Genomic DNA, 144179 nt, shown 5'->3' with positions numbered 1-144179 from the left:
CCTGGCTTGCCTTTGCTACCCTTCTTAAATATTGCTACAACATTAGCCACCCTCCAGTCTTCTGGAATTTTACCTGTGGCTAAAAATAAATCAAATATCTCTGCAAGGGCTTGTGCAATTTCTTCCTAAGGATGCACTCAATCAGGCCCGGGGATTAATCACTTCAGTGCTCTTTAAGGCTGCCAATACTTCCTCACTGGTAACTCATATGTGGTCCAAGACATCATTACTCATTTCCCTCATAGCATCTATCATTTCCTCCACAGTAAAAACTGATGAGAAATATTCATTAAAAATCTCGCCCAAGTCCTGTGGCTCCACACATATACGGCCATGCGATCTTTAAGGGGACCTATTCTCTCCCTAGCCACCCTTTTACTCTTAATATACCTATGCAGTCTCTTGGGATTTTCCTTAACCCTGCCTGCCACATCCATCTCGTACCTTCTTTCCCCTCTTATGTGTACTCCTACACTTCTTAAAGTCATTGAGGGATTCACTTGTTCCTGTTTGCCTAAACCCAATGTATGCCTCCTTTTTCCTGACCAGAGCCTCAAAATCTCTCGTCAACCAGGGCTCCCTAAACTTGCAAGCCTTGCTCTTCACACTAGTAGGAACATTCTGATGCTGGGCTCTTGATATCACACTTTTAAAAGCCTCCCACTGGTTGGTCATCCCTTTAACAGCAAACAGTCTATCCCAATTGACCTCTGCAAGATCCTGCCTAATGGATCCAAAATTGGCCCTGCCCCAGTTAAGGACCCTACCTGTGGACCCGTCCTATCTTTCTCCATAACTATTTTAAAGCCAATAGAATTATGTTCACTGGACCCAAAATGCTTCCCTACTGACACTTCATTCACTTGCCCCTGTTCCCTAAGAGGAGGTCCAGGGTTGCACCCTCTCTAGTATGGCCCTCTATATATTGATTAAGGAAACTTCCTTGGGCACATTTAACAAACTCCACCAAATCCAAGTCCTTTGCAGTATGGTGTCACAGTCAATGTTAGGGAAGTTAAAATCTCCCACTAATACTAATTCTTACAACTATCTGCAGTCTCTCTACACATCTGCTCCTCTAATTCCCGCTGACTACTGGGGGGGGCCTATAATACAGTCCCATCAAAGTGACCATCCTCCTGTTGTTTGTAAGTTCTACCCATATGGCCTCACTGGATGATCCCCAAGGAATATTCTCTAAGCACTGTTATGTCCTCCCTCATCAAAAATGCAACTCCCCCTCCCCTCTTACCTTTGTATCCTGGGACATTAAGCTGCCAGTCCTGCCATTCTCTCAGCCATGTTTCTGTCATGGCAATAATATCCCAGTCTCCAGAGCCAATTCACACCCTGAGTTCATGCGCCTTACCTGTTAAGCCTCTGTAGTATGAAAGCACATGGCTGTCACGTGACAGTGACAACACTGACCCCTCTGGTCGGAGGACAGCATTGCATATCGGATATCAGAAGTAACACCACTGTCAATCAAGGTTTGGGTCCACCCCACCCATAAAGTGTGGGCATAGGGATTGGCCTTGGAGAGCACTTTTGTTCCTGAACCGGCCTGACCATTGGCCTTGGTAAACACCTTTGTCCTTGACTCCCAAGCCATTGGCCTGTCTAAATTACCTGGCTGGGCTCCACCCAGCCTTCCAGCACTCTAAAGAGTGCTGCACATTCCTGGCTCTTTCCTCTTTTGACTGCCCCAGGAATAATGAGACAATGCTGCAGAGATCACTGGTAAGAGTGTGCACCACCATGTGGTTTGGGAGTGTCTTAGTCAGATTCCAGGGAGCGTTAGGGCCAATGCTTGTTTGGGTCCAGGTGTTCAGGCATTGAAGTGTTCATCCCTTGACAAGCTGTACCTGGTTTATTGTGTGTGTGTGTGTGTGAGAGGGAGAGAGAGAGTGTATGTGTATCTCATCCTCGTTGCGATTCCTCCCTCACGTTTGCGGTCTCCTGTGTGTGTGTGTGTGTGTGTGTGTGTGTGTGAGTGTGCACCTGTTCCCATTCATTCTGTCCCCATGTTTGCCCTTGTGATTAAACTATTTTTAAAATCCAAAGATTGTGTCCAGAGTCCTCCATCTTTAAGATGAAAGGAACTTTTCACACAACAGCCTCTTGCATTGAAATAAATGTGGTTTAAACCAGTGGTCTTTCCTCTCCCTTTACTGTGCTCCTGGCTATCCTGACTGCTAAACTTTCTCTCACTGGCTACAGTATCTTCCCCTGACTTCTCACCTGCCTCTACTGCTCAGGTTCCCACCTGTTATGTTTGTTCTTCATCAAGAGACAAACTTCACGTGGGTTTAATGTCTGAACATTTTATTAACCAACACTAGCTGGCTTGCTTTCCCTCCCTTTTTACAGCCACTTCCTGTTCCCCCATGTGACCCCTTGCAATGCCTACTGGAAACTGTAGTTCTTTATTATAACTACATAATAACATATAATAACACATCTTTCCCCCTTTAAAGAAAAGCAAACACAATACTTTGTCCTTATAAACCTGCCAAGAACCCTTGTCCACTCAGCAGCTTTCAGTCAGTCTCTGAGGTGGTTTAATGGTCCTTTTTGGTCTGGTACTTGTTTTCACAGGTATGTTGCTTTCATTTGCTGCATTACTATTGGTGTTTTCCTGGGAACTCTGGTCCACATGTTCATTTTCTCCATATTGCTGGCCCCTTTGGTGTACTGACAGGGGACGGGTCACAGCCATGGGTTGGAGCTTGTGGTCGTAGATCTACGTGGTTCCTCCTCAGAGGTGTCCCTCACTCCGTCTGCATTTGTATGAATGTGGATTTACTTCCTCTTGCACAACTCCTTGCACGAACCATGTGCCAGAATCATGGTCTCGGATTTGCACTTGATCCCCAAGGCTTTTCGCTACCTTGTCGTGATTCTGTTTCTGTTTTTCTTTCCCTTCCTCTTTAGCCTGTTTGACCTTGTGTGCTCCTTCAGGTGTCAACAGGTTTTCATGCATTGGAAGATTAGTGCGTATGCGTCGACCCATCAGCATTTGGGCTAGTAAAAGGCCGTTCTGCAGTGACACACTTCTGTAAATCATTAGACTTCTGTGGAAATCCTCTCATCCATCTTGCACTTTCTTCATGAGGCCCTTCACCACCTTAACTGAACTCTCTGCTAGGCCATTAGATTTTTGGTGATGTGGGCTTGAGGTTATATGTCAAAACCCCCAAACATTGGCAAAGGATTCAAATTCACAGCTCAAAAATTGTGGACCATCATCTGATATTACTTCACATGGAGCTCCACACCTCGGAAACACAGCTTTCAGGAACGTGATAACTGCTTTGCTGGTTGTTGATTGCAGTGTCGCAACCTCTGGGTAATTGGAAAAGTAGTCTGTTACAACAATATGGCTCTTCCCATTACAGTCAAACAAATCCACTTCAACCTTGAAATACGGCCTGTCTGATACAGGGTGTGGTGTAAGTGGTTCTGCTTGCTGCTTTGGTTTGTAGGCAAGGCATATTTCACATGAAGTTGTGGTCCAGCTGATGTCTTGGTTCATTCTTGGCCAGTACATCACTTCATGTGCTCTACTTTTTCCTCCCCAAGATGCCCTTTGTGTATCTTCTAGAGCAGCTCCTTGCGTAGTGACACTGGAATCACAAACCTGTTCCCTTTGAAGACCATATCTTTCACTACTGACAGTTCAGCTCTGCATGCCCAATAATTCTGAATACACATTGGACAGTCATCCTTTGCTGCTGGCCATCCTTTCTGTATTACATCATTGAGTACTTTCATTGTTTCATCTGCCTCTGCTGCTCTCCAAATCTGCTCTGTTCTATCTGGAGATATAGGAAGAGAGGTGACAATCATGTCAACATAGGCCTGTATATCTGCATTAACCTGTTGGTCACTTTTTTCTGTCTTGTCAACTGCTCGAGACAGCACGTCAGCAGCAAACACATTTTCCCAGTGTGTAGGTCATCTTCACATAATATTTCTGCAGCCTTATCAACATGCACTGTACCCTCATGGGACAGTCATTCAGTGGTTTGGATATAATTGAGACCAATGGTTTATGGTCTGTCTCCATTTCAATAGCTTGCCCATAAATATACTGATGGAACCTTTCACATGCATATGTACTGGCGAGAAGCTCTTTCTCTATCTGTGCATAGTTGGCTTCCGCACTTGTTAAAGCCCTTGATGCATAGGCCACAGGTTGCCATGTGTCATCATGCTGCTGCGGTAGTACTGATCCAAGGCCGTGCCGGGACGCATCAGCTGATATCCTGATACACCTTTCCGGATCATAAAACTTCAGCACTGGCTCTTCAGTTAGGACCCTTTTCTATGTCTGGAAACACTCTTCTTGCTCATGAGACCTATTCCATTCACATTGTTGCTCAAGGAGTGACCTAAGTGGTGATGACACTGACAGTTGAGGGATGAACTTAGCCAGGTAAGTCACCATCCCTAAGAAACGTCTCGCCTCTGTTTTGAGGCCTCTCCATGTTTTCAATGGCTGACCTCTTTCTTGGGTCAAGCTTCACTCTGTTACGGACTCAGTGAAAGTCCCTTTAAGATAGAGAGTGTGTGTGTATGTGTGTGTGGGGCGTGCTTACGTCAATAGAAGATAAAGGACGTAATGACGTTGTTGAAGAGGTCAGAAGAAGAAGGAGAGAGAGAGACACCAGCCTGCTTGTTTTCTCTATCGATGGATGAGAAACAGTAACTGTGTTTGCCACAGAAATCCATGTATGGAAGTTGGAAGTAATCTGGTGGAGTTCACTTTGTTGCTGACCTGTAGAGGGAAACAGGTATTTGTGTGTGGACGACCACGGTTTGGATGCTTTTCGGGGTGAGGAAGTCACTACCGAGTAAACACTGGAGTGTCATTTGGGTTCCATCGTGGAACATTTGGATTTCGTATGTACTCTCTCTATGTTTTTCTACATCTTATCTTCAGACAACGGTGGTTGTTGAAGAAGCCCTTGCTCATGTTTCACCTTATGGCTTGCGGAACTGAACTTTAAGAACCATTCCGGAACTGGGAGTTTTGGACTTTGTCACACACACACACGAAGAGTTTAGTTTTGGGGTTAACGTTCGAGGTTTAACATTTTTGAATTCTAACATACTAACATTTTTACTTTTATTTTACGTATTATCATAAGTAGTGATTAATAAAATAGTTTTTAACACTAAATCATGCTCAGTGTGTTTCTTTTGTTGCTGGTTCGTGACAACTCCCTCTTCAGATATGACATCTCCTATGAAGGTCAGTGTCTTAACACCAAACTCACATTTCTCTTTATTTAATTTCAAATTGACATCCTTTGTCATGTCAAGCACTTCTCTCGGGCGAGTATCATGTTCCTCCTTGGTGGACCCCCAGACAATAATGTCATCTATCATGGTCTCGACACCAGGTATGACCTCAAAAATCATGTAGATAGTTTAATGGGAGACTTCTGGTGCGGACAGGATCCCATAGGGCAGCGGAAGATAGCAATATCTTCCCTGTGGTGTGTTAAAAGTGCAGTCTCGAACTTGCCTCATCAAGCTTCATCTGCCAAAACCCAGATGATGCATCGAACTTGCTAAACCATTTGGCACCTGAAAACTGGGACATGATCTCCTCCCGTGTTGGCAATTTAAAATGCTCTCTCCAGTGAACTCACCCAACCTGTTGGTTCTTCAATATTCTGTAATGACATTCATCCGTTCCATGCGTGCTAGTTCTTGTTTAAGTTTATCTCTAAGTTGAAACGGAACCTTCCTGCATGCATGGACAACATGAGCCACTGTCTCATCTATGTGAATTTTGTGTACACCACGTAAGCATCCGAGCCCCTCAAAGACATCTGCATACTTTTCCATGAGTGTTGTGTGGTCATCGTTGGTATGTGAAGCTACTATGAAAACTCTTTTCACTAGGTTGAGCTTTTCACATGCACTCAGACCTAATATTGGCTGTACTCTCTTTTGTACAATCAGTAACTGTGATTTTTAAGTGCTGCCCCTCGTGCTTAAAGGTCACCATACAGCCCCCTTTTACTGGAACTTTCTCTCCAGTGTAGCCTGTCACTTTTAACTTCACAGGGTAAATCTTACTCTTTACTGTGAGAGTCTTATAATCATCCATCGATAACAGATTCACCTGAGCTCCGGTGTCAAGCTTGAATGGAATTACTGTCTCATTCACAGTTACTGGAACAATCCATTCTGTTTTACTTGCAGCCACAGTCTGTACAGAATCCACAAAGAATTCCTCCATTTCCTCATCAACTGTGTGCACCTTTCTCTTGTTAGCCCCAGCTTTGCAGCACCTTGCAAAGTGATTCTTCTTCCCACAGCTATTGCAGGACTTCCCATAAGCAGGACACATCTTTGGAATGTGTCTACTTCCACATCTTCTGCATTTGCTGTTTGAGCCTTCCTCGTTGCTTTGTTGCTGCTTTTGGAAATGCCTTGTGTGCTGCTTCTGTTTTCACAGCATGCACTGTTGTGTCTGCCCTATGCAGCTCCTTAGCTTGTGCTCGTGTGGTTTCTGCTGACCTCCACATACTTACCACCTTTTCCCAGGGTCAAATCTTTTTCATGTAACAGTCTTTCTCTGAGTCCATTATCTGGAATTCCACAAACTATTCTGTCTAACTAGTGAGTTTCTCAAATATCCAAATTCACAAGACTTACTCAGTGTGTGAAGCTCAGCTAGGTATTGGTCGAAGCTAACACCTTGTTTCTGGTCACAGGAAAAAAAATTCTCTCAAATGTGATGTTTTTACTTGAGATAAAATACTCCTCAAATTTTTTTCATGAAAGTGCCCATCTCAAAAACTGTCTCATCAATTTGAAAGCTGTTATGGATGTCCAAAGCATCTTCGCCAATCACGTGCAGAAAAATAGACGTTTTCAATTTTTCATCATTCCCTCTGGCTCCACTAGCATCTAAATATATGTTGAATTGTTGTTTGAAGTGTTTCCAATTATCGACTAGATTGCCAGTAAACTGCATAGGCGTGGGAGGACTTAGCTTATCCATAACAGGAACTCCCAGCCTCTCACCTGCATCTCTCTTGGCAAATCCGGTGACTGCTGAACTTCAGGAACAATGTGCTCCCTTGCCATGTCAGCCAGCTTTTTCTCCGTCTTATTACAGCTTTCTTTCATACTCACTGAGTCTCTTTCTCAATTGCACACAGTATTATCTACTCTCTCTGTTCAGACCTCACTCCAACTTTTGACACCATGTTATGTTTGCTTTTCATCAAGAGACAAACTTTGCATGGGTTTAACATCTGAACATTTCTTTAACTAACACTAGCTGGCTTGCTTTCCCTCCTTTTTTACAGCCACTTCCTGTTTCCCCCATGTGACCCCTTGCATTGCCTACTGGGAACTGTAGTTCTTTATTATAACTACATAATAACACACCACCCCCCTGCCAATCTAGTTTAAATGTTCAAATTAGCACGAGTAAATCTCCCTGCTGGCCTATTGGTCTCCCCGCTGGGATACTGGTCCCCCTCCAGTTAAAGTGCAACCTGTCCCTCTTGTCGAGAATAAATAGTTTGGGTGTGTATTCCTTGGACTTTAGAAGAATGAGGAGTGATCTTATTCAAACAATAAAAGATCATAAGTGGGCCGGACCTGCTGAGACGTTGGGATGTTTTCACTCGTGTAAGAGGTCTCAAACATGGGGACATGACTACAAGTTAAGGAGCCAGTCATTTAAAACTCAGGTATGTAGAAATTTCTTCTTGCAGATGATGGTGAATCTCAGGAATTCTCTATCCCGACAAGTGGTGGAAGCTGGATCATTAGAAGTATTTAAAGTGCAGGTGGATAATTATTTGATAAAAATCGCGGTATGGTGGGGTATGGAGAAATGGTACGTAAGATGCGCATAAGAGGGAAAGTGAGGAAAAATGGCAGACTAGCAGGGCCATGGCAAAGGAGAGGTGGGAAGCAGAAAGTGTGAGAGAGTGAGTATTTTGTAAAGAAAGTTGTTAGCAGAGTGCGAGCGAGTGCAGATGTGATGAAGAAGTCTTCTGTTGTGAGGACTGTCCTTGACTAATCCTGTTATCTTTTTCAATGCTAGTCAGCACTAAAGAGAATGGTGTTTCTTGTGGAGAATTCCAGATAACTTCCTGCCAGTGGTGCCAATAGTGTTGTGCAGGTGTGCCTTTAAGGTTTGATAGCTATGTGGCTAATTGCCTTCAACAATGAGAAATAGATCCCTTCAGAAACACTTGATGTTTCTGCAACATACTGGCTTTATGACATGAAAATAAATATAAAACATATATAATTCAGTGATAATAATTCTGATTCTCACAAGAGAGCCCGACCACTGTTTTTCAAAATGTGCCATGCAATATCTCAATCCCTAGGAAGCTTTTTAAAACATTAGGGAGACAGTGTTGTTTCAGTGCCAAAATAATACCACAGAATTTCTAGCTCACTGTCTAAATATGTGTGGCCTAACAGCTCCCCAGAACACGGAAACTGGGACACATGGGAAGGTTGGCCAAGCTGATCTTAGACAAGTGGAAGATCCAAATCCACATCAAACCTAGCTGGGCCTGACATTCAGTCTGAGCTCACAGGTTAATGATAGTATGGAAAATAGGTTTAACTAACCACATATTGACCCATATATCAGCTCATTGAATATTCAACATAGGTGTTGAACCAGTGAAAGAGAAACAGTGGAGAGGCAGACTCAATGGAACCTCAGTTATCTACCTCTTCCTTATTTAGAAGAATGTGTTCAAAGCTTCCCCCAAACTCCTTATCCTTTAAAGTGATTAGCAGTGGCCCTCCCACCTTACCATCCAATTGGTCAAGCTAAGAAAAGTTTCTGGGAGGCCACAGCAGGGATATAACTAACACTCATCAACAAGCTGGGCAGCAGTATCTCTGCCCTGGTGTTCGGCAGTGAAGAACCTTGACAGCAGCCAGTGAAAAGTGCTCCATCCAAGAGAGCGAAGACAGCACCGGCACCACCTGAGGCAGAAGACCAACCTTTGTGAAGAGCAGAGAACCCTGGATTCCAGGAGCCTAGTGAAGACACCAGTGACCACCCTCACACGTGAAAGATAATGTTTGGGACTCAGACAGATGGCTAGAATATAAGTTGAGTATTAACTGTGTGTAAGTGTGTGAATAAAGCTGTGTTTGCACCAGGATCTGACTTGTGTTCTTTTGTTTGCCTTGAAGGTATGAAATACCTGGGTGAGCACCTCCAAACTGCTGAATCTAAAACCAGCATAAAGATGTTGTTAGTTGCACAAGTCAAAATTAGATAGAGGAACTATTAACCTTGTGTAGAAAAATCATGCTATTTGATGTAGATAATATTAACAGAGCTCAGCGATCATATAAATGGCATAGGTGTTCCTACCTCATCAACATTTTACGGCAAAGACCTTGTCCATAGGATTTGGTTAAGATCCGTCACAGACTAGGTAGGCAAATGAAAAGGATTGGCAGGATTAGTTCTCAAATACATTTAAATATTTGTGCTTGTCACGTGATGATTTTAAATACTTGATAAGAAAGAATATGAAGATGTTCTTTTTTCTGGCCATAATTACCTGAATTACTTTGCACTTGTATTTCATCAGGAAGATAGTGTTGGAATAGCAGACTCTGGAAAAAAATAAAACAATTCAATACCAGCTCTTCCTTCAGTTAATTTTCTGTTCCTGGATCAGTTTTGTTGCAGTCTGTAAGATATTGGCAACCAAATAAAATTCAATGCAATGGCAATTTGCTGTGACCTTGACTGAAAAAATGTGAATTCAATGCACTAAATTCTACATTTTTGCTCACTTCTTTCCCCTTTCTCTATTCTCTCATCAGCTGCCCCATGGGAAACATAAAGACCTAAGTGGGGTTTGATCTTTATCAGCTGTGCTGGAGGTTTGGCTGTGTTTATCCTGATTTCTGGGGTCATATTTGTCTTTGTGAAGAAAAGGTAAGAGATGAGCATTCGAAGTGAAAACAACTGTTTACCGTTAAACTACCCTTTGATGCCTTTTTAAGCATTATATTTCTTCCTTATCAAGTTTAGTCCAGGAATTAATAATGTAATCTCTCAAAATATTATCTTGGTATGCCAATTTCTGTACTATCTATTGAACTGTGGAATTTCCCTTTTGTGCAATATTAGCAACATGTGGAATCACAGGGTTATACAGCATGGAAGCAGGCCCTTCAGCCCAACTCGTCCATGCTGACTAAGGTGCCTATCTAAGCTAGTCCCATTTGACTGCATTTGGCTCATATCCCTTTGTTGGAGGGATTTGTCTATTTAGCTTGCACCCTGAATCTGGCTTTCATGTGAAACCCAGTTGCCCTCTTAATCAGGGCTCAGATCAGGACAGCACATAAAGAAAATCTCACTAAGGACTCTCACCATCCAGGACATACCCTCTTCTCATTACTACCATCAGGGAATTCCACTCAACAATTCAGGAATAGCTTCTTCCCCTCCACCATCAGATTTCTGAACAGTCCATGAACTCATGAACACTACCGTCGTTTTTCCTTTTATTTGCACTATTTACTTACGTAGATTTTCCCTCCTATTGCTGTCAGGCTAACTCATCTATAATTCCATATTTTTTTTAAAAAAAGTGAGGTTACATTTGCTATCTTGCACTCTGGGGGTACTGTGCTAGAAATTTTGAAAGATAACAGCCTGTGCATTGATTATCTCCATAGCCACCTCTTCAAAACCCTGGACACCGGTCATCAGATCCTGTGGAATTTACTACCTTTCAGTTCCATTAATTTCTTTAACAGTGGTTATTAATGCAAATTTCTTTCAGCTGCTCATTCACCCTGAACCTATAGATCTTCATTATTTTCAGGAGGCTACCTATCTCTGCTTCCATGAATATGAAAGCCAAATAATTGCCATTTCTTTATTCCCCAGTATAATTTCTCCAAAGTTAAGGACAGATTAGGGATAGTCAGCATGACTTTGTGCATGGGAAATCGTGTCTCACAAATTTAATTGAGTTTTTTTTGAAGAGGTGACCAAGAGGATTGACAAAGGCACAGCAGTAGACGTTGTCTACATGGATTTAGCAAGGCCTTTGACAAGGTCCTGCATAATAGGCTGGTCTGGAAAGTTAGCTCACGTGGGATCCAGGGTGCATTGGCCAATTGGATACAAATCTGACTTGGTGGTGGGAGTCAGAAGGTGGTAGTGGAGGCCTGTGATCACAGGGATCAGTGCTGGGTCCATTGCTGTTTGTCATCTACATTAATGATTTGGATGAGAATGTAGTAAATTAGTAGGATGACACCAAAATTGATGGTAAGGTGAACAGTGAAAAAGGTTGTCTAAGATTACAATGGGATCTAGATCAACTGGGAATGTGGGCCAAGGTATGGCAGATGGAATTTAATTTGGAAAAGAGTGAAGTATTGCACTTTGGGAAGTTAAACCAGGGCAGGACTTGCACAGCAAATGACAGGGCCCTGGAGAGCATTGTAGAAAAGAGAGACCAAAGGGTATAAGTACAACAGTTTCCTAAAGTGACGACACAGGTAGACAGGGTGGTGAAGAAGGCATTTGGCACACTTGCCTTCATTGTACAGGCATTGAGTACATGAGTCAGGATGTCATCTTACAGTTACACACAAAAAGGCAGGAGGAAAGCTTCCTCCAGCTTTTTGCATGTTGCTCCAGATTCTAGCATCTGTAGTCTTTTGTTTCTCCATCATTTTACAGCTGTACAAGATGTTGGTGAGATTGCACTTGGAATATTGTGTGCAGTTCTGGTAGCCTAGCTACAGGAAGGATATCATTACGCCAGAAAGGGTGCAGAAATAATTCACAAGGATGTTACTGGGACTGGAGGGCTTGAGTTATAAGGAGAGACTGATAGGCTGGGGCTTTTTTTCCCTGGTCTGTCAGAGGCTGAAAGGTGACCTTAACAGAGATATATAAAATTATGAGGAAGCATAGATAAGGTAAATAGTCACTGTCTTTTCCCAGGCTGGGGAGTCTAAAACTAGGGGGCACAGGTTTAGAGTGAGGGGGAAAGATTTAAATGGGACCTAAGGGGCAACTTTTTCACAGAAGGTGGTGGGTATATGGAACTAGCTACCAGAGGAACTGGTGAGGTAGGTACAATTAGAAATTTTAAAAGACATTTAGACAGATACATGGATAGGAAAGGTTTAGAGTGATATCAGCCAAATGCATGCAAATAGGACAAGCTTAGGTAGGCAACTTAGTCAGCATGGACGAGTAGGGCCGAAGGTATGTCTTTTAGGAGGAAATAAATGCAATCTAAAATGCCCTAAGGGGGAGGGGGGGAGAGAAAAAAAATCAAATGCTGGAAATGAGAGATAGGAGACTGAAATACCCTATTATCTGAAAAGTCATGTATCCAAATTTATTTGAGTACTACACATTGTAATATGCCAAGTTGAAAGATGAGGTGGGATTTATTGAGCTGCTTTGGAATAGCTTACTAGGGCATGGATGAAGAATTTAAGTGACAGCTACCTAGAACCTTGGGGCATTGAATTTCAATATGTATAAATTTTTCTGACGTCCACAAACATTCAGATTTCAATGCCTACGTGTTGGAAAATTACTGAAAGTTTGTGTTCCCTTGCCACAGTCCATGAGACATCAAGAGTGGAATGCAGTTGTCCTGAAATCAATAATGAGTTAAATAGAAGTTCAAAACATTGCCTTCACTTGGAAGTCATAAACCCAGCCAGATGCATGATAAAATTTCCAAGAAGAACTGCTATTTTAATCGAGATTTGGTCAGTATGCTTCTTTCCATTATGTTATCACAAGCAATCTTAACATCACTTTCACCTTTTACTTCTCTCCCTGAAATATTAATTCTAATGGGAGCATGTTTACTTTGGCATGCTAAGCAGCCACTTAATGCAAGGTGACAACACTCACTGTACAAATTTTGATGGCAGGCTTGTCATCAACTAGAGGCCGGTGATCCTGAAATTTGATGCGCACTCTGTGGACTATGTGAATTTCTTCTAAACATTTCCATTTCTCAGCTCAGGAGTATTGTGGTCTCAATCAACAACCAACTTGGGACAAACATGGGGCAATTTATGATCTCTGTGGCTTATACCATGCCAAGAGATTTATTTCTAGGAGTATTAGGAACAGGAGAAGAATGGCCCCTCAAGTTGCTGCATCATTGAACTCGGTAAAGGTCATCTGCACCTCAGTACCATTCACTCCATATACTGACCACCACCTAACAAAAATCCATCTTGTTCTAGATTATTACGCTTGTCACTATCCTTTGTGTTAAAATGGAACCATTGTATTATTTTCTGATATAGATATGCTAAATGGGAGGTCAAGTGCAGGAAAGAAATTTTCTAATGTTAGCTAAAACTTATGCAGAATGTTCTGCCATTCTATCCATATCCCTTGGCAGTTTGTTATTATCTTCCTTATAGTTCATCATATTTCCAAACTTTGTTACCTGCAACTTTGGGAATTATACCCTGAGCAATCTGTGTCTGGTCAAATATCAAAAAAAAATTGGTCCCAGCACTCTCATCTGAAGAATGCAACAGTCCACCACCCTTCAGTTTGAACACAATCATTTATAACCATTCTCAGCTTTCTGCCTTTAAGCCAATTTCCTACTATGCTGCTACTAGCCTTTAATTCTATAGGATTTGATTTTGCAAGCAGGTTTTCTGAAAGACATTACAGTATACCCTTCTCTGTTATTTATAATATAAAAGAATAAAGCTAAAAGACATATAAAAATATAAAGCTAAAAGATAAGAAAAAGTACTGAGGATCTCTGGCAAGTCTGGACCCACCAGGCATAATTGAACTGACAGATTCATCCCCACCACCAAATGTGTCAATAAATACTGAATTCACAGCAAGTCCAGGGCTTGCAGGGAGCATACAAGAGGATGGAGCTTGCACTCAGCACATGCAAGACAAAGGTCCTCTACCTGCCTGCCCTTGCTATACCACACTGCCCTCCATTAATAAAGGTGCATGTCAGGTTCCTGGAAAACCCTGGCCACTTTGCATACCTCAGAATTCACCTCTCAGCAAAAGCAGACATCAATGATAAAATTCACCTCTTGTTCAGTGTACAGCTTTTGATCTATTAATGGAAAAGGTATTTGAAGACCAAGACCTCAGACCTGCCACGAGACTTGTGGTCCACCAGGCAATGGTGGTCCCTGTTGTCCTATGTGTTTCTGAGACCTGGACTACCTACAGCACACATCTTACGACACTGGAAAAATATCACTGATGCTATCTCTATAAAATCATCCAACATCCCTGGAAGGACAAGAACACCAGCATCAGTGACCTTTCTCAGGCCAACATCCCCAGTGTTGAGGACCTGGTTAAACTCAATCATCTATGTTGAAGACACTTTGTCATTTGCATGTTTGACACCAAACTCACAATACAGATACTCCATTCCGAGCTCTGTCATGGATAGAGATTACCAAACAAAGGAAAAGATTCAAGGATATATTCAAAGAAATTACTGGGTATCTCTGGCCCATGATTGATCAAAGTAGAGAAGGAGCATTCAGGATGGTATTGAGAACCTCAGGAGTGTCAGAGGCACACAGAAACACAACATTTGTGGCAGAAGGAGCAGTGCACTTCAGAAACTACCTGGTCAACCATCACCTGTCCCATCTGTGGAAGGGTCCATGGCCGCCACATGGGTCTCTTGGGCACCTTAGAGTCTACAAAACTGTAGTGGAAGTAAGTTATCCTTGACCCCAAGGGACTACCTGAGAAGAAGAACTGTCTTAATGTCTGATCCATTAGTATCCTGTCTACTTCTAATGAATGCTATTTTCAGCCATCCAGTTCTTTTCACATCATTTGACTACCAACATTCAATGGAACTAGCCTGAAGCTGGATTTTGCATATATCAATGATTCCTCCATTAATTGTATATCTTCTGACTACGTTTCTCTACTCCTTAGCAAGACCCTTCTTGAGAAGTGAGGGTATCCTGAGAGTCCTTCTGCCAGCAAATTGAAATCTGAACAGGTTCTGTTTAGAGGAAGAATATGCTTCCAGCAAAGTAGTTAGAGGGATTGTTGTCCTCTGAAAAATTCCTAAAATTTATTTATCTCACCGATGAAAATATATGCAACTCTGGACGTTTTCTTCTTGGTTACAAAATAAAAGCATAAAATAGTTCAAGTTATCAAAAGAACTAAATTAATGGTCAAAAGAATGCACAATGTTACTTAATCCTGGCAACCAGTTAGCTTGATTAGAATGTTATGTTTTACCCTATTCTCTGTTACTGGCTTGTGAAACTTTGACAATGTGTGTCGAATATATAATGTATTTTATTTTGTTCTTGGCTGCATTCGGCAAACTTATTTCTGACTTGTAGAAAATGTTAAACCTTTTAAAGTGGTATGGTATTGGCCATTGTGCACTCTCTTAGGAAATGCATGTGGCAGATGAATACAGTAGATACGAGATCCACTGTCCAGAGCACAGTGCAGGAGGATGAAAGATGTGGAATGACCTTCATAGAATATGATTGCTGCATCAAATGCATTAAATCTCAAAAAGGTAATTTTATTTTGCAATTTATTTTTCAATTGGATTGTCAGGTTTTCAATTGGATTGTCAGGTTTCCCTGAAGGGCTTTTCTGTGTGACATTCCCTGTTCCTGTGTTACAAGTTCTCACAATTATCACAATGTAGTACAGCTTCTGGCCTTGCTGCAGCCCACTGGTGCCATGTGTATCTCCCTCCTTTAACTCACTTTCTTCTACCCTCCCATGCAATATCTGTGGCAGTTCAAAGCAGTATCAGGTAGAATAACATTGTATACTTTCCATCATCTTCTTCCACAGTCTCCACACCTTGCTCATACCCCTGCACCACCTCCTCTCCCCTCTAAAACTGGTGGTTGAAGTTATAGTGAGTGGGGATACAGTCAGCTTCTCTTATTGTCCAGTGATAAAAGATGAGCAGTGAAGGAATAAGCTGTGAGCAAGGCATCTCTAGGGGGAATGGACCAGCACATCTCTGGTTTAAGATGTAGAACTGAACATAGAATATAGAACAGTTTGGCACAGGAATAGGCCATTTTGCCCACCATATCTGCGCCAACCATGATGTCAATCTAAACTAATCCCATCTACCAACCCATGGTCCGTACACGACTATTCCCTGCCAGTCAGTGTGTCTGTCTAAATTCCTCTTAAATGTTGCTATTGTATCTGCTTCTACCACCTCCTCCAGCAGCACATTCCAGGCACCTACCACTCTCTGTTTAAAAATGCTTCCCTCGCACAATTCCTTTAAACATTCCCCCTCTCACCCTAAAACTATGCCCTCTGGTATTTGACATTTCCACCCTGGGGAAAAGACTCTATCTACCCAATGTATGGCTCTCATAATTTTATTGACTTCAAGCAGGTCACCCATCAGTTTCCAATGCTCCAGAGAAAAAGATCCAAGTTTGTCCAACCTCTCCTTGTAGCTAATACACTCCAATCCAGGCAATATCCTGGTGAATCTTTTCCGCACCCTCTCCAAAGCCTCCACATCCTTCCTATATTGTGGCAACTAGAATTGCTCACGATACTCAAGTTTTATAGAGCTGCAGCATGACTTCCCAACTGTCCCGAACCAACGATGGCAAGCATGCTGTACACTTTCTTTACCACCCTATTCACATGTTACCACTTTCAGGAGCTATAGACTTGCACCCCAAGATATCTTTATTAGTCACATGTACATCGAAACACACAGTGAAATGCATCTTTTGCGTATAATGTTCTGGGGACAGCCTGCAAGTGTTGCCACACTTCCAGTGCCAACATAGCATGCCCACAACTTCCTAACCTGTACGTCTTTTGGAATGTGGGAGGAAACCGGAGCACCCAGAGGAAACCCAAGCAGACAAGGAGAACATACAAACTCCTTACAGACAGTGGCTGGAATTGAACCCAGGTCACTGGCACTGTAATAGCGTTACGCCAACTGCTACAGTATCCCTCTGTACATTAATACTGTACAGTAAAGGGTCCTGCCATTTACTGTATACTTTTCTCTTAAATTTGACCCCCCAAAGTGCATCAGCTCACACTTATTCAGATTAAACTCCATCTGCCATTTCTCTGCCCAAATTTCCAACTGATATATATCCTGTTGTATCCTTCAACAATCTTCCTCACTATCCATAACTCCACCAATTCTTTGTCATCTGCAAACTTATTAATAAAACAATCTATATCTTCATCCAAATCATTAATATGTATTACAAACAACAGGGATCCCAGCACTGATCCTTGTTCAACACCATCTCCAGTCAGAAAATGCACCTCTACCTACCATGAGCAACCTTGTCAAATGCTTTACTGAAGTCCATGAAGACAACATTCACTACCCTACTGTCATCTATCATCCTCGACACTTACTCAAAAAACTCAGTAAAATTTGTGAAACAGGACCTCCCCTGCACAAAGCCATGCCAGCTATCCCTAATAAATCCATACTTTTTCAAATGTGAGTCAATCCTGTCCCTAAGGATCTTTCCAATAATTTCCCTATCACTGATCTAAGGCCCACCAGCCTACAATTTCCTGGTTCCCTTCTTAAACAAGGGAATAACCTTAGCTATTCTCCAGTCCTTTGCAAAGATCTTTGCAAAGGCCCCACCATCTCCTCCCTTGCTTCCCTCAGTATCCTGAAGTAGACCCCATCTGTCTCTGGGGACTTATCCACCTTACTGGTGTTTCAAGATGCCCAACACCTCCTCTTTAAATCAACATGGCCCTGATTATAAACATACTCCCCCTGAACTCACTATCATCTATGTCCTTCTCCTTGGTGAAAACCAATGCAAAATACTCAATAAGAACCTCGCGCACTTCTTCTAACTCGAGTAGGCATAGATCCTCTCCTTTGTCCCTGAGTGGACCTACCCTTTCCATAGCTCCCCTCTTGTTCCTTGCATACATATAAAATACTTTGGGAATACAAGAGACTACAGATGCTGGGGTCTTAGCAAATAAAAAGCAAGCTGCTGGAGGAACTCAGTGGGTCAGGTAGCATCTGTGGAGCAAAGGAATAGTCACTGTTTCAGGTCGAGACCCTGATTCAGGACTAATGAAGGGTCCCAACCCAAAACATCAACTATTTTCTTCCCTCCACAGATGCTGTCTGACCTGCCGAGTTCCTCCAGTAGCTTGTATTTTGCCAAAATGCATTGGGATTCTCCTTAATCCTACTTGCCAAGGACCAGTTCATGACCCCTTTTAGCCCTCGAATTTCTTATTTGAGTTCTTTCCTGCTTCCTTTATATTCCTCAAGTGCCTTGTCTGATCTTAGCTTGCTAAACCTTACATATTTTTTTTATCTTTTTGAATAATCTTTTGTCATCCAATGTTCCCAAACCTTGCCATCCATATTTTTCATCCTCAAGGAGCATGCTGGTTCTGAACTCTAATAAGCCTTTAAAAGATACCCACGTCAGATGTGGATTTGCCCTCAAACTGGAGATCTACTTGCTCCAGCTCCTGCCTAATACTGTAGTAATTAGCCTTGCCCCATTTAGCACCTTCACACCCAAGGACCAGTCTTATCTTTATACATAACTAAAAACATACAGAATTATTGTCACTGTTCCAAAACACTTCCCATTAAAACTTAGATCACCTGGCCACACTCATATTCCAATGTAAAGTCTACTACTTGCCCCATCCCTAGCTGGACTGATCCACATATTGTTTCAAGAAATCCTCCTGGATGCACCTAACAAGTTTTTCTCCATCTAAGCCATTGTTACTAAGGGAGTCCCCAGTCAATATTGGAGAAGTTAAAATCACCCACTAACCCTGTTGTTTTTATGTCTTTCCATGATCTGCCTGCATATTTGTGCCTCAAGCTCCTGCTCGCTATTGCAAGGCCCATAGTATAACTCCATCACAGTGATTGCAACTTTCTTATTCCTGAATTCTACCCATATGGCCTTACTGGATGAACCTTCCAATATGTCCTTTCTGAGTGCAGCCCTAACATTCTTCCTTTCCTGTAATGCAGCTCCCCCACCTCGCTTACATCCATCCCTGTCACGTCTGACACATCTATACCCTGGAACATTGAGCTGCCTGAGTCCTGTCCATCTCTCAACCAAGTTTCTATAATGAGTACAATAACATAGTTCCATGTACTAATCCAGGCTCTAAGCTCATCTGCCTTGCCCGTAATACTCATTGTATTAAAATAAATACACTTCAAACGATTTATTATCCTGGCCTTGCCTGTTTTTCCTATTAGACTTAACCTCTACCTTCTCCTCAATCACTCAACCTGTTGACCTCCTGCTCCAGGTCCCACTCACCTGTCACACTTGTTTAAACCTTCCTGAGTAGCACTAGCAAACTTCCTTGCAAAAATATTGGTGTATTCATCAGAGACATACAACGGGACTGGATCAATGAAGATGAAACATGATAGATGTGCAAATTGGGCAGATTTTGAGCTGCTTCTGCTCAAAACCATTTGGGTTGAGAGACTTCTCTGTCCAAAAGGAGTAGAAGCCTCCTTCCAGCATTGTGATCCAGTAAGCACAAGAGAGCCTCCTTCCCACCCTGGTGGTATCCCTTCTGTTGGTGGTGACTTTTGCCTAAAAAGAGCTGAGAAAACATTGTTTTATTGTCGAGATGTGGCATCCTTATTCTAGTAGCATAATCTATGTGTGTCACTGTTTAAAGGAGCAGGTGTATGGGTGTGTATTCATATACTTGAAAGGGTTAAGAGCGTAGGTGTGTGCTTGCTGCAGGTAGAGACTGAGTTTTGAGAATTGTAGAACTCATTTTCACATATCTTGTGATGTCACAATATTTTCATCGACATTGTTCCAAGCTCCTTGGGGTGTTGCTCCTGGAGGGCAGGATCTTCAACATGGCAAATGTTTGCCCTTGATGCCCTCCTTTTCCCCCAGCCTCCTCAGGCACAAGGCACTTGCCTCCAGGCTTTGATCTCAACCAGAATTTGAGAGTCCCTATCTGTAAACCTTGGGACTATCTCTCTGTCTCTCTGTCTCTCTGCAGCTCCTCTCTCACATGGCAACAAGGACTGTTGTAGCAATCTAGAAGCCATGGAAACTATAGAACCATACAGCATAAAACAGGCCCTTCGGCCCACCGTGTCGTGCCGTCCATCAGACCACCCTCACACTACCTAACCTCTTCCTCCCGCATATCCCTCTATCTCACGTTCCTCCATATGCCTATCCAACAAGCTCTTGAACCTGTTCAATGTATCTGCCTCCACCACCACCCCAGGCAGTGCATTCCATGCACCAACCACTCTTTGGTGTGAAAAACCTCCCTCTGACATCTCCCCTGAACCTCCCACCCATAACCTTAAGCCATGACCTCATCGTCTTGAGCATTGGTGCCCTGGAAGGAGGCCGCTGACTGTCTACTCTATCTATTCCTCTCAATATTTTATATACCTCTATCATGTCTCCTCTCATCCTCCTCCTTTCCAGTGAATAAAGCCCTAGCACCTTAAGCCTCTCCTCATATTCAATACCCTCCAATCCAGGCAGCATCCTGGTAATCTCCTCTGCAACCCTCTCCAATGCCTCCACATCCTTCCTATAATGAGGCGACCAGAACTGAACACAGTACTCTAAATGTGGCCTAACTAGAGTTTTGTAAAGTTGCATCATAACCTCGCGGCTCTTAACCCAATCCCGCGACTTATGAAAGCCAACATCCCATTGGCCCTTCTTAACTGCTCTTTCCACCTGTGAGGCAACTTTCAATGAACTGTGAATATGAACCCCCAGATCCCTCTGCTCCTCCACACTGCCATGTACCTTGCCGTTTACCCTGTACTCTGCCCCTGGAGTTTGTCCTTCCAAAGTGTACCACCTCACACTTCTCCGGATTGAACTCCATCTGCCACTTGTCAGCCCAGCTCTGCATCCTATCAATATCCCTCTGTAAGCTCCGACAGCCCTCCACACTATCCACAACACCGCCTATCTTAGTGTCATCCGCAAACTTACTAACCCAGCCCTCCACCCCCTCATCTAAGTCATCTATATCACTTTATCACTTAAGTGTTAAACCTGCTGTGATTGCTGCCCAGTTTTACTGCAAGCAACTGATTGAAATTCAAAAGGGAAACTACTAGGACCTGCAACTCTTCTTATATGCTCTTATGTAAGCATCTCAATCCAAGACTGCATTCTTTCATTGGAGCTAATTTGGTGTGAGGACCACATGACAATTTTGTAGCACTCCACAAAACAGCTACTTTGCCATAATTATTTGGTTAAGTCTGAGGTTAAGGCACAATGTCAGAAAATATTCTGCATTTGTTATGTGTAAAAGATCTTTTATTCGCATTAAACAAGCCTCTCAAAGAAAGCCAAAATGTTCCATAATTCACTATAACACTCTCCTATAATGAACTTTCCAATTCTAAGGCTAATGTTACTTGCAAACTAATGTTGCTGTTCGTCATTCTTTTCCACCCTATTGCCCCCTGTCTGTTCTCCCTATCAGGCAAAACAGTGCAAATACGTAATGAAAGAAGTATCTTGTCAGAAGTTTCATTTGGATTACTTTAGCAGATCGGGTTAGACCTGGCTGTCCAAACCAGATCAACCAGCTGCAACCTGCAATTCAAGTGGCTGACTTCCCACAACATGTCAACCAAATGAAGAAGGTAGAGAGCCATGGTTTCAAGCAAGAGTACGAGGTGAGAATCAAGCATCTTTTGTTTGTAGGTTTGCAATATGTATCAACTACACTTACCCATCTTGGTTCTAAATCCCTTCATATCTTTACTTAACAGGAAGCTATAAATTATAAGTTTGAAAGTTTTTAATTAGTGTAGACTCAATTACTTTTTGGGGAGAAGTTCCAGATTTCTTTACCCACTCTAACAAGTGCTCTCTGACTCCTACCTTGTATAGGCTAGATCTGATTCCCCCACCAGAGAAAATCTTCATTGTAGGGAATCCCTCTGGATCAAGGATGACATGCCTCCACTCTGGCTTTATAAGATCTATGGTGTCTAATAAGGCCAATGTGGGAATCGCAGACTCTTCCACAGAACAGGCAGGAGGTGATTAAATGGAACAGGCAGGTTGGTAGTTTATGAGGTGGTATGTTCCTTCAGTCATTTTGCAGCGTTTCTTTGTGCTCCCAATGAATGGCCTTGAGGTTCTCAATACTGTCCCAAAATTTGCTTCTCCAGCTTGAGTGGTCATGGGCCAGAGATTCCCAAGAGTAAGTGGGAATGTTGCACTTCAAGAAAGCTTTGAGCTCAAAAATTTTGTGAAAAATGTTTCTTTTCCACCTGCTTATCTCCTGCCATGACAGAATTTGGAATGGAGAGTCTATTTCAAAGGTTTGGGATCAGGCATGCAAACATAATGGTCTGCCCAGCATAGTCAACTGAAGGTCACTGGATCATCAATGCTAGGGATGTTGGCCTTGGAGTGGGCACTGACAACATAGCATTGATGGAGTTTTTCCCTTGCCTTGGGATGCCTACTATTTGTAGTCCATTTCTCAGAAGCATATGAGGGCAGGGCTGCCTTAAAGCAAAAAAACAGCATGCTAGAGGAACTCAGTGGGTCAAGCAGCATCTGTGGAGGGAAATGGACAGTTGACATTTCAGGTCGAGACTCTTCACCTAGACTGAAAGATAAATGGAGATAGCTAGTATAAAAAAAATTGGTAAATTTTAAATTGGTTACTTGGTTTATTATTGTCACATGTACTGAGGTACAGTAGAAAAACTGGTCTTGCGTACCATCTATACAGATCAATTCATTACAACAGTGCATTGAGGTAATACAAGGTAAAACAATAACAGAAATATAGAATAAAGTGTTACAATTACAGAGAGTGCAGTGCAGGTAGACAATAAGGTGCAAGGCCATAACGAGGTAGATTGCAAGGGCAAGAGTCCACCTTATCGTACTCGGGTTCCGTTCAATAGTCTTATAACAGCGAATAGGAGCTGTCCTTGAGCCTGGTGGTACATGCCTTCAGGCTTTTGCATCTTCTGCCTAATGGGAGGTGGGAGAAGAGAGATGTCCAGGGTGGATGGGGTCTTTGATTATTTTGGCTGCTTTACCAAAGCAGCAGGAGGTGTAGACAGAGTCCGTGGAGGGGAGACTGGTTTCCATGATGGCCACAACTCTCCTCAGCTCCTTGTGATCACAGGCAGAGCAGTTACCATACCAAGCTGTGATGCATCTGGATAGGATCCTTTCTATGCTGCATCGATTAAAACTGTGACAGTCAAAGGGAACATGCCAAATTTATTTAGCCTCCTGAGGAAGTAGAGGTGCTGGTGAGCTTTCTGGACTGTGGCATCTACATGGTTGGACCAGGATAGGCCATTGGTAATGTTCACTCCTAGGAACTTGAAGCTGTCAACTCTTTCGACCTCAGCACCGTTGATGTAAAGAGGAGCATGTGCACTGCCCCCTTCCTGAAGTCAATGACCAGCTCTTTTATTTTGCTGACATTGAGGGAAAGGTTGTTGTCATGACACCATGTAACTAGGCTATCTCCTTCCTGTACTCTGACATCATTATTTGAGATATGGCCCACTATGGTGGTATCATCTGCAAACTTGTAGATGTAGTTAGAGCAGAATCTGAACATACAGTGGTGAGTGTATAGGGAGTAGAGTAGGGAGCAGAGTAGGGAGCTGAGGACACAGCCTTGTGGAGCACCATTGTTGAGAATAATCGTGGCAGAGGTATTGCTGCCTAGCCTTATTGATTGTGGTCTGTTGGTCAGGAAGTCAAGGATCCAATTGCAAAAGTAGGTGTCAAATCCCAGGTCTCGGTGTTTTAGGATGAGTTTGTTTGGAATTATAGTATTGAAGGTGGAGCTGTAGTCAATAAACTATAGTCTAACATAGCTGTCTTTACCATCCAGATGCTCCAGAGATGAGTGTAGGGCTAGGGAGATGGTGTCTGCCATAGACCTGTTTTGGCAGTAGGAAAATTGCAGTGGGTCAAGGTTGTTTGGGAGACAGGAGTTAATGCATGCCATGACCAGCCTGTCAAAGCACTTCAGAGGAAATTACTTAGTAATATTTACACTGAACTTTTGCAGTGTTTAATGAGTTATTCAGACCAAGAAATCTCAGTTTCAGTCATGACAGTAAGTGGCAGTTGGCTTTAGTGAACTGGGAACTTGGCTCAGTGGTGAAGCTCTTGCTCCTGAAGCTGAATGTTGTCTTTTGCTACTTTCCATTGCAGGACTTTGGCACTTCAGGAACGAGGGATTGCTGCATCACTTGGGTTTTGTATAGAACATTGCAGCACAGTACAGGCACTTTGACCCATGATGTTGTGCCAACATTTTATCCTGCTCTAAGATCTATCTAACCCTTCCCTCCCACATAGCCTTCCATTTTTCTATCATTCATGTGCCTATCTAAGAGTCTCTTAAATGTTCTTAATGTATCTGTCTCCGCAACCTCAGCCAGCAATGTTCCGTGCACCCACCCACTAAAAAAAACTTAACTGACATCCCCCCATACTTTCTTCCAATCACGTTAAAATTATGCCCCCTCGTGTTAGTCATTTTTGCCCTGGAAAAAAGTCTGACTGTCCACTTGATCTATGCCTCTTATCTTCTTGTACACCTCTATCAAGTCACCTTTCATCCTCCTCACTCCAAAGAGAAAAGCCTTAGCTTGCTCAACCTATCCTCATAAGACATGCTCTCCAATCCAGGCAGCATCCTGGTAAATCTCCTCTGCGCCGTCTCCAAAGTTTCCACATCCTTCCTATAATGTAGTGATCAGAACTGAACACCATATTCCAAGTGTGGTCTAACCAGAGTTCTATAGAACTGCAACGTTACCTGGCAGCTCTTGAACTCAATACCCTGACTAATGAAGGGCAACACACCATATGCCTTAATAGCCCTATCAATGTGCACAGCAACCTTGAAGAATCTATGGATGTGGACCCCAAGATCCCTCTGTTCCTCCACACTGCTAAGAGTTCTGCCATTAACCGTGTATTCTGCCTTCAGATTCAATCTTCCAAAGTGTATCACTTCACTTACCCAGTTTGAACTCCATCTGCCACTTCTCAGCCCTGCATCCTATCAATGTCCTGTTGTAACCTACAGCAACCTTCTACACTATCCACAATGCCACCAACCTTTGTATCATCTGCAAACTTACTAACCCACCCTTCCACATCCTCATCCAAGTCATTTATAAAAATCACAAAGAGCAGGCGTCCCAGAACAGATCCCTGCGGAACACCACTGGTCACCGACCTCCAGGCAGAATATGATCCATCGACAACCACCCTATGTCTTCTATGGGTGAGCCAAATCTGAATCCATACAGCCATGTTTCCCTGGATCCCATGCCTCCTGACCTTCTGAATGAGCCTTCCATGAGGAACATTATAAAAACACCTTACTAAATTCCATGTACACCACATCCACTGCTCTACCTTCATCAATGTGCTTTGTCACATCCTCAAAAAATTCAACCTGGCTCATGAGGCACAATCTGCCCCTCACACAACCATGCTGACCGTCCCTAATCAGCCTATGCTTCTCCAAATGCTCATAAATCCTCTCTAAGAATCTTCTCCAGTAATTTGCTCACCACTGAAGTAAGACTCACTGGTCTATAATTCCCAGCATTATCCCTACTCCCTTTCTTAAACAAGAGAACAACATTTGCCACCCTCCAGTCATCTGGCACTACTCCTGTGCCAGTGAGGATGCAAAGATCATCACCAAAGGTGCAGCAATCTCTTCTCTTGCTTCCCATAATAACCTCAGATATATCCCGTCCAGCCCCAGTGACTTATCTGTGCTGTTTTCAAAAGTTCCAGCACATCCTTTTTCTTCACATTGACATGCTCTGGCATATCAGCCTGTTGCACGCCATCCTCACAAATATCAAGGTCTCTCTCACTGGTGAATACTGAAGCAGAGTATTTATTAAGGACATCCCCTACCTCTTCCGACTCCAGGCACATTTCCTCTTTTATCCCTGATCCATCCTACCCTCACTCTAGTCATCCTCCTATTCCTCACATAAGTGAGGAACACCTTGGGGTTTTCCTTAATCCTACTCACCAAGGCCTTCTCGTGCCTCCTCCTAGCTCTCTCAAGTCCATTCATAAGCTCCCTCCTGGCCATTTTGTAACTCTCCAGAGCCCTGTCTAATCCTTGCTTTCTAAACCTTAGGTAAGCTTCTTTCTTCCCCTTGACAAGATATTCTGCGTCTCTTTTCAACCATGGTTCCTTCCCTCTCCCATCCTTACCCTGTCTCAATAGAACAAACCTATCCAGAACCCCATGTAAGTACTCCCTAAACAAACTCCACATTTCTGTTGTGCACTTCCCCCTAGAATATCTGTTCCCAATTTACACTCACAAGTTCCTGCCTTATAGCATCATAATTTCCCCTCCATCAATTAAATATTTTCCCATATCGTCGGCTCCCATCTCTCTCCAAGGCTATGGTAAAGGTCAAAGAGTTATGGTCACTGTCTCCAAAATGCTCTCCCACTGAGAGATCTGAAACCTGATCAGACTCATTGCCTTGTACCAGATCCAGAATGGCCTCCCCTCTAGTCAGCCTGTCCACATACTGTGTCAGGAATCCTTCCTGGAGACACCTAACAAACTGTCCTATCTATTCGCTTTACACTAAGGAGATGCCAATCAATATTAGAGAAGTTGAAATCACCCATGACAACAACCCTGTTATTTTTGCACCTTTCGAAAATCTGCCTCCCGATCTGCTCCTCAGTGTCTCTGCTGCTATTGTGGGGGTCTGTAGAATACTCCCAATAGAGTGATTGCTCCCTTCCTGTTTCTGACTTCCACCCACACTGACTCAGTAGATGATCCTTCCAGGACATTCTCTTTCTACAGCTGTGACACTGTCCCTGATCAGCAAAGCCACTCCCCCACCTCTTTTACCTCTGTTCCTGCCCCTTTTGAAACATCTAAACCCCAGAATATCCAGCAGCCATTTCTGCCCTTGTGACGACCAAGTCTCTGTAATGGCCACAACGTCATAGTTCCATGTACTTACCCATGCTCCAAGTTCATCACCCTTGTTCCTGATACTTTTCACATTAAAGCTGACACACTTCAGTCAATCCAACTGACTGCAATTTTGCCCTTTCAACTGCCTAGCCTTCCTCAGTCTTTCTACATGCTGCATCTTCTTGTACAGCAAATGCACTAACCTCTAACCTATTACTCAGGTTCCCATCCCCCTGCCAAACCAGTTTAAACCCTTCCCAACAGCTCCAGCAAACCTGCCCGCAAGAATATTGGTCCCCCTCCAGTTCAGGTGCAATCTGTCGCTTTTGTATAGGTCGTACCTTCCCCAGAAGAGATTCCAATGATCCACAAATCTGAAATCCTGCTCCCTGTACCAACTCCTCAACCACACGTTCATCTGCCGGATCAACCTATTCTTACCCTCAATGGCTCATGGCACAGGCAGCAATCCCAAGATTACTACCCTTGAGGTCCTACTTTTCAGCTTCCTACCTAGCTCCCTATATTCCCTCTTCAGGACATCATCTCTTTTCCTACTCATGTCATTGGTACCAATATGAGCCATCACTTCTGGCTGTTCACCCTCCCCCTTCAGAATGCTGTGGACTCAATCCAAGACATCCCGGACCCTGGCACCTGGGAGAGAACATACCATCCGGGAGTCTCTTTCGTGTCCACAGAATCTCCTGTCTGCTCCCCTTACTACTGAATCCCCTATCACTACCACTCTCCTCTTCTCCCCCTTTCCCTTCTCGCCACATAACAAGGCTCAGTGCCAGAGACCTGGTCACTGCAGCTTTCCCCGGTAGGTCATTCGCCCCTAACAGTATCCAAAGCAGTATACCTGTTATTTGAGGGGAACTGCCACAGGGAAACACTGCACTACCTCCCTATTCTCCAACCTTTTCCTGACAGTCACCCAGCTACCTGCCTCCTGCATCTTATGAGTGACTGCCTCCCTGTAGCTCATATCAATGACCTCATCATTCTCCTATAGGAGCCAAAGGTCATCCAGCTGCAGTTCCAGTTCCCTAACATGGGCTGTAAGGAGCCGCAGCTGGATGCACCTCATTGCAGATGTAGCTATTAGGAAGACTAGTCTCCCAGAACTCCCACATCTCACAAGATGAACACACCACTGGTCCTGTGGCCATTCTAACTACTCTAGTCTGGCACTAAAGAAAAATTGAAAGAAAGAAACTTACTAGCTACTGGCGTTTGCCTCCTCTGGCCAAAGCCTCAGAATTCCTACTCCTACACTGGCCACTCTGCTTTACCCTTCCTTTCATTGGCTGAGTTGCCACCCACTTAGCCAATCCAACAACTTTTTAAAAACTGCTAGGTCCTCCCCTCTGCCGCTCTGGCTGCTGAAACTTGAGAAAATCTTGGATGAGTTATTGTCTGTTCATATGGCAATAATATTCCTTCCATGTGAATAGATATTAATTCATCCAAGAGTTCTTCTGGTATCCAAAAGTTCTTATAGTATCCTAGCCAATACTCATACCTCTATCAACACTATGAATATTGAATACTGTTTGTCGGAGCCTGGGAACTGACAAATTCACTGCTATTTGTCTACCAGCCAAAATGACTGACTTAAAGTTGGGACGACATGTTTCAACTCTACAAGACATTGGTGAGACTGCATTTGGAATTCTGTGTCATCTGGGTATAGGAGGGATGGCATTAAACTGGAAAGGGCGCAGAAAAGATTCACAAGGATTTTACAGGAACTAGAGAGCTTGAGTTATAAGGAGAGAGTAGATAGGCTAGGACTTTTTTCTCTGGAACATAGGTGGCTGAGGGGTGACCTTAGAGCTTTATAAAATCATAAGGAGCATAGATATGATGAATGGTCACAGTCTTTTTCCAAGGGTACAGGAATCTAAAACTAGAGGGCATAGGTTTAAGGTGATAGGGGAAAGATTTTGAAGGGATCTGAGGGGCAACTTTTTCACACAGAGGGTGGTGGGTATATGGAATGAGCTGCCAGAGGAAGTGGTAGAGGAGGATACAATTACAACTTTTAAAAGACATTTAGACAGCTACATGGATAGGAAAGGTTTAGAGTGACATAGGCCAAATGTGGGGAAATGGGACAAGCTCAAGTGGACAACTTGGTCAGCATGGATGAGATGAGCCGAAGGTCCTGTTTCCATGCTATATAACTCTGTCTCTATTGACTTACGTATATGTGTTTAGTTCCTGGGTCTTCCTTTTCACACTCCACTGAGATTAATGATTTCGAACAATTCAGTGTTTAGGAATGTATTACGATAGACAGACTAGATTGGTCCATTTAATAAAAAGACACTGATAGCTCATAATAATACTCCTGATCGTTAGTCAGTAAAACACCTCTTAAAATATGCATGCATGCCTAAGAACTTTAGTAGTCAGCTGACTGTGGGACTTTTAAGGTCACAGACTCGAACTGATACATGTACAAGCCCCTCACTGGAGATGCAATAATTTTCATAAATTTCCCAAGATTCCAAAAAAAGCTAGGTGGGGGATTTGTGGGTGCATATAGCAGCATTTGTACAATATAGATGAGTTAAATGGCACAAATAGAAATAAATGAGTTTGATTTAATAGTTGTTATACAGAGATGTGGTTGTAGGGTGACCAAGACTCAATATTCCAGATCATTTGATGGTCTGAAAGAACTAGCAAAAGGGAAAGGAGGTGGAGAAACATTATTAATCAAGGAAGGTATCAGTGTGGTGGTGAATAATGATAAAAATACAAGGGATCATGAAGTGGAATCTGGTTGAATGGAAATAAGGAACAAGGAAAAGGCAGCAAGGGTGAGATGATTTATAGACACCCCCCCCCCCCCAAAGTGTTGCCTTACAGGGGGCAAAGCATAAAGTAAAGAACAGAACTGCAAATATCATGGATGATTTTAATATGCATATTGATTGAACTAATAAAATTGGTAAGGGGTACTGTAGAAGAGGAATGTGTGGAGTACATCAGGAGTTGTTTCTTAGAGGAATATGTCATAGAATCTTTTCAGAAACAGGCTAATTTAACATGTGCAATAAAATAAGATTAAAGAAAGATTTTATCATTAACGATCCTCCAATGAGTACAGTAAAACTCCAATAATCCAGCATCCTTGGGACTTTGGTGCTGGACTGGCAGATTTTCTGAACCATTGGATAGTACTCCTATTAATACACTAACGCCATTTTATTCTCTTTTTTACACATTCCACAGTAGTATAATAAAATTTCCTATGAAAGAGGTGAGTTTAAAAGGAGCGTGGGAATTAGGATCCCTGTGAATTTAAAGGAGGCATGGGAACAGCCCTGATGAGTTTAGGAGGGGGGTGAGAACAGAGTCCTGGTGAGTTTAAAGGGAGCATAAGAATGAGACTTGGATGAGCTTCAAAGGAGTATGGGAATGGGTGAGTTTAAGGGAGTGTGGGAATGGAGTGCCAGTGAATTTAAAGAGACTGCAAGAATGGGGCTCCAGTGAATTTAAAGGGAAGATACTGGAGCCTATAATCAAGGAAGAAGTAGCCAATTATAACTAAATCTTCACTTTATGAATGGAAAATCAATTTGGACAAATCTGCTAGAATTCTTTGAGGATATTACAAAGCAGTGTCAACAGAAGTGTACCTGTAGATATAGTATCTTTGGATCTCTTGAAAGCATTTAATAAGGTGCCACAAAAATGGCTGGTGCACAAGATAAGAACTCAGAGTTTGAGGAAAGTGTTAACATTTATTGAAGACTGGTTATCATGTAGCAGATAGAGTTTGATTAAAAGTCTTTGAGATTGGAAAGATATAACTAGTGGAGTATCCCAAGAATCAGTTCTTGGTCCTCAATTACTTCCTGACCAGAGCTTTGATATTCCTCATCAATCAGGGTTCCCTAATCCTGCCAGCCTTGTCCTTCACTCTAAACAGGAATATGTTGGCCCTGAACTACCCTTATCTCTAGTGCTAAGGGATTAGGTGGGGCAGAATTTGATAAGTGTGTCCAGGGAAGTTTTCTTAAGCAATATTTTGATGGCCCTATTAGAGAAAGGGCTATACTCAACTTCCTCTTAGGAAATGAGGCTGGGCAAGTGGCTTTGTGTCTGTGGGGAAGCACTTTGGGACCAGTGACCATTCTATTAGTTTTTAAATGGTTATGGAAAAAGATGGGCCTGGTCCACAAATTGAAGTCCTAAATTGCAGTGGATAATTTTGATGGCACTAGACAGGAACTTGCAAAGATTGATTGGTAGAGACTTTGAGTAGAAAACAGGATGTCTGACAAGTGGAAGGCTTATAGAAGTGAGATAAGGAGATTTAAGTGCCAACAAGTTCTTGTTACAGTGAAAGGCAAGGCTGGTGGGTTAGGGAATCCTGGTTAATGACGAATATTGAAGTTCAGGTCAAGAAAAAGGAGGCATATATCAGGTATAGGCAGCTGGGGATGCAGGAGGTCATAAAAGGGACATAAGATATCCTTGCCAGATTAGGTAAAGGAGAATCCTAAAAGATTCTATTAACTATTAAGAATTAAAATTCTATTAAGAATTTAACACTGACAAGTGTGAGGTGTTGCATTTTGGTCAGTTAAATCAGGGCAGGACTTGCACAGTAAATGGTAGGCCCTGGAGAGCATTATGAAACAGAGAGACCTACAGGTCTAGGTACATAGTTCCCTGAAAGTGACAACACAAGTAGACAGGGTGGTGAAGGAAGAATTTGGTACACTTGCCTTCATCAGTAAAAGCATTGAGTACAGGAGCTGGGACGTCATGTTACAAGTGTTACGAACCAGCAACAAAAGAAACACACTGAGTCATGTATAAGTGTTAAAAACTATTTTATTAATAACTACTTATGATAATAAGGAACATAAAAATAAAAATGTTAGAGTGTTTGAAGTAAAAATGTTAGATCTTAAACATCTTCCCCAAAAACTAAACTCCAAGTGTGTGTGTGGCAAATTCCCAAACTCCAAGTCCAGGAACAGTTCTTAAAGTTCAGTTCAGCAAGCCATAAGGTGAAACGTGATCAAAGGCTTCTTCAACAACCACCGTTGACTGAAGACAAAACGTAGATGTAGAGAGAAAATAGAGAGTAATTACGAAATCCAAATGTTCCACTCTGGAACCCATACGACACCTGTGTTTACTCAGCAGTGACCACTCCACCGCATCTTCCTCACCCCGAAAGGCTCTCAAATCGTGGCCGTCCATACAAATACCTGTTTCCTTCTACAGGTCAACAACAAAGTGAACTCCACTTCTTCTTTCCAAAGTATCTGCCACCCCGAAAAGCATCTGAGACGTGGCCGTCCACACAAATACCTGTTTCCCTCCACAGGTTAACGACAAAGTGGACTCCACTGGATTACGCCAAAAATCCATACGTGCATTGTAGTGACAGACACTGTTACTGTTCCTCATCTATCGATAGAGAAACTAGCAGGCTGGTGTCTCTCTCTCGCTCCTCTGACTGACTGCTTCAAAAACGTCATTACATCCTTTATCTTCTGTTGTCGTAACCACGCCAACACACAATGTTCTATCTTAAAGGGACATTCACCAATAGTAACCTAGTCCATAACACAAGTCATTGGTGAGACCACACTTGCAGTTCTGGTCGCTCAGTTACAGAAGGGATGTCATTAAGCTGGGAAGGCTGCAGAAAAGATTCATGAGGATGTTACAGAAATTGGAGGGCTTGAGTTATAAGGAGAGGCTGGATAGACTAGGACTTTTATCTCTGGAGCATCAAAGGTTGAGGGTAACCTTACAGAGATATATAAGACCATGAAGGGAATAGATAAGGCAGATGGTCACAGTCTTTTCCCCAGGATAGGGGAGACTAAAACTGGAGGCATAGATTTAAGGTGAGAGGGGAAAGATTTAAAAGTGAACTGAGGGGGAACTTTTTCACACAGAGGGTGGTGGGTATATAGAATGAGGTGCCAGAGGAAGCTGTAGAGATGGGTACAATTACAATGTTTAAGAGACATTTGGATGGATACATGGACGGAAAAGGCTTGGAGGGATATGGGCCAAATGCAGGCAAATGGAACTAGCTCTGATAGACATCTTGATCAGCATGGATGAGTTGGGCCAATGGGTCTGTTTCCATGCTGGACCATTCTATAACTCTAAGTATATTAAGATCAAAAGGGTAACTAGGGAAAGAATAGGTTCTCTTAAGGATCACTGTGGTTGTCTATGTGTGGAGCTACAGGAGATGTAAGGTGTTACATGAATACTTGTCTGTGGAGAAAGTCGTGGAAGCAAGCAAGTTCCTGGAAGAGAACAGCGATGTCCCAAAGCATATTGATATTACGAAAGAGGAGGTGTTGGTGGTGTTGAAGTGCATAAAGGTGGATAAATCTCTGTGGCCTGACCGAGTAGATCTTTGGATATTTTGAGAAGCAAGGGAAAAAATTGCAAAGGCCCTAGCAGAGACTGTATCTTTGTTAGCTATGGTTGAAGTACTGGAAGACTGGAGCATGGCTAATGTTGTGCCTTTATTTAAGAAGGGCTGCAAGGACAAGCCAGGCAACTAAAGGTCAATGAGTCTAACATCAGAAGTGGGAAAGTTACTGGAGATGCTGAGAGACAGGAACTTATCTGCATTTGGAAAAGCAAGGACTAATTAGGTATAGTCGGGCTTTGTGTGTGGGAAATTGTGTCTCATGAATTTGATTGAATTTTTTTTTAAAAATGGTGACCAAGAGGATTGGCAAAGGCAGGGTGGTAAACATTGTCTACATCAAACTTAGCAAGGCTTTTGACAAGGTCCCACATGGTAGGCTGGTCCAGAAGTTTGGATCACCATAGGATCCTGGGTGAGCCAGCCAATTGGATATGAACCTGTCTTGGTGGTACTGAAGAGATGTTTTTCAGATTGAAAGACTGAGACCAATTTGGATGAGAATGTAGGTGGCCTGATTTGTAAATTTGCAGATGACACCAAAATTAGTGTAGAGTGAACAGCGAAAAGGATTGTCTAAGGTTACAACACAATCTAGATCAACTGGGAAAGAGAGAAAAGGAATGGCAGATGAAATTTATCTCAGACAAGTATGACGTGATGCATTTTGGGAAGCTAAACCAGGGCAGGACCAACATGGAATGGAAGGCCCCTGGGGAGTGTTGTAGAACAGATCCCTCGGGATACAAGTACATAGTTCCCTGAAAGTGGCGCCAAAGGCATACAGGTTGGTGAAGGTGTATAACAAATTTGCCTTTATCAGTCAGGACAATGAGTATAAGAATTGGGTTGTCATGTTACATCTGTACAAGACATTGGTGAGACCGCACTTGGAGTGTTATGTGGAGTTCTAATCACCATGCTATAGGAAGGATGTGATTAATTTAGAGAGGGTTCAGTGAAAAAAAGAAATCACAAGGCTGTTGCTGGGACTGGAGGGCTTAAGGAAAGACTGGATAGGGTGGGACTGTTTTCCTTGGAACAAAAGAGGCTGAGAATTGATATTATAAGAGGTTTATAAAATCATAAAGGACATAAGGTGCATGGTCACAGCTTTTTTTCCTTGGGTAGTGAGTTCTAAACTTATGCCCTCTAGTTTTAATGTGAGAGGAGTGAGATTTAAAGGAAACCTGAGGGGCAAATTTTTCACACAAAGGGTGGTGTGTATATAGAAGGAGCTGCCAGAAGGCATGGTAGTGGCAGGTACAATTACAAAGTGTAAAAGACATTTGGACAGGTACATGGCTAGGAACAGTTTAGAGGGATTTGGTCCAAATGTAGGCAAATGGGACTAGCTCAGGTAGTCAACTTGGTTAGCATGGATGAGTTGAGTGCAGGAGCTGTTTCCATGCTGCATAATTTCATGACTATAACTGTACAATTTTAAAATTCAAATAATCCAGTATCTGATTTTTGTTTTGAAGTCTTGATAGTTAAGTATCTGGTTCACTCACTAGCGCACCAAGTCCTCATTATCTGTAGACTTGCGAGGTCAGCTACGTATCACTTAGAATGTGTGGCTGGACCCAAGGGTTAGGAACACATAAGCTTTGTGGCCTGAGCTGAAACACACCGGATTCTGTTTCCAGTGTTCCCTTTAAACTCACTGGGGTCACTAAAAAAATTGTATACAGTCATATAATAAATTCAGTGAAATAAACATGTTGGAGTATTAATACAAGTAATGTCTAATAACCTGGATAATCTGCGAGTCTGTCAACATCAAAGTCCCAAGGATGCTGAATTAGAGTTTTACTGTACATAATTATTCTTCTGCCTGTCCATTTGTAAACTCAGTGGATTATGTTCAGAAAATATAAAAAGTGAGTTGACAAAAACAAGACTTTGACAAGCTGGGGGAGACTATCAAATAAACAAAAATTCTGAAAGTATAGTTGCTTGAATTGGAGCCAGTGCTGTTTTTTTGGGGTCGGAGGCCGATGATCAATAAAACCAAGAACATTCAAGAACACGGTTGGTGGGGAAGATGGATCAAAATTTGTATTGTTTTAAAAATGGTTTAACTTGATTTGTAGAATAGTAAAAACAATGATGTGATATTGTTTTGTTATAGAACTAAGCTGCAATTGAATCTCCATTTCTGATAAAGGCTAAAAACCATTTCAATTAAGGACATAAAACAGTATATTGTAATCCCACACATTTTAAATAAGGAGTTATTTTTGGATTGGCTTGCTTTCGTTCCATTGCATAAATTAGGTTGTTAATAAATCCTAGTATCTGTGACATCAAAAAGTGGCTGAAGTACCAATATATGGTTATATGTTGGTCAAATGTTTATATGTTGGGATATGAGCCAAACACAGGCAAATGGGACTAATGCAGATAGGCACATCAATTGGCATGAATGAGTTGAGCCAAAGGGCCCACTTCCATGCTGTACAAGTCTGACTCTATGAGGGGGCTATCATTTAAAACTGAAGTACATAGAAATTTCTTCTCGCAGAGCATGGTGAATACCTGGACTTCTCTGCCACAGAAGACTGTAGAAACTAAATTATTGAAGGTATTTAATGAGGAACTAGATAATCTTTTAGAAAGATCAGGGAATTGAGGGCTATTTGGAACTGGCACAGAAGAAGAGTTAAAGTCTGAGATAGATCAACCACTATCATAATCGAATTGCAGGGCAGACTTAAAGGACCAAATGGCCCACTTCTGCTCCCATTTCCCAGACATTGATTCATATAGCCTTTCATTCTGGAAGCAGACCCTTTTGCTCACCAAGTCCACATTAAGCACCCATTTAAAAATAATTCTATTTTATTCTTCCCTTATTCCCACCAGTTCCTACATTGTGCTAATAGCAGATGAATGCAAGTGTGGCAAAAGGCCACTTTGGCCAGGTGAGAGAACCATGAGTACTGCAGAACTGTGCCCACATCAAAATTCATTGTCATTGAGAGGTACAACAGAACAAAGGAAACAGAAAGAATGTGTATGTTCTCTTAACTAATTCTACTCTTTCCTAGAATTCCTTTCTGGATCAAACTTTGTGCTTTGAAAGATCAAAGAGAGACCACAAGTAGACTTGAAAGAGTCGTTGTCTGTAAGTTGGTTAGCACTAAATATGTATTAAACAATTTGGTCCTCAGTTTCCATGGGCAACATTCCTGATAGTTTGCTTTGTAACTGTAGACATTGGTCCTAATTTCTTTATGTTCTGTATTGCTATTAGTGCACATTTGATTTGTCTAGTCTGTGTAAATGCAAGTCCCCTTGATTATTGTATTATGTTTGATAAATTCACCTCTAATTTCTGATTTAGACTTTGCTGTACATTACCACTGCCACAGTTTGAGGTCCATATTACAAGTCCCAGTAATGCACGTTAACATTTAGTTTCTTAGCTATACCCAAATGATTCCCTTATTTTTACTTCAAGCTAAAATTTGTCCTTGTTACTGCCTTTATCCCATTCTGTAATATCATGGATACCCCATCACATTTTCCATTTTGTTTACCTCTCTACATTGGTAAAACCAAATGCAGATTAGGTGACTGTTTTGCAGAATACCTGTGCTGTCCATAACTGCGACCTGCATCTTCCCATTGCCAGTCACTTCAACTCTCCCTCCCACACTATCACTAATATGACAGTCCAACTCCTCCACTGCCAGGAGAATTCCAAGCACAAACTAGAGGAACAGCACCTCAATTTCCATCTTGGAACCTTGCAGCCTTAACTGCATGAATTTTGAATTTTCCCACTTTAGGTAATCCCCACCCCCCTTCCCTATAAACCCCCTCACCATGATTCTTCTCCTCTTCCTTTTCCTGGCCTTATTCCCCCCCCCCTTACCTTTTACCCATCCCCCAGTGGATCTGCTATTCTTCCCCCCCACCCACACACCATGCCTATCACTATCTCTTACCTGCGTCTACCCATCACTTCCCTGTGCCAACCCTGCCTCCCCTCTTTAGTCCACCTATCACTGCTCTGCTTTTCCCTCCTAACTATTGGGCTTCCCCTTTTCCCATCTTCAGTCCTGAAGGGTCCTGACCTGAAATGTTGACTGCCTGCTATTCTCCACAGATGCTGCCTGGCCTGCTGAGTTCCTCTAACATCAGTGTTTTTCATCTGGCTTCCAGCATCTGCAGTCCTTTGTTTCTCTAGAGAATTCCAGAGATTCACTGTCCTCTGCAAGGAACCTACACACGTCAGTTTTAAATGACTGCCCCTCACTTAGGCCTCCTAATTTGGGACTTTCCCATCAGAGGAAACAGCTCAACGTTCACTGTCATCTCCCCCTTAGAATCTTGTTTCAGCAAGATCACCCCTCATTCTTCTATATGTTAAAGAGTACAGACCTAACCTTTTCGGCTGTTCATGACAGGATAACCCTTTCATCTTCCTGGAATTAGCATAGTGAATATCTTCTGGACTGACTCCAGTGGTGATACAGCTAAATCCCATTAATCCAGCACACTCAGGACTAACTGGACTAGCACATTTTCTGCACTATTGGATGTTATTCTATTAATACTCCAATACACTTAATTCACTTTAAGATGTTACACAGTAGAATAATAAATTTTCCAGTAAGCCCAGTGAGTTGAAACAGCACAGTAAACAAGGCCCTGGTAAATTTAAGGGGAGTGCAGGAACCAGAGCTCCAATGAGTGCACAGAGTCTATAAACATTGTCTGAGCGCCAGATACGGAACCATATTTGGACAGGTAAAGTGCTACATTGGAAGATAGCAAAATTAACCTGACTATTTAAGAAAGGAGGGAGAGAGAAAATAGGAAACTATGGACCAATTTTGAGATTGGGGGTAGGAAATTGCTATGTTCTATTATTAAGTAATAGTAACTGGGCACTTAGAAAAGAAGAATAGGATTGAGCAGAGTCAACAGGGATTTATGGGAAGATAAATCATGCTTGATGATTTGTTAGAGTTTTTCAGGGTCATAACCAGTAAGATAAAGATGAATCAGAAGGCCTTTGATACGAGAGATTATTAAACAAAATTAAAGCTGACTTTTTTTGCTGGTAATAAACTAGCATACTCTGAGGATTGGTTAATGGGTGTTGCGGAAAAGTATTAAATCACACGGACTCGGAAGGACATCTGTTTCGGAAATCTTTATTTTAGCATGATGTCATGGAGAGCTCAGACTCCTGAAAGCAGAGTTCTGCAGCTCTGTTTAATACAAGATCACATTCATATTTATAGTCAAAGTGTACATGACAATGTACCTAGCAGAACAGAGAAGTTACACAATGTATCCTAAGACAGTTATCATACACCAGTCAGCTTAAGGGCCAACAGATTGCAGTTTCAAAATAGAAAAGAAACAATGAATTCTGAGCAAGGACAGGTGCTTCTGCAAACCCGGCAACACTGTTCTTAACTCTTCAATTGCCACCTGAACATCTAATGTAAAGAAATTTCTTCCACAATGGGTAAAAAATGTGAAGAATAAACAGATCATTGGAGTTGAGAGACTGATCAGTATTCTGGTCCTAGCTGCTCACAATCAGTGATTTTAATGAGGTGACTGTAAATCGTATATCCAAGTTTGCAAATGATACAAGGTACAAGGACTAGGAGCAGTTTAGATATCAGCAAAAAAGGGACAAAGAAATTGATTAAAGAGCAAGAGTATGAGAGTAAACTCTTAGTGAATATAAAAGTGCACTATCAAAGTTCCACAAATATGCAAAAAGAAAAAAGATTAGTGAAGTCAAGTGTTGGTCCCCTACAAACATAAATGGGGAAAATCATAATGGAGAATGGGGCAGGCAATTAAGCAATTACTTTGGTTCTGCCTTCACAAGAGTACAGAAATGTTAAGGCATTTAATGAAGGAAATTAGTATTACTAGTAAACTGAAAGCCAATCAGGGCCTGATACTTTACATTGCAGAGAAAAAAAAAGGTCACCTGAAAATAGTAGATCCATTCGTTATCATTTCCCAAAATTTTATAGATTATGAAATAGTTCCTACAGATTAGACGATGGCAAATGTAACCATGCTATTTAAAAATAGAGTAAAAAAACAAGAAACCACAGACTAGATGGTTTAACATCAGTGGGGCTATTGCTGAAGTCTGTTATAAAGGATGTGAAAACATTAAAATTGGAAAATAACAATGGGATTAAATAAAGTCAACGTGGATTTTTGGAAGGGTAATTGTATTTGACAAGCTTACTGGAGCATTTTAAGGATGGATAAGTTAAAGCTAGTGGTTGCAGTGCACTTGGGTTTCAGAAATCTTTTGAGTGAAGTTATACAAAAAGTGTTAAAGTGTAAAATTGAAGTATATGATATTTGGGGTAAAGTATTAGAATGGATTGAAGATTGTTTGTCAACCAGAAAACAGTGGGAATAAATGGATCCTTTTCAGGGTGAGGTACTGCAGGGATTGGTGCTTGGGCCTCAGCTAGTCATTATATTTGTCAAGATCTGGATGAGAGAACAAAATATAATATTTTGAAGTGTGTCAATGACACTAAAGTGGCCAGGACTGTAAATTGTGAGGATCATACAAAGAGGCTTCAAAGCAACTTAGATAGATTGAATAAATGAACATGGCAGATACAAAATAACAGATAAATGTGACGGTATCTATTTGGTAGGAAAAACAGGCAGCACACGATGATAGATTGGGAATTGTTAATGCATGGAGACTTTAGTGTTATTGTACACTAGTCACTGAAAGCAAACATGCCATACAGCAAGCAGTTGAGAGTCAAGTGGTCTGTTGGCCTTCAAAGCAAAAGGATTTGAGTACAGGAGCAAGGATTTCTTGCTACAATTATGCAGGTTCTTGATTAGATCACACTCAGTATTCTGTACAGGTTTGCCCTCCCTATTTAGGAAAGAAGATAGTTACCAAAAAGGGAGTGCAAGAAAGTTTTATCAGATTGATTCCTCAGGACTGTTAAATGAGAGATTAGATAGACTAGGCTTGTATTCATTAGAGTTTAGAAGAATGAGGTGGTATCTATTTGAAATTCTGACAGGACTAGACTGGATGAGGGGACAATGTTTCCCCTGGCTGGGGTATTTATAACAAAGACTCAGTCTCAGGTTGCAGGGCAAGAAATTTAGAACTGAGATGTGTACCTTCACTTGAAAGGTGGTGAAACTGGAATTTGCTGCCACAGAGGATTGTAGAGGCCAAGTTGCTGAATATGTTTAAGGAGATAAATAGACTTCTAGTTACAACAGACCTCAAAGGGAATGGAGAGAGCATGGGAAGAGAGGATCAGCCATGATTATATTGAATGGTGGAGAAGATGCAAAGGATTGAATGGCCTAATTTTCTCTGTAGGTAGCATTGTGGACTGTAGGAAGATGGCAGAGAGGCTTCAGGGGAAAGTACATAAACAAAGTGAATGGGTGAGGATATTGCAGATTGATGTCATGATACTGGTTCTTTCTTTAGAAGGGAAAATAAATTGGTATATGGGATTGTGGCACTAATTGCAAGAATAACTGATATTGCTTGGAAGATACTGTCTCCTTAAAGGGCTGTCATAATGCTAATCAGTGCAACATTGATGCAATTTCACTTGAGCTAAGACTTTTAGATTAAATAAATTTCCCTCATCTGAGGGATATGGATTTGTTATTTTATATGATGAAAACAACCTGCTTGGTAACAGGAAAATATAGAATTATCAAGGCACAGTACTAAATTCCAATAATACTCTTGCATACAAATGCACGGTAATTTGATTCTCAACTCCCAGCCCTCCTCACAGACCCCAGGATTCTGAAGGATCCATTTTTAAAAAATAATGCTTACATACAGAAGAGGATCCCCAAGTCTTTCTGTGCCCTAAGCTTAATAGAAATAGGAGAAGTAGGCATACATCCCCTTGATTCTGAACTGCCATTCAGTTTGATCTTTAGCCTCAACTCCATTTTTCTGCCTAATGCCCATAACCCTCAGTACCTTAGCCTTGAATATGCTCAATGCTTCAGCAACCACAAACTTCTGAGGTAGAAATTCTGAAGATTCACATCCCTTTGAGAGGGAAAGATTCCTCCTGATCTTGGTCTTAAGTAACCAACCCCCTAATGCTGTGTCTGTATTGCTACTTGTACATTCTTCCCATCTGGGGAAACATCTTCATGGCATTTATCCAGTCAAGACACATTGACACTTTTCCCATGAGGTCACTTCTCATTTATCTAAACAGTGCAAGCCTATTCTGCTCAATCTTTACTCTTAAGACAAGCCCCTCATTTTGTAGTCAATCCAATGAACCTTGCCTGCAGCTCCAAGGGCAAAAAGCCTTCCTGAAATAAGGAACAAAAGCATCGCATAATACTCTGGGTGCACTGCATTGTTGAAGCAAAACTTACTCTTGTATTCCTTCCCTATGCAAGAAAGGCCAAGGTTTCATTTGTTGCCTTGTTTATTTTCTAAACCTGCATACTAATTCTCCACGTTTCCTGTGCAAAGACACCCAGGTCTGTCAGAATACTATTATTTTGTAGACCAACAGCATTTAAATAATTAATTTTCTATTCTTCCTATCAAAATGAATAACCTCAGATTCAGGCTCAATTTATTGCCAGAACAATGAGACTGCCTCTTCCACACAATCATCCAAGGCAATGTTCTCAGATATTTTTGACATTGCCTGGAGTGGGTCCAGTTGTCTGGAGACTTGCTTCTGTAATGTTGGCATCTGCTGACTCCTTGAAAGATCTGCTCTATTTATCCCACTTCCTTTCCTGTTCCTCACAGCCCTGAGGCATTAATCACCCACCTGTTTCTCTTGTGAAAGTCACCACTAAATCTGCTTGTAATGAGCTTTGAGGCACAGAATTCCACATTAGAAAAATATCAAAATTCTCCTCAGCTTGCCTTTAGTTATTTTGCTAATTACCATAAATCTGTCCCCTGGTTACTGACCCTTCTGCCAGTGAAAATATTCTCTCCTTTTTAATATATAATTGTTAGATCCCTCAGAACTTTGAACTCTACTATTAAATATTCACTTAGTTTTTGCTACTCCAGGGAGAACATACTACTTGTCTTTGCTCATAACTGAAGCCCGTCATCTGCCTCAGGACTGGTACCAGTACTCCTTTCTTCATTAAGTAAGGGATGTTCTGACCAGGAGGATGTACAGTGTACATGGCATTTCAACCAAAGAAGTTGAGTTTGCTTCCAAGTCTTGATGAAAAAATGTATCATCCCTTCATTGTCACAGGACCTTCACAAGAGCAATTAGGGATTGGCAATAAATGCTGATTTTGCCAGGAGCACTGCATCCTGTAAAATGAATATTAGTAAGTTAATGGCTTTTACATTGATGGGTTTCTGATACCTAGATCTGTTAGTCAAAATATAATGATAACAGTCAGAGCTATATAGCAGAGATGGGCCCTTTGGTCCATAATGTTTATGCTGACCTCTTTTCCCATCTACACTGATCCCATTTGTCTGCATTAGGTCTATATCCTTCTATGCCTTGCCTATGTAATTGCCTAGTTATCTCTTACCTGTAGTGATTCTATCTGACTTCACCACCTCTGACTTCCAGATATTAGCCACTATGTGCAAAAAAAACTTGTCCCTCAAGTCCCCTTTAAAACTCCATCCTCTCACCTTAAATCTATGCCTTCTTGTTTTTGATACCCCTACCATGTCCATCCTATCTATGCCTCATAATTTTATACACCTCTCAGGTCATCTTCAACCTCCTTCACTCCAGGATAAACAAATCCAGCCTATCCAATCTCTTCACTAAATTTCTCCATAACTAAAGTTCTCCAATCTAGGCAACACCCTGGTAAATCCCCTCTGCACACCCTCCAGCTCAACCACATCCTTCCTATAACGTAGCAACCAGAACCACACAAATTACTCCAAGTACAATCTAACCAGTGCTTTGTAAATTTGCAACATAATATCCCAAACTTTTATATTCTGTGCCCTGACCAATGAAGGCAAGCATACCATATGCCTTCTTCACCACGCTATCTAGCTGTGTTGCCACTTTCAAGATACCTGTTCAAAATTCCTAGCACCCTACCATTTACATTTTCCATATCCTATTCCTATCTGACTTCCCAGAATGCATCACGTCACACTTGTCAGGATTAAATTCCATTTGCCAATGTTCTGCCCAACTTTCCATCTGATCTTTATCCTTCTGTAGCCTTAGACAACCTTCCTCACTACCCTCAACATCAGGAACTTGTGTCATCTGCAAACTTGCTAATTATTCCTCTTATGTTCATATTCCATGTGGTACATCATCAAATGCCCTACTAAAGTCCATATAGATAACATCTACCACCGTGCCTTCAATCTCCTAGGCTAGCTTCTCAAAAAAAAAACTTAATGAAATTAGAGAGACAGGACTTCCTCTCAAAACCATGCTGGCAATCCCTACTCAGTCCATGCCTTTCCAAATGAAGATAAGTCCTGTCCCTTAAAATTTTCTCCATTAATTTCCCAACTATGTACATAAGACTCACCTGCCTGTAGTTACCTGGCTTATCCCTGCTGCCCTTCTTAAATAAATGAACAACATTAGCTATCCTCTAGTATTCTGGCACCTCATTTGTGGCTAACAAAGATACAAAAAAATCTCCATCAGGGTCCCAGCAATCTCCTCCCTTCCTAAAGAAACCTGCGATAGATCTCATTCAGCCCTGGGAATTTGTCAACCCTCATGCATCCCATGACATCTAACACTCCTGTTTAATACTGACCTGCTCCTGATTATCCTTGTACCTCTCTCTGAACCCACTATCTTCCATGTCCTTGTACTTGATGAATATAGATGAGATGTATTTAGGACCTTGCATATATCACTTGACTCCACACATAGATTACCCCTTTAGTCCCTAAGGAGACTACCCTTTCCCTGGTCATCCTCTAGCTTCTGATATACTTATAGAATGTCTTGGAATTCTCCTTAATCTTATTTGACAAGGATATGGCCCTTCTTACCCTATTAATTTCTTAAGTACTCTCCAACACCCTTCATATTCCACAAAGGACCAGCTTGTTTGCCCTTGCCTATATCTGTCATATGCTTTCTTTTTATTCCTGATCAAGCCTTCGATATCCTTTGTTATCCAAGTTTTCCTAATCTTGCCATCTTGCCTTTCATCTTTACCAGAACATGCCAGCCCTGAACTCTTACTAACTTTTAAAAGAGAGAGGCAACTTGTCAGCTGCCATTTTACCCCCATCTGCTCAGTCTGCTTTTGCCAGCTCCTCTCCTATGCTATTGAAATCAGCTCTTCCCCTAATTCAAGACCTTAAGGACCAACCTCATCCCTTTCCATAATTCCTTGAAATTTACAGAATTATGGTCACTGTTCCCAAAGTGTTCCCCCACCAATACTTCCACAACCTGCCCAGTTGAGTACTGCCTTATTTCTATATATTGTCTCAAAGAACTTTCTTGGATTCAGTTAAATTCTGACCCATCTAAGCCCCTTATATTAAAGCAATCCCAGTCAATATTGGAAAAGTTAAAATCCACCATACTATAACCCTATTGCTCTTGCACCTTTGTGATTTGCTTACATATCTGTTCCTCAAATTCCCACTGACTATTGGGAAGCCTATAGTACACCCCAGCAAATGATCACTCCTCATTCCTAAGATCTAGGCATATGGCCTCATTGGATGATCCTTCCAGGATATCCTCTAAATGCTGCCATTATGTTCTCCCTAATCAGCAACTCCCCCTCCTTTTGCATTCCCCTCTTATGTCTGAAACTTTTATACCCCAGACAATTAAGCTCCTTATATTAAAATAAATGCAGTTGAGCTTGCCAGTCCTCCCATGCGCCCTAACCTATCTCTGCCCACTCCACTAGCTTGATTAATCCTCTACATTTTTCTCCCCATCTGCTGCACTGCCACCATGCTTCCCAACTCACTCCAAATTAGTTTAAACCTTCCCCAAGTAGTGTGAGCAAGCTTCCCTGCAAGGATATAGTTCCTATCCAGTTTAGGAGCAATGCATCCTTCTTGTACAAGTCCCACTTACTCCAGAAGCAATCCCAATGATCCAAGTACTTAAAGATCTTCCTCCTGAGCACATGACTAAGGAGTTTGTGCATCTGTTCTGTCCTTTTTCTTATTTCTACACTCACTAGCACATGGCACAGAGAGAAATCGTGAGATTATGACACTAGAGGTCCTGCTTTTTAACCTTCTGCTCAGTCCCTAAACTCACTTTGCAGGGCCTCATCCCACTTTCTACCTATATAGGTATTTCTGCCTATTTCTATCTAGTATAGGCCTCATTCTCTTTACATAGAAACTTCAACCATCATATTCGTTGAAAAACTCAGGTGTAGTTTTTTTCCCCCCCCAGAACTTAAGGCCTTTTATTCTGTCTGCACTGTTTCAAGTTATAAAGTCAGAATTTTACAATGGCTGTTGGTTTTATGCAATTATTCTCACAGGAACAACAGAAGTGCTTTTTAACCATAATTATGTTTACTGCTGCTGTCACCTAACAGACATTCTGCTTTCTAGTGGAAAAATTACAGGTAATTCTTCACTCAGTTTAAGGTAGATTTACATTGCTAATGGAACAAGTGCATGTACTGTGTGGCTATGCAGGCCAGGAAGATCCCAGTCCGCACAGATCTAATCTGTGCCAGTTATTGGTAAAAGACTGATGTAGAGGATGGCAGGAAGAAGGGGACAAGACGTATGTACCTGATCAAACTTATTTCTGAGTTAAAGAGTCATAGGTTCAAGTCCCAAACCAGAGACTGAAGGATAGAATCTAGGGTGAGGCTTCAACATGTTCCTGAGGTCAAGAGCATGCTGAGGGACTTAAAAAGATACACTGAACTAATTTGAAGATGAACAAGGAGGATCCACCTGGTGTCTATCCAATATTTAGACCTGAACTTCACTGAAACAAAAACCTGCTAATTATAAATTAGGAGCAGGAGTATTGAGTATAGGAGTTGGGACATTATGTTGCAGTTGTGCAAGTTGTTGGTGAGGCCACACTTGGAGTACTGTGTACAGTCTTGGTCACTGTTTCGGAAAGATGTAGTTAAACTGGAAAGAGTGCAGAGAAGGGCCTGAGTTATGGGAGAGGTTGGCCAAGCTAGGTCTTTATTCCTTGGAATGTAGGAGAATGAGGGGGCGACCTTATAGAAGTGTTTAAAATTATGAGCAGCATAGATAAGATGGATGGTAAAGTCTTTTCCCCAGGGTAGGAGAGTCCAAAACCAAGGGGCATAGGTTTAGGGTGAGAGGGGAAAGATTTAAAAGGGACCTCGGGAAATCTTTTCACAGAGGGTGGTGAGTATATGGAATGAGCTATCAGAGGAAGTGGTTGAGGCAGGTACAATAGTAACATGTAAGCAGCACTTGGATAGGTACATGGAGGGGCAGGGCTTAGAGGAATATGGGCCAAACAAGGGAAATTGGGACTAGCTGGATGGACCCCATGGTCGACATAGACTGGTTGGGCCAAAGGGCCTGTATTCATGTTGTACGAGTATGTCTCTATGAGTAGGTCACTCAACACCTTGAGTGAGCGCCACCATTCAAGGTGGCGACTGATCTGATCACAATCTCAACTCCACGGTCTGGCCTGCCCTTGGTAATCTTTAACTCATGGGTTACTATTGCATTTTTGTTATGCAGATTGGCTACCACACTTTCTATAAAGTAACAGTGATTACATTTCCTAAAAGTACTTTCATTGCTGGTTTCCCTTCTAAGACTATCCAAGGATGTGAAAGCTACTAAATAAATTTATTTCAGATTATTTTACTTCATGCATTGACATTGGGCTGAAATTATTTTGGTCTCAGATGCCATGCCTCATCATAATGAAACATTCCATTGATAACCACTACCCAAGTCCTCAACTACGTAGAAGAGCAAAGCTTGCATTTGTTTAGTATTATAAACTCAGTGGGGTCCAATTTCCCATGCTTTTTTCAACTTGACAAATGTCCCATTTCCTGTGCTCCCTTTAAACTTACTGCATTCACTAGGAAATTTATGTTAAAAAAGTGAATTAAAAAGGTGTTGGCATATTTATAGGGAATAATATTTAATCACCTAGAAAATCTATTAGTTCAGCACCACTGGAGTCCCAAGTGTGCTGAATTAGAGTCTTACTGTAGCAGAAAAATAACAAGAGCTTTAGTAGACAGTGGAGAATTGTCAAGGAGACAAAAAATAGAAAAGTTGTTAAAAGTGGGAACTAGAAGTCTTACTAAACCCATTTCCTTACTTTTTTCTGTTATGACATTAGCAATGGAATACCTGGAGACACAGGAAATGCACAAGATGACCAATTGAAGTCAAACATTAAACAGCTGCTCAACTATCCTTTACTCCAAATTGTTCTTGATTATTAGCTCAAATACAATTTGCTAACAGAAAATGTGTTGAGTCAAAGTAAAAATATATGTATGCTTTTATGATTCATGCAAGCATCTTTGTATTTTGTGCTACAAAGGCAACTTGTTGTACTATTGACTAGATATATCAAGCATCCTTGGTTATATACAGTTCAGATTCATAGACAGCTTTCATCTGCCACTGGATGTACCACTCCACATCTTCCAGAGTCACCAAACCTTAGCAAACATTTTTAAGATGGATGCCACATATTAGCAAATGAATGGATTCTGAAAGTGGTTGCAGATCAGAACACTACCACCTGCTGGTTAGACATTCCACAATGTCTCCATTCATCCTCATAGAACTCATTTCTTAAACCATTGAACCTTAATGCTTTGTGTTGCTTATTGGTGGGGAAAACTTTTTCCAGAAAGTTTTCTTTGTATTGTTACTGAATGATATTGCTCCTTCTCATAATGACATGATTGATCTCACCACCATTTGATGATCATTTTCATTCTACATGTAAATATTTGCAATTAAGCATTGATGCTTATCTTACTTTTGTAGCTTTGTTTGTAATTCAGTAATATTTAAGTAATAGTGTAGTCTAAAAAAACTATTACCTTTCCTTCACTGATAGGAGTCATTGTTGTCAGAGTAAACTATATCAGTATTGGATTTTTGCCAATGAATGTGGAATAAGTGTTAACCTGTTTTGTTCACCAAAAAGAAACAAAATATCTTAAGCTGCAGTTTTATTGTTCTTGGGGTTAAATTCTCATTGAAGTCAGAGGGATTGTTAATGACTCAGTTTTACTTTCTTTCATAGAATAATGTACAGCACAGAAACAGGTGCTTTTGGCCCACCTTGTCCATATCAGTCATGATGCCTCATTGCCTGCATTAAGCCCATGTCCCTCTGCACCTTTCTCATCCAAAAACTTGTCCGAATGGCTTTTAAATTTTGTAATTGTATCCACCTCCACTGGCAGCTCATTCCAGAAGATCAGCTCATTGAGAAAAATTTGCCCCTCAGATCTCCTTTAAATTTCTCCCCTCTCATTTTAAACCTGTGCCCTCTAGTTCTACATTCCCCTGCCGTGGAAGAAAGACTAACTATTTATTCCCCACCCCCACCAATTTTATAAACCTCTATAAGGTCACCCCTCAGCCTCCATGTTCCAGTGAGAATAAACCCTGCCCATCCAATCCTAAACCATCAAGCTCTTACCACCCTCTGCATGAAAATGTCTTCCTTTGTCTATCCTCTAACCCTTCTACCAATTACATTAAATTTATGTCCCCTCTGCTAAGGGAAATATGTCTTTCTATTTACCCTGTCTGGCCCCCTCATGCACTCCAAGTCTCCACTTAGTCTATCCTGGTCCAATGAAAACAACCCCAGCCTCAAAGCTTTTGTCTTAACTTTAATTTTCCAGTCATAGCAACATCCTTGTAGGTCTCCTCCAGATCCTCTCCATTGCAATCACTAGTGTTGCATTATAGTTCCAGCATAACCTCCCTAACTCTCCTAATTCCATGACTCAGCTAATAAAGGAAAGACAGTGGTAGAGCTGCTCAGTGCCAGAAACTGAGTTTCAAGCCTGATTTCCAGTGCTATCTGTATGGAGTTTTCATGGTCTCCCCACAACCACATGGGTTTCCCCTGGTGTTCTTATTTCCTCCCACATCATAAAGCCATGTGGATTAGTGAGTTAACTGCCCACTGTAAATTTTGCACCAAGTAGTAGGATCTAGGCTGGGGGTGGGTAGATGCCGGGAATGTGGAGAGATTAAAAATTGGACTTAGTATGGGTGGGTGGTTGATTGATGGTTGGCATGGACTTGGTGGGCTGACAGGCCTGTTTGGTGCTGTATAACTCTGTGAAGACATTCCATAAGTCTTTTGAACAACCTGAAGGAGTTTGTACGTTTTTCCTGTCTGTGTGGGTTTCCTCCAGGTGCTCTGGTTTCCTCCCACATTCCAAAAGACATACAGGTAAGGAAGCTGTGGGCATGCTATGTTGGCACCAGAGGCATGGCAACACTTGTGGGCTGCCCCTGAACACTCTACGCAAAAGATGTATTTCACTGTGTGTTTCGATGTACATGTGACTAATAAAGATATCTTAAAAATCTTATTGGCCTGTCTTGCTACTTTTCAGAGACAAACTCAGACACTCATGTCCTTCTGTTTTTCCCCACACCTTTCAGTATCCTTCCATTTATTTTCTATTCCCATGCCTTGTTTCATCTCCCCAAATGCATTCTCACAATTTTCTGGAGTGAATTCCATTTCCTTCTTTCCTGCCCAAATAACCAGACCATCTCCATCTTCCTGCAGCCTTACTCCTCAATATAAACCATACAACCACTTTATGTATGATCTGCTTTTTAAATTAAGCCTCCACATTTAAGACTAAATCAATATATACTACAAGTAAAACCTTGATAACTGAATCCACTAGTATTTTGCAATTGGAAGGCCATTACATCAATTAACCATTACTATTTGCTTCCAATCAGTTAATTCTGGATCTGATTTGTCACTTTCTCTTGGATTCATGATTTTTTTTAAAAAACATCCTGCCATGTTGTACTTTCTTAAAAGCTTGCTGAAATCCATATAGACTGCAGCAAATGAACTGAATTTTTCAGAGGGTTGATAAACAATACAGTAAATTCTGACCGTCCATTACCAAATTAGATGTGTAGATCGTATCTCTAAAGTGTAAATGACACATCCAAAGTGTGAAAAATAATCTCCCAACACTTGCACCATAAACCCTTTGGCACAACCTGATGAGAGAAACTGTCACCACTGAGAACTTAATGGTGTATTTCCTCAAATATGTTTCAGCCCCTTCAGTTCCCATTCTGATCTCAATGTGCTTTGAGTTTTGGGTAACTGAAGAAATGCAAGTTGTTTGAATTATCTGTCTGCAGCTACTGTGGCACTATAATGTTTCTATTGCCAGGCTAATGGTCTGGGGTTAGGAGTTCAAATTCTGCAAATGGAAAGCTTATATTCATTTACATCAGGAAAGTGATGGAAGGGAAAACCCATCATGCTATAAAGCAACACTTGCTTAGCAACAAACTGCTCACAGAGGCTAAGTTTGGGTTCTGCCAAAGTCACTCAGCTTCTGGCCTCATTACAGCCTTGGTCCAAACATGGAGAAAGTTGAACTCCAGAGGTGAAGTGAGAGTAACTGCCATTGACATAAAGGCATCATTTGATCAAATATGGCATCAATGAGCCCTGGTTAAACTGGACTCATTGGGAATCAGGAGTAAAACCCTCTGCTTGTTGGAATCCAGCCAGCACAAAGGAAGATGGTTGTGGTGGTTTGAGGTCAATCATTTCAGCCACAGGACATAGAACAATACAGAAACAGGCCTTTCGGCCCACGATGTTATGCCAAATTAACTAAGCTAATGATGCCCAATTAATCTCCTCTGCCTGCACATGGTCCATATTCTTCCATTCTCTGCAAAATCTGTGCCTAAGAGCCTCTTAAATGTCTCTGCAGGAGTTTCTCAGGGTAGTGGCCTAGGCCCAGCCATCTTCAGCTGCTTCATCAATGACCTTCCTCAAGCTGTAAGATCAGAAGTAAGGATTTTTCACTGATGCTTGCTCAATGTTAAGCACCATTCACAACTCCTCAGATAAGGAAGCAGTCTACATACAAATGCAGCAAGTCTTGGAGAATATCTAGGCCTGGGCAGATAGGTGTCATGTGACTATTACTTGCCACAAGTGCCAGGCAATGACAATAACCAGTGAAAGTCCAGCTATCACCCCTTGACATTCAATGGCACTACCATCACTAAATCCCCCCACTATCAACATCTTGGGTGTTACCATTGACTAGAAACTAAAATGGAAGAGCTATATACACAATGTGACTACAAGAGCAGGTCAGAGGCTGGGAATCCTGCAGCAAGTAACTAACCTCCTAACTCCAAAGCCTGTCCACCACCATCTACAAGGCTCAAGTCTGGATGAGTGCAGTTTCAACAATACTCTGGAAGCTCGACACCATACAGGACATAACAGCCCACTTGATAGGCATCCCTTCCTCAACATTCACTCACTCCACTACCAACACAGTAGCAGCAGTCTGCGCCATCCACAGCACCTTCCAAACCAACACCTCCACCAGTTAGAAGGACAAGGACAGCACAGCACAGCATGGGAGCACCACCACTTCCTTGATTGCTGTTCCTTCACCATTGCTGGGTGAAAATCCTGGAACCCTCCCTAAGGTATACCTGCACCTTAAGCATTGCAATGGTTCAAGATAGCAACTCACCACCACCTTCAAGGGCAATTAGGAATTAAGTGTTGGCTCAGCCTGTGAAACCCAAATCCTTGAATGAATAAGAAATGACATCTGGAATTTTAAAACCTATAATCGGTAATGATGTTTAAGAAACTACTGCATCATCATGAAAGTCTATCCAATTTTTTCTTCTTCAGGTAAGGAAACCCTTGCCTAGTTGAGCTGTATGCAATTCCAGACTTATTGCAATATATGATTTTAACTATACCTATCAAATAGCTCAGAAACACATTCAATTTCTGTTAGGGATGGCAATAAATATTGGCCTTGTCAGCAGATAAAACCTATGGGAATTGTCTGCATGCACTCGTAACAGTGAAATGCAGAACTCAGCAGACTGGAACTGATTTCCTGAAGAGTTAATTTTAATCCAAACCTACATCCTCCTAGAAATGAAGATTCAGCCTGAGATTCATGCTGTGTACCAAAATGAACAGAACTATATGTGTGGGTTCTTTTCTGTATAGTTACACATGCAAGGAGAGTGGGATGCCTTTAGTTAAAGCTGCATTTAAGTTTCCATTTAGAGGGAGTTTATGTTGAGCACAAAATTTGTCTTGTTCCTAATAGTGGAGCAGAAAGAGGAAGGAAACTATATGGTGTGATAGTGTGATAATACTTCTGTGAATTTCCAGAAACCTTGTTAAGGGTTTATTTTTGTTTGCTACAATCTTTGTTTCAACACTTGAAACAAAGTTTTTCTTAGTGTGTAGTATTATAGTGATATGTACTAGAGTTACAAAGCAGGGAAGGTTGCTGTTCACCCTTGGTTGATCTTTGGGCATTTGACAACACTATCCTATTAGTCTGCAATTCCATTTCATCTGACTTGAAGCAAAAAACCAGATGGATCTTTATGGTGGCCCCAGTAGCTTTAGAGACACCCTTGCTGATAGTTTTAAATTCCAGGTCTAATTAAATTTTCGCAGCATAGAGTACTATAGCACAGAAACACACCCTTTGGCCCATCTAGTCCATGCTGACCTGATCATCTTCCTAGTCCCATCTACCTGCCCCCAGACCATATCCCTCCAAACCCCTCCCATCCATGTAGCTATCCAAACTTCTCGTTACAATCGACCCTTCATCTACCACTGCCACCGGAAGCTTGTTCCATACTCACACCACCCTCTGTGTGAAGGAGTTTCCCCTCAGATTCCCCTTATACATTTCCTTTCACCCCAAACCTATATCCACCAGTTCTAGTCTCACCCCACCTTAGGGGAAAAAGCCTGCATGCACTCACTATATTTATACCCCTCAATTTTGTATACCTCCATAAGATCTCCCCTCATTCTCCTGCACTCCAGGGAATAAAGTCCTAACCTATTCAACCTTTCCCAATAACTCAGACCCTCAAGTCCTGGCAACATCATTGTAAATTTTCTCTGCACTCTTTCAAGCTTGATATCTTTTCTGTAGGAAGGTGACCAGAATTGTACACAGTACTCTAAATTCAGCCTCACCAATGTCTTGTACAACTTCAACATAACATCCCAACTCCTGTACTCAGTGCCCTGGTTTATGAAGGCTGAAGTGGCAGCATGCATGATTGAATTTAAACCTGAATCTTCAGATTAATTAAGATAACCCGCATCACCTGCTGTCAGCAATGTCTTAACCATTCAATTAGAACAACTTTACTGTAAAAAAAATCTTTTGCCTTACTTTTAGGTGCCTCAAATGTAAAGGATCAAGCACTTCAAAAGATCTCGAAGCCAATATGGCAGAATGCAGTATTACATGAATAAGTGTGAGATTATCCATTTCGGCGACATTTACAGGAAGATCATTACCAAATGGTGATAGATTGGGAATGGAGATGATGTAATGAGGATTAGGTGTCTTTTTACACTGGTCACTTAATAAGCATGCAGGTACAGCAAGTGAATAAGAAAGCAATTGATATGTTGGCCTTCATAGAGCAAAGATTTGAGCAGAAGTATTGGGATGTCTTGCTGCAATTGTACAGGTCCTGATTGTCGTGTGCAGTTTTGGACCGAGGAAGGATGTTCTTTCTATAGATGGAGTTCAGCAGAGGTTCACTAGACAGATCCCTGGAATGGCAAGATTGACATACAAAAATTCAATTAGATGTTTTATTGGAATTTTGAAGAATAGGAGGGAAGCTTATAGAAACCTACAAAATTCTCAGGACTGGATAGATTAGATGCAGGAAGGATGTTCCTGATGGTCAGGAAATCCAGAACCAGAGCTCAATTTTAAGGCATATGCTATTTAAGACTGAGATAAGGAGAAACTTCTTCTCCAGGGATGGTGAAGCTCTAGCACGGAAAGCAACTGAAGCCAGTCAAGAAGGATCTTTCTAGCAGTAATGAGAATCAAGAGATAAAACAAAAGCTGCTACACAGTATTGAATTTGGATGATCAGCCATAATCACATTGAATTGTGGAGCAAGGTCAAAGGGGCAAATGGCCTCCTAATAATTTTACTAAATTTTCATGTTTCATAGAGATACAAATCAAAAGATTTTCATTACCTACAAGAATTTCTTCTAGCTAGCAATTTGCTTTTTCTCACCACCTTTGATTTTATTGTTGTAGATCTTGAAGGACGTAGGAAATAGTGAAATAAAATTGGATTTTCATTTCTCATCCACAAATTCAACAAGGAGCTAATGCTTAAAAAAAATTCATGAAGAAGTTAAATGCATTGATATAAAGACCTTTCTCTAACACTTGTCTGGATTATTCTTCACCTTTAATCTCCTTCAAAACTGTCTCTCCACCCATTCTCACTTCTTGCTTTGTTTTACTATCCCTCCTGACCTTCCCCACTTTGACACCAATAGGCCAGTCCCCTGCGATGCCAAAGTCTACTTCCACCAATCTCATCTTAGCACCTGTTTCTTCAGGCACAAGTCTTCACCCACACAGATGACTGTTATTCTTTTCCACATAGTCGCCTCCCTCCAGCCTCCATCATATTTTCATCTCAACTGTCAATGTGGCATCAACTTTTAAGTTTTTTCACTCCATTCACTCACTGATCTACCAGTCTCTGAACTTGCAACACACTGTTCACTGAGAACCAACCCCAACGTGGACAGTAGATCTGCTAACATGCATAATGCTGAGGTTGTTTGGTGAATTATCCTTTACCTTGGGTCTGACCACTGTACATTGCCTTTGAGATCATTGCCTCTCAAGGCATTTTCCCAGGCACACTAATGTCATTTCCACAGCAGTACCATAGCCAGGTTGAGGTTAATGTAGAAATGCACAAGGTATACAGCTGTTACCCATGTTACATCCTGTTATATCACACTATTACTAATATAGAGCTGGAGTCCAGTATACCAAATTTAGTAGTATACTTCCTCTTCATAAGAGACTAAGCAATTAATTCTAAAATGCATTACTGAAACAGATACTAAAATATAAAGCTGTTAGTAATTCTCCTGTGAGTCAATAGGCACACAAGTCTATAAAATCCATATATTAAGCACTTCTGTACAAAGTTTAAGAGTGACCAGACACATCTACCAGAAACTGATAAACAAATTCTTAGTGTACATTTGTGAAATTATATTAAATTATACAAATTTCAAAACAATTTATACTACCAGAATATAAATCCCACCACAAATTATTCATTTGTCAGTTAACTACTATTTAATCCAAACTATAAACTCATGGAGAAACAAATCAATGTCAGTGTCCTGCCCCAGACCAACACCCTCAGTACTGAGAGCATGCACACTTCAGCCTGTCTTGAATGCCCAACATGCTCTGACCTTAACACTACCTTGCTAACCTGGACTGCTTCCATCTCCAACTGCTGCTGGTTGTGGTTAAGGGAGGTGCTGTGCCAATCCACCTTCAGATTGAGCAGTAACTCACTTTTTGTTTTAAAGCACATCATACAATACATTTACAAGAAAGCAAGTGATGCCATTCCCATCCCAAGCCCCATGTGCAAGCTTGAGAGGGAGGGAGGGAGGGAGATGTAAAGAAAGGCATAGAGAGAAATGAAAATTGCAAGCAAGCCTTGAAAGAGTTTCCATTACTTTCAAGCGTTTGCACATTGGTTTGGAGAAGGGGTGATGGCACACTGTAATTATGTTAAAATGACACTCTCATTTCTCTTCAACCCCGTCCACTCCGCATCACTTCTGATTGGTTGGGGCCTGAGCAGCACGTGGCCCTATATCCAGGCTGCACCCACAATCCAAAGGCTCCAGATGCAGCATTCTCTCAACTTGCTTTTACCTCCTCCCCAGCTTCAAGTGACCCATCCATTTAGCCTGTCCTTGTCCCACAGAGCTCATTTCTTCCTATCTCGACTCTCTCCTGCTGTCAGCTTCTTCCCCTCTACATCTATGACATTAAAAATGGTGGCAGGCATCAGTAATTTCCAATTTCTTTGTCACACTTCATTTTCACTGTGGTCAACAACTTCCTCTATATCTCCATCTGCACCAGGAAGCTTCTATCTTGGACAGAGACCCAACCAGTTCCTCATTCACCATAATCCTCCACTGTCCACCTGAGTTTGTTCTCATTGTACAACTTCTCCTTTACCTCCACACTTACACTTAGTGAAGGCTTGGTCATGGGTCTTTGTGGGTAATGGGCATCGCTGTTTCAGTCCTACTCAGGTCTCCTACCTCACTTCTTGCTCAGCTACATTGATGAGTGTTTCAGTGCTGCCTCCTGCTCTCACCCTGAACTAGAAAATTTCATCATCATTGCCATCGTTTCCTCCCCTGCTCTCCTTTCCATCTGGTCCATCTCAGACTCTGCTTACTTTCCCTGCCTCTGCTTTTCTTCCTCCATTTCTGGAGAAAGGCTATATCACCTGCTTCTGATGGTAACATTGATCACACTTGTGTCCCCTCCCTTGCCTGCTGAAGGGATTCTACCTCCTGTTCTCTTGAATCTGTTCTACAATTACTAATTGACAATGTCCCACTGAAGTCAGGAGACATTCAAGTGTTGAGCCCAGGTTGCTGCTTGATGAATGTCCCTTTAAGTTGCCTGAATGGTAGTGTGTGTGGCTTTAAATCAGACTACTGCAAATGGGGAAAAAACTATAACTGGAGTGTACTGACAATGAGACACAGATTTGGTAGCACTGACTGCCAGTCTGAGTGAAGCACAATAGTTGTGACTGTCACTCTACAATCCATGTATGGATTTCTGGAGCAATCTGTGGTATCCACTTTGTTGTTAACCTGTACTGGAAAGTAGGTATCTGTGGGCAGCCATGTAGCAAGTGCTCTTGTGTGTCAGTTACTCCAAAACAAAGCAATGGAGATATTCGGTGATTGAAGCATTGTATTGGTTCCATTGTGGAACTTGTAGATTTCATGAACTCTTGCTCTATTGTCTCTACATTGTGGTTTTCAGAAGTCTTTCCTCATTGTTCTACTTCATGACTTGAACTGAACTTTGAGAACTATTCCTAGACTTGGTTTGGAAACTTGCCACACAGGGTTTATTTTGGGGTCAATGTTTGATATCTATCATTTTAATTTCTCTTACTACTACAGTATTTATTAATAAATGATTCTAACATTTAAACATGGTTCATTGTGTTTCTATTGATGCTGGTATGCAACATAAATGCACTTATATTTCTGTAAAATTACTCCACAAAATACTATCTTTTCTTATCTGATGATGGTTTGTTTAACTTCAGTAACATTCGTTCAAACTTTGCACATTTTAAAACAGCCACAATTATATAGTGGAAAATTCAGTAGACAGGCTCAAGCTTCAGTCACTGAAAACAAACACTTGAAATGCTTAAATAAGAGTGCATTCCATCCCCCCCCAAAGAAATCCAAAGTTTTATCTGACACAAGTAAAGACTTTATATTACCATGAAAACCTCAAAGTGAGATGTGGTCATTAATCATAGAACATTACAGGACCTTTGGCCCACAATGTTGTACTGACATTTAATCCTCCTCTAAAATATATCTAACCCTTTCCTCCCACATAGCCCTCCATTTTTCTATCATTCATGTGCCTATTCAAGAGTCTTTTAAGTGTTCCTAATGTACAGTGGCATGCAGAAGTTCAGGCACCCCTGGTCAAAATTTCTGTTACTGTGAATAGCTAAGTAAAAAAAATGACCTGATTTCAAAGAGGCATAAAATAATGTGTCATCTTTAATGTTAAGATTACTTTTTTTTATTTCTCTTTTATAGTTCCAAAATAACAAAGGAAAAGAGCCCAAAGCAAAAGTTTGGGCACCCTGCATGGTCAGTACTTAGTAACACCCCCTTTGGCAAGTATCACAGCCTGCAAGTACTTCTGTAGCCAGCTAAGAGTCTTTCAATTCTTGTTTGGGGGATTTTCACCCATTCTTCCTTGCAAAAGGCTTCTAGTTCTGAGATTTCTTGGGCCATCTTGCATGCACTGCTCTTGAGGTCTATCCACAGATTTGAGATGATTTTTAGGTTGTGGGACTGAGGGACATAGCAAAACCTTCAACTTGTGCCTCTTGAGGTAGTCCACTGTGGATTTTGATGTCTGTTTAGGATTGTTAGCCTGTTGTAGAAGCCATCCCCTTTTCAGCTTCAGCTTTTTTTTTTAAATATACAGTGTGATGTTTGCTTCCAGAATTTGCCGGTATTTAATTGAATTCATTCTTCCTTCTACCAGAGAAATGTTCCCTGTGTTACTGGCTGCAATACAAGCCCAAAGCATGATTGATCCACCCATGCTTAACAGTTGGAGAGGTGTTCTTTTCATGAAATCCTGCACTCTTCTCTCCAAACTTTCCTGTGTCCTCACCACAAAATTCAGTGTCAGAAGTTTGCAAAGGAACATCTGAACAAGCCTGATGCATTTTGGAAACAAGTCTTGTGGACCGATGAAGTTAAAATAGAACTTTCTGGCTGCAATGAGCAAAGGTATGTTTGGAGAAAAAGGTGCAGAATTTCATGAAAAGAACACCTCTCCAACTGCAAGCACAGGGGTGGATCGATCATGCTTTGGGCTTGTTGCAGCCAGTGGCACAGGGAATATTTCACTGGTAGAGGGAAGAATGAATTCAATTAAATACCAGCAAATTCTGGAACCAAATATCACACTGTCTGTAAAAAAGCTGAAGATGAAGAGGATGGCTTCTACAACAGGATAATGATCCTAAACACTTCAAAATCCACAATGGACTACCTCAAGAGGCACAAGCTGAAGGTTTTACCATGGCCCTCAGTCCCCTGACCTAAACATCATTGAAAATCTGTGGATAGACCTCAGAAGAGCAGTGCATGCAAGATGGCCCAAGAATCTCACAGAACTAGAAGACTTTTGCAAGGAAGAATGGGTGAAAATCCCCCCCCCAAACAAGAATTGAAAGACTCTTAGCTGGCTACAGAAAGCATTTGCAAGCTGTGGTACTTGCCAAGGGGGTGTTACTAAGTACTTTTGCTTCAGGCTCTTTTCCTTTGTTATTTTGGAACTGTAAAGAAATAAAAAGTAATCTTGCTTAAAATATTAAAGTAGTGTCATCTTTAACATTATGCCTTTTGGAAATCAGGTCTTTAACTTGCTTAGCTATTTGCAGTAACAGAAATTGACTAGGGGTGCCCAAACTTTTGCATGCCACTGTATCTGCCCCTACAACCTCTGCCAGCAGTGTATTCCACACACCCACCACTTAACTTACCCGACATCCCCCTTCTACCTTCCTCCAATCACCTTAAAATTATGCCCCCTCATATTAGCCATTGTCACCCCAGGGAAAAAAAGTCTAACTGTCCACTCAATCTATGCCTCTTATCATCTTGTACACCTCTATCAAGTCACCTCTCAACCTCCTCTCCAAAGAGAAAAGCCCTAGCTCACTCAACCTATCCTCAAGACATGCTCTCCAATCCAGGCAACATCCTGGTAAATTTCCTCTGCACTCTGAAGCTTCATCCTTCCTGTAATGAGGCAACCAGAACTGAACACAATACCCCAAGTGTGGTCTCAGTTCTATAGAGCTGCAACATCACCTCATGGCTCAAACTCAATACCCCAACTAGAAGGCCAACACACTATACACCTTAACAACCCCATCGACCTGCACAGCAACCTTGAGTGATCTATGGACATGGACCCCAAGATCCCCCTGTTCCTCCACACTGCTAAGAGTCCTGCCATTAAACTTGTATTCTGCCTTCAAATGTGATCTCCCAAAGTATATCACTTCACTTTTCTGGGTTGAACTCCATCTGCCACATCTCAGCCCAGCTCTGCATTCTATCAATGTCCTGTTGTAATCTACAGCAACCTTCTACACTATCCACACCACCACCAACTTTTGTATCATCAGCAAACTTAACTCATCCTTCCACTTAGTCATCCAAGTCATTTATATTTAAAAAATATCAGTGCAGGGGAGAACAGATCCCTGCAGAACACCACTGGTCACAGACCTCTAGGCAGAATAAGCTCCAATTACCACCACCCTGTCTTCTACGAGTGAGCCAATTCTGAATCCACACAGCCAGGTTTCCCTGGATCCCATATCTCCTAACTTTCTGAATGAGCCTTCCATGAGGAACCTTATCAAACACCTTACTAAAATTCATGTACACCACATCCACTGCTCTGCCTTATCACATCTTCAAAGAATTCAAATCAGGCTCATGAGGCACAACCTGCCCCTCATCAGCCTATGCTTCTCCAAATGCCCATAAATCCTGTCTAAGAATCTTCTCCAGTAATTTGCCCACCACTGAAGAAAGACTCACTAGTCTAATTCCCAGGGTTATCCCTACTCCCTTTCTTAAAAGGAGGGAGGATATTTACCACCCTCCAAATCATCTGGCACTACTCCTGTGGCCAGTGAGGATGCAAAGGTCTTGCCAAAGGCACAACAATCTCTTCCCTCACTTTCCATAATAACCTTGGATATATTCCATCTGGCCCTGGTCACTTATCTATCCTAGTGTTTTTTTTAAAGTTCCAGCAGATCCTTTTTCCTCGTGTCAACATGCCCTTGAGTATCAGCCTGCCGTACACCATCCTCACAAAGGTCTCTCTGGTAAATACTGAAGCAAAGTATTCATTAAGGACCTCCCCTACCTCTTCTGACTCCAGGCATGTGTTTCCTCTTATCCCTGATCAGTCCTACCCTCACTCTAGTTATCCTCCTATTCTTCATGTACATGTAGAGTGCCTTGGGGGTTTCCTTGATCTTACTCACCAAGGACTCCTCATGCCCCCTTTGCTTTTCAAGTCCATTCTTAAGCTCCCTCCTGGCTACCTTAACTCTCCAGAGCCCTGTCTGATCTATGCTTTCTAAACCTTAGGTAAGCTTCTTTCTTCCTCGACGAGATATTCTACATCTCATGTCAACCACGGTTCCTTCACACTACCATCCTTACCCTGCCTCAATGGACAAACCTATCCAGAACCCCATGCAAGTACTCCCTAAACAACCTCCACATTTCCACTGTGCACTTCCCCAAGGACATTTGTTCCCAATTTACACTCCTAAGTTCCAGCCTAATAGCATAATAACTCCCCCTCCCCCAATTAAATACTTTCCCATATCATCTGCTCCTATCCCTCTCCAAGGCTATGGTAAAGGTCAGGAGTCATGGTCACTATCTCCAAAATGCTCTTCTACTGAGAAATCTGAAACCTGATCAGGCTCATCTCCTAGTACCAGGTCCAGAATGGCCTCTCTTCTAGTCAGCCTGTCCACATACTGTGTCAGGAATCCTTCCTGTCCACACTGAACAAACTGTCCCATCTATCCCCTTTACACTAAGGAGGTGCCAATCAATATTAGAGAAGTTGAAATCACCCATGACAACAACCCTGTTATTTTTGCACTTCTCCAAAATCTACCTCCTGATCAGATCCTCAGCATCTATTGCTAATTGGGGGGTGGGGGTCTGTAGAATACTCCCAATCGAGTGATTGCTCCCTTTGTTTCTGACTTCCACTACACTGATTCAGCAGACGATTCCTCCAGGACATCCTCCCTTTCTACAGCTGTGACACTGTCCCTGATCAGCAAAGTCTCTCCCCACCTCTTACCTCCACCCCTGTCCCTATTGAAACATCCAAATCCTGAATATCCAGCAGTCATTCCTGCCCTTGCAATAGCAAAGTGTCTGTAATGGCCACCACATCATAGTTCCATGTACTTACCTATGCTTTAGTTTAATCAGCTTTGTTCCTGATACTTCTCATATTGAAGTAGACACTTCAGCCCATCCAACTGACTGCAATTTTGCCCTTTCAACTGCCTATCCTTCCTCAGAGTCTTTCTACACTCTGCATCTACTTGTACACTAGATGAACCAAGCTGACCTATCACTCTGGTTCCCATCCCCCCTGCCAAACTAGTTTAAACCCTCCCCAACAGTTCTAACAAACCTGCCCACAAGAATATTGGTCCCCCTCCAGTTCAAGTGTAACCCATCCCTTTTGTCCAGGTCATACCTTCCCCAGAAGGGATCCCAATGATTGATAAATCTGAAACCTTGCCCCCTGCACCAATTTCTCAGCCACACATTCATCTGCTCAAATCATCCTATTCTTACCCTCACTGGCACATGGTACAGGCAGCAATCCAGAGATTACTACTCTTGAGGTCCTGCTTTTCAGCTTCCTACCTAACTCCCTATATTCCCTCTTCAGGGCATCTCTTTCCCTACCTATGTCATTGGTACCAATATGTACCACAGTCTCTGCCTGTTCACCCTCCCCCTTCAGAATGCTGTGGACCCAAACTGAGATGTCCCCAACCCTGGCACCAGGGAGGCAACATACCATCCAGGAGTCTCTTTCACATCCATGGAAGCTCTTGTCTACCCCCCCCCCCCCCTTACTATGGAATCCCCTAGCACTACCACTCTCCTCCTTCCCTTCTGTACCACATAACCAGTCTCAGTGCCAGAGACCTGGTCACTGTGGCTTTCCTCTGGTAGGCTGCCCCCCCCCCCCAACAGTATCCAAAGCAGTATACCCGTTATTGAGGGGAACAGCCATAGGGGTACTCCACACTGCCTATTCTCCGTCCTTGTCCTGACAGACACCCAGCTACCTGCCTCCTGCAGCTTTGGAGTGACTGCCTCCCTGTAGATCTTGTCTATATACTCCTCAGTATCCCATAGGAGCCAAAGGCCATCCAGTTGCAGCTCCAGTTCCCTAACACTGTCTGTAAGGGGCTGCAGCTGGATTCACCTCATGCAGATGTATTTATCAAGGAGACTGTATGTCTCCCAGAACACCCACATCTCAAGCTGAACACACAACTGACCCTGGAGTCATTCTCACTACTCTGGTGGGGAGAAGGGGGGGATTTACCAGAGGCTTACCTTCACCAAAGCCTCAATGGTCAACTCTATCAATGCCCCTCCACTTATATCTGCCTTCCCTTTATTTGCTGCTGTTAATAAGCCAATTAGCTGGTAACAATTTGCAAATGTGCCTCGTTTAGACTCTTGCAAGGTGAAACTCACAAGCACAAGCACAGGCACAGAGACTCACCTCTTTTCAAAGGCTCCGCTCCAAATCTGGCTCCAACTCCTGACCCTGAATCAGTTTCATTCTTCACAAGACTTTTTGAGTGTATTCCAATGATCAAAGGTTAGCAATGGAAAGGAGACAACTTCAAACCCTTGACCTGGAAACCGGTTGTCGACATGCCCTTTTTGTGAAATAAATGCCAAAGCATCTGGTTTAACATTCAGTGTGCATACAAATTCCACATACCATGTCACTAACAGAAGAAAAAGGCATGACTGGATCTGAGCCTGAAGCAAGCATGAAGTCTTTTGCAAAATGAGGATATCTTGAATGTAGTCAGATTTGTATTGCCTCCATGTAATCAGCCTGATCAGTGCCAAAGACTGTGCCAGATAGAAATTTCTTTGATCATACTCCCCCACTTCCAGCAAATCTATTTCGAGTTCAGAGGAAGAAGGGATGGAAACATGTAAGATTCCAAAGAGTTTGACCAGGTAAATGCTAAGAGGTAGATGTTGGGGAATCTGGAAATGAGGGGTATAATTTTAGAAGACAGACAGCAGATACTGAAAATCTGAATAAGTATAACTTTCTCCACAATATGAAGTAATTGTTATCTTAAAAACTTCAGTCTCCACCCTATCATAGACATTCCCTCTGCTCTCTCCAGCCCTCCCCTTCTGTACAACGGGAACACACTTGTTTTTCTCATTTTTCCATTTCCCATGAAAAGCCATCATCTGGAAATTTTAACTCTGTTTCTTTCTCCATGGATCCTGTCTGACCTTCTGAGTTCCTCCAGATACTTAAGTTGAAGTTGAGGAGAATTTATTTTCAGAGACCAGTGAATCTTTAGAATTCTGTGCACCAAGAGCTGTGGATGCTGAATCATTGAATGTATTCAGATCTGATATTTGGACCGTAGGTTAGTCAAGGGAACTGGAAAGAAATTGGACTTGATGCCAAAGTATCAGTCATGATCTTGTTGAATGGTGAAGTATCTAGAAGATCCATATGGCTAGCGCTATATCTCTTTCTTACGTCCTCTCTTCAACTCCTAATCAGTCCCTCTATGCCATCTACATCTCCACTTTTCTGATCTCCCTCTCATTCAAAATATTTCTCTCCTTCCTCCATCCCTCACTGCCCTCCTAACATTCTAAAAGATGTCCACTTCCCAAATGTTTTCCTGACCCATTGGAATTGGAATTGTTTTATTATTGTCACTTGTACTGAGGTACAGTGAAAAACATGTCTTGCATACTGTTCATTCAGATCAATTCATTACACAGTGCATTGAGGTAGTACAAGGTAAAACATACAGAATGCAGAATAAAATGTCAGCTACAGAGAAAGTGCAGTGCAGGTAGATAATAGGGAGCAAGGTCATAACGAGTTAGATTGTGAGGTCAAGAGTCCATCTTATCATACTAAGGAGCTGTTCAATAGTCTTATAACAGCGGGATAGAAGCTGTCCTTGAGTCTGGTGGTATGTGCTTTCAGGCTTTTGTATCTTCTACCCAATGGGAGAGGGGAGAAGAGAGAATGTCTGGGGTGGGTGGGTTTTTGATTATGCTGGCTGCTTTACTGAAGCACTGAGAAGTATAGACAGAGTCCATGGAGGGAAGGCTGATTTCCGTGATGTGCTGAGCTATGTCTACAACTCTCTGCAGTTTCTTGTGGTCCCGAGCAGAGCAGTTGTCATACCAAGCCATGCTGCATCCAGATAGGATGCTTTCTATGGTGCATGGATAAAAGTTAGTGAGTGTCAAAGGGGACATGCCAAATTTCTTTAGCCTCCTGAGAAAGTAGAGGCACTGGTGAGTTTTCTTTGCCATGGGGTCTACATGGTTGGACCAGGACCCTTTCTTACAGAGCTGCTGAAAGAAGAAGACTAAATTCATAAATGGCAGTTTCTTGGGCTTGCAATAGTCTTTACTGTCCTCACTATCCAAATACAAAAGTTCACAAGAGGAGATATTTTATTTCAACAGCAGTTCTCAGAATATTATTGAATTGCTATAATCTCTCAAGGAAAATACCGTGCATGATCTCCACATGTGATTTCTGCTTCAGCTGAAAGGCTTATAGTATTATCTTCGACCACGGCAACAATGAGGCAAATATGATTGCCCTTAATGTCAAAGCAGGATTTGATCAAGTGTGGTATCAAGGAGCCCTGATAAAACTGAAGTCAATGGGCATCAAGCAGAAAACATTCTACTGACTGAAATCATACTAGTACAAAGGTTGAGAGGTTTTAGAGGTCAATCATCTCAGCCCTGGGTCATCGCTGCCAAAGTTCCTCAGGGAAGTATTGAGGCCCAATCATCTTCAGCTAGTTCACTATATGGTGGGAAGTGAAAATTTTGCTGATAGTTGGGCAGTGATCTGTTTTACAGATTCATTGTCATACAGCATGGAAGCAGGCCATTCAGCCCACAACATCCACAGTGACCAATGGGTACTCATCTGTCAGAATCAGAATCAGGTTTATTATCACTGACATATGTCGTGAAATTTGTTGTTTTGTGGCAGCAGTACAGTGCAAGACATAAAGAGATAAAAATTACTATAAGTTACAAAAATAAATAAATAGTATAAAAGAGGAATAATGAGGTAGAGTTCATGGGTTCATGGACCGTTCAGAAATCTGATGGTGGAGGGGAAGAAGCTGTTCCTGAAATGTTGCATGTAGGTCTTCGGTTCCTATACCTCCTCCCGGATGGTAGTAACGTGAAAAGGGCCTGTCCCAGGTGGTGAGGGTCCTTAATGATGGATGCTGTCTTCTTGAGGCACTGCCTCTTGAAGATGTCCTCGATGCTGGCTGAGTCTACAACCCTCTGCAGCCTCTTGTGATCCTGCACATTGGAGCCTCCATACCAGGCAGTGATGCAACCAGTCAGAATGCTCTCCACTGCACATCTGTGGAAATTTGCAAGAGTCTTTGGTGACGTACCAAATCTCCTCAAACTCCTTATGAAGTAGAGCCGCTGGCGTGCCTTCTTCATGATTGCATCAATGTGTTGGGCCCAAGATAGATCCTCTGAGATGTTGACACCCAGGGACTTGAAGCTGCTCACCCTTTCCACCGCTGACCCCTCAATGAAGACTGGTGTGTGTTCTCCTGCCTTCCCCTTCCTGAAGTCCACAATCAATTCCTTGGTTTTGCTGATGTTGAGTGAGAGGTTGTTGTTGCGACACCACTCAACCAGCTGATCTGTCTCGCTCCTGTATGTCTCCTCATCGCCATCTGAGATTCTGCCAACAACAGTGGTGTCATCAGTGAATTTATAGATGGCATTTGGGCTGTGCCTAGCCACACAGTCATGAGTGTAGAGAGAGTAGAGCAGTGGGCTAAGCACACATCCTTGAGGTGCGCCTGTGTTGATCGTCAGTGAGGAGGAGATGTTACTACCGATCCACACTGACTGTGGTCTCCCGATAAGGAAGTCAAGGATCCAGTTGCAGAGAGAGGTACAGAGGCCCAGGTTTTGAAGCTTGTTGATTAGTACTGAGGGGATGATGGTGTTGAACACGAGCTGTAATCAATAAACAGCAGCCTGACGTGTGTTTTGCTATTTGTCTAGGTGCTCCAAAGCGGAGATCCAGTGAGATTGCGTCTACTGTAGACCTGTTGTGGCGGTGGACAAATTGCAGTGGGTCCAGGTCCTTGCTCAGGCAGGAGTTAATTCCAGCCATGACCAACCTCTCAAAGCACTTCATCACAGTAGATGTGAGTGCTACCGGGCAATAGCCATTGAGGCAGCTTACCCTGCTCTTCTTGGGCACTGGTATGATTGATGCCCTTTTGAAGCAGGTGGGAACCTCTGACTGTAGCAGTGAGAGGTTGAAGATGTCCTTGAAAACTACAGCCAGTTGGTCTGCACAGATTTTCAGTACCCTGCCAGGTACACTGTCGGGGCCTGACACCTTGCAAGGGTTCACCTTCTTGAAGGATGTTCTGACATTGGCCTCCGAGACAGAGATTACAGGGTTGACAGATGCTTTGGGGATTTGCACAGGTATGGTGTTATTCTCCCTTTCAAAGTGTGCATAAAAGGCATTGTGCTCATCAGGGAGTGAAGTATCATTGCCATTTAGGCTGTTAGGTTTCTCCTTATAGAATGGCATGTAAACCCTGCCACACCCGTCGTGCGTCCGACTGTGTCTCTAACTTCACATGGAATTGCCTTTTCCCTCTCATGATGGCCTTCCGTAGGTCCTACCTGGACCTCTTGTAGGATTCCGGATCGCCGGTCTTGAACGCCACAGATCTGGCCCTCAGCAGACTGTGAATCACCTGGTTCATCCAGGGCTTCTGGTTTGGGAAAACTTGGTATATTCTAGAAGGCACACACTCATCCACGCAGGTCTTGATGAAGTTGGTGACGGCCGTGGCATATTCATTCAGATCCGAAGATGAATCCCTGAATACGGTCCAGTCTACAAATTCAAGGCAGTCCTGCAAACGCTCTTCTGTCTCCTTTGACCATACCTTTGTGGTCCTCACCACTGGTGCTGCGGTCTTCAGTCTCTGCCTATACGTCGGGAGTTGAAGTACAGCCAGGTGGACAGAATTGCCAAAGTGTGGGCGTGGGATGGCACGGTAAGCGTTCTTGATGGAGGTGTAACAGTGATCGAGTGTGTCAGCTCCTCTGGTTCCACAGATAATATGTTGGTGGTAGTTTGTCAAAGACTCCCTCAAGCTAGCCTGGTTGAGGTCCCCGTGACGATCAGGAAGGCATCGGGAGGGTGCTGTTTCGTGACTGTTGATCACGGTGCTCAGCTCCTCCAGTGTCAGCTTGACATTTGCCAGGGGTGGAATGTACACTGCTACCAGGATGACAGCGGAGAACTGCCTTGGCAGATAAAAGAGACGACACTTGACTGCCAGATTTTCTAGGTCGGGGAGCAGGACTGTGACATCTGTATTAATCCCATCTTCCAGCACTTGGCCTTCAGCCTTCTTATGCCTGGCGATTCAAATGCTCGAGTGTTCCATTCCCAATTCCTCTGATAATAAAGTAGTTCATAATCTTATACAGAAGGAGCTGGTAAACGGTCAAGATTTGGTTGAGAAGTGATCAATAGCATCCACACCATACAAATGCCAGGCAATGCCTGAAAGGAGTCTAAGCCTCACCCAGTGGTATTCAACAGCATTACTCCCTCTGAATCCTTCACCATTTCCATTCTGGTAGGTCACTAATACCCAGAAGCCTAACTAGAACAATAATTTAACCACAATGGGTGCAAGAGGCTACTGTATTTATATGGTGAGTCCGCGCGTCCTCTGGTAAGGGATTCACCTTCTGTCTCCAAAAGGCTTTCCATAAACCATTTGTCTGGATGAATGCAACTCCAGTCATGGAGCTTCTGGCATCCTTCAGAGGTCAACGCCATCTAGGACAAAGCAACCTATTTGATTGGCACCCTATCTGCCTCCAAAATCAATCTTTTATCTTGTTGCATCGTGATTGCTATTTTGTAGAAAATCCACTGCAATTACTTGCTTAGGTCTCTCCAATAGACCCTCCAAACCCATAACTGTGACTAGCAAGAAAGACAAGAGCAGCAAGTGCAAGTGAGCACCACCATCTGCAGTTTCCCCATCAGAAATGAGAAAAAGAATGATTAGAATGCACTTCGTGAGTCACACTTATAGATGTGACATTCTGGTGGTGATATAGATTGGCATGAAATGTATTTGGCATTATTGTGACATGTCCAACTGTTGTTCTTCACCTTAGCTTCCAAAAGAGGAAAGGAAAATATCTGCAGTTCCAATATTTACAAAGCTCTCTGTACATTTGAGTCATTTGAACGAAGTACTACTTCCCTTTTGAGACTTTTTTGGGGATGTTGGAACTTTGCCAGATGTATCATCATTTCAGTGGCTTGCAGTTATCAGAATTCAAACCAGAAGTGTACTTTATTTCCTCTGTTCAAAACTATAATTGCAATAGCTGAGTCCCCTGTACACACTTCATTCAGAGCTGAGATATGTGGTTATGACTGCAGAGACCTAGTAGTTCAAACAACTTGTGGGTGTACAATGGCAGAAGTTTACCAGTCAGATTCTGAAATCATCACATTACAAGACTATATTTGTTCTTTGAACTTTTCCACTCTTCCCAGAATTTTGGAGATCCACTCTGGAGTTTATTTCCAAGGTATGTTGTAATCATATTTGCAGTTTTTAAAATCACAGTCTGATTTCCAGCTCCTTGTTTGAGCCTACTTATACTATATTATTAGAATTTGGTACATTTTGTTCTCTTCTATTACCTCCATCAAGTGTAAAGTCTCTGTGTTAGCCAGGCCTTACTGGGTGCCTTCTTCCCTGAGTCAAAAGGCTGTGGGCTCAAGACCCATTCCAGAGATTTGAGCATGACAATATAGGCTGAAACATTTGCTGAGGTACTGATAGAACCTCAAACTGTTGTGCTGTCCTTTGGATTAGGTGTTACACTTATCCTCTATTCATCCTCTCAAGCATGGAATCTGTTCATGGCAATTTGATTATATTTATGCTTGAATCAACATCAGGGAAGAAATCAGGTGATTATTATTTTGTGTCCTGTAGGTGCTTGCTGTGCATAAATTGACTGCTGTGTTTTCTACTTTACAACAATGACCACACTTTAAAAATGCTTTATTGACTGTAGGGGTTATAAGGTCCTGGAACTGTTGTGGAAATCCAAGCCTTTCTTAAGCTGTCAAAATAAGAGGATTTTGATCAATATTTGTGTTAGAATAACAGAACAGAAAACTTCACATTTTCAGATAAAAAGCAGAAAATATTGGGAATTGGCAATAGGGTCAGGGAGGGGATCAAAGACAACAGTCTCGGAAAGACAGAAGACAGGAGAGATAGACGCACAAATGTTTGTTTTACTAATGTGTTTTCTTTACTGTCAAGGCATTGCTAATTGCTAGAGTGCATTGCTGTTGGCTACTTTGGACCTTGCCCAGTTGTGATTAATTGTACGAGGAATAGATAGTAGAAGGTAATGCCAACAAACTGGAGTTTGAGCTGGATCCTGCCCATCCCTTATATTCCCCAACTCATGTGAATTTTCTAGCAAATATCAGGAATCACATTCTTCCAACCCCAACTCACATATCGAACCATGGAACCTCTCATCTCAATTTGGCTCAATGATTCCATAGCCATTTCCCTATAAACTGCTGAGGGAGTGATTGGTATATGTGTAATAATATTTTGTGCTACAGAACTTAATGTTGCCAGAAGCAATTGGGTGTGGACATGACTAAGGGTTGAAATGTTTATAGGAAGTATATTTTGCACAGAATAATCCTCAGCCTGGTTTAGAAGTATCCTAATTTGCAACTGAGTCTGAGCTAATTCGGGTTTGGGTTTGAAAGGTCATTGATTTTAAAATTATTATTCTTATTTACAAATCCCTCTTCATGTTCTCTGCTTCCAGTCTTGTAATCTCCTCCAGTCCAAGCCCTTCATAATTTCTGCACTCTTCCAATCCTGGCACATCCTTTGATTATCCTTGTTTAATCCTGTCTTCAGCTGCCAAGACCCCAAGATCTGGAATTCCCTCCCTAACCTTACTTACCTTTCTCTCTATCCTTTAAGATATGCCTTAAAGACCCTTCTCTTTGACTAAGCTTTGGCCACGTCTCCTAATGTTTTTTTTCTGTGGCTTGATGAAAAATTTTGTCAATAACACTCCTGCCTTATGATGGTCAACCATGTTATATATAAATATGATAAAAATGCAAGTTGTTCTTGTTTCATTAAAGTGTATCTGAATACACAGAGCTGGGTAAGTTCCTTCGTGGGCTGTGCCCCATCTGAATTCATGACATGAAGAACAGCACAGTGGCACTGCAGGTAGTGCAGATGCCTTATAGCTCTGGCGACCCTGGGTTCAATTCTGACCTCCAGTGCTGTTTGTGTGGCATTTGTACGTTCTCCCTGTGAACAAATGCTCTGGATTCCTCCCACAACTCAAAGCCATGCTGATTGTTCAGTTAGTTGGCTACTGAAAATTACCCATTGTGTAGGTAGCTAATCGGAGAATCAGGGGTTATTAATAGGCATGTGTGAAAAAAAGTTGTAGGGAAGTGTATGGGAATGGGAGCTGACATAGGCTCAATAGGCTGGATGGTCTCCTATATTACGAAAGTGACAAACACAGTGTCTCCAGCTGATCTGGTGAAGATCAGAATAAAGCTTACCTAATTGCATTTTCTGTCCAGAGAGGCAACCTGCTCTCTCTGTTAGGTGAATACTACTTAGTCAAGAGACACAGGGTATGACTAGCTGCAATTGTAAGAAAAAGGGTAATTAAATCCAAAATCTAAAAACCTAAAATCAGCAAAGCTAACCTAGGGTGATCGGGTGAGTTTTTACTTTGCTACCTGGGACATTCACAAGAAAAAGAACAGCTTGTTCCAGCTGGGTTCCAGTTTTATGTGTTGAGAGGTGATTACAGTATAGGACTAATCACACAACTGCTAATCACAGGTCTAAGCACAGTCCAGGAGACCATTCAGCCCATCAAGCTTGTGATGCTTCCTTGAATCTCTTCATTTTCTCCTAATCCCCCATTCTTTATTCACAGGTCTGCAGATTTCTTTTTGTCAAGCAGTTTTTACAAAAAACTAGGACCCACAACATGAAAATATAAGCAATGACTTTATATCAAAAAGCTACAGTAAAACTTTGATACAAAAAATTTCTCCCAGAGGGTTTACACCGAGATTGTCCTGGCCTGGCCCATACATATTCAAGGCTATGTGCCTACTAACTCAAATAAGCTTCCAATCTTACATCTGTAACCAGAATTCTAAATTATACACACAACTGATGTGTATAAGAGGAACAGCACTCATATTCTGCCTGGGTAGTCTACAACCCAACGGCATGAACATTGAATTCTTCAATTTCAGATGTTGCTCCCCTCTGTTCCTTTCTCTCTCCTGCTGTTGCACCCAGGTTCTCTCACACACCCCCTTCTTTCCAAACCCCTGTTACCCAGTTTCTTTCACCTCCCCACCTGGTTCCATCTTCCTACCATCCACATGCTGAACCTACTCAGTCCCCTATTCACTCCCCTCCCCCCACTGTTCCCATCTGCCCAGCATCCCTCCCTAACCTAGTTCCATTCATCACCTAATTTTCAACCCTTTGTTGTCTCCATTAATCAGCTTCAGGCCTCTGTGGCTATCTCCACCCTTCCCTCCCCCACTTGGCTCCATCCGCACAGTAACTGCCCCCCTCCCAACCTGGATCCACCTTTTGCTTCCTAGCTCCTGTCTCACTCCCCATTCCCACACCCCCTCACCTCTTTATACCAGCTATTTCTCCTTTACACTCTCAGTCCTGATGCAGAGTCTCAGCCCAAAGCATTGACTATCCCTCTGCCTCCACTGAGCTCCACAGCAACTTGTATTTTGCTCCAGATCCCAACATCTGCAATACCATAGAACCATAGAACCATAGAACCATACAGCACAAAACAGGACCTTCGGCCCACCATGTTGTGCCCTCCATCAAACCACCCTCACACTATCTAACCCTTTCCTCCCACATATCCCTCTATCTCACATTCCTCCATGTGCCTATCCAACGAACTCTTGAACCTGTCCAATGTATCTGCCTCCACCACCACCCCAGGCAGTGCATTCCATGCACCAACCACTCTCTGGGTGAAAAATCTCTCCCTGACATCTCCCCTGAACCTCCCACCCATAACCTTAAAGCCATGCCCTCTCGTCTTGAGCATTGGTGCCCTGGGAAGGAGGCGCTGGCTGTCTACTCTATCTATTCCTCTCAATATTTTATATACCTCTATCACGTCTCCTCTCATCCTCCTCCTTTCCAGTGAATAAAGCCCTAGCACCTTAAGCCTGTGCTCATATTCCATTCGCTCTAATCCAGGCAGCATCCTGGTAATCTCCTCTGCACCCTCTCCAACGCCTCCACATCCTTCCTATAATGCGGCGACCAAAACTGAACACAGTACTCTAAGTGTGGTCTAACTAGAGTTTTGTAAAGCTGCATCATCACTTTGCGGCTCTTAAACTCAATCTCTTGTGTCTCCATGGGAGATTCTCTGTGTTTTACTTTTAGAATCAGAACTATTAAAATTGCACTATGTACTGAAGGTAAGTCACATATACATCAAAACACACAGTGAAATGCACCTTTTTGTGTTACTGAGAATGAGCTGGGGACAGCGCACAAGTGTCACCACTCTTCGGGCACCAACATAGCCTGCCCACAGCTCCTAACCTGTATATCTTTGGAAAGTGGGAAGAAACCAGAGCACCCAGAGGAAACCCATGCAGTCACGAGGAGAACGTACAAACTCCTTACAGATAGCGGCGGGACTGAACCCGGGTTGCTGGTGCTGTAATAGTGTTACATTAACCACAACACTACTGTGAAAGCTTCAATCTGTGTTGCAAAAAAATGCAACATTGTAGGCATGATCCAAAATATACCAAGAAAGAACCCATGGTAGAAACATTTCAGTGTTCCAAGTTACTCTGTGTGTTTCTGTGATTTTCTACTGGTTATAATAGATTGAAACTGTGTCAGCTGTTGCTCAGGTGTTAACTCTCTGACCTGAGTCAAGCCTAAGTATGCAAACAATTCCCACTTCAGACACACACAAATCTAGATTTACACTCCATGCAGCACAAAGGAATTGTTGCACTGTTGGAGATCCTCTCCTTTTCCCTGAAACATTCAATCCACATCCCAGTTGGAGATAAGAGATCTCATAACACTTGTTTGAAGAGGACCAGTTTTCCCTGGTCTCTTGGGAAATTTTTATCCATCAGTCAAGATTATTAAACAAAAATATTGCCTTTGTTTTATTTCTGGAATTATTTTTCCAGGCCTCTTTTATACTGGACAATAACATAACCATTCTCCTATCATACCTTAAAATCACACCTGAGAAGAGTGAACATATCTTCTGGATTTTTTAAGTTTGTTAAACCAAAGTAGCGCAGCAATCAGCATGTTGAACAATAAAATCAAACCAGTAAAAGGATATTGAAGGCAGGCACTGTAGTGCCACGCCAGCGACCCCGGTTCAATTCTGGCCGCTGTCTGTAAGGAGTTTGCACGTTCTCCCCGTGACTGTGTGGGTTTCCTCTGGCTGCTCCAGTTTCCTCCCACATTCCAAAAGAGCATTTCCATCAAATTCACAACCCCAACCCCCAACTGGACTAGATTCAACCACTTACCTACACATTTGGGGCAATTTACAACAGCTAATTAACTTACCAACCTCCACATTTTTTGGATGTGGGAGGAAATCAGAACACTCAGAGGAAATCCATGCAGTCACAGGAAGAACGTGCAAACTCCATACAGACAGCACTCGAGCTAAGGATTGAACCCGGATTGCTTGAGCTGACAGTCAGCACCTCCATGGCTGTACCACTGTGTCATCCTTTCTGACAGCATTTTGCATTGCATTGTTTGCAGTTGACTTTCTTGCTTTAAATACCATACTCCTGGTTATGTTCTGTGGGTTTTTAGTGAGTCACATTGTACAATCATAGTTCATTTTATAGCCTTTGAATGTGGTTCCACAATCTTGGCAATAATTTCTGACTTGGAAATGGTTGGAACTTCTGGTTGCTGAATTACCATGAGGTGGCACTGGATGGTCCAGCTTCCGCTTAAAGATCCATTAAAGACAATTGCCAATTTGGTGGGTTGGTGAAAGCTAACTTTTTTTTCATACAGACAGAGGCTTTTCAGCATATAACAGTGTTCCAAAGAACCTGTCCATTTAATTCAGAACCCCTACAGTCTCCTTATAAATAGTAGTTTTTCAAATAAACTTCCACATCCCTTTAAAAATCTATTGTGGATTCTACTTCCAAAAGAGTTTCTGGCTGGGCATTTCTCTTCAAAAGGTTTCTCCAAATTTTTAACCTTCTGATAATAATTTAAAATTTATTAAATTATCACTAATTTTACCAAGTTCTACAGGTTTCTTCTGACCTCATTCATATCTTTCAAGATTTGGAACACTAGCTGGATCCCTCTATTGAAAATGTCCCAGTTTCTGAACTTTCACCTTGTAGCGAATGTCCTCTTGGTGCATCTTTACTTCATTTACTTCTTGACCTTAACATCTTAATATTAGGTGCCCAAAACTGGACTCAACATGGATCACTTTAATTTTGGGCAAATTTTATCAGCCCACTTATTATTCATGACAGGTAAAGGAATTCTGAATTTGTTGACCAAGTTCTGGAAATTTTGGAATTGGAGATCCACATATAGCCCTTGTTATATATTCCAGATTTGGCACAAATTACTGAAAGCAAATTTCTATCCAAGGGCCTGTAAACACATAAAATAGATTATTTAATGAAAATCATATCCAATTTTGTCTTACTCACAATACATCAGGGTTTATCCAACACTTACATTGCAAAATGCATTTTAAGATTTCAAAACTGTGTCAAAAGGAAATGAAAAATTGTCAGATTGGTTACTTACAGTTCATAACTGCTTGAATTTCATATACTGGTGAAATGATCAGTGCCCCATTAAAGTGCTTGGGTACGTAGATTCCTTCAGTTTTAGCTAGCCTTACTCTCCTTGTCAGAGTTTGTGATTCAGTGATGTCCTGGACTGTATGTGGGTTGTCACCTTCACATTCATTAAACTGGCCTAAAGTGGAACTGCTCACAATGGCCATCAACTACACAATCTGCATACATCTCTCCCTCATGGACCACAGTTGAAATAACTGTTATGAGCTCTCCTTTCTGAATGACAGCATGGTCAGTGACTATTATCAGTCATGGACTGAAAAGTGATTACTTCTGAGCTCTGTTTCCTAATTTCTGTTGACTTAATGATTTCTTCAATTGAGGTGAAAGGAAATTCTTCAGGAATAAGCTTGAAGTTTCCTGTGAAGAAAAAACAAATTACATGCATGTACACTTCTGTGGGATTTTATTGTTTTCCATTATAGTACAGATTTCGATGCAATCTTTGGAAGCAGGGTTAGATAAGTAAGTGCAGACTCATTCTCAAAGAGTCTCAGCCTGTAATGGTTATGTATATAATTACACTGAATTCTGGTTTCTGCATTGGTTCCTAACCAAAACCATCTTTGGGAAATGACTGACATGAAGACAATGCAGTATTAATTTCAGTGAAATATAAGATAAGGTAAGATTAAGATAAGATCTTTATTAGTCACATGTACATCGAAACACACAGTGAAATATATCTTTTGCGTAGTGATTTTGGGGGGCAGCCTGCAAGTGTCGCCACGCTTCCGGCGCCAACATAGCATGCCCATAACTTCCTAACCCGTACATCTTTGGAATGTGGGAGGAAACCGGAGCACCCAGAGGAAACCCACACAGACACAGGGAGAACGTACAAACTCCTTACAGACAGTGGCCGGATTTGAACCCGGGTCGCTGGCGCTATAAAGCATTGTGCTAACCTCTATGAATTTACAGTGAAATTGGAAAGTGACAAATATTGAGATAAGAGGCTGCAGATGCTTTAATCTGGTAAGAATGGAAGGTGATAAGTGGAACCTGGTAAGCGGGAAATGATGGCCAGATGGAAACAATTAGCTGCTCTATTTCCTACTTAAGACAGCGATGACAGATCAAAATGTGGTTTTTTGGCTGTAAGATGCTTAGACCCTTTCTGAGGAGGGAAATAAATTCACCATATATAGGCAAATCTCCTTTAAGAAGATGTAAACAATTCCATGTAGAAAGGGGAGAACAGCTGAGAGATGCAGACTCAAAAGATTGCAAATGCTGTAATCTCGAGCAAAAACAAACTACTGGAGGAACTCAGTGGGTCAGGCAGCATCTGTGGAGGCAGATGGTTTGTTGATGTTTCGGGTCTGGTCGAGATCCTGCATCAGGATCGAGAATGTAGATGGGCGATAGCCCTAGTTGAGAGGGAGGGGTGAGGCAGAGGCTGGCAGGCGTTAGGTGGAATCAGGTGAGGAGAGGGATGAGAGGCAGATGGAGCCAGGTGGGAGGGGTAGAATTGGAAGACAGCAGCTGGTGGGTGATAGGTAGAGAAAGATCAGGAGAGAAATAATGGGGGAAGATGGTGCCAGGTTGAGGGGTGAACATAAAGACAGAGGCTGGAAGGTGATAAGTAGAGACAGAAGATTAAGATGCATGGGATCCATGGTGACCTGGAAAATTGGTTTGGACATAGAAGACAGAGGTAGTGGTGGAGGGGTGCTATGCTGATTGCAGGTCTGTGACCCATTGTATTCCACAGGGATCAGTGCTGGGAGCTCTGTTGCTTGTGATAAATATAAATAACTTGGATGAAAATGTAGATGATTGATTAGTAAGTTTGCATATGACACAAAAATTGGTGTAGTTGTGGATAGTGAGGAAGGTTGTCAAAGGATACAGCAGGACATAGATCAGTTGCAGATATGGGCAGAGAAATGGCAGCTGGTGCTTAACCCAGGCAAGTGTGAGGTCTTGCACTTTGGGAGGTCAAATTAATGGGAAAATACATAGTAAATGGCAGTAAATGGAACATTGTTGTATAGAGGGGCCTTGGGGTCCAAGTCCTTAGCTCCTTGAAGGTGTAAATACAAGTAGATAGGATGGTAAAGAAGACATATGGCATGCTTGCCTCATTGGTCAGGACATGGAATATATGAATCAGGAAGTCATGTTGCAGCTGTATAAAACTTTGGTTAGGCCACATTTGGAGTATTGTGTTCATTTTTGGCCAGCCCATTACAGAAGGCTTTGGAGAGTGTGCAGAAGAGGTTCATAATCATAGAGCTACACAGCATGGACACAGGCCCTTCAGCTCAACTTGTCCATGGTGATCCAGTTGCCTAACTGAGCTAGTCCCATTTGCCTGCATTTGGTCCATACCCCTCTAAACCTTTCCTTCTATGTACCTGTCCAAATGCCTTTTAAATGTTGCAATTGTACCACCTCTACCACTTTTTCTGGCAACTTATTCCACTTACTCACTACCCACTGTGTGGAAAAGTTGCCCCTCAGGTCCCTTTTAAATCTTTCCCCTCTCACCTTAAACCTATGCCCTCTAGTTTTGGATCCCGCTACCCAGTGGAAAAAACTTTGGCTATTCACTTTATCTATGCCCTTTATGATTTTATAAACCTCTATAAGGTTACCCTTTAGTCTCCTGTGCTCCAGGCAAAAAAGTCCTAGCCTATCCAGCCAATCCTTATAACTCACCCTTCCGGTCCTGAGGTCCAATCCTCATAAATCATCTTTGCACCCTCTCCAGTTTAATAACATCCTTCCTATAGCAGGGTGACCAGAACTGTATGCAATACTCCAACTGTAGCTTTACCAACATCTTACGTGGCTGTAACATGACAGTCCAACTCCTATACTCAGTATTCTGAATGATGAAAGCAAGCCTGCCAAACCTATGTTGCAACTTTCAAGGAACTATGTACCTGCACCCCTAGGTCTCTTTAGAATCCTCCCCAGGGCCCTACCATTTACTGTGTAAGTCATGCTCTGGTTTGTCTTACAAAAATGCAAAACCTTTCATTTATCCAAATTAAACTTCATCTGCCATTCTGCAGCCCACCGGTCCAGCTGATCAAGATCCCATTGTAATCTTAGATAATCTTCACTGTCTGTTATACTACCAATTTTAGTGTCATCTGCGAATTTACTAACCATGCCACCAACATTCTGATCCAAATTGTTAATATAAATGAGGAACAACAGTGGACCCAGCACAGAACCCTGCTGCACACTGCTGGTCACAGGTCTCCAGTCTAAAAAACAACACTCCAAAACAACCCTCTGTCTCATACCGTCAAGCCGATTTTATATCCAATTGGCTAGTTTGTCCTGGATCCCATGTGATCTACCGTTCCAGACTAGCCTACCATGTGGTACCTTGTCAAAGCCCATGTAGATAACCTCTACTGAATTTCCCTCATCTACCTTCTTGGTCACCCCTTCAAAAAACTCAACCAAATTTGTGAGACATGATTTCCCACACACAAAGTCATGCTGACTATCCCTAATTAGTACTTGCCTTTCCAAATGCATGTAGATCCTGTCTCTCAGGATCTCCTCCCATAACTTACCCACCGCTGACATAAACTTACTGGTCTGTAGTTCCCTGCCTTTTCCTTGCAACCTTTCTTAAATAAAGGGACAATATTAGCCACCTTCCAGTCTTCCAGCACTTCACCCATGGCTTTCAGTGATACAAATATCTCCGCAAGGGGCCCCACAATTTCTTCCTTAGTTTCCCTAGGATACACGATGAGGTCCCGGGGATTTATCCACCCTTATACATTTTAAGACCTCAGGCACCTTCTCTTCCACAATATGATCTCTTTTCAAGACATCACTGTTAACTTCCCTGAGTTCTCTACATCCATGTCTTTATTTACAGTAAATACAGACAAAAAATATTCATTAAGGACCTCACTCATCTCATGTGGTTCCACATATGGATGACCTTGTTGATCTTTGAGGGGCCCTTACTATACTCATAGAATCTCTATAGATTCTCCTTTACCTTGTTTGCCAAAGTTATCACATGTCCCCTTTTTGCCCTTCTGATTTCCCTCTTAAGTGTACTCCAACACCTGCTATATTCCTCAGGGAATTCACTTGATCGCTGCTGCCAATACTTCCTCCTTCTTCTTCACCAGAGCCTCAATATCTCTTGTCATACAGGGTTCCCTACTCCTGCCAGCCTTGCCCTTCACTTTAACAGTCACATGCTGTCCAAGAACTCTTGCTATCTCACTTTGAAAAGCCTTCCACTTGCCAGATGTCCATTTACCTGCAAATAACCTCCCCCAATCAACGTTTGAAAATTCTTGTCTAATACCATCTAAATCGGCCTTGCCCCAATTTAGGACTTTAACTTGTGAACCAGTCCTATCCTTTTCCATAACTATTTTAAAAATAATAGAATTATGGTTACTTGTCTCAAAGTATTTCCCCACTAACACTTGAGTCACTTGCCCTGCCTTATTTCCCAAGAGGAATTTGAATTTTGCCCCTTCTCCAGGAGAGCCATTTACATATTGATTAAGAAGATTTTCCTGAAAATACTTAACAAATTCCTCACCATCCAAGCCTTAACATGATGGCAGTTAAAATCCCCTACTATTACAATCCTAATTCACCAGGATGCTGCCTGGATTAGAGAGTCTTGGTTATAAGGAGAGGTGGGACAGGCACAGATAGAATAGATAGAGACCCTCTTTCCAGAGTAGAAATGTCAAATACCAGAGGGCATAGATTTAAGGTGAGATGGGAAAAGTTAAAGGGAGATGTGTGGGGCAAGTCTTTTACACAGAGAGGTTGGTACCAGGGGTGGTGATGGAAGCAGAAACGATAGTGGTGTTTAAGAGGCATTTAGACAGATACGTGAAGATGAAGGAAATGGAAGAGCAGGCAGATGGGATTAGTTTCATCTGGCATCATGGTTGGCACAGACGTCACGGGCCGAAGGGCCTATTCCTGTTCCGTACAGTTCTATGTTCCATAAGAGGCTGCAGATGCTGGAATCTGATGTAAGGAGTGTGTGAGTGGAACCCGATAAGGGAGGGATGATGGGCAGGTGGAACCAGTTGTGAGAGGGGTTAGGAGACCTAGTAGGGTAAGTGTAGGGGTATAGGCAGATGGAACCAGGTGGGGCAGGAGAACAAAACTTAGCACTGGAGAAGTTGGGGTGGGTGGGGTATTGCAAAAGAAGGGTGAGAGAACCTGGTTGGATCAGAAGAGAGAGAACAGAACACAGGGGGTGCAGGTTACCTAAAATAAAAAAAATCACGTTCATACTATTGGGCTGTAGACTACCCAGGAGGAATTTGAGGTGTTGTTCTAGTTTGGACTTGGCCTCATGCTTGTAGTGGAGAAGGCTGAGGAGAGACAGGTCGTTGTGTGAATGGGATGCAACCGGGAACCCAGCATGGCCATTGCAGGCGGAACACAGTTGTTCCACCAAACGGTTGCCTAGTCTACATTTAGTCTTGCCTATGTAGAGGAGGCCACGTCGAGAGCACTGAATGCAATAGCTGAGGTTGGAGGAGGTGCATGTGAGTCTTTGCCTGACTTGGGAGGGCTGTTTAGGCCTCTAGCTGGTGGTGAGGGAGGAGGTGTAAGCACATGTGTTGCACCTCTTACAGTTGCAGGGGAATGAGCCAGTGGATGGAGAGGGCTGTGTGGGTAGGGATGAGGGAACCAGGGAGTCACAGAGAGAGTGGTCCCTGTGGAAAGCTGAAAGGGGTAGGGAGGGGAAGATGTGACTGGTGGTGGGATTCTATTGCAGCTGGTGAAATTGACTAAGGATGATGTGCTGGATGCAGAGGCTGGTAGGGTGAAAGCTGAGAGGTGTTATCCTACCAGGAGTCGCAATACAGCTCATTTGAATTCCACCAGAGTAGAATTCCTATACCTTATGAGAATGCCATCTGTTTTCAATGAGACCGAAGGAATGCAGCTCAACATAAAAGAGATCAAATACATTACAGATTCACATCACAATCATGCCATCTTTAGCTTCCTGTATTAACTCCAGTAAACAGTGAGGTTATGCAAGGGATCTGAAATATTGACAGATAATGGCAGGCCAACCAACATTTATTCCAAAGACGTACGTGTTAGAAAGTTGTGGGCATGCTATGTTGGAGCTGGAGGCATGGTGACACTTGCGGGCTGCCCCCACAATATTCTACACAAAGATGTATTTCACTGTGTTTAGATGTACATGTGACTAATAAAGAAATATTATCTTAATACAGATTTCATGTTTTGTTTTCTCATAAAATTATGACTAATTGTGATCACTTAGACACAGTGGAGATTCTCAACCTTTGAAGTAGTACAGAGAGGAGTCACAAGGCCCATCCAAAAAATATGTCTGTTTTACATTTATAACTTCTACAGTACTCCAAAACCTTTGAGTGATTCCATCTCTTGCCTCATATGCACTTCCAATTTCCTTCATTACATGAATATGAGAAAAGAAAATGCTGAAAATAGTACAACAGATCAAAGAGCATCTGTGGAAAGGTGACTGACATGAAATATGGACTCCATTTCTCTCTTCCCAGAGGCTGCCTGACTGCTGAGTATCCTCCAGCATTTTCTATTTTTATTTCAGGTATCCAGTGGCTACACTTTGCTTTTCCTTCACTTCACTCTTAGCAGCCATGCCATCAACTATTAGATGTTTAAACTCATGAACCTTTTCACCTCAATGGTAGGGCACTAGGGAGAGTAATGGAACAGAGGGACCTAGAAGTACAAGTGCAGAGTTTATTGAAAGCAGTGTCAAAGGTAGACAGTGTGGTGGAAAAGGTGTTTAGCGTGATGGCCTTCATCAGTCAGGGTATTGAGTATAGGAGCTGGGACATTATGTTGCAGTTGTATAAGTCGTTGGTGAGGCGGCACTTGGAGTACTGTGCACAGTTTTGGCCACCCTGTTATAGGAAAGGCATGGTTAAACAGGAAAAGAGAGTAGAAAAGACTTATAAGGATGTTGCCAGGAGTAGAGGCCCTGAGTTATAGGGAGAGTTTGCCCAGGCTACGTCTTTATTCCTTGGAACATAGGAGTATGAGGGGCAACCTTACAGAAGTGTTTAAAATTATGGGAGGGATAAATAAGGTGGATGGTAACAGTCTTTTCCCCAGGGTAGGGGAGTCTAAAACTAGGGGGCATAGATTTAGGGTGAGGGGGAAAGATTTAAAAGGAACCTGAGGGGCAACATTTTCATGCAGAAGGTGGTGAGTATACGAAATGACTTGCCAGAGGAAGTGGTTGAGGCAAGCATTTAAGAAGCACTTGGATAGGTACATGGAGAAGCAGAGTTTAGAGGGATATGGGCCGGATGCAAGAAATTGGGACTAGCTGGGTTGGCATGAACTTGTTGGGCTGAAGGGCCTGCATCCGTGCTGTATTGCTTTATGATTCTATGACCTCTCCTCTTCTCCGTTAAGAGTTCCTTAAAAATTATATCTTTGACCAGGTTTTTGGCAACTAGACTAATGTTTTGTTATGTGGCTCAACAACAATTGAGAACTATTTGCTACTTGTTGAAAAGGTTTTCCAAGTAAAGGGAATGAAATGAAATTTCAATTTATTTATTTCTTGAAATGATGAAATGTTTAGCTTCCCTTTTTCCGTTTCAATCATGCTTAGGAGTATTAGAAATTTACAAGAACTAATTTGCATTGTGACAAAAATAAGTCTGGTACTTTCACAGAAGACACAAGTGTAACAAGTTAATTGAATGTTAGACTGAAAAAGTAAAACAAACCAAACACCTGGTGCTGTGAGATATTAAGCAAGGAACATTGGAACTGATGATCATTAATGCAGTCTCTCAAATGAACTGTGAGCAATAGTTCATCAAATGCTCATGCCAATGTGATTTGTTTGGACTTGGTTTGTACTCTCGAAGGCTGCACTTTAGAACTCATTTATATGGTCTGTTAGTAACACAAACAGGGCAGGTTCACAATTTTTAAATACCGTTTGTGAAGATGATCATAAACAGATCAGGTTGCTTAGATCACAGTGAACATCTGATTCAACACTCACAAATATTCTTTTGTGAAAGTTGACCCACGCTGTAATAAAGCAGATAACAGCAGAACCAAGGAGCATACAAAAAGTTTTTTATTGTTTAACGCTAGTGGGAGTGAGGGGTACATGGAGGAGCAAACAGTCAGTGATGCTCTTCCCTGCACGTGGCCTGACTCAAGGAATACCAGGTGCTAACAAACTTAATACAGTGCCCACCTACTGCACAGGCATACACATATTTGGGTATGCTTGACCAGCTCATGCTACCATTGGTCAAGCCGAGGCTGCTATGTGCAGCCAGACAGGTTAACACATTTTTCACAGTCAGTCATAACCCTGTTCCCTTGTGGCCTTGAGGCCCCACAGCTCAGCAACTCCTTATCACACCAAGCAGACTACATGAGCAGGTGGCTCAAGCTGTTTACCAGTAGAGAGAGAATAACCCTTTGTTCACCAGAGCTCCCTTCCCATTGTCTTCCACACTTTCAGGGATGAGAAATGTTGAACTCTGGTGGTATTAATGACACAAACACTCATAAATGGCAAACAGGAAAAAGTTCAATAGGCCCATCAGTACTGTCCTGTGTAATGCCTGAAGATTCATAACTATGCATTTTAGAAAAACCATCCCCCAGCCCATGAGGTCATGTAATTATGTGAGAACCAAAGAAAATATGGCTTATAAATTGGTAAATTGATTTATTGTACAAGGTAAAGTGAAATCTTTGTTTTGCATACCATGCATACAGATCATTTCATTACAACAATGCATCGAGGTAGTACAAGGGAAAAGCAATAACAGAATGCAGAATAAAGTGTTACAGTTACAGAGAAAGGGCAGTGCAGGTAGACAATAAGGTGCAAGGCCATATCGAGGTAGATTGTGAGATCAAGAGTCCATCTTATTGTACTAGGGGACCGTTAAATAGATATTACAGTGGGATAGAAGCAGTTCTTGAGCCTGGTGGTACATGCTTTCAGGCTTTTGTATCTTCTACCTGATGGGAGCGAGGAGAAGTGAGAATGTCCAGGGTGGGTAGGGTCTTTGATTATGCTGGCTGCTTTACTGAGGCAGCGAGAAGTGTAGACATAGTCCATGGAGGGGAGGCAGGTTTCCATAATGTGCTGAGCTGTGTCCAAAGACAAAAACTGTGTCTTTGCAGTTTCTTGAGTTATCGGGCAGAACAGTTGCCATACCAAGCCAGAAAAGAGGAAAAACAATCTTTAAAATTTCTCCCTGACGTTCCCAAATTTAAATATGTCACAGTTATAAATAGAAGCATTGATAGAGAACTTTGGAGTTAATATGAACATCATCTAGCACACGCCCACTGTGATAGCACTGTGTACTTTATACAAGATGTGTTGCAGAAATTCATGAAGTTCACTTCAACCGCACCTACACAGCTTCAAAACTTTTACCACCAAGAACAAGAGCAATGTTATCAATGAAATACTATCACCTCTGAGTCACATTCTATCTGGGCATGTTTTGCCGATCTATTATTGCTGCTGGGTCAAACTACTGGAGCTCTTCACTGGCACTTGAGGGGACATCAGGACCCCAGCACCTCAAGACTGAGGTAAAAGTAAGCCGGCATGGTCTGGTAAGAAAGTGGCTGACGATTCATACAAATGGGTTAAATTAGCAATGTTAGCATACGACTGTACCAGATAAGAAATTGAATTTATTTTCACCCCTTTTTCAAGGTGAAAGCCAATCATCAGCAGTGAAAACCTTTTCACTGCATCCAGGAATGGATTGTAAAAATGTGGCCTTGATGATGCCTGCACATTGAGGGCCATAGAAGAGACCCATGCAGTGATAAGGTGGTGATTGGCTTTCACCTTGACATGCTGGGTCCTTACGCTAATAGTGTTCCCTCAATGATGCTAGGGAAAGAATTCTGGTACTTTGATTCAGCAGTAATAATAGAGTAACAATATTGTATACTTTCAGCTAATCTGTGACTCTGCGGTGACAGCAGCACTTGATGCTGAATGTGCCTTCACAGGTACCACGTGTTGTTACTGCAGCTGGTTACATGATCATAATAAATGCCATGCATCACTTATTTTTATTTGCCATCAACAAATTACCAGATCACTAGTAGTAAAACTATCACCTGCACCTGCTTCTTCTATGCCACAATCTCTATGGCCATTTGTTCAACAATTCTTCACTTCTCAACCTCCTGGAAATTACAACACACAAAACATTCCAGAGAGTGCATCCTCCACAAAACTAAAAAAATTTTAAGTAGTATCTTTGATGTAACTAAACATCCAATATGCTTCATCAGAGGTAAGCCACATAAAGAGAAATTTGGGTGGGCGACTAAAAGCTTTGCCTAAAAGGCATGTTCCAAGGAGCATGTTAAAGGAGGAATGAGAGAAAGAGAGGTGGGGGGAAGAGAGAGAGAGAGAGAGAGAGAGAGAGAGAGAGAGAGAGAGAGAGAGAGAGAAAGAGAGGGGGGGGGAAGAGAGAGAGAGGGAGGGGGAAGAGAGAGAGAGGGAGGGGGAAGAGGGGGGAGAGAGGGGGAGAGAGGGGGAGAGAAGGGGGAGAGAGGGGGGAGAGAGAGGGGGGAGGGGGGGAGAGAGAGAGGGGGAGAGAGGGGGGGAGAGAGACAGAGACAGAGACAGAGACAGAGAGAGAGAGAGAGGGGAGGGGAGTAGTGGCTGGGAGTGACTGCCAATAGTGGAGCAATAAAATTTGGGGTTTATTGAGAGGTCAGAATTGGAGGTGTGTTGTGTCATCTCCAGCATGTATTGGTATGTTAGAGACCAAATCTACAATCCGGACTTGTCCCATAGCCTTGCTATTAACATTACATAAGAAGAGCAATGTGCTTCTAATTCCTAATTTACCAGCCACATTAACTCATTTGGTCTCAAGCTATCAGAGATATTCCCTTTGTTCGACGCATCCTCCCCCCCCCCCACCCCCCGCCCTCCACCCAATCCTTCTCTGAAACTGAAAGCTAACTTGGTTTCTCTCTTCCCCAGTTCTGACAAAGGGGCTTGGATTTGAAATGTTAACTCTTTCTTCTTCCACTGATTGCCTGACCTGCTGATTGTTTCCAGCATTTTCTCTTTCTATTCACTTTTAGTTATCTATTTTCATTTCTCCTCGTGACCATCGCAGTTTATGCTGTTCAAGCAAAAACACAGCAAACAAAACCATGAAGAACTGTAGTAAGTTAGTTCTAGGACTGAACTAGGAGCTTTCAGATAACTATCACTACCACACCCTATCCCCAATCTATTAAACTACTCAAATCTGGATGGAAGTAGGCACTACGAGAATGTCCAGTGAGCAAAAAATAATCAAACACAAGTTCCCTTTTTTTGTGGAGAGCAGAGATAATGAGTCATTGGTTCCCGTCAAAGTTCATTACAAAGCAGTGCAGAAATCAAAAGTCAAATATAGCCATGGGATTTGAGTGTTTCATTAGGCTGGTCCTTTGAATGTTTCAGGTTGTCAAGTGGCAGTCTGAGCCTTTCATGGCAGGATCAAAACTGTGACTCACTAAATCACACTTGCACCTCTGAAGCTGAAGGATTTGGTTTCAAGTCCCTCTCTAGAGACATGGGCACAAAATTCTAGGCTGACACTCCAGTACAGTACTGAGGCATTACCATGGTGAAAGAGGTGAAATTTCCAGCTAAGGCAATAAACCAAGATCCCGACTGCCCCAGGGCATAACAGAAGAATTACCTAGCTGACCTTATCAATATTTATTTCTCAAGTAACCTTGCAAAAATAAACAACCCAGTCATGATTATATTGTTGTCTGTGGGATTTGCTGTGTACAGAGTGTCTGCTGTGTTTCCTGCATTGCCACAACATCTACACTTCAAAAGTACATCATTGGTGATATAACTCCTCACCATGCCCAGTAAGGAATTCTCTCCCTAGCTACTTAAAATCACACTAATTGGAATATTAAACATATTATTTTATTTGCCTAGTATCCTTTTCTCAACTACTCAATTGTTCTGTTTCTGAATTTTAATTCTGTGTTTTCTATCTAATTCAGAAGTCCATTCTGAATATCTTTTACCAATTAGCATAGCAGTTAGCGCGACGTTATTACAGCGCCAGCGATCGGGGTTCGATTCCCGTCGCTGTCTGTAAGGAGTTTGTACGTTCTCCCGTGTCTGCGTGGGTTTCCTCCGGGTGCTCCGATTTCCTCCCACATTCTAAAGATGTAAGGGTAGGTTAATTTGGGGTTTAAAATGGGCGGCGCAGACTCGTTGGGCCAAAAGGGCCTGTTACCATGCTGTAAATAAAATTTAATTTAATTTAAAATTTAGAAGGTTAACCTTCTACCCCCTAGCTCCTCACTGCCACTTTTAAGGCTAATGTGAAAAGAGAGCCGGAAAGGCTGCCAACAAAGCAATCCATAAACAAATATACTAAGTCTTCATAATTCACAAGAGATAGGGGCACAAGTTTCCTACAGATAATAAAACAATGTGGATACCACCACCAAGCCTGCTGGCAATGATACCACAGCTGCAATGACGTGCAGCAGTCAACACTCTATCGATATAACAACCTCTGTGTGAGTCTCAGCTTGTCAAATCAACAAGAAATAGACAAGCAGTCTGAACCCCACTACAGCCACACACTGGCTTACACTCCAGACCCCTGCTCTAGCTACAAACTTACCCATGTTCCTGATCCTTAGGTGTTCCCAATTCTGAGAGCGACCGTGAGCCCAACCCGAGTCCAGCTGCACACCTGGCCCACATTCCAGACCCCAAATCTGATCATGTACCTCTCCCACACCCTCGACCCTAGCTCAAGTAACAAACCTACCCGCATTTCTGACAACTCCCACCCATCTGCCATCTCCCAACCCAATCTCAACGCTGGCCACACACCATCTACCTATCAGTGCAAGACATCAAATGCAATCCATCTCATGACAAACAGGATTCACTGGACACCACAAGAGAGGGGTCAGGAGGAAAGTGCTGTATTTCCCAGTAATGCACACACACCTTGTGGTCAGCAGATCAGAAGGAATTAGTGCAGCCTGCCAGAGGGATACAACTTCCCCAACTTTCAACAAAAATTCGACTCTGTGAGGCTGTAAGTGAATTTTGCAAGCATCTTAACTGTCTTGCTTACTAATATCCTATGACTGACCCAGCAAATGCATCCAGTAAGAATAGGGAGCTGTGCTGTTCTGATCACTTGATGACCGATGTTTGATGCAAATTTGACAGATTTGCATGAGATGTTGAGGAACAGTTTCAGTAAAAGTCCCTCCAGCTAAATAAAACCATCGAGAGCATAAAAATAGTCAAAATCCCGGCAAGGCCACAATGTTTTCAATTCTTTGAATTTTGTCCTCTAGAATCTTTGAGCTTCTTGCCCGTGACCTTAGGAAGTAATTGTTACTTTGGACAATATAATTAAGTCAAAGGAGATGAAATCAGGAGAGTATTTTTTTAATATGGTCGCTCATGGCTGTAGATGTCACTGACAATGCTGGTAGTTTTGTCCGTCTCTATTTGTTCCAAGTTCAGCAGGCTGATAAGCTTCAATCACTGGTGGGACTGGAGTCACATATAGGTCAGGATGGGTAAGCATGGCAGATTTCCTTCCTTGAAGATCATTAATAAACTAGATGGCTTTGATGACAATCCACTTGTAGTTGCTGTCACTAACTTCTTTTGCTATTTAATTACTTTCCAGCTGTCAAAGTGGAATTTGAAGCTGTACAAGGGTGGTTGGTCCAATATCATTCAAAATCAAAATTATTCACTCAGTGCAATTTGAGTGGAATTCCTGCCTAGGCTTTGCCCTGAGGTGATAATATTCTGCCATTCAGATTTGGGAGGGAAACAGCTTGAACACCTCACGAAATCTGGAATGCTACTAACTGTTGCACTCATATTCAACAACAGTTTTTTTTAAGTGCTATTTATCTTTCACAGGATCAGTCTATGAAATATCAGGAAATGAATGCTGTTTGTCAACAGGAGAATTTATTAAAATAATTCACATCGAGCTCCAGAAAGTTGTCTGTGAAAATATGGACAATAAATCCAAATTCGATCTCCCACTAAACTACTCAGGTACTTTTATTCTTTATGAGAGGACAACATGAGTATTCCATTTCATTATTTTATCAATAGGGTAGAATTCTGATAATCCGCTATCCAACCATTCAGGAACCCCAATGGTTTGGCATCTGATAATGTTTGCCGAGCTCCCTTCTGATTTGCTGGGGCCCCAGTTCCCACATTCTCTTTCAACTGATAAAGGTTGCATTTCCCATGCTCCCTTTAAACTTAACTGGTTCACTGGGAAATTTATTATAATACGGTGTAACATCTTAAAAAATGATTTAAAAATGTAGTATTAATATCAATAACATCTCCAGAAAATTTGTTAATCTTTCCCAAGTGTGCTGGATTATCAGAGTTTTACTGTATTACTATTCAATATGCATGATTGATATTAAGCCTTTTCAGTTACTGTATTTTTTACATGTATCAAACAGGAGAGCTTTAGGTTTGAATTTTCCAAAATTGTTGAATAATTAATTCCTCTTGTGTTGCTTTGCTGAATTACCTGGACTAGATGAAACTTCTGGATTATTGCATTGGCCCAAAATCAATCATCCACCAAACAATGATAACACTTAGAAATTACTTTTTCACACAGAAGGATATTGCAGTGTAGAACATCTTACTGACAGTGACTATGAGGCAGAGACTAGAACATCATTTAAAAGGGAACTGACTCAATACTTGAAAAGGAAGAATGGAGAGGCTACATGAAGAAGGCCCAGAACAAACCTATTAGTCATCGTCAATCCTGCAATCATTGTGATACTTTGATTAACCACTTAAACACGTCTCAAAAGCCATTGTTTGGCTTGTTTAAGTTCAGATGATGAATTACTCCCAGAAGAAATACCAGATACTTTCATGTGTTCACATTGGAAACTAAAGTCAAACACTTTCTAAGTTACCTGTGAAACCCCTTTGATGGTGTCACCCCCAGCTCAGTGGATAGCATTCTTGCCTCCAAATCAAAAATTTCTGGATTTGAATCCCACTCCAGACATCCAAAACCTGTACTGAGGGATGGCTGCACCATTAGGATTGCTCAGACAAAAAATTAAACTGCTTTTGTCAGCTGGATATTAAAGCTCCCTCTGCATAATTTCAAAATAAATTTGAGAGAGAGAAGTTATCCCTGCTGCCCTAGTCAATGTTTATTTCTCACTCACCACACACAAAAAAAATCATTGTTTGGTATTTATCATCAGGCTCTTTCCTAAATCATACTGGGTATAAATTAATAGCTGCTTTTCCTGCAATAATGACTACACTTCAATGACAAAACAATATCCCATCATTGATTTTATTAGTTTTCAAATCAAATTAAACCTTCGTTATTAAAACAATACAAATTTTGAACTCCCACCAACCCCTGCTTTTGAATGTTATTGGTTTTACTGGCCTTTCAACTCTCTGACCACAGAAAGTAGCGCTGTCTATCTGATATGCACCCATCTCCCCCAGCTTGTCATATTCTCTTTGTCAACTCACAGTTTATATTTTCTGAACATAGGACATTGAGTTTACAAATGGACTGATAGAAGAATCAGTATGTACAAGTTGCTGTTGGTATATACAGTAAAACTCTGGTGTTGACAGACTAGCAGATTATTCGGGCTATTGGATATTACTCATATTAATACCCCAACACACATTTATTTCACTTTTTTTTAAAAACTATACACAATAGTACGGCATGGTAGTGTAGCAGTTAGCGTAACGCTATTACAACACCAAAGACCCGGGTTCAATTCCGAACACTGTCTGTAAGGAGTTTGTATGTTCTCCCCGTGACTGCGTGGGTTTCCTCCAAGTGCTCCGGTTTCCTCCCACATCCAAAGACGTACAGGTTAGGAAGCTGTGGGCATGCTATGTTGGCACCAGAAGCATGGCAACACCTGCGGGCTGCCCCCAGAACATTCCACACAAAAGATGCATTTCACTATGTGTTTCGATGTACATGTGACTAATTAAGATATCGTATCCTATCTTATGGTATAACAAATTTTATAGTGACCGCAGTGAGTTTAAAGGGAGCAAGAAGCTGAGCCCTGTGAGTTTAAAGGGAACACTAGGAACAGAATCTGGCAAAGTTCAGCTTGTAAATTTCAGTTTGTATGTTTCAGCTCAGGCCACAAAGCTTTCCCACATTCCTGATCCCTGCATCTCCCAACCCTTGGGTCTGGCCACACATTCTGAGTGATACATAGCCGACCTTGCAAGTCTACAGATAATGAGGACTTAGTGAACTAATGAGTGAACCAGATACCTAACTATCAGGATTTCCAAAAAAAATCAGCTACTGGATTATCTGAGTTTTAGAGTCATAGAGTTATGCAGCATGGAAACAGGCCCTTCGGCCCAATTAGTCCATGCCGACCAAGCCACCTGCTTGAGCTAGTCCCACTTGTGTATGTTTGGCCCATGTCCCTCTAATCCTTTCCTATCCTTTCCTATCCCTGTACCTGTCTGACATGTCTTTTACTGCAATAAACTAAAAAATCAAACCTCTGATCTTAGCAGCATACTCCTAAACGTGCAGGGCCAAAGGACAGGATGGGACATTTTCATAACCTTCCCAGGACTCCTGCCAAGTAACCAAGACTTTGATGATAGAGCAGGGATATCTGGTGGAAGAGGGGGATTGTGTGTACAGCATATCAGGCAAACAAAGGTTCTGGAAGTCCAGAGCTTTACTTAGAAAGGCATAAAGAGTGTCCTTTTTTTGCAGTCAGAGGGTGATTGAAAATGAAACAAAAAGTGTAACGTTGACACCATAGGGTCAATAGAAGAACCCTGTCACTCACCACAATTTCCTCTAACTAGCCTATGGAAATTCCCAACAACACCACTTGCAGCATGACCTAGAATAACACAACAGACGTGGTCCACTTAAGGCGTCCAGAGACCTAATGTTAAGTTTGAGGTTTGGTATTTGGGAAGACAGCTTAGAGGAATTTTTTTCTTCCGTACTTAATTTTTCTTTCTTTAACTTTCCCCACACTTAAGAATTTCCTGCAGTATATCCATATGCTGCAGCTCCAAACATTGTCATTGATCCATGAACAGCATTCAGAGATCATTTGCATCTTGGCAAATGAGCATCTTCCAACTACCATTTGTGTCACTCAAGATGTGGGCATTACATTGTGTTACAACTAACCGTACCATGTTTCATTCTTTGCGAGGACAATGTTGTAGACCTCCGCCCGGTAGCAAATGGAGTTTATTGCTATTATTCTAGTGCTGATTTCAATTATTTGGAGATGAGATGATGCAGACATTTGGAGCCCACTATATCATTGTTTTACCAGCTATAACTATGGTTGGTCCTGCCAGCAGGTCAGTTTTATTGTGAAGGAGCCACCCACCCTCTGGATGTGACACAGTATTTACTTATTACAAGAGAAAGGAGGCTATTCAGCCCATCAAGCCCATGCTCCCTCCTAGCAGAGCAATCCCATCAGTCACATTCCCTCTTCTTACTTCCCTGTAGCACTACAATGTATTTTCTCTCATATGTCCATCAACTTCCTTTTGATTCTGTTACCATTACCTACACAGAGGCAATTTATAGTAGCCAATTAACCTACCAACAGATCTTTGGGATATGGGAGGAAACCAGAGCACCCAGGAGAAACCCACATATATAAATATATATTGTTTAGGGGAAAAAAACAAGGCCCACTCTGAAATCCTGACCACAATGGGTCATGACAAACAAAGAGGCAAAAACCAGACCAAGGGACCAAGCAGAAATAAAAGTACACAGTTTCAACTTCATAGCAACTAAGAATTGAAAAAGAGTACATACTCAAGAGTTATGAACCTCAACCTGTCTTTTAGATAAGACAAGATAAGATAAGATTTATTTATTAGTGACATGTACATCGAAACACACAGTGAAATGTGTAGAATGTTCTGGGGGCAGTGTGCAAGTGTCACCACGCTTCTGGCACCAACATAGCATGCCCACAACTTCCTAATCCATACATCTTTGGAATAAATGGTGGTTGGCTTGCCATTATCAGTTAATATTTCAGATCACTTGCATAATCTCACTGCTTACTGGAGTTATTACAGGAAACTAAAGATGGCATGATTGTGATATGAATCTGTAATGTTATTTGATTTCTTTTATGTTGAGCTGCATTATATTTGTCTCATTGAAAACATGGCATCCTCATAACATATAGGACTTCTACTCTGGTAGGTATTTGGTGGAACTCAAATGAGCTGTATTGCAACTCCTGGTAGGATAACACCTCTCAGCTTTCACCCTACCAGCCTCTGCATCCAGCACATCATCCTTTGTCAATTCAGCCAGCTGCAATGGAATTGCACCAGTCACATCCTCCCCTCCCCACCCCTTTCTACTTTCCACAGGGACCACTCTCTCTGTGACTCCCTGGTTCTCTCATAGCTACCCAGCCAGCTCTCTCCGTCCACTGGCTCATTCCCTGCAACCATAGGAGTTGCAACCAGCAGAGGTTGTGGGGGCAGATACATTTAAGAGGCTCTTAGATAGACACATGAATGATAGAAAAATAGGGGGGTATGTGGGAGGGAACAGTTAGATTGATCTTAGAGCAGGATAAAAAGTCGGCACAACATTGTGGGCAGAAGGGCCTGTACTGTGTTGTAGTGTTCTATGTTCTATGTGCTTACACCTCCTCCCTCACCAATAGTTAGAGGCCTAAACAGCCCTTCCAAGTCAGGCAAAGACTCACATGCACCTCCTCCAACCTCATCTATTGCATTCAGTGCTCTCAATGTGGCCTCCTCTACATAGGCAAGACTAAATGTAGACTAGGCAATTGTTTGGCGGAACAACTGTGTTATCACTGGCCACAGACCTCCAGTCAGCATAGCACCCCTCCACCACTACTTCTGTCTTCTATGGCCAAGCCCATTCTGAATCCAGTCTTCCAGATCACTGCGGATCCCATGCACCTTAATCTCGTGTCTCCACTTATCACCTGATTCCACCTAACACCTGCCAGCCCCTGCCTCACCCCTCCGTCTCAACTAGGGCTATCATCCATCTACATTCTCAATCCTGATGCAGGGTCTCGACCAGATCTGAAACATCAACAATTCCTCTGCCTCCACAGATGCTGCCTGACCCACTGAGTTCCTCTAGTAGTTTGTTTTTGCTCGAGATTACAGCATCTGCAATCTCTCGAGTCTGCATCTCTCAGCTGTTCTCCCCTTTCTTCGTGGAAAAGGTCTAAGCATTTTACAGCCAAAAAAAACACATTTTGATCTGTGGTCACTGTTTTAAATAGGAAATAGAGCAGCTAATTGGTTCCATCTGGCCATCACTTCCTGCTTTCCAGGTTCCATTTATCACCTTCCATTCTTACCAGATTAAAGCATCTGCAGCCTCTTGTCTCTATATTTATCACCTTCCAATTTCACTATCAATGCATATTTCACTGTCAATTCATACCACATTGTCTTCATGTCAGTCATTTCCCAAAGATGGCTTTAGTTAGGAACCAATGCAGAAACCAGAAATCAGTGTTCTGGCTGAGACTCTTTGAGAATGGGTCTGTACTTACTTATCTAACCCCGCTTCCAAAGACTGCATTGAAATCTACATTGTATTGGAAAACAATAAAATCCCACAGAAGTGCAAATGCTTGTAATTTCTTTTCTCTTCACAGGACACTTCAAACTCATTCCTGAAGAATTTCCTTTCACCTCAATTGAAGAAATCATTAAGTCAACAGAAATTAGGAAACAGAGCTCAGAAGTAATCACTTTTCAGTCCATGACTGATATAGTCACTGACCATGCTGTCATTCAGAAAGGAGAGCTCATAACAGTTATTTCAACTGTGGTCTATGAGGGACAGATGTATGCAGATTGTGTAGTTGATGGCCATTGTGAGCAGTTCCATGTTAGACTTCCATTTATGTTAAAAGGCCAGTTTAATGAATGTGAAAGTGACAACTCATATACAGTCCAGGACATCATTGAGTCACAAACTCTGACAAGAAGGAGAGTAAGGCTAGCTGAAACTGAAGGAATCTGCGTACCCAAGCATTTTAATGGGGCACTGATCATTTCACCAGTATATGAAATTCAAGCAATTATGAATCGTAAGTAACCAATCTGACAATTTTTCATTTCCTTTTGACACAGTTTTGAAATCTTAAAATGCATTTTGCAATGTAAGTGTTGGATAAACCCTGATGTATTGTGAGTAAGACAAAATTGGATATGATTTTCATTAAATAATCTATTTTATGTGTTTACAGGCCCTTGGATAGAAATTTGCTTTCAGTAGTTTGTGCCAAATCTGGAATATATAACAAGGGCTATATGTGGACCTCCAGTTCCAAAATTTCCAGAGCTTGGTCAACAAATTCAGAATTCCTTTACCTGTCATGAATAATAAGTGGGCTGATAAAATTTGCCCAAAATTAAAGTGATCCATGTTGAGTCCAGTTTTGGGCACCTAATATTAAGATGTTAAGGTCAAGAAGTAAATGAAGTAAAGATGCACCAAGAGGACATTCGCTACAAGGTGAAAGTTCAGAAACTGAGACATATTCAATAGAGGGACCCAGCTAGTGTTCCAAATCTTGAAAGATATGAATGAGGTCAGAAAAAAACTTGCAGAACTTGGTAAAAATTAGTGGCAATTTAATAAATTTAAAGTTTTTTATCAGAAGGCTAAAAATTAGGAGAACTCTTTTAAAGAGAAATGCCCAGCCAGAAGCACTTCTGGAAGTAGAATCCACAATAGATTTTTAAAGGGATGTGGAAGTTTATTTGAAAAACTACTATTTGTAAGGAAACTGTAGGAGTTCTGAATTAAATGGACAGGTTCTTTGGAACACTGTTATATGCTGAAAAGCCTCTGTCTGTATGAAAAAGAAGTTAGCTTTCACCAACCCACCAATTTGGCAATTATTTTTAATGGATCTTCTGGTGGAAACTGGATCATCCAGTGCTATCTCATGGTAATTCAGCAACCAGAAGTTCCAACCATTTCCAAGTCAGAGGTTATTGCCAAGATTGTGGAACCACATACAAAGACTATAAAATAAACATATGATCGTATAATGTGACTCACTAAAAACCCACAGAACATAACCAGGAGTATGGTATTTAAAGTAAGGAAGTCAACTGCAAACAATGCAATGAAAAATTGTGCCAGAAAGGATGTCTTATAGACTTTAAATGTGGTGACTCAGTGGTTCAGCCATGGAGGTGCTGTTAGCCCGAGCAATCTGGGTTCAATCATTACCTCGAGTGCTGTCTGTATGGAGCTTGCACGTTCTTCCTGTGACTGCATGGATTTCCTCTGAGTATTCCAATTTCCTCCCACATCCAAAAAATGTGGAGGTTGGTAAGTTAATTAGCTGTTGTAAATTGCCCCTAATGTGTGTAGGTAAGTGGTAGAATCCAGGATGGTAGGGGGCTGGAGGGGGCGGTGGGGGGGGGGGGTTTGTGAAATTGATGGGAATGTAGGAAAAATAATATGACTTAGGGTAGAATTCGTGTAAATGGGTGCTTCATGGCCAAAGGGGCTGTTCCCGTGATTTATCTGTCCATGACTCTGTAACATTGCCTTGCTGTTAAGAAATGCTATTCAGTTTGTAGTCAGAGAAAGGAGGTTTATGATATGGAATGGAAGAAATAGACCTCAGATTTATCTGCCAGAAGTAGATACCAACAGTTGCGTGATGGAAACTAAACAAATACAACTTCATAGAGACAGCACATGGTCAATGCAAAGCCTTGTGACTGGAAACAACAGATTTGGATTTTATCCATTAGATGGTACATTATCTGTTTGAATATTGGTGGGTGGAGCAGATAAAATGTCCTCAGCAACTGAACTTTGAGGCAAACAACTTGCCAGATAAGTGGAAACAACTGAGGGAGGAATTTTCTATCTATATTGAGATGGCAATGGCTAATGAAGAGGAGGTAACAAAACTGAAGCTGTTGTTATATGTTTGGTACTGAGGGAGAGTGCTTCACTGAACAATCAGACCTGGCAAAGAAATGCTGAAAGAGCTTATTAAAGCTTTAAGAACGAGTGCAATCCTCTACCCAATGGTGCACAGATTCAAGTTTTTCAGAAGATGTTAGGCAAAAGGGAAGATATTGGCACATATTTGACTGAACTAAAGTTTTTGTCTTCAGAGACCACTGATAAATAGCAGGAGCTTTTTGCAGAATTTGATATACAGGACTGAAGGAACATCTACTGAGAGAAACAGACTTGCAAAATGTGTCAAACTCTTAAGGCCCCTGAACTGTCTACAGTCTGACTTGATGAGCCGGAGAGCGGGGAGTTGACACCATAATTCTGTCCTTGCAGTCAACAGAAGCACAGAAGGAAAGAACAGCAGCAGTGTAAAGGATGCAAATATTGTGGCAAACAACAAGAATGACAGAAACAGAATCCCTAGCTTATGGGAAGGATTAATCATTTTGCATCTTTGCAGAGGGAGGAACCAGGAGAGTACTAAAAAATACAAGGTCTGTTCACAGTGTTGCACAAGCTGACTACATTTCCAGTGAGATGTCTGAAAGGAACTATAATGAGGTCAAAGTCATAACATTCAACCCAGGCAGAGAGGAAATGGAATAAGTCAATTGAGCAGAGGAACCCAAGTACCTAACATGGATCTTTGCTACTGTAGGTGGAAGGGGGCTCCTGCTAGACATGTAAAATCATTCCTAAGACGTTGGCAAGAAAGTTTAAAGAGACAAAACAAATGCTAACAATATGCAACTACGTACTTTTAGTGCCACTGAGCAGATGTAAATTGAAATTAAAAATATGAAGTACAAAGGAAAGTTAATTGTACTTGAAGAGAACAGTATGCCAATCCTTGGTAGAATGCAGCCCAGCAAATGGAACTGCTTACAGCTCGAAGAGACGCAGGTGAGGGTGCAAGCTATAACAAATGTAAGTTCTGTAAAATGAAATTGTAAAGTGAGGGAAAAGACATCGTCTGCAGCTGGAAGAGAATGAACAACTGGTGGTACCTCTTTCAAGGCGTGTTCCAGTAACTGTCAGAGAGAAAATGAAAGCTCATGGAAGATGGACAGAGGCAGAGATCATTGCACCTGTCCATTCTCCCACCTTTAGGTATCAAGCTTCATGTGTGTGTGAAGAAGCCAAACTAGGTGAGGATCTGTTTGGAACCATGTGATCTGAGTAATGCACCGAAGAAGAATCATTATCCAATAAAGACAATTGAAGAAATGAAATAAGAAGAGCTACAAGAGAAACCATAATGCAACAATTTCATTAACAAAGCCACACCCATCATGATCATTGAGGGTCTGCAGTGCTGACATTACATGGGAGGGCCAAAGCAAGCAGTGCACAAACAATTGCTGGAAAAGCCATACTCTCTTAACAACTGACATTTTTGTGAGCATCTCTGACATTTAGAAACTATTAAATCAAATGATGAGAAAAGCATTGAAAGTTACTAATGAAATTACTGAAATACTTAAAATTGCAGGAAACACTTAAAAGCAATTAAAAACATTTAAGTAAACATAATTAGTTTAAAAGCATGTACCTTACTGAAACTTGCCTTCCTTGCTCCCAACATAGTGATTGGTATTGAGACCCTTACTACTACAGGGATTGGTACTGGAACACTTTAGGGATCATTTATAGGATCCTTATTACCATATGGATCAGTACTGGGAACCTTACTAACACAGGAATTGGTTCTAAGAGCCTCACTACCACAGGGATTGGTACTGGGATTCTTACTACCGGATAGATTGGTACGAGGGCCCTTACTACCACAGGGATCTGTATTGCAATCTTTACTACCACAGGGATCAGTACTGGGACCTTTACTGCAACAGGGGTCACTGCTGGAATCCTTATTGATTGTTATATACATTAAGGACTTAGATGTTAATGAAGGAGGTTTGATTTGTAAGTTTGCAGATGACACAAAATTTGGTTGTGTTGTGGATATTGAGGAAGAATCTCAGGCTACAGAGTGATATTTACCATCTGGTAAATTGGGCAGAGAAATGGCAGATGGAATTTAATCCTGATAAATCTGGTGATGCAATTTGGGAAGTCAGATAAGGGAAGGCCATACACAATGAATAGTGGACCTAGAGTGTATTGAGGAAAAGCAGGAACTTGGTGTACAAATGCAAAGTTCCCTGAAGATGGCAGCACAGCTAGATAGAGTGGTAAAGAAGGCATACGGGATGCTAACTGTCAGTAGCCAGGGCATAGTAAGAACAGGGAAATTGTGGTACAGCTTTATAAAACATCGGTAAGACCATATCTGGAATATTGTGTGTTATTTTGGTTGCCACGGTATAAAAAGCATGTGATTGCTCTGGAGATGGTGCAGAGGAGATTCACAAGGGCGTTGTCCAGGATGGAGTGTCTCAGATATGAGAAAAGACTGGATAAACTGGAATTGTTTTCCTTGGAGCAGAGAAGGCTGAGGGGGGAACCTGATAAAGGCATATAAAATCATCAGAGGCATAGATACGGTAGGCAGTAGTAAACTTTTCTCCATAGAATAGGTGTCTATAATTAGAGAGCATATTTTTAAAGGTAAGGAGTAAGAGGTTTAGAGGGGATAATAGGAGGAATATTTTCACCCAGAGGGTGCTTGGAATTTGGAATGCACTGCCTGAGATGGTAGTGAAGGCAGAGATTCTCATAACATTGAAGAAGTATCTAGACAGGCACTTGAATCGCCAAAGCATAGGAGGCAATGGACCAAGTACTGGTAAATGGGATTAGTACAGTTGGGTATTGATGGTCACATGGATGAGTCACAGTTTCCATGCTGTATTACTCTTTGACTCTAGCTGTTCCAGCAACAGAGCCTCGGGTAATTTAAGGCCTCATTTAATGCCTCCTGCATTCATGCAAACTTAAGTGAGAGACTCCAGCTTCCTCAGATATACATAGAGAAATGCAGCAGCTCCACCTATAACTGGTCTTGACTCTCAGGAGTATCCAGTAATTTATTCTATAGTTTTACTACAGATTTTACAGGATTTGGAAAGATATGATCTGTGCACATATTTAAATATCTGCAGAGTTGTACCTGCAAGTACAAAGCGATGTTTAGTAGAAAGTGGAGTCCACGTATATCCAGAAGTCCTAGAATTTGAAAACGGCATGGAAAAATGATAGACAAGGCCACTGAAGAGCAGGTGTCTGGAAATGTGGATGAATTTGTCTTTCAAACTATATTCAATTGGCCTTCTATACTGTAACTTTCTGATTCTATGAATTAAGAACCTCGGGACTTCTTAAATCTAGGGAAAAAATTAAATCTCTTTTTTTGTATCTAAGGTAAGGCTTTCCTTCGCTGTCATTTCCTAATTAAGTGTGGACTGCAGATTTTCACCATGCTGATACCTCATCCACGTGACTTTTCTTTGTGTGTGAGGTTAGCCAATGACGATCAGCTAATAATTTTATTGTAGAATTATGCTCTTTTAAAAAAAAATTAAGATGAGGATGTTACTGGCAAGGCTAGCATTTATTGTCCATCTCTAATTTCTTTGAGAAGATGGTGGCAAGCTACCTCCTTGATTCACTGCAGTCCTTCTGGTGAAGCTAATCCAAGGGTGTTTTTGGGTATGGAATTCCAGGATTTAGGCAATGAAGGAACAGCAACATATTGGCAAATCAGGTGTGTAATTTAGAGGGGAACCTGCAGGTTGTGGTGAGGTTCTGCACCTGCTGCCTTTGCCTGTTGATGGTAGAAGTAACTGATTTGTGAGATGCTGTCAGACTACCTATGTGAGAAGATTACTTTGTAGATTATGCACACTGCAGCCAAAGTATACAATTGGTGGAGGAAGATCAAGTCTAGGTTGTTGGATTGGGTGCCACACAAGTGGATGAGATTAAGGTTCTTGAGTGATCTTAGCACTGCTCTCATCCAAGCGAGCTGACAGTTATAAAGTAATACAACAAAGAAAAAGGCCCTTCAGCCCACATTTATCATGCAACTATCAAGTATCCATCAATACTAATCCCATTTACCAGCACTTGGTCCATAGCCTTCTATAGCCTTCTATGCCTTGATGATTCAAGTGCTTATCTAGATACTTCTTACGTGTTATGAGAGTCTCCACCACCTTCTCAGCAGTGCCTTCCAAACTCCAACCACCCCCAGGTGAATAAATTCTTCCTTTCCCTTCTCATAACTGAGACATTTTGTTCCAGGTAACATCTCCTGAATCTGCTCTGCATCATCTCCAGACCAATCATGTTCTTTTTATATGCAGGCACCCAAAATTGCATACAATAATACAGACATGGTCTTATAAAGCTGTGCTATAACTTCCCTAACCTTATAATCTATGGCCCAGCTACCGAAGGTTAGCATCCTGTAAACCTTCTTTACCCTATCTAGCTCTGCTGCCACCATCAGGTAACTTGGCTTTTGGGGAATTATCTACCTTTATGTCCACTAAGATATCTAATATACTTCAGAATATCATGCACTCCCTCCCCAAAATCTCCAAGTACAGTGTCTTCCTCCAGAATGAATATGAAAGAGAAGTATTCATTTATGACCTTGCCTACTTCCTCTTGCTCCATACACAGAGTGGCCTCCATGTCCCTAACAGGCTCCACTTTTTCCCTAGCCACCCTCTTGCTCTTCATATGCCTTGGAAATTTCTTAAGTCTTATCTGCCAGTGATATTTCACACTCCCTCTATGCCCTATTTATTTTCTTAAGATCACCACCATCCCCCCCCCACCCCACTCAACCACACACTCTATATTCCTGAAGAACCTCCCCCACCTTCAGTACCTATACATACCACATATTTTCTTTTTGTCTTATTCAAACCATCAATGTCCCTTGACATTCGGGGTTCCTTGGACTTGGCATTCTTGCTTTTCACCTTTATAGGAACATGTTGGTGAACCCTCACTATTTCACTTTTAAAAGACTCCCATTCATCAGATGTAGATTTACCTTCAAGTAGTTGCTCCTAGTCTTCATATGCCATGTCCTGAATAATTATATTGAAATCCACCTGGCCCCCGGTCCAGAACCTTAATTTCTGAAACATCATTATCCTTTCCATAATTAGCTTAAAGCTTACAGAATTATGAGTATTTTCTCCAAAGTGCTTGCTCACTGACACCTCAACCACTTCCCTGCTTCATTCTCTAGGATTTGGTTTAGCATAATCCCATCTCTAGTAAGACTACTGGCACAAGAAACTCTGTTGAATGCACTTTAAAAATTCCACTAGGGCAATTGCAGTTAATACCTGGGAAATTGAAATCCCCTATAACTATAACCTTATTGTTATTACACTTCTCTACGATTTGCCTACGTATCTGCTCCTCTATCCCCCACTGACTGTTGGAAGGGCAATAGTATAATCCAAAACAAAGTTACCGGCCCTTTCTAATCTCCACCCATAAGGCCTTATTTGTGGAATCTTCTGGGATATCCTGTTTTATTACTGCAATAAATGGATTTCTTAATCATCATTATAATGTTACCTTCTCTTTTACATCCCCACTACCCCTGAAGATTCTATACACTGGAACATTGAGATACCAATCCTGCCCTTCCTTCAGCCATGTCTCTGTGACATTGCTTCTCAATGTTTTACAGATGGTTAAACAAAATAAGCTGGAAAATCAGGATAGAGGCATCTGAGGAGCACACGACAAGTATATACATAATCATTAAAACAATAGTCATAACTTTGAAAGAGCATGGCATTTACACACAACTTAGTATTGAGATGGGAAGTGGTGAATGTCAGGAGAGGCTTCTTTCTATAATGACTAATCAACAGCTGAAGTGGATTCTATTAAGGGCAGATGACTATTCAGGGAAGTTGCAAGATGCTGTGATGGTAAAATGGTAATCTTGAAAGGATGAGAACAAGTGAGTTAATGGGCTTCTTCCTCCAAACCACCATTCTGTGATATGCACAGGTAGAAAGCATGAAATAAATGGATATTTGAAGGTAATTTGGGCATTGCCTGTATCAACCAGTGAGAACCAGTTTAAATATTTTATGGAAAATAATAAGTTGGTTGAAATATTAGATTGACATCTTGGAGTCTAATGAATTGTTATAGGTCAAGGAAACAATTTGCTCAACTTTGCCCTTGCAATTGAAATGACTTAGATTGAGTCAATGGTGAAATGATTGCAGGAAGTTTGCAGAAGGATGAGTCTTTTGCATCTTGTGCTATGTTTTGGGCAATTATTTACCAAGCATTTGGGCACTGCAAGCCCCTGCTTCTAAACTTTTTTTAAACTCAACAGTTGCAGAAGAAATAATGAATGCACCTTAATGCTAAAATGGAAATGTTGATGATTAACTGCTTCTAAACTTTCTTTACTCAGTATTTTACATTAGCTCCCTGAGTTCTGAGAAAATATTTGATTCAAAAGAAATATACATCAAGATCATTTGCGGGGTTTCTGACCTCTCACTTCTCTCTCTCTCTCTCTCTCTCTCTCTCCTCTGAAAGGACCAAATCATGCTTAGTGTTTACCATGCAGCATTACGTACTCACACAAGGACATGTGTCAGGAGAGGGATCATTGCCAAAGCAACAAGTAATAGTGAATATTCATCATATTTTAATTTGGTTTAAACTATTGGCTTCAATGGTCACACATAAGTCTAGAGGCTTTGACATGTACCTTGCCTAAAAGTTTCCAGTACAGTTGGCATTGTGAACTGTTGGAGGTTTTTCACATGGTACATCAGACCTATGGAACCTAATGCAAAAATGAGAGGCTTTCTCTTAATTTCCCAATAACCAACGTTTATCCCCATCACTAAGGATGACAATAATTGGTCATGCCATTTGTTGAAATATTGCTCTGGACCAACTGCCTGCTGCACTACTCTGAGTTACAAAAGTGACTGAACTCTAAAATTAATGTAGCACCTGCAAAGCTGAGTCAGAGAAGAGCATCATGGATGACACCGTGGAGCAGCAAGTAGAACCGCTGCCTCACAGCACTAGTTACCTGGGTTCAATACTAATCTCCGGGGTTGTCTGTGTGCAGTTTGAACATTCTCCCGGTGACAACATAGGTTTCCCCAGGTGTTCCAGTTTCCTTCCACATCCCAACTGGTCACTGTAAGTTACCCCTAGTGTGTAGGTGAGTGTAATAAAGTGTAGAGTCTGGGGGGGATCTGATGGGAATGTGAGGAGAATAAAGTGGGATTGGTAGTGTAAATATGTGCTCAATGGTCAACGTGAACTCAGTGGACCAAATGGTATGTCTCCATGCCATATGAGTCTACTATACTATGTATTTTGAAAGTCTTTCCTTCATTTGGTAGATGTTAACAATGGAAGCAAACATCTCTATTCCCAACCAATACAGTTTGAAAGAGATATACCCTTCTGTTGCATGTTTCATGGTTTCATGGCATCCCAAGCTGCTTTATAGCACAAGGTGTAATGTTTCAAGTGCCACAACAGGTCTACAGCAGACATAATTTCAATAGCTCTCCACTCGGCTGTGGAACACCTAGACAACAGCAAAACATAAGTCAGGCTGCTGTTTATCGATTACAGCTCGGTGTTCAACACCATCATACCCTCATTACTAATCAACAAGCTTCAAAATCTGGGCCTCTGTACATTTTTTTGCAACTGGATCCTCAACTTATCAGGAGACCACAGTCACCAAAGACTCTTGCAAATTTCTATGGATGTACATGTATATATGTATAGAGACTGGTTGCATCACTGTCTAGTATGGAAGTTCCAATGTGCAGGATCGAAAGAGGCTGCAGAGGACTGTAGACTCAGCTGGCTCCATCACGGGCAGAACGCTCCCTGCCATGGAGGACATCTTCAAGAGGCGGTGCCTCAAGAAGGCAGCATCCGTCATTAAGGACCCTCACCATGCAGGACATGCTCTCTTCACATTACTGCCATTGTGGCAGAGGTACAGGAGCCTGAAGACCCACACTCAATGTTTCAGGAACAGCTTCTTCCCCTCTGCCATCAGATTTCTGAACAGTCCATGTACCCATGAACACTATCTCATTATTTCTCTTTTGTACTATTTATTTATCTTTGTAACTTATAGTAATTTTTGTCTTTACTGTACTGCTACTGTACTGCTGCCACAAAACAACAAATTTCATGACATATGTCAGTGATGATAAACCTGATTCTGATGTGTAGCTACTGTTGTAATGTAGGCAAAATGTGTACAGCAAGCTCCAACATCTTACTGACTAGATTATCTGTCCTAGTAATTTTAAGTGAAGGATAAATGCAAGCAAAGTGTGTACAGCAAGCTCCAACACCTTACTGACCAGATTATCTGTCCTAGTAATTTTAAGTGAGGGATAAATGTTGTCCAGGGCAATGGGGCTGACTCTCTTTCTCTTCTTCAAAATAATGGCGCGGAATCTTTAACACTTTCTTGAGAAAACTAGCAGCGCTTTGATTTGAACACACAACCTTCTGCCTCAGAACTAAATGGAGGTATACTATGTTTTAAATTTTTTGAAAGAGGATTTTATTGTTAAATTAATTTATGGTGGATTTAAAGTTGGTTTTCTTACTTTATAGTGGAAAATAAAGAAAATGTTAATAAATTACTCACCTGTTAATTCCTCCTTTCTCTTAAGGGTTTTGCAGGAATTTGCTAATTTGTCTCTTCTGAAATATAATAAATTCCCATTTGCATAAACCAAACTGTACCCTAGCATCCTTTTTACAATCTGACTATTTCGGAATACAAGAACAGGAGTGGGCAACTCAGCCCCTTAGGTCTGATCTCTCATTCAGTTAACTCCATTTATCTGCCTTACTGCTAATATTTCTCCCTAACAAGAACAGAAACAACATGAGGAAATGTTGTTTAACACAGTGCTGAGATCTGGAATCAGCTGCATGAAAGGATGGTGGAAGCAGTTTCAAAACTGGTTTTCAAACAGGAATAGAATAACATTTTAAAGGGGAAAAGATTATAGGACTATTGAAAGGGAAGAGAGGAGTCGGTTGAATTGGATATCTGGCACAGGGCTTTAATGTGCTGAATACCTTTGCCAAAAAAAAATCGTTACAACCATAACTTTATAGAGGGTAATCTATACAGAGTCTATTTGATGGAATAATGCATAGGATGTTTATGTATATCATCTGAAATAATACTCATTGATATAAATATCTTTCTGCAGTCAGAAAAGAGGTTGTGAAAATACCCTCAACTTTGGAGGTTGACGTGAGAGATGTCACAGAGGAACAGAAAGATGCTATATTCATCAAACCATTGTCATTGACTGATATTTCAAACCAACCTCACGAGACATTTCCAATAATCGTTGAAATCTTGGATGCCCCAGACCAACAAGCCCCTTTCAAGTCTGAATGGTTTCATTTACTTAGGAAGGGGAGAAATATAATAATTTACAAGAAAGTGGTGTTGAAGAAAGTCCTTGCAACATCTGTGCACAACAAGATCAGTCGCCATTTCTTAATCTCTGAACATTACAAGGGAACTTTCAGAAGACGTCCACGGGAATTTCCAACTGCATTTGATCTCTGCAATGCCTTCACCCCAGAAGACCCGTTGCACTTTGTGGTTACAAATGATTGCACATGGAATGAAGGTGGATCATCTCTGTGTATTGGGGACCGCTTGGTTACTATGTTTAAGACTACTTCACAAGTAGCCATTGAAGGTGTACTTCAGAGTTTGGATGTGGTTGTGTGCAGGAAGCTCCCAGAGGATGAGGAAGAGGAGGAGGAGGATGTGGCTCAACCCCTTATGCTTCCTCTTTACTTGGAGGGTCGTTTTGTAGAAGAAATCCGTGACACAAAGAAATACAAAATCTCAGAAATATATGAAAAATTCAAACTCCCTTTTCAGGTGAAGGTCACATCTAAAGATCCTTCCTTACCAACTGATTCCTTAACATCCTTCCCGACAATCAAACTAGAGGAGATAATTGAGGTGCCTACTTTAATTGCTAGTTATCTGGACAATCCTTCTGAGTGCTTCTCAATCCCAATAGAATGGGTGACCATGACTGTCCAAGTCCTGGAAGACTGTTACGGAGAAGACTGCTGTTATGAAAGCGTGGCCACAGTAGAAGAGCTGACCAACTTCATGTACTATAACCTGTTGAGATGTTCTACTCCATCTCAGTGTCCTCCACCTCGGCCACCTAAACAACCAAGCAAAGGAACCCTATCACGTTCTCCTGCCCCAATTCAAAATCCTTCTCATTCCCCTGTTCCAGATAACAAGCAGCTCAAACCACCTTTGCTCCCTGAGGTAAGAACCTTGCATTTTAAGAGTAACAACAAAGTTCTGCACACCATATATCAGAATGCATAGAGTAGCCTTTAATGGTGCAGCAGAAACTCACTAGGATGACGCTGGGGTTATGAAATCAGATTGCATGGCCTTGGCTTTTATTCCTATGAACACAAAACATTGATCCAACGGGCCAAATAGCTTCCTCCTCTGCCGTGATCTCAATGATTCTAATGTTACCTAACTGAGATGTTTTTCATGAATAATGGAGAAAAACTATTTCCTTTGGTGAGTGTGCCCAGAACAAGGGGTCAACATGTTACCGACTTCAGGTTTTCAGGAGGAAAAGACTCTACACAAAGTGTAGTAGAATTCACACTGGAGTTCCAGTTCCTCTTCACACTCCACAGCCCCTTATCCTACCTCCCTCTAACACACAGGTACTCGGTTCCTCTGCTCGTTTTAAATCCTCCTTAGCCCCGGTCCCTGAGCTCCCTTTAAACTCATTGGGCCTCTAAATGCAACGCTCCCTTGAGACTGACTATGGTCTTGTTTCCCATGCTCCCTTTGAACCTACTGGGTTCATTGGAAAATTTATTATCCTACCATGTAACTTCTTGAAACAAAATTAAGCGTCTTGGAGTATTAATCCAATAGTCTGGACGATCTGCTAGTCCGGCACTATCAAAGTCCTAGTGAGGTTTTACTTTACCTTCCTCACAGAAGTTACCCTAATTTAATCTCTGATACATGCATTAAAAAAGAAACTCAGCTGGACCTACCCTGGAACCTTCAAGTGCTTTGGGTGGCCAGTCTTTAAGTGTTTTCTTCCTGTTAGACAGAGACCTTTCTCCTGGCCAACTCAAGTGCAAAAACCAAAAATAAACCATTCCTTATTGTCAACAGCCTAGAAATTAGAAAGTAAATCACTGATAAAAATCCACTTTGGACATGATTTAATATCTTTAGGACTACTTGAACGTGTCAGGAAATTGGACTGGGAATTATTCACCTTAGCGCTGCTTCATTTTTCCAGGACTATTCACAAACATCATCACAGAGCACGGTGCTCATCTCATTCCCAACAGCATTTAAATCAATAGTGTGTAAGCTACAACCTTTTTTTCCAACTCTCAATGAAATGAGGAATAAACCCATATGTGAATTAAAGTGTCTCTGATGGGACTTCAACGTTCTGACCACTGATGGTGCTGTGATCATTTTACATCCTCCACTTTTGCCCACTGGCATCATTAACAAAGATTGCAGCAGTTCTGTGTAATGAATTCAGTGCAAGACCCTGCGATTGCTGGTCTGTTGGTGGTCCTGTACCTCAAAGTATCTTGGTGCCCCATTAGACAAGACCATAATGTGGAAGTATACATATTCATTAAACACTGTTTTCTTCCCACACCCACTTTTGCTTTCCAGCACCCCCATACTGCCTGCAATGGTTGTCAAAAAAAATGTACCTTAAGGTCTGACCTGCTTATCAGTGAGAAGCACATGATTGACATGTTAGCTATGTGTTCTACAGGCAGTGGCGGTCGAAAATCGCATAGGTCACACATTAGTTAACGCAGGAAGCAGGATGCAAACCACCCTAATGATTTTTTAAAATGTAAATTACTCAAATGTAATGATTCTGGTGGGATTGTGCCCTATGCGATGTTAGGATTAAATGCGACACCTGCTAAACACACCAAAGATGAGTGAAATCTGATTTCTGGGAAACTATGTTCATTTTTTTCCCTCATGTTTACTTGGCTCAAATTGCAATAGGATCACTTTATTATCAAAGTCACTTGCTGAAATGTAATGGATATCTTAAGATGGTTACTGCTACCGCTGCTCACTCCATAGCAATACAATTCTTATTCTTGGTTACCAGCGGTCTGTCTGACAATGTCTCTTAATGTCCCTGTCTTTTAGTTTATCTCAAGATGCTACCAGTCAATCCATCCATCATTAAATTTATTATAATATGATAATTAGTTTCCAGTATCCTTTGTATTTCACCTTTGTACTAAGGTTTCATTCATTCTTAGTAATGCTTCTGAGCGATTTTTTTCTTCATTTGGTAGGGGATATCTAGAAACATTGTGTGGACCCTGGATGGTCTAACTGAATGGATGAACAAGATCATGAGGCTGAATGGCCTTCTTCAGTTCCTATGTAAACATGTTCCATTGTTCTTAAAAGGGGGTAAATTGTGTTGGTTAATCCTACTTAAACCGTAGAAATGGGGTGAACTAAAAAAAATGGGAACTGTTCGTCTGATTTGGCATAAATTCTACATCTGTACACATGCTGCTGCCTTGCAGTGAAACTTTGTGGTTTAAAATGACAGAACAAGGACTGAGCACAAGGTTATTTTTGTGAATGTTCGTGCACATCAAAGTAACCATTAATTACTCCTCCATCAGTGTAGCATGAATTCAGTCAGAGGCTCTCAACTTTTCTGGATGGGCCTCATTGCCACAAATGTATTTGGTAAGACCTCAACATGCATCTATGTTCATGAGGTGCATTCCTAATAATGTTTGTCATGCATATAGTGTTACCTTTCTTAATTTCTTCCTGCATTCCCATTTCTCTCTTTCAAGATATGCCTCTGTCTCTGTCACTTCTCTTTCTGCTCTCCCTCTTTCACTCTCTCATTTTCTTCTTCATGCAGTCCTCTTCCTCCTTCATTTTTAAACCTTGTTCCTAAGCTTCATTTGTCACAGCAACATCTTTTTTCACCATATTTCTTGTTGCACTTGGCTGTCACAAGGACATTTTATGGAGGCAGGGAGACTTTGATGCACAGCAACAGTTGAGAAAACAACATAAGAAAATAGAGGCAGGAGTAGGCCACTCAGCCTCTCAATACTTCCCCACCATTAATTATAACTGTGGCTGATCTGCTCCAGGCTGTAACTTCTCTTCTGTGTCTATTCCCCATAGCTCTCAATTCCCTCTGCAACTCTCCATGATAAAGAACTCCAGAGATTCATCACTGTTTATGCCAGGATTCCTGAGGAGCATGCGAACAGGCAGTTGGTCAAGTAGTACAGAGACAGAGCCATCAAATGTTTGTAATAGTGGAAATGCTGAAAACTGAAAACAAATGTGGTGGGTTGGGTACTGATTGCACTCTGTTGAGTGGAGGAGTGGCTTAAATGAAACAGAATCCTCCAGATGCTGCTGCCTTTCATATCAACATATTGCCATATTGCTAGGTCTTGACATCCATATGTAGAATCCTCAATCTCAGTAAAGTTTAGAGAAAATTTCCCTCTGCTCTAAGTCAAAAAGTGTGCCTTACCACAGATTTATCTTTGGTTTGTTGTGAAAGTCCATTGCACTCTGTACCTCCCATGTCAGTCTGGATGTGATTACTAACATTAAAACACAAGCAAGTACTTGGGCACACTACTGCCCTTCAGTGGAGTACAGGTTGATTCCAAAAAGAGTAGTGTCTATAGCATATCAGAATCAACAGGATAAAATACTGATCCTGAAAATAAATCAGATTTATTTACAATTTACCTTGTTAACAAAATGATTTGGCCACTGAACATGCTCCAAAAAACAGCACTTAACAAGGAAAATTATTGCTGCTCTGGCATTGTGATCGGGAGAAGCTAATTATGCATCCAATCATGGCAGGCACTGTAGTGTAGCAGTTAGCGTAACGCTTTACAGCACCAGCAACCCGGGTTCAATTCCCACCATTGCCTGTAAGGAGTTTGTGCATTCTCCCTGTGTCTGCGTGGGTTTCCTCCGGGTGCTCCGGTTTCCTTCCACATTCCAAAGACGTACGGGTTAGGAAGTTGTCGGCATGCTATGTTGGCGCCAGATGTGTGGCCACACTTGCAGGCTGCCCCCCAGAACACTCTATGCAAAGATGCATTTCACTGTGTGTTTCGATGTACATGTGACTAATAAAGATATCTTATCTTATAAATTCCAGTCATTTTGATTTCTGTGAACTACTGACTGACAAAGGGAGATCCCTGATTTTTCTTAACTGAGGTGTTATTTAAAATGTTAAGACTCTCCACAAAAATAATCTGAAAAGGATTAAAACTTCTTAGATAAATTTTCATCCTCGCTGCTTCGGTAGACATCTGTTGAAGTAGATGTATGGGCCCAATTCCCACAGCTAATTTATGCACACAATTCACACTCTGAGTTCACACAATGTATGGGCTTGATGCATACATTCCACTTTCACATCCAATCACATTCACTTTACAAGCAATTTAAAACAATGGAATAAGAGTTAGGTATATTGTATAACAGATGCATGATTGGCTCTCCTAGATCACAATGCCAAACTGGTTATAATTTTCCACTTTTGTCTTACCTTGTAATACCTCAATTCACTGTGTAATGAATTGATCTGTATGAATGGTATGCAAGGCAAGTTTTTCACTGTACCTTGGTATGTGTGGCAATAATAAACCAATTCCAATTCCAAAAAGTGGGGTAGTTCATGGAATACTATTTTGTTGGAACATGTCGAGTGACTAGATCTTTCTGTAATTGAGGCAAATTGTAAATTAATCTGGCATTGTATTTTGATCATCTGCAGTCTCAAGAACTTTTTACTATAATTTTCTCTGCATCAACAATATGGTGCTTTCATTCCAGCCCAGTGGAGAACCACTCTGAAAGCTGTGGGATTAAAACAGAAAATGCCAGAAAAACTCAGCAGGACAGGTAGCATCTGTGTAATGAGCAGGAGTCTGTGACCTAAAACACAGAGAGAGCAAGAGAGAGAGAGAGAGAGCGAGAGAAAGTGTGTGAGAGAGACAAAGTGTGTGAGAGAGAGAAAGCGAGAGAAAGAAAAAGAGACACAAGTTAGATATCAGTAGGGAAGTAGGGAAGAAGGTGGGGAAAGGATGTGTGGAACAACAAGAATGTCTGTGATTGGATATGTCAATATAGCTTAATAGTGGCAGTTAGCAGCACATTAAGCTTCTTAGTCTGTGTAATGTATTGTTACTGGTAAGGTGGTGGGGCCTGCCTGGCAGGCTAGGCTTATATGGGTAGGATACAAAAAAAACTGAGCCAACATCAAATAAAAAACAGAAAATGTAAATCACTGGAAAAACTAAGCAGGTCAGGCAGCATTTGTGGAAAGAGAAACAGTCCATTTTTTCAGATGAGGGACCTTCATCAGAACTGAGAAAGAGAGAAGCAATTTAGTCTAAGTAGCAGCAAAGCGTGAGTGGAACAACGGGAATTTATCTGATAAAATGCAGTCATAAGGCAGATGGGATCAGATGAAGCTGCTATGGCTGTGTAATGTGTTGCTGATGTGGCTCAGGCACACTGAGACATGCCCAGAAGGCCAGGAAAAGAAATAAGGATGGCTGACAGAAATAGGTCTTATATAGACATGTTATCTAAAGTTAGAGAATTCAATATTGAAAGCTGCATCATGCCCCAACAGAAGATGAGGTGTTGTTCCTTGAGCTTGCATTGGGTCTCATTGTAACAGTTCAGGCAGCCACAGACAGACAGATCATAATAGGAGTGGAATGGAGAATTAAAGTGTCAGGCAACTAAGCTCTGGGTCACTCATGTGGACTGAGCACATGTGCTTCAGGATGTGATCACCAGTCTGTAGCAACAAACAATCTGCTAGAGAAACTCAACAGGTCAAGCAGCACCTGTGCAGGGAAAGGAATCGCCAACATTTTGGGTTGAAACCCTGCATCAGGAAATTCCTCTCCCCTGACAGATGTTGCTCCAGCTGCTGAATTCCTCCAACAGATCATCTGTTGCTCCGTGTTCCAGCATCTGCTATCTCTTGTGGCTCTGAATCACCAATCTGTGTTTAGTTTCTTCAATGCAGAGGTAGCCACATTGTGAACATGGAATGCAGTACACTAGATTGGAAAAAGTGCAAGTGAATTATTGCTTCACCTGGAACTCATGAACCTTTGTCAGGTTAAAAAAAACTTTGGCTATTTAACATATGCCTCATTACCATTGAATATTATTCTTGGAGTAGTACTTGTGGATAATAATATGGGTGCAATAATAGTCATTGTCATTAACCACATTCTGCAACTAGCTCGGATGAGACAGATGTTTAATGCATTGGAGAGGATTTAGTGAGGACATTATTAGTTTAATCACATTTTAAGGCATTTGCATCTTGTTAAAGATTAGCCTTCTAAATTGGCCAGCTTGACACTGAGTTTTAATCAAATCAATATTTGTAGAAATTTGAATGGCCTCTCATAATTAATCTACAGCAGCTTTTATTTAAAGAATATGCTTTTGTTCTCAATTGATTAAAAATGTTTCTCATTTCAGAAAACATCTGGGTGCTAGATGGTTATTTCCATGGTAACATATTGATGGTCATTCTTGAGTTCTCCTGTATCACTGACAAATTATTAACAGATGGATTTCAAGGCTTCTTTCATCATGGGATACAACAAGAGAACATCCCTTAAGTACCAAAGGACCTGATTCCGTTATCCCATATCTCTCATAAGACATAGATGGAAATCGCTTGGCCTATCAAGTCTATGCTAGCTCCCAGAGCATTTCCATCAATCCCATTACGCTACTTATTTTACTGTAACCTATTCTCTCTCACATGCCCATTAACTTTACCTTGACTCTGAACTGTCGGGGGACAATTCACAGCAGCCAACTAACCTATTCTTTGGTATGAACCATTGCAGTCAGAACATCTGGGAGAAATCCATGTGGTCACAGGGAGAATGTAAAAACACCACATAGACTGTATCAGACTTCAGGATCAAACCTGGATCACTACCTGCTGCCCCACAATACCACCCTGTGGCTTTCCATCCCCAATAGACTTTCCTTTTTAACCCTCTTATAAAACTATACACCTGTTCCTTTGCTATCAGCATAAAACAAAGGTTTATTCAGAATTGAAATGTTGTAACTATAGAGTTTTAATATGAGAGTTGATTGCAGCTCAGACTAGGTGGATTGATTTGTCTCGTGTACTATTATTCTATGAGTGTCTTTCCACCCATTAGCAATTTTTTTTGAAAATAAACAATTTGCTCCCCTCTTGCCCTTTGAACTTATGCCAAATTCTATAGGACCTCTCCACCAAATAGCTCAACCAAATACTACTGAAGTATTACCAGGCTATTCAATCATAACTCCACCCCCGTCTCATCCCCTACCTGGTGCAACCTGCCCATTACCTTTCACCTCTCCTCAGTCCACTAATCACCTTGGGCTCCTGTCTCACCAATCCCCCTCTCCCCTTTATACTGACCATCTCCCCTCTCCACTCAGTCCTGATGCAGGGTTTCAAAACAAAATGTCGACAATTCCTTTCCCCCCACAGATGCTGCTCGACTCACATCATTATGTGGGGTGTGGAGGGGGAATGATGCACAAACATAAAAAACAGACTCTACAAGTAGGGCCATAAAATGTCCTTGGCAAGCAGGATAAAAGTGAATCCCAAAGCATTTTTTTAGGTACATTAAAAATAAGAGGGTGTTAAAGGAGTGGGTAGGACTGCTCATGGATAAAGGAAGGAATTTACGTTTGGAGTTGGAGGGTGTTGGCGAAGTACTAAACGAGTACTTTGCATCAGTATTCACTAAGGAGAAGAACATGGAGGATAGCAAGATCAGTGTGGGATATTCTAATATGCGTGGGCATTTTGAGACGAAGAAGGAGATGGTGTTGAGTCTTTTGAAGAGCATTAATGTGGATGAATCTGCAGGGTCTGAAGGAATCTATCCCAGGTTGCTGAGAGAGGCAAGTGAGGAGATTGCCAGGGCTTTGATGAAGATCTTTGTATCCTCTCTAGCCACAGGTGGGGTCCTAGAGGACTGGAGAGTAGCCAGTATTGTTTCTTTGTTTACGAAGGGAAATAGGGGTAATCCAGGAAATTATAGGTGAGTGGGTCTCACCTCAGTGGTAGGAAAGCTATTGGAGATGATTCTTAGGGGTAAGATTTATTCAGGGCAGCATGAGAAAAGGTCTTTATCCAGAAGAACAGTAAATATAATGAATGGAAATAAGAGTTAAAAGGCACAAAAACAATAGTTGGAGTGGTTTACAGGAACTCTAACAGTTGTATCACAATTGGAGAGCGAATTAACAATAAACAAGGAAAAACTTGTAGAGACTGAGCAAATCAAATTGACAAAAATAGTTTGGGGGACATTTTTATAAAGTGCACTGGGATTGCCTTCTAAAATAACATGCCATAGAACCAAACTGGAAAAAGACTATTTTAGACTTTATCATGTAAAATAATTAATAATCTCTTAATAAGGCATCTCTTAGGGGAAAAATGATTTCAGATGAAAGAATTTTATACTGTATGTAGTTTGAGAGGTAGTTCATTCAGAACCTAATGGCTTGAGCTTAAGTAAAATCATTTATATTGGTATGAGGGCTTGTTGCTAAGCTAGAGTGGGAAATTAAATTATAAGGTTTGTCAATAGAAGTGCATTGGAAAGAATCTAAAGTATCTCAAAATTTTTAACAATGCATTCTCCATTAAGAATCAAAATCTCCACAACCAGCGGCTGACTAAAGATGTTACGGATGGTATTACTGTCAGCTGCAGAATTGCTTTCCACCACAATCTGTGAGACCCCTCTGCCATTCTACCAAATCAGGACCAACACTGGGTCAATGGCCAGTGTAGAGGTACATGTCGGAAGCAACAACAGACATACTTAAAAATGAGGTGCTCATGGGAGGAAGCTGCAGCATACCTGCTAAAAGCAAAAGCAGCAAGCACAGATAACTAAATGTTTCAGCAACCAAAGCTCTGCATTCCAGCAACATCCAGTCAAGAATGGTAGTGAACAACTGAAGTCTTCATTGGACCACAGTGGGGCAAGAGCACAGAACATGGATGCCAGAGACTAAAGTTTTTGCAATCATCTTCAGCTATAAATATGAAAGTAAAGGCGCTATCTATAATTGCTTGCAGCATTCAGAACAAAGTTGATAAATTATTGGCACAAAGAGAAGTAAATGGGAATGATCCATTTATCATTATGGAAACATGATTGCAGGGTCACCAAAGATGGGAGGTTCATTTAGGAAAAAGTGACTTTAAGATAGAAATTGATGTAGCTCAATCCAAAACTAAGGGCCTAAATTGTAAGCAAAGAAAATTACAAAGGTATGATGTGTGAGTTGGCTAGGATGGATTGTTGAGATTTATAGAAAGACATGATGGTGGATAGGCAGTGGTTAACATGTTACAGCTGTACAAGACATTTGCGAGACTGCACTTGGAGTATTATGTGCAGTTCTAGTTGCTAAGCTATAGGAAGGATATCATTAAGCTGGAAAGGGTGCAGAAAAGATTCACAAGAATGTTGCCAGGACTGAACGGCTTGAGTTATAAGGAGAGACTGGATAGGCTGGGGCTGTTTTCCCTGGAGCGTAGGAGACTGAAGGGTGATATTATGGATGTATATAAAATCATGAAGAGCATAAATACGGCAAATGATCAGTCTTTTTCCCAAGTTAGGGGAGTCTAAAACTAGAGGGCATAGGTTTAAGATGAGAGGGGAAGTATTTAAAGTTTTTCATACAGAAGGTGATGGGTATATGGAACAAGTTGCTAGAGGAAGTGGTAGAGATGGGTACAATTACATTTTAAAGACATTTAGACAGGTACATGGATACAGAAAGTTTGGAGGGAAATGAGCCAAACAAAGGCAAATGGGACCAGCTCAAGGAGAGACCTTGGTTGGCATAGATAAGTTGGGCTGAAGGGCCTGTTTCTGTGCTGTATAACTCCATGACTATAAAAGCAGGGCAAGCAATAGTTTAGAATAAAGGCAGAACATGCTGTAAATATTCAGATCAAGGAGGATCTAACAAGAAAGAAACAGTGTTAATGGGCCTAAATGTGCTCAGTATGTCTACAGATAAAAGATTAGTGAAGACAAATGTAGGTCCTTTGAAGTCAGAAATGGGAAAATTATAATAGGGAACTAATTAAACAAATACTTTGGTTTTCCTTTCACGGAAGAGGACACAAATAACTTGACAGAAATGCTAGCGATCCATAAGTAAAATGAAAAGGATAAATTAAAGGAAATTAGTAAATAAAGTGCTGGAGAAAGTAATGTCACTGAAAACCAATAAACCTGAGTCCAAAGGAGTAGCTGTGGAAACAGCAGATACCTTGGATATCATCTTCCAAAATGCTATAAACTAAGAGAGTGAGAGAAAATAGGGAACTATAGACTGGTCAGCCTAACATCAGTGGTAGGGAAATTGCAAGAACCTGAAATAAATTAGGTGATAACAGGACACTTAGAAAATATCAGTGGGATTAGACAAACCCAACATAGATTAATAATAGGGAAATCATGTTTGACAAATCTATTGGAATTTTTCTTCTTAGGATGAAACTGTTAGAACTGTTAACAGAGAACCATAGATATGACGTACTTGGATTATCAGAAGGCCTCTTAGCAGTGTGGAGGAACAGAGGGATCTTGGGGTCCACGTCTATAGATCCCTCAAGGTTGCCACATGGGTCGATAGGGTTGTTAGGAAGGCGAATGGAGTGTTGGCCTTCATTAGTCGGGTTATTGAGTTCAGGAGCCACGAGATGATGTTGCAGCTCTATAGAACTCTGGTCAGACCGCACTTGGAGTATTGTGTTCAGATGTGGTCGCCTCATTATAGAAAGGATGTGGAAGCTTTAGAGAGGGTGCAGAGGAGATTTACCAGGATGTTGCTTGGATTGGAGATCATGTCTTATGAGAATAGGTCGTGCGAACTAGGGCTTTTCTCTTGGAGAGGAGGAGGATGAGAGGGGACTTGATAGAGGTGTACAAGATAAGAGGCATAGATCAAGTGGACAGTCAGAAACTTTTTCCCAGGGCAACAATGGCTAACACGAGGGGACATAATTTTAAGGTGATTGGAGGAAGGTATAAAGGGGATGTCAGGGGTAAGTTTTTTTTTACAGAGTGGTGGGTGTGTGGAATGCACTGCCTGCTGAGGTTGTGGGGGCAGATACATTAGGGACATTTAAGAGACTCCTAGGTAGGCACATGAATGATAGAAAAATAGGGGGCTATGTGGGAGGGAAGGATTAGATAGATCTTAGAGCAGGATAAAATGTCGGCACAATATTGTGGGCCGAAGGGCCTGTACTGTGCTGTAGTGTTCTATGTTCTTTGATGAAGTCCCACACAAGTCTTAAAACAAAAACAGAAATTGCTGGAAATACTCAGCAGGCCAGGCTGCATCTGTGGGAAGTGAGAGTCAATGTTTCAGGTTGAAGACCCTTCATAAGAACTGAAAAGAAAACAAAAGAAATTTGTAAAGGTACAGGGAGGGTGGGGGAGGGGAATATCTCTGATAGGGTGAAATCAGGTTGACTGTTTCTCTTCCCACAGATGCTAGTTACTATAGAGAGATCTCAGATTTGGGAAGAGTGATGCAGCCAAAGAAAGAAGGTGATGAGGAGAGAATAGGATCTGAGCAGTCTGTCAAGACATGGAGCAGCTGTTGCTAATACTAAGCAATGGCTCATACTCATTGTGTCAGCCATTGGGTACAGTCCTGAATGCTGTATCTCAGCATTGCATGGCTCCATCACTTGCTCCAGCCTACCAACACCAGTTCTCATGGGCAGTCCTTCTACTGTCAGCCATGGATGATTCTTTGTAATGGGAGCACCAGTGGAGGCCAGAGTTTCACACCAGTTTCCCAGTACAGCAACACATAGATCATGTCAATGTCTTTTTTCAAAATACCAGGAAGATGTACCTGTAAGTGTTTGGACTGGAGGTCCAAGAGTGCTATAACAAATCAGCATACTGCAGGGTGGGACTTACTGGGGTACCAGTGTATACTTAGTGTATACCAGTCACTGAAAGCAAATACATAGGCACAGCAAGCAGATAAAAAGGCAAATGGTGTACTAGCCTTCATTACAAGAGATTTTGAGTACAGGAGTAAGGATAGCTTGCTACAATTATAAAGGGCCTTGGTGAGACTGTGCCTCGAGTATCATGTGGAGCTTTTGTCTCCTTACCCAAGAAAACATATATACATATGTATGTACTTATAGTTTATGTCAATTTAAATTCATGTTAACTTATGTTTGTTCTTGTCTTGTAATGTACTGTGCTGCTGCTGCAAAAAGCTAGTTTTCATGGCACTTTTACCTACGTGTGTATGCCAATGACAACAATAAACTTGAATTTGAACTTGTACTTGCCATAGAGGGAGTGAAACAAAGTTTCACTAGTCTGATCCTGGGATGACTGAACAGTCATATGGAGAGAGATTACTGAAATAGGCCTATATTCACTACAGTTATTCTTTTAAACTGTAGTTGGGGTGTGGGGGTGTGGGGAAATGACTTTGAAATATACCAAAATTTTGATAGGGCTGGACAGATTGGATGTGAGAAGTTTATTTCCCCTGGCTGGAGGGTCCAGAGTGAGAGGCTACAGTTGCACAATATGGTGTAAAACATTAGGGACTGAGTTGAAGACACATTTTTCATTTGCAGGGTGGTGAATCTATAGAATTCTCTACCACTGAATACATCTGGATTCCATGCTGAACATAAATATGAAGGAAATAGATAGATTTCTAGATTCAAAATGCACCATGAGGTACGGAGAGGGGGAGAGAGAGAGAGAGAGAGAGAGAGAATATGAAATTGAAATAGAGGAACAGCCATGATCATATTGGATGGCTGAACTGGCCTACTTTAATGTTCTATGTTGCTATGTCATCTGTGCCCAGCAATTTACCTATGAAACTACCAGCTATGTCCCTTTGCTGGTTAGCTTGTCACTGACTTCTGCGCCGTGCATTGAAATACTAAGTCAGAGGTGAGCTGGAGGTCAGATGCAAAATGTATGGGTCTCCCCACCTTCCCTCTACCCCCTGCTCTTCCCCCCACCCCCACCACCTCAGCTTTAGGACACTTTATATCAGCAATGCAACTCTGTTCATTTGTGGTATGTTTATTTTTCTTTATATTAATACTTTTAACTAACTCTAGGATTTTAAGGTGTTTTAATTTATTTACTTCCTAATAATTTTTTAAATTGCACCCATTGGAGTGGTTTTTAAGTGCTTATGGTTGTCATATTCATTTACAAATAGAACATAGAGAACATAGAACAGTACAGCACAGAACAGGCCCTTTGGCCCACAATGTTGTGCTGACATAGCTATTCCCTCCTACCTACAGAATGCCCATATCCCTCTATTTTCATCTCATTCATGTGCTCATCCAAGCCCATCTTAAAAGCGCCCAATGAATTTGCCTCCACCACCCTATCAGTCAATGCATTTCAGGCACCTACCACTCTCTCAGTAAAAAAAAATGTACCCCTCACATCTGTTCTGAACCTACCCCCTCTCACCTTAAATGCATGCCCTCTGGTATTGGATCTCTCAATAATGGAAACAGATATTGCTTGTCCACCCTATCTATGCCCCTAATAAACTTCCAACAGATCACCCCTCAGCCTCTGCCGCTCCAGAGAAAAGAGCCCAAGTTTGTCCAGCCTCTCCTGATAGCACATGCCCTCTAATCCAGGCAGCATCCTGGTAAACCTCTTCTGCACCCTCTCTAAAGCCTTGACATCCTTCCCCTAGTGAGGTGACCAGAATTGCTTGCAATACTCTAAATGTGGCCTAACCAGAGTTCTATAGAGATGCATCATAACTTCTTGACTCCTATACTCAATACCCCGATTAATAAATGCAAGCATTCCATAAGCCTTCTTATGTCTACCTGTGTAGCCACTTTCAATGGCTACACAGGTAGACATAAAACTTGTACCCAAAGTTCTCTCTGCTCTTCAACACTGTTAAGGGTCTTTATCACATTTATCCTGGTTAAACTCCATCTGCCATTTCTCTGCCCACGCTGTGTCACGCTGTGTCCGTCGCCAGTCTTCTACACTATTCACAACTCCACCAATCTTGGTATCGTCTGCAAACTTACTAACCCATCCATCAATATACTCATCCAGGTCATTTATGTACATCACAAACAGCAGAGGTCCCAGCACAGATTCCTACAGAACACCACTACTCGCAGGTCTCCAGCCTGAATAAGTCCCTTCAACCACCATAGTTCAAAGACCTTTGATATCAGAAAGCTGTCAAAAGGTCATTAGGGCATCCAGGGGACCAAACCTCAGGTCCAGAGGCCTGTTTGCCACTTAGTCTTCCGTACCTGCAGTACTTAGTGCAGTGGATGGGCTAGATCCAATATGATAGCAAGTTTAGACTGAAGACTCCTCACTAACATGCATAGAGTAAACCAGGAGGTATAAATTCAAATACTTAACTCAATAAAAATTCAGTTAATGAAATAAAGTAAGAAAAAGGAAATGGGATTAAAATTATTTAAAATTACATTATTTTACATTTCCTTGTAAGATATTAATAAATGAATTCTAAAGGAATAAGACGACAGAGTTGTAACAGTAAATTTTCAGTAGATACGTTATTTTACAGTAATTACTACTTATCAACTTATTGAAAATTCACTTCCATCCAAATGAATCAGCCTAAATTTTTTTGTATTGTTTAGTGGGCAAGCACCAAAACTTTAAATCCTTCATGTATTTTAACACCAAATCTCTCAAAAAGGTACAAGAGTTTGTAAAGCATTTTTTCTTTTAATTCACTTGTGAGATTCAGGTGTCACTAACAAAGTCAGCATGTAATACTCATCCTAATTCTTCTTGAGGTGATGGTGTTGAGCTTCTGCCTTCAAAAACATTCAATCCCTGTGGCAGTCCATGTCACAGAGCCGTTAGGTACAAGATTTTGAATTGGTGATTGTGAAGGAAAAGAAAAATGTGCAGGTGCAGGAAAGAAATGTTCAACTCACTGACAGACTCACTGATGTGTGAGTGAATATTTAAATGTCATGATTTTTCTACCTATAAAAGATTGTAATTTAAATGTTATGATGCTATCGTGAATTGGCAATGTGTAATGTGAACAATACATAACACTGGAAAATAATGTATTGTCAAACTGAGCCCAGAAAATGAAGCTATGAGTACTAATTTAGATGATCTTTTCAACAAAGTGAATAGGATTTAAAGTGCTTCCATTTTGCTTTGGGATTGTTAAAAGTTCTGATGAACTGAGAATACATAAGGGTGCCATGGTTACTTATTTTTTCAGTAGGCAGGAAATCATGCTCACCTATGGCCTAATGGTTACATCTGCTGTAAGATTAAACCACAGGCCTTTTAATTCCTAGTGTGTCCAGAGGGAAGTGACTCATGCTGAGGCAACAATTAAGACCTTAGAATAAACCAAGTCACAGCAAGATTGCGAAGGTGAAAATGAGCCAAGCCCTCTTGCCTTCTTTACTCTCAAGTGGCCCCTAATGAAATATACAGGTGTGCAGTTTGATTGAGTTATCCACAAGTGAGTACATACACATAGCCTATAGCAAAAAACCAAGTTTGGGTTAAGGTACTTCAGGAGCAATAAGTGCATGTAGAACTATACGTCAGGCCGAAGCAGGAATTTTAGGTATGCAGTGAAATGAGGGAAGTGTAAAAAAAATGAACATAGCATGGAGATGGCTCTGTAAACAGCTTATTTATTTTACTAAAGAGAGCAAGTATATGCCCAAAATCTACCATCGTCGCCGAGACCAAAGCATTGCCACCAACCTCAGGAAAACTCTTTTCCAAGCAACATACAGAAGCTACTCCAAATGAATATGCAAAGTCCCAAAAAAGGAAAAAAAAGAAAACTCCTAAACTTCCTGAAGGTAAGCTGAAAAATAATACTTTTATTGGGTTCATTTGGGAAAAGATTGCTGTTTTGCCTGCTATGCAGAGCAAATTAATACTAACCTGATTCATTCACAGTCATTCACTTGCTGACTGCATAAATTGTTTATTGATAAATTTCTGTGTTAACTTGTGATGGCAATGACTAATTGTCACTTGTGGCAGCCATTGCTTATCAAGACTTTGTCCACTGTATAATAACAGTCATAGGGTCATACAGCACAGAAACAAGCCCTTCGGCCCACCACATCTATGTGGCCATCAGTTATCTATCTACACTAATCCCATTTACCAGCACTTGGTCCCCAGCCCACTATGCCTTAGCAATTTAAGTATTCATCCAGATGTTGCTTCACTGATGTGGGAGTACCTGCCTCCACCACTGACTCAGACAGTGCATTCCAGATTGCAACCAGTCTCTCGCTGAAAAAATGTTTCCTCAGATACGCTCTAAACATCTTACTCCTCATCTTAAACTGATGCTCTCTGGTCTTGGACACTTTTGCCTGGGAAAAAGTTTCTTACTATATACCCTATCTATGCCTCTCATAATTCTGTATACCTCTATCATGTTTCCCTCAGCCTCCTACACTCCAAGGAAAACAAACCCAGATATTCAGTCTCTCTCCATAACCAAAACAATCCATCCCAGGCAACATCCTTGTGAATCTCTTCTGCACCCTGTCAAGTGCAATCACATCCTTCATATAGTGTGGCAACCAGAACTGCACATAATATCCCAACTGTGGACTAATCAATGTTTTAGGAAGTTGTATAAATGCACCCCTGTGCATTTATATTCTATGTCCTGGCTAATGAATGTAAGCATCCCATATGCCTTCTTCACCACCCTATTTATCAGTGCTGCCATTTTCAGGGATCTTTGGACTTCTATACCAAGATCCTTTGCTCCTCAATACTTCCTAGGGCCCTACCATTTATGGTATATGTCCTATCACTGTGAGATCTCCCAAAATGCATCACCTCACACTTCTATATGCCATTACCCTGCCCAATTTACCTGCTGATCAATATCATTCTTTAAGATCCAACTTGCCAACACACATGGTCTCCAACCTTTTGGAACAGCCTTCCCAGTGGGATCTTTTCAAAGGCTTTACTGAAGTCCATATGAATCATATTAACAGCACTGCCCTCATCGGTATATAGTTATCTCTTCAAAAGCCTCAATTAAGTAGTCCGATACAATCTCCCACTAACAGATCTGTGCTCATTATCCCTGTTGCATCCTTGCATTTCCACCTGTAAATCAATCCTGTCCCTCAGAATTTTTTCCAGAAATTTATTGGCATTTGACTAATTGGCCTATAATTACCACGTTTATCCATGCTGCTCTTCTTGACTAAAGGTACTTCATTAGCTGCATTCCACTCATCTGGAACTGACCTGTGGCCAGCAAAGATTTAAACATCTTTTTCAGGAACCCAGCAATTTCCTCCCTTCCTTTGCATAAGAGCTTGGGAAACATCTCATCAGACCCTTTGATGTATCCACTTTATGTCTGCTAAGACATCTAATACCTCCTTTTTAATCTTAACATGTTGTAGAATTTCATTGTTCCAACTGAAATCTCCAACTACAATGTCTTTACCCTTAGTAAATACAGATGAAAGTCACCCACATTGTATGGCTCTATGTACAGATTACCCCTTTGGTCCCCTCTCTTCCCTGCTTACCCTCTTACTTGTAAAATACAGATTTATGTGGACTTACCCTTTACTCTTATGGGAATATTTTGGCCCTAAACTCAAAATATTTCACTTTTAAAATACTCCCATTTGTCATCTGTAGATTTACTGGCAAACAGCTGCTCCCAATTTACATAGCAGAGCCAACTTTGGAGCAAAAACTTGATAGTTGTTGCTTTCCTGAGAGGCCATCCCCAGCAGTATCCAACACAGTATATCTGTTTGAGAGGGGGATGGCCACAGGGGGCGCCTGCACTACCTGCCTACAACTACTTCTCTGCCTGGTAGGCACCCACTGGCTTTCTGTCTGTGCAGCCATTACTTGCGGTGTAACCAGCATTCTAAACATACCATCAAATGAGTGAGAAATTAAAGACTCAGAATTGAAATCTGTCAACAATAAACACAATAACAAAAATTGGTGGTGTTGTGGACAGCGAGGAAGGTTGTCTATGGCTTAGGCTCTAGCAGGATAGATCACATGGAAAGCTGGGCGGCACTGGCAGATCAAATTTGAGCAAAAGGTGAAGCATTTTGTGAAGTCAAATGGGGGTTGGGCATATACAGTAAATAGTGGGAAACTAAGGAATGTTGATGAACAGAAGGATATTGGGGTTCAAGTCCATTGCTCCCTGAAAGTGGCAATATAGATGGAAAGGGTAGAGAAGAAGGCATATGGTATGCTTGCCTTCATGGGTCAGGGCATAGAATATAAAATTTGTGATGTTGTGTTGCAACTTCACAAAACACTGGTTAGATCACACTTGGAGTATTAGATGCAGTTTTGATTTCCACATTATTTGAAGGAAGTTGTTGTGCTGGAGAAAGTGCAAAGGAGATTAACTTGGATGTTGCCTGGATTGGAGGACTTAGTTATGGGGAAAGATTAGATGGGTTGGGCTTGTTTTCCCTGGAGTGAAGGAGGATGAGGGGTGACCTGATAGAGTTTTTAAAAATTATAAGAGACGTAGAGACGGAAGATAGTCAGAATCCTTTTCCATGGTAGTGGAATCAAAAACAAGAGGACATAGGCTTAAGGTGAGAGGAAGATGTTTTCAAGGGGATTTGAGGGGATAGTGTCTTTATACACAGAGTCATTGATATGTGGAACTTGCCGACAGAGATGGTGGTGGAGTCAGATTTTAAGATACATTTAGGCAGGGACTTAAATTGGCAAAGCATGCAAGGATATGGATCTAATGCAGGCAAATAGAGTTAGTGTAGATGAGCAAAAAGGTTGGCTTGGACATGGGAGGCTGAAGGGCCTGCTTCTGTGCTGTACAACTCTATGACTCTAATAGGCAAATACAACCAAATTTTGATAGGCTAGAAAAAATGACTTATTCTATTTATTAAATTAATTTAATATAAATTGAGGAGGTAATAGAAATCTCATTCAAAGCATACACCTACTGTGGCACAAATTACATAATAATCTCTCTATGATTATAAAATACGCCCCATTTGCCAATTATGGTTAGAAAGGATTTCATCCACTAAATTCATTCAACTGTTCATTCATAAAGTCTAGATAAGAATGACCTGTTTGCTGTGCAACAGTTTGTTAGAACTCATTCTGTACAGCCAAACAGCTTTCTTGTTCTTTTATTAAGAGAGCCCTTGTGTGCTCAAAGCCCAACATTGTCACTGAGAACGAAATACTGCCACCAAGTTTGAGAAAACTCTTTTTCAGAGAAATGAACACTGCAACAGGAACAGGTCATTTGTTATTGGTATAGGTATTGGTTTATTATCGTCACTTGTACTGAGGTACAGTGAAAAACTTGTCTTGCATATTATTTGTATAGATTAATTCATTACACAGTGCATTGAGTTAGTACAGGGTAAAAATAATAACAGAACACAGAGTAAAGTGTCACAGCTACAGGGAAGTGCATTACAGGTAGATGATAAGGTGCAAGGTCATAACAAGGTAGATTGTGAGGTCAAGAGTCCATCTCATCGTATAAGGGACTCATTCAATAGTCTTATAATGGTGGGATAGAAGCTGTCCTTGAGCCTGGTGGTATGTGCCCTCAGGCTCCAAGTATCTTCTGCCTGATGGGAGAGGGGAGAAGAGAGAATGACCCGGGTGGGTGGGGTCTTTGAACCTTGAGTCTGCTCTGCCATTTAATGAGAACACGTTTGGTCTGCTTTTCATCTGGATCTACTTCATTCCATAACCTTTAGTACTTTAATAACCTTGCCTAACAACGATCTATCAATGCCAGTTTTGAAATTTACAACTAACCAAATGTTAATTGTAAACGTTTTGGAGAAGTGCTCCTAATTTTCACTCTGCCTGTGAGGAAGTGCTACCTGATTACCCGGTTTAAAGGTTATGTTTTCATTGGTAGGGTTACCTACTGGTTGGGTTTCTCCCTATTGTATCCTGTCACCAACCTAAACATCACAATCAGCCCTTAATCTTCTATATGCAAGGGGTGACCAACTTGGTTTGTGAAAACTATCCTCATAATTTACCCCCTTTTAGCTCCAGCAGAATCCCAGATATCTACCAAGGCCAATAACGTCACTCCTGCAAGAAAATATCCAGCTAAATTTAGAACTCCATACTGGGCCCAACCAGAATTCCGTACAGGCATTACAGCACCATTTTCTATTCTGCCACTTTATTCTACTTCAACATTCTTTTGGTCTTTTTAATAATTCTACACAAAGTAAAAATGAAGCTCCACATGCTATGCATCTTCCAGTGTGAATGTTACAAGATGAACCATAAGGTCGATCAAAACATTATCTTACTTTCAAAACACGTCACCCAGTTGATCAAACTGAGTGACATGTGAGGCCCTTTTGTTTTCAATTATATCAGTTAGGTTAGCACTCAGGATCTCCAAGTCACTGAAGGACATACACCTATCTCAATTAATATTCATTGTCATTTGAGATCAGAGTATCACACTTAGCTCAGTATTAGCACAGTTGTATCTTGATCAGAATTATGGGTTCATGCCCTAATCTAGAGTTTTGATCATGTAATCCAAGATAGCAGTACTGAGAGTGCCGCATGTTGAAGATGTCTTCAGATGACAGGTTGTTCCAAGACTCCATTTATTCTCTCAAATGGTTAATAGATATCAAAAACACAATTTAAAGAACAGGGGAGATTTGCCAATGTCCTGGGCAATGTCCTTAGCCAAGACCAAAAGCAAATAGCCTGCTAATGTACTTCATTGAGGAGTCCAAATTGGCTGCCACAATTCCTACATTAGAACAGTCAGTATACTTTAAAAGTATTTACCAGTTGTAGTGTCTTTGGGATATCCCAACTTCCATAAAGGCACTGCGTCAAACTTTCTCTTACCTGCTAGCTTCTTGGTTATTTTTCCACAGAAGTTCTTATACAGCTGCAGGTAAAATAGGAGATCCTCATGTCCTGCTCAATGGCTCTTGCCCTGATGGTGGTTTGACTTCTATTTCTAATAAGGAGTGTAAAATTTTATCGTTTTCACAGTTTCATTAGCATTTGCCTTTCCCTTCCCAAAATTCATACTGAAGACTAATTTAGTCTAATCTGAAACTGATCTGAAACTAACCTGAAAATTCAAATTGAGGACTAATCAGACAGATTTATGGATTAGATTATCCTACTTACTCTCCTTATTCTTATTTAGTCTGTGTTGTAGAACAGAGTGAACTGTTACGGACTCAGTGAAAGTCCCTTTAAGATAGAGAGTGTGTGTGTATGTGTGTGTGGGGCGTGCTTACGTCAATAGAAGATAAAGGACATAATGTCGTTGTTGAAGAGGTTGGAAGAAGAAGAAGAAAGAGAGAGAGAAGGGAGAGAGAGACCAGCCTCTAATCTCTTTTCCTCTTGTTCGGCCTCTAATCTCTTTTGCTCTCGTTCAGCCTCTATCTTTGCCAGCTGCACCTGTGCCTCAGAAATTGCTAGGAGTACAAGTACATAGTTCCCTAAAAGCGGCTACACAGATAGACAGGGTGGTGAAGACAGCATTTGGCACACTTGTCTTTGTCAGAGAGGGCATTGAGTACAAGAGTTGGGACATCATGTTACAACTGTACAAGATGTTGGTGAGATCACACTTGGAGTATTGTGTGCAGAACTCATTGCCAAGCTATAGGAAGGATGCCATTAAGCTGGAGAGGGTGCAGAAAAGATGCACAAGGATGTTACTGGGTCTGGAGGGCATGAGTTATTAGAAGAGACTTGATAGGCTGGGATTTTTGTCCCTAGAACATAGGAGGCTGAGGGGTGACCTTATTGAGGTATCTAAAATCATGAGTGGCAAGGTGAATGGTCACAATCTTTTTCCCAGGAGAGGGGAGTCTATAACTAGAGGGCATAGATTTTAGGTGAGAGGGGAAAAAAAATCAAAGGGGACATGAGGGGCAACTTTTTCCACACAGAAGGTAGTGGGTATGTGGAATTAGCTGCCAGTGGAAATAGTAAAGGCAAGTACAATTACAATGTTTAAAAGACATTTGGACAGGTACATGGATAGAAAAGGTTTAGAGAGATATGGGCCAAATACAGGCAACTTGGTTGGCATGAACAAGTTGGGCTGAAGGGCCTCTTTCAATGCTGTTTAACTCTATGACTCAATGATCTAGCAATCAGTGAACACATATACCTCTTACAGGTATTTACTTTTAAGGTAAATGTTAGGAATGTAATTCAAGTACTTTTGCCAGAAAATAAGCATTAAATGAGGACAATTAACACAAGGGAAGCTCAATCTATGAATGATAAGACCAATTAAACCAAGTAAACAATTGGGAAGAGAAAGAAAAGAAATGAGCAAGATACATACTCCATGAACATTTTTGGCTGAAGTAAAAATGAGGTTCTAGTAGAGTCAGTACAAGTAATCACTGTGGAGGAACAATCAACCAAAAGAACAAATTGTATGTCAAATTATATGGCTTAACACAGCACACAAGTCCAAGGAGAATACTCTTAGCATTCTAGTCGAACTGTGTCTTCACATAGTGCCTGAGCCTATCATGGAGGTAACAGATAATTGGAGACAGTGTAGATTATAGCTATGTGATCTATTTCTGGAACCAAGGAGCTGGAAAGAAACTGGAGAAACCTGAGCTTTCAGAACAGAAAAGAAATTGAACATACAGAACCGTTTAAGATAGCAAACAGTATAAAATAGACGTGGCATGCTGTTCAAACGCAAGCATGAAAGGAGAACAGGTTCAAACCCGTGAAATGTAAATTTAGGACTGCTGTCAAGATGATCTTCATGCAGAAATGTGGTCAACATATAGTTTGATCCTTTATGTATGAGAGCATTAGCAAAGTAATTCAACACCGAGAATAGTGCAGACAATTTATGGCCATTCAGGATACTCTGATCATGTACAATTGTTTCTTAATGTTCTAAAAGTGTAACATTTTCTTATCCATTTCCTTCCAATGAAATAGTAGAGAAGTTAACCTGTGATGATGACCATGATTATGAACAAGTGAAAGAAGTTGCCCCAAAGGCTTTATATGATAGAAGAGCATGGAGTCCCTCCACCAAAATGACAGAGGAGTCAAACGTTGACAGTGATCATGACTATGAACAGGTCGAAGGAGTCACCCTAATGGCTTTACAAGCAATGAGAATGTGGACACCATAGTTTTTGGAAAATGAACAACCTAGGGGTGAGTGAACTTAATAGTGCATAAAGAATAATTTGTACTTGGATGTAAAGAACCATGGATAACTGGGAAAGAGAAACTAATATTTCATAAATTCCATCTGATTTGGTAGAGGAAGCCAAAGGAGGCTTAGTTGTCTAATTTTACTTAATTTGTGACAGAAAAAAAATTGTTGAGCCAAAATCTCTTTCTGTTTCCAGTGATGCTGAATATCTAGAGGAAAATATATCCAAATACACGCCATAGTTATCTTTTAATGTTGTTATTCGTTTTTCAGAACCAGGGCACTGCTGGCTTGACCAGCATTTATCACCCATCCCTAATTATCCATGAGAAGGTGGTGATGAGCCACCTTCTTGGAATGCTACATAATATTGCGGGGAAGAAGTTCCAGGATTTAGACACAGTGACAATGAAGTAATAGTGAATATATATCCAAGTCAGGAGGGTCTGCAATTTGGATGGGAACTTGAAGGTGGTGGTGATCCATTGCACTTAAATCCCTTGTTCTTCTTGGTGTTTGGAGTTGTGAGTTTGGGAGATGCTGTCAAAGTAGCCTAGAAAAGTAACTGTAGTGCATTTGGTAGAAGGTATCCACTGTGCATCAGTGTTATGGAAGGAAATGAATGTTTATTGTTATGCTGAAAGTCATCATCCATTCAGCAATGTGGTCAAAATAAGGTAATACTTTATACAAATCAATTTGACTTTTAAAAGTATTAGTACTTGCAGGTGAAATTTAGGGGTAGCATTAAAAACTGAGTAATAGAGGAGTTTTAATGCAACAAAGTATTGCATTTCAAAGTTATGATAGGGTTAAGTGCATGCCAGAGATGGGAAAAGCATGGAATGAAAAATCAGACTCTATCCTTGACATAACTGAATTGAGTGGCTGATCAGAGACAAAACCATAAAGACAAGTAAATACTTGATGACAATTCTTTTACCAACTGGCTAAGTGTACAAAGATTTATTTTAAAAGGGGCTAGAATTTGCTGACAAAGTAATGGCTGGTTTAATAGATAACTTGTTCAGCAAATTGCAGTAAGAAGCAGGGCTCTATGAATTGCAAATTGCCCCATGTTGCTGGATGAATTGCTACATCTTGCAGTGACTATTACCAAAAGAAGGAAGACGTGGAAAATGGAGAAATCTTTACTTTCACACAATTCATTAAAAATTCATTCACCAAAAAGTCACAAAGATCAGATGAAATTAACAAAAGAACATTAAACATCCTTCTCATTTATGCCAAGTACATAATAACAAATTCAAATTAAAAATATTGTTCAAGAAAATACACTGTGATTAGCAGCACCAAAGTTTTAGCATATAACTTTTTGTCCCGTGAAATGTAAAATAACTTGTTAATGCATGCATATAGATCAGCCCAAAGAAATACTGATTCATGATGAAGATCAAAATTATTAAATTTTGTTAACTGATAAAACCAGTTATACTTGTTAAAGTATGCTTGTCTTCCACCACACCAGACTCTATGTCTTCTGGATTATCCTTTGTAATTTCTGCCACCTTCAATGTAATGCCACCACAAGAAATATCTTCCCCTCCACTCTCAGTATTCCGAAGAAGGGGAATTCTGCAATTCCCTATCTCCCTATTCCATCTCCATCCATGCCCACTTCCCTTCTCATGGCACCTTCCCAAATGCTCCACTGGTTGAAGTCGCTGCATCTAAATCCTGGAACTCTTTACCATACAACAGTGCAAGTACTATCACCAGAAGGACTGCATTGGCTCAAGGCAGAAACTCACTAGACTTTTCACGGGCAGTTGGGAATTGGCAATAAATCCCGTTCTTGCTAAACACATTCTTTAAATGAATTAAAAAAAACTGATTTACCTTTTATACTTCCATGAACTCTTCCTGCATTCATGATCTTACTTGCTTTTGTTTGACTATCTTTTCTCAAGTTACTTTGAATTTATTGTATGCAGAACACCATTCTTTCATGTAAACCCCTAAGGGAATACAGAAATTTTGAAATTCCCCCAAAACCAAATCAAGAAAATTTGCCATGTAATATTGTGGAGCAAGAGAATCACTCACACTGCCCATTCTCAGGTCAAACAGAAACAGATTTATTCAATCGATATTTCACTTCAAGGAGGGAGTGGAACCTGTTCATATTACCAGTGCAGTCCATATACTCTTTCTCTAATTGTACAAAGCATGGCATTTTTATACACATTTAGAGAAAAGGGAAACATCTTCAAGACCACAATTCCGTATTTGGGACTGTATTGGTTCTACCCTCAGGATCCTATCTATTTCACCCCAAAGTGTCATGATTTATAAAATCATATAGTATTTTAGCCCATCATATTTATGCTGGCCATCAAGCACCCATCCATACTAATTCCATTTACCTACACATCGTCTGCAGCCTCCAATGCCTTGGCTATTCAAATACTCAACTAGGCAGTTCTTAATTATTGTAAGAGTACCTGCTTCCAACACCGACTCAGGCACTGTGTTCCAGATTCCAATCACCCTTCTCATTCCCTCAAACCTCTTACCCTTTATGCTAAAATGATGCCCTCTAGATTCAGACATCTCTGCTATGGGGAAAAGTTACCTACTATCTACCCTAACTATGTCGCTTAAAATCTTGTATATGTCTATCAGGTATCCAAGGAAAACAAACCCAAATCTATCCAGTCTCCCCTCTTAACTGAGTCCTCCATCCCAGGCAACATCCTGCTGAATCTCCTCTGCACCGTCTACTTATGCTGTCACATTCAGGAATTTTTGGATTTGGACACCAAAGTCCCATGCATCCTCAGTACTCTCCAGGGCCCCAACCATTCATTGTATATGTCCTACCCTTATTAGTCCTCCCAAAGTGCATCACCTCACAATTATCAGAAATAAATTCCATCTGCGATTTCTCTGACCATCTTACCAGTTGATCAATATCATCCTGTAACCTAACACTCCCTTCCTCATCATCAGTAACACCACCAATTTTTATGTCATCTGCAGACTTACTAATCATACCGCCTACATTCATATTCAAATGTACATAACAAAGAGTAAGGGTCCTAGCACTGATACACCACTGATCAGTCTTCCAATCACAAAAGTAACATAGAACATAAAACAGTACAGCACAGCACGGGCCCTTTGGCCCATGATGTTGTGCCAACCTAGATGAACCTACTCCATGATCAATCTAACTCTTGGTATTGGTTTATTATTGTCACTTGTACCGAGGTACAGTGAAAAGCTTGTCTTACAAACCGATCGTACAGGTCAATTCATTACACAGTGCAGTGCAGTTACATTGAGTAGTACAAAGTGCATTGATGTAGTACAGGTAAAACAGTAACAGTACAGAGTAAAGTGTCACAGCTACAGAGAAAGTACAGTACAATAAGGTGCAAGGTCACAACAAGGTAGATCGTGAGGTCATAGTCCATCTCATTGTATAAAGGAACCGTTCAATAGTCTTATCACAGTGGGGTAGAAGCTGTCCTCAAGTCTGGTGGTACGTGCCTTCAGGCACCTGTATCTTCTACCCGATGGAAGAGGAGAGAAGAGAAAATGTCCCGGGTGGGTGGGGTCTTTGATTATGCTGGCTGCTTCACCAAGACAACGAGAGGTAAAGACAGAGTCCAAGGAGGGGGGGGGGCTGGTGTCCGTGATGCGCTGGGCTGTGTCCACAACTCTCTGCAGTTTCTTGCGGTCCTGGGCAGAGCAGTTGCCGTACCAAGCGGTGATACATCCAGATAGGATGCTTTCTGTGGTGCATCAGTAAAAGTTGGTGAGAGTCAAAGGGGACAAACCAAATTTCTTTAGCCTCCTGAGGAAGTAGAGGTGCTGGTGAGCTTTCTTGGCCATGGCATCTACGTGATACGTGATCTATGTGATCTTCCCTCCTACATAGCCCGTAACCCTCCATTTTTCTTACATCCATATGCCTATTTAGGAGTCTCTTAAATGTCCCTATTGTATCAGCCTTTACCACCACCCCAGCAGTGCGTTCCAGACACCCACCACTCTCTGCATAAAAGAAACTACCTCTGACATCTCCCCTAAACCTTCCTCCACTCGCCTTAAATGGATGTCCTCTGGTATTAGCCATTGCCACCCTGGGAAAAAGGTGCTGGCTGTCCACTCTGTCTATGCCGCTCGTAAGCTTATACACCTCAATCAAGCCTCCTCTCATCCTCCTATGCTCCAAAGAGAAAAGCCCTAGCTTGCTCAACTTCTCCTCATAAGACATATTCTCTAATCCAGGCAGCATCCTGGTAAATCTCCCCTGCACCCTCTCCAAAGCTTCCACATTCTTCCTATAATGAGGCAACCAGAGTTGTGGTCTAAGTGTGGTCTAACCAGAGTTTTATAGAGCTGCAACACTACCTCATGACTCTTGAACTCAATCCCCCGACTAATGAAGGCCAACACACCATATGCCTTCTTAACAACCCTATCAACTTGCACAGCAACTTTGAGGGATCTATGGACTTGGACCCCAAGATACCTCTGTTCCTCCACATTGCCAAGAATCCTGCCATTAACCTTGTACTCTGCCTTCAAATTTGATCTTCCAAAGTGTATCACTTCACACTTCTCTGGATTGAACTCCATCTGCCACTTAGCCATCCATGTCTGCATCCTGTCGATATCCCGTTGTAACCAACGACAACCTTCTACACAATCCACAACACCACCAAACTTCATGTAATCTGCAAACTTACTAACCCACCCTTCCACTTCCTCATCCAAATCATTTATAAAAATCACAAAGAGCAGGGGTCCCAGAACAGATCCCGGCAGAACACCACTAGTTACTGACCTCCAGGCAGAATATGCTCCATCTACTACCACCCTCTGCCTTCTGTGGGCAAGCCAATTCCGAATCCATGCAGTCAAGTTTCCACAGATCCTATGCCTCATGACTTTCTGGATGAGCCTTGTCAAACGCCTTACTAAAATCCATGTACACCACATCCACTGCTCTACCTTCATCAATCTGTTTTGTCACCTCCTCGAGAAACTCAATTAGGTTCGTGAGGCACGACCTGCCCTATCCCTAATAAGACTATGCTTCTCCAAATGCTAATAAATCCTTTCCCTATGAATACTCTCCAATGGTTTGCCCACCACTATCCCTAATAAGACTATGCTTCTCCAAATGCTAATAAATCCTTTCCCTATGAATACTCTCCAATGGTTTGCCCACCACTGACAGGTCTATTATTCCCAAGATTATCCCTATTACTTTTCTTGAACATTGGAACAACATTTGCCATCCTCCAATCCTCTGGTACCACTCCTGTGGCCAGGGAGACACAAAGATCATTGTCAACACCCCAGCAATCCCTTCCCTCACTTCCTGTGGTTAACTAAGGTATATCCCATCCAGCCCCGGGGATTTATCTATCCTAATGTCTTTAAGAAGCTCCAACACTGCCTCTTTCTTAAACTCAACATGTTCCAGCACATTGGCCTGTTCTATGCTGACCTCACATTTATCTAAGTCCCTCTCCCTGGTAAACACTGAAGCAAAGTATTCATTAAGGACCTCCCCTAACAGCTCTGCCCCCAGGCACATGTTTCCCCCTTTATCCCTGAGCAGTCCTACCCTCACTCCAGTCATCCTCCTGTTCTTCACATACATGTGAAACGCCTTGGGATTTTCCTTAATCCTACTCACCAAGGCATTTTCATGTCCCCTTCTAGCTCTCCCTTCTTAAGCTCCTTCCTGACTACCTTAGAACTCTCAAGAGCCCTGTCTGATTTTTGCTTCCTAAACCTTAAATATACTTCCTTCTTTCTCTTGACTAGATGTTCCACCTCTCTTGTCAACCATGGTTCCTAAACCCTACCATCTTTTCCCTTTCTCAGTGGGACAAACCTATCCAGAACACCATGCAAGTGGTCCCTAAACAACCACCACATCTCTGCTGTACATTTCCCTGAGAACATCTGTTCCCAGTTAACACTTCCAAATTCCTGCCTAATACCATCAAATTAGCCCTCCCATATCGTCTACTCCTATCCTTGTCCATGGCTATGCTAAAGGTCAGGGAGGTATGGTCACTATCTCCAAAATGCTCACTCACTGAAAGGTCTGTCACCTGACCAAGTTCATTGCCTAGTACTAGATCCAGTGTGGGCTCTCCTCTAGTCAGACTGTCCACATACTGTGTCAGGAATCCTTCCTGGACACACCTAACAAATTCTGCCCCATCTAAGCCTTTTGCACTAAGGAGATGCCAATCAATATTAGGGAAGTTGAAGTCACCCATGACAACAACCCCATTATTTTTGCACCTTTCCAAAATCAGCCAACTTATCTGCTCCTCAGTGTCCCGGTTGCTACTGGGGGGCCTATATAATATTCCCAATAAAGTGATTGCTCCTTTCCTGTTTCTGACTTCCACCCACACTGATTCAGTAGACGATCTCTCCATGGCATCCTCCATTTGTGCTGCTGTGATACTATCCCTGATTAGCAATGTCACTCCCACCCCCTCCCCTTTTACCTCCCTCCCTCTTTTACCTTCCTCCCTATCCCTCTTGAAATATTTAAACCCTGGAACATCAAGCAGCCACTCCTGCCCTTGTGAAAACCAAGTCTCTGTAATGGCCACAACATCGTAATTCCATGTACTGATCCATGCTCTAAGTTCATCACACTTATTCTTAATACTTCTCGCATTAAAGTAAACACATTTCAACCCATCAACTGACTGCATTTATAGCCTATCCACTGCCTATCCTTCCTCACAGTGTCTCTGCACATTGCATCTACCTTTACACCAACTGCTCCATCATCTGACTTAACACTCTGGTTCCCATCCCCCTGCCAACCTAGTTTAAACCGTCCACAACAGCTCTAGCAAACCTGCCCACAAGGACATTGGTCCCTCCCGAGTTCAGGTGTAACCCATCCCTCTTGCACAGGTCATACCTCTCCCAGAAGAGATCCCAATGATCCACAAATCTGAAACCCTGCCCCCTGCACCAACTCTTCAGCCATGCATTCATCTGCCATATCTTCCACACAGGCAGCAATCCAGAGATTACTACTCTTGAGGTCCTGCTTTTTAGTTTCCTTCCTTTCTTCCTTCCTTCCTATAAATCCCCTATCACTATCGCTTTCCTCTTCTCCCCACTTCCCTTCTGAGCCACAGAGTTAGTGCCACACCCCCCCCCCCCCACCCAACCCCAGGAGTATCCATAGCAGTATACTTTTTATTGAGGGGAATGGGCACAGGGGTACCCTGCACTGACTGCCTATTTCCTTTCCCTCTCCTGACGGTCACCCAGCTACCTGCATCCTACGACCTATGTGTGACTGCTTCCCTGTAAATCCTCTCTATTAATCCCTCAGCCTCCTGAATGAGCTGGAGTTCATCCAGCTCCAGCTCATTTCCTAACACGGTCTGCAAGGATCTGCAGCCAGGTGCACTTCTCGCCAGTGTAGTCATCAGGGACACTTGAGGTCTCCCTGATTTCCCACATCCTGCAAGAGGATGTGGGATGTGGGATGCCTTCCATCATCATCCTCTGCCTCCTATTACCAAGTCAATTTTGAATCCAATTTGCCAACGTGACTCAGGTTCCATAAGCTCTACCCTTTTGGATCAGTTTCCCATGTGGGACCTTTTCAAATGCCTTACTGAAATTCAAGTAGACTACAATTACTGCACAGCCTTTATCAATATATTTTGTTACCTCTGGAAAATTCAAGCAAATTGATCAGACAATTTTCTAAATGTCATTCCAACATTTAAGAACTGAGTTCCTCTAATACTGAAACAATATTCTTCATCTCTCCTTTAAGTGGCATGAGTAAGTTCGAAATTGGATGGACTGATTTCCACCACATACACTGGTCTGTTTGGAGCCACACAAAGCAGGCTCCCCTCTCCCACCAGGTGTGAGCAGATTGTCACTAGCCCAGTCTGTCAACACACTATTAGAAAAAGTGCCCTCATAACATCATTTTCTTGACAGTATGGGAGTCCAGAGTTACCTACATTGGCTGTTCTGTATTATAGCAATGGTAAGATATCCTTAGTCATTGTTGGAATCTGCAAACCCAGCCCTATATTGTACATCATGAGTCACACAGCTGTGTACCAACGTGTGAATCCAAGTTAGGCCTTTCAGCAGGTATACACTTAGATTCACCCTGGGTCTTTGTTGCTTTTACCCATTCAAGACCATGTCTCATTTGACCAAGCATCCTTCTGCCATAAGTTTGGCAGGTGCTGGATCAGGTTACTTGGTTTGCATCCCTGCAGCATCCACTGGAGGGCTATACATGCTAATTTTTGGTACTTTGCGACTACCTGCTTATAGCAGCATTCAGTAATCCAATATGTGTTAGATTGAGAATTGCAGATACATTTTCGTGTCCCACCTCATATAATTGCACCACTCTTATCGTAATATTACCCCACTTTCCTTGATAAGTGGGATCCCTGTCACATTATATGTGGCTATATTTCACCAGGTTACACTCACAGGAGTTACAGAGTACTCTACAGATTTCAATTAACATGTCATTGCCATATTATCTACTTCATATCTGAGAACTCTTCCAGAAGTCATTATATACACCTTCTTCATCCATGACTCTTCTTCAAGTGTCTCATTAACACTCCTGTCCTGTTATTAAGGAGTGCAAGTATCGCTCTAAGCCTCTTCTCAAGTCAAACAGAAATTCAATCCATCTTTCACCTCGACAATTGAAAAGAGTAACCATTCACTTTAAGTTCACAGATTCCCTCACTCTAATTGTGCATTGCATGGCATTTCTATACTTATTTAGAGGTAAACTAAAATATCCTCACCAACACATAGGCTTTCATCATCACTTTTTGACAAACTCAAGATGGGAAGGCATGTGTTCATCTTCTTACATCAATGTCCCTGCCTTATCATTTTGTGCTTAGAGATCCTGCCTTTTATCAGAGTCTGGTGCCTTCATGCTTAAACTATCCTTTTATTCAGCTAAGTCATTGGTTGCTAAGGTAATGGTATTTGGTGCTGGCGAGCTATCTCCAATTATCATATTCCTTACAGGGGCTTTAACTCTTATCTCATACTCTTACGCACAAACTTGATCTGACTTATTTGGCGGGATAGAAGTGCATCTTTGTCTTACACCATGCTCTGTAACTTCGTAACTCCTCAGACTATGTCCATGTACTGACCACTTCAATATGCTAGTAGCTGACTAATTCAGGAAACAGTCCAACAGGCATTCTAACATGTGTTCCCTAATATTAATCAAAAATTCTTCAAGGTTGTTGATGCTATCATCCTTTGTGTTGTCTTATTATCCTTGCATCTCTCAACGCATGTATACATTGATTATCCAATCTATGATCCTTTGGTGATCAGCAAAGCATAAACTATTTATCCAAATGTAGTTAATTTTTTTTCTACGTTCATAAAGACATTAAATAATCATTTTGGCTTCCTCCCGAGGTCCCAACTACCGCAGAAGCCAGTATTTAGACAATCTGATTTATTCTGCATGATATAAAGTCAGAGAGCAATGGATAAAACAAATGCTTTGTCAGCTGCAGTACCAAAGATTTGTACTTCAGACAACAAACAATCTGTTGGAAGAACTCAGCGGATCAAGCAGGATCAGAATCCTGATGAAGGATTTAACCCGAAATTTCGACAATTCCTTTCCTCCCTCAGATGCTGTTTGACCCACTGAGTTCCTCCTGCAGATTGTTGTTGCTCCAGATTCCAGCATCTACAGTCTCTTGTGTCTCCATTGCACTTCAAAACTAGCCATGCTGTTATGATCTTTTAGTAAAACTGCTCCCCACTCTTTTTCTAGCACTTTATCAAACATAAAATATTAGAGAATAATATAAAGTACCCCAAAGGCTACACTAATTTCTAGTTTTCTTTTAACCCCCTAACAATTGAGATTTCTCATTAAGTTTCCTAGCAGTTTTTTTCTTTTGTCAGTCTACAATGTATTTCTCCACATTTCATGGTTATATTCATGATGAAGCTGCCAGCAATCGTCATCATCATCCTGTGAAACTGAAAGAAATCTTCGGCATCTGTTAATGCATTAATGAAACTCAAGTATAGGTGTCGGAGATCAAGATCATTGGAAAGGTTAAACCTTGATGAATAAAGCCACTAAATCTCCCTACAGCTGATAAAACATTCTTGAATAAAGATATCAGGTGATCATCTTGGCTTTCTTCTGAGGTTCTGACTATTGCAGTAGCCAATGTTCAGGCAATTCAATTCACTCCACATAATTGTTTGAGACCACTGAATCTAGAAAAGGCTGAGTAAGCAATGTCCTAGCTGCAGTACTGCAGATTTGTACTCCAATACTAGCCACGCCTTGAGCCAAGTTATTCCATTAGTTACAAAATAGGAACCTATTCAAATTATCATTTTATTATTTCCCCAAACCAAATTAAGAACATTTGCTACTAGGCTGGTGGCCTACTCGTTCAGGAAGTATTTTAACATGCATTTTAAAAGTGTTCCCTTCTTTTGTATGATGAGTAGTACAAGGTCAATGATGTTATCACCCATTAATGTTGCCTGGTTATTCTTGCATCTCTGTGTCTACATAGATCTCCCAAATTATTGACTGTTTGATTATCTGTAAAGCACACCAAAATGGAGTAATTCTTATTCCATAACTATTTATTTGAATTAGGTACTTAAGCAACTTCCAAAACATCCTCGTAATTTTATACTTTTTATTCTTCATTCATGGGCCATGGATGTCATTGGCAAGGCAAGAATTTGGTGTCCATCTGAAATTGTTTCCTGAACTGAGTGACTTGCTATTCCAGTTTAGAAGGTAACAAGGAGTCACAACTTGCTAAATCTTGTTAAATATAAAACACCAAATCCACTCTGACCTATCATAGCTCATGTCAGAATTAAAGTTGAGAAAAGAGAAATCAAAAATTGATCAATGTCACAATAGCTTTCAGCTGACATCAGAATGACTAATAGGATTATAAACTGTGTTTTAAGATAAACTATTGCATTTGCAATCTGGGTCGATATTTAAATAGTTCACTTTAAAAATGGAGAATTATCTTTATTCCTTTGTAGATGCTCAAGGAGTGGAGGATGAACAGCTTGCTGAGGAAACTGCACCCAGCTAACATCCAGCTTAGTGCCATTAATACAAGAAATTATTGAGTCCAAAATATATGATAAATAATGATTTAGAAAGACATCTTTTGAAGATGGAGCAAAGAAGACAACAACTTTCACTTCCAGAGCTATAAACGTCCATATTTCGACTATGTCAACTCTATTCATATCAAAATATATGTGCTGCAAGATGTATGGTAATAAAACAGGGAAGCTTATCACATCCTGTTTTGTGCTTTACCAACCTGACACCAGGTTTTAGTCATGCCCTTCAGGGTTGATTCCCTGCCCAGATTGTAACAGTAGACTGAGGGATAGTCTGAGTCCTGAGGTTTCGGGTTGTGATAGTGTATACATCTCCTACTCTTGATAGTCCACAGTGCTTTATGGATGCATGGATGCCCAGTTATGAGCTACCAGGCCTGTTCCATCCCATGATTGTGCCACACAATATGATGCAAGGTGTTCTTAGGTGAAGATGAGACTTTGCCTCCACACTGTCTTGGTAATGGTACAGTTTAAAAGGAAAGCAATTCTGCCATTTCTCTTCTCAGATTAGGAAAAGGCATGAGTGAGAGGAATACTTTGTAAAATACATCATTAATCTTAATTTTGAAAGATAGTTAAAAGAAACATGGATGGCACTGGTCCTTCGTCATCAGGTGGAAAGACTTGTAACGTTGATTCAAAAGACAAAGATAGAGCATTTTGTAATATATCTCTGCATTTTTCCCCATGTCTGTGCTAGCTCTTTTGATTTAGTTTCCATCGCCATTCTCTTCAGGCAGTACAATCCACATATTTGTAATTCATTTTGTTTTCACTGAAATCCAGCAGGAAGTATGTATGTATGAAATAACCAGGAAAACAGCAATATTTTCGGGTTTTTTTGTGTGAAGGAGAGATATCCCTCAGGGATTTTAGTACAATCTTGTATGGCTGGTACTAAATAACCAGTAATCCATAACTGTCAATAAAGGCTGTTTTAAACAAAAAGGTTCAGTGCTGTACTCTGACCACAGTTACAAATTTTAATGAAGTCTTATGCCACAGAATCGGTAATCAACACTTTGTTTAAACGGTCCACTTTTACTAGTGGAAGCATTTGACCTTGTCAAGCCCCCTTAGGATCTTATATTTTTGAATATGATAACCCCTGATTCTTCTTAACTCCAAGAAATACAGACACAAACTATCTAGCCTCTCTAGATAGAACAACCTAGATAGAGGAGAACATAGATAGGG

At 41.5% G+C, this 144179-nt stretch overlaps 1 protein-coding gene across 3 annotated transcripts; it reads left to right on the top strand.

The window, feature by feature from the left end:
* The first annotated feature begins 69719 nt into the window (after positions 1 to 69719).
* themis2 (thymocyte selection associated family member 2) lies at positions 69720 to 143893 on the top strand. Of its 3 annotated transcripts, none has more exons than XM_052036464.1 (7): positions 69720 to 69874; positions 90232 to 90372; positions 96036 to 96473; positions 107560 to 108659; positions 124257 to 124416; positions 131570 to 131791; positions 142890 to 143893. In XM_052036464.1, the coding sequence occupies exons 1-6, from the start codon at positions 69757 to 69759 to the stop codon at positions 131764 to 131766; spliced, it is 2154 nt and encodes a 717-aa protein (XP_051892424.1). In that variant the 5' UTR covers positions 69720 to 69756; the 3' UTR covers positions 131767 to 131791; positions 142890 to 143893. The 3 variants fall into 3 exon arrangements, with proteins under 3 accessions (XP_051892424.1, XP_051892423.1, XP_051892425.1); XM_052036463.1 differs by having other exon boundaries at positions 131567 to 131791; XM_052036465.1 differs by lacking the exon at positions 90232 to 90372 and having other exon boundaries at positions 131567 to 131791.
* The last annotated feature ends 286 nt before the right edge of the window (positions 143894 to 144179 follow it).

The sequence above is a fragment of the Pristis pectinata genome, chromosome 22 (genome assembly GCF_009764475.1).
Source record: "Pristis pectinata isolate sPriPec2 chromosome 22, sPriPec2.1.pri, whole genome shotgun sequence".
NCBI classification, from domain to species: domain Eukaryota; kingdom Metazoa; phylum Chordata; class Chondrichthyes; order Rhinopristiformes; family Pristidae; genus Pristis; species Pristis pectinata.
The sequence above is the reverse complement of the archived record's forward strand: the minus strand, read 5'-3'. Positions and strand labels throughout refer to the sequence as shown.

Excerpts from the sequence above, each read along its gene's own strand:
- themis2 (XM_052036463.1), top strand. The coding sequence starts at position 69,757 with ATGGCAGAAGTTTACCAGTCAGATTCTGAAATCATCACATTACAAGAC. Across the intron at positions 69,875-90,231 it reads CTCTGGAGTTTATTTCCAAG|GATCAGTCTATGAAATATCA; the intron begins GTATGTTGTAAT and ends TATCTTTCACAG. Across the intron at positions 96,474-107,559 it reads AATTCAAGCAATTATGAATC|TCAGAAAAGAGGTTGTGAAA; the intron begins GTAAGTAACCAA and ends ATCTTTCTGCAG.